This window comes from Thalassophryne amazonica, chromosome 3 (assembly GCF_902500255.1).
Source record: "Thalassophryne amazonica chromosome 3, fThaAma1.1, whole genome shotgun sequence".
Classification (NCBI taxonomy): Eukaryota; Metazoa; Chordata; class Actinopteri; order Batrachoidiformes; family Batrachoididae; genus Thalassophryne; species Thalassophryne amazonica.
The window spans coordinates 55,686,884-55,825,338 of record NC_047105.1 but is presented as its reverse complement, the minus strand read 5'-3'; the positions used below and the strand labels follow the sequence as shown (position 1 = coordinate 55,825,338).

At 40.7% G+C, this 138,455-nt stretch overlaps 4 protein-coding genes across 9 annotated transcripts; 3 read left to right on the top strand and 1 right to left on the bottom strand.

Moving 5' to 3' along the window:
- Nucleotides 1–82,959: 82,959 nt before the first annotated feature.
- Nucleotides 82,960–83,819, bottom strand: LOC117506767 (beta-2-microglobulin-like). Its single transcript, XM_034166361.1, is given in 2 exon segments — nt 82,960–83,642; nt 83,645–83,819. Coding segments are annotated over 2 exon segments (348 nt in total). The 3' UTR covers nt 82,960–83,469.
- A 4,080-nt stretch (nt 83,820–87,899) lies between these two features.
- gpx1a (glutathione peroxidase 1a) lies at nt 87,900–93,898 on the top strand. The gene is made up of 2 exons (XM_034166358.1): nt 87,900–88,179; nt 93,479–93,898. Exons 1-2 carry the CDS (start codon nt 87,946–87,948, stop codon nt 93,827–93,829), a joined length of 585 nt encoding a protein of 194 aa, XP_034022249.1. The 5' UTR covers nt 87,900–87,945; the 3' UTR covers nt 93,830–93,898.
- Nucleotides 93,899–96,020: 2,122 nt separating this feature from the next.
- Nucleotides 96,021–105,749, top strand: brk1 (BRICK1 subunit of SCAR/WAVE actin nucleating complex). The gene is made up of 3 exons (XM_034166360.1): nt 96,021–96,188; nt 100,213–100,295; nt 105,240–105,749. Exons 1-3 carry the CDS (start codon nt 96,071–96,073, stop codon nt 105,264–105,266), a joined length of 228 nt encoding a protein of 75 aa, XP_034022251.1. The 5' UTR covers nt 96,021–96,070; the 3' UTR covers nt 105,267–105,749.
- Nucleotides 105,750–109,576: 3,827 nt separating this feature from the next.
- rbm5 (RNA binding motif protein 5) lies at nt 109,577–138,242 on the top strand. Of its 6 annotated transcripts, none has more exons than XM_034166356.1 (25): nt 109,577–109,722; nt 109,949–110,001; nt 118,767–118,935; nt 119,013–119,171; nt 119,364–119,433; nt 119,843–119,916; nt 122,701–122,784; nt 123,330–123,390; nt 128,670–128,732; nt 128,817–128,977; nt 129,167–129,264; nt 130,939–131,026; nt 131,112–131,180; nt 131,621–131,687; nt 132,940–133,040; nt 133,135–133,294; nt 133,771–133,859; nt 133,969–134,160; nt 135,694–135,834; nt 135,918–135,995; nt 136,946–137,131; nt 137,243–137,317; nt 137,421–137,521; nt 137,599–137,728; nt 137,824–138,242. In XM_034166356.1, exons 2-25 carry the CDS (start codon nt 109,985–109,987, stop codon nt 137,947–137,949), a joined length of 2,559 nt encoding a protein of 852 aa, XP_034022247.1. In that variant the 5' UTR covers nt 109,577–109,722; nt 109,949–109,984; the 3' UTR covers nt 137,950–138,242. The 6 variants fall into 6 exon arrangements, with proteins under 6 accessions (XP_034022247.1, XP_034022243.1, XP_034022246.1 ...); XM_034166352.1 differs by having other exon boundaries at nt 118,761–118,935; XM_034166355.1 differs by having other exon boundaries at nt 118,761–118,935; nt 132,940–133,047; nt 133,148–133,294.
- Nucleotides 138,243–138,455: the final 213 nt, after the last annotated feature.

Here is a 138,455-nt window from a genome sequence, read left to right as displayed (position 1 = left end):
TATATTATATATATATATATATACAATATATATATATATAACATATATATATAATACAGCACATATATATATATATACAGATTTAATATATATATATACTATATATAATATATATATATATATCCACATATATATATATATATATATATATATATATTCACACATATATATATATATATATATATATATATATATATATATAAATAAAAGTCAGAGACTGAGCAGGCGATCATTAGAGCTGCAATGGAATCACCGCGAGAAACTGCACAGTTCGCATTTGTAATTAGGGAGCAGATTGTGGATAGTGTATTTATTGATTTTTGGTAGATTTCTTCCATTCTCTCTTCTCTTGCTGTATCAAAACCTCAGGGACCCAGAGATCGCTCCAGGCAGTACAGGGTAACACAGCCATAGTAAGGGCAGTTTCTTCACAGCAAAGAAATAGCAATAATTTGGAAAAATAAGATGTTATTTTTCTTTCTCTGGCACTGAAACATGAAGAGACTTGGGAAATCAACAAGGCCAACAAAATGTAACCACACCACACATTGAGCACACATTCTTTCAAATTTAGGTTAATGAAGTCAAACTATTGCTTCCTCTGGTTGCATGTCTGCTTTCAGGCTTCATGGATATTTTGTGTCACTCATGTCAAAATTCTGAATCAATCACCCACATATACTTCGACACATTTCAAAATTGTGTCCACATAAAGACTAAAGTGGCAGTAACCCATCTACTGGATTTGTTCTGTGACACAGACATCTGAAATGGGAGTAAATGCTTTCTATCTTCTAGTACACGACCCTGCAGTGGTACCACAGAAAGAGAGTTAAATGGTTATAGAAAGCTTAATTAGTGAGCTTATTCAAGCACGTCACAGTTAAACCAACTCTGCAATTACATTTCTTTATTACAGTGAAAGATTGTGAGGGAAAATCTGCAATAACAAAAAGATTAAAAATAAACTATATTAGTTTCTGTGTGCATTTGGGGGGGGGGGGGGGGGGGTTGCAAAAATGCAAACTGGCACACAACTGTGTACACATTCGACCCTTTCAATAATCTCTTGTGTACCTTTACAAACTAGTTGTGCATTTCTAGCCAGTCTGCAGAAGCCTGGAGGAAATGGTGGATAGATGGTGTACATGAAGAGACGATATGCTACTGTCCTCTCTTTTCAGGTTCCTAGCTTGGGGAACAACATCTGCACAGGAATCCTGCACAAATACATCACACATGCTGTTGGATAAATAAATCAAACTGTACACGGTATTTTTAGGAGGTATCTTCAACACACGTAGCCTACATTCTTACATGATAACTTCTCCTAGAAAGTCATTAAAACAACTATCATCACACATAAATACAGAAATCTAAGACTGCTACAGATAGACAGCTCAACTCTCCAAATCTAAGGACATCAGGGACAGAACTGGAGACCTGTACAAAGCTGGGATGGACTACAGGACAACAGGCAAGCAGCTTGGTAGAAGACAACAACTGTTACGATTATTTATTAGAAAGTGGAAGAAACACAAGATGACTGTTAATCTTCCTCGGCCTGGGGCTCCATGCAAGATCTCACTTTGTGGGGTAAGGATGATTCTGAGAAAGCTCAGAACTACACAGGAGGACCTGGTCAATGACCTGAAGAGAGCTGGGACCACAGTCACAAAGATAACATTAGTAATACACGATGCTGTCATGGTTTAAAATCCTGCAGGGCAGCAAGGTCCCCCTGCTCAAGCCAGCACATGTCCAGGCCCGTTTGAAGTTCACTAGTGACCATCTGGATGATCCAGAGGAGGCATGGGAGAAGGTCATGTGGTCAGATGAGACCAGAATAGAGCTTTTTAGAATCAACTCCACTTACCATGTTTAGAGGATGAGAACAACCCCAAGAAAACCATCCCAACCGTGAAGCATGGGGGTGGAAACATCATACTCTGGGGGTGCTCTTCTGCAAAGGGGACAGGACGACTGCACCGTATTGAAGGGAGGATGGATGGGGTCATGTATTGCGAGATTTTGGCAAACAACCTCCTTCCCTCAGTAAGAGCATTGAAGATGGGTCATGGCTAGGTCTTCCAGCATGACAGTGACCCCAAACACACAGCCAGGGCAACTAAGGAGGGGCTCCGTAAGAAGCATTTCAAGGTCCTGGAGTGGCCTGGCCAGTCTCTAGACCTGAACTCAATGGAAAATCTTTGGAGGGAGCTGATACTCAAAACATAAAAGATCTGGAGAAGATCTGTATGGAGGAGTGGACCAAAATCCTGATGCAGTGTGTGAAAACTTGGTCAAGAACTACAGGAAACACCTGACCTCTGTAATGGCAAGCAAATGTTTCTGTACCAAATGTTAAGTTCTGTTTTTCTAGGGGATCAAATACTTATTTCATGCAATAAAATGCAAATTATTTAAAAATCATCCAATGTGATTTCCTGTTTTTTTTTTTTTTTTTTAAGATTCTGTCTCTCACAGTTGAAGTGTACCTACAATTAAAAAAAAAAAAAAAAAAAAAAAAAAAAAAAAAAAAAATACAGACCTCTCCATTCTTTGTAGGTGGAAAAACCTGCAAAATTGACACTGGATCAAATACTTATAGGGCTTGACAATAAGGCAATTTATGCACTGGCCCACAGGGCCAGTAGAATTTGAAAGTTACTGGCCCGGATGAAAATATCAAAGGCCCATACTTTCACGCCCGCGCCGAACCGGGGGGTAACCGATATGAATTTTTTAAATCAACACTCAAACATTATAATTGGGTTTCCTTAATGCAAAAACACTTGAAAACAAACAATATTCTTATACTACATGATAAAAACCTTAAAGTGAGTCAACTTTGAAAAAATGTCGGTAGGTAACTGATATGAATTTTTTCAACACTCAGACACTAATACAAAAATAAATTTCTTGATTTACAAAATTAATGTTAAATTTCCTATACCAAGCTCCCTTGCTAATGTTGTTACCGTGGGGTTTCCACAAGGGCATACTGATTAGACTTTTAAACTGGCATATGAAATCATACCACATTGTCTACCAGGACTTGGTATATTTATACTTGTCAGCATATTCTGGCATGGCCCTACAAGTTCCACAGAAGACAACCTCGCTCTCCTCATCACACCGCAGCCATGGCCATCTTTTCTTCCAGGAAGCTTGCCAAGTTTTCCTCACCCTTTTCTTCTCATATTCAGCATCAGCAGCCTTCCTCTTCTGTGCTTGTTTTGAGGGTGATAGCTGTTCTTTCCTTTGCTTCGCTGGTTTCTGCCCAGGGGCAGGAAGTTTCAAGAAATTCATAATATTCACTGCGATCGATCTTGCGTAAATGAAAATGATGCGTCGATGTTGAAGCGAAATTTGCTCCACATCAGAAGATGCTCCTGCAGACGAAGTTTGTCTGCACTTCGGCAATGTTCGGAACATTGCAAAGTGGCGCAACATGTCCTGTCTCTGGGAGCAGCCTGTGAGCAGGACTTATGTCTCTTTTGTCCTTTATGTCACAATTATAACAAGAGTTTTTGGAGCAAGCAGCAGCCCCACAGCAGCGGGAGCGGAGTTTCTTTCTCTTTTTATTTACGTGCGTGCGAATCGTCTGTGTAGATTATGTTACTTATTAACTACTCAGATGTATAATAAAACAAATGGTGACTGGTTTCTAAACACAAATATGACAGATTTTTGGGAAAGAGCGAGGAGCACCGGGGCGAATTTTCGCAGCAAAAGCAGAGTGACACACCGGGCGAAGGAGGCACGTCCGTCGCCACGTGACCCCCGCGAATTTATAGCGTCTGATCGCGCCCGATGTGAATGCGGCATTAGACTAATAAATTTGGCCAAAGCGATTTTAATTCTTACTGGCCCATACGGACCAGTGAAATATGAACTTCACTGGCCCGTGGTGGCCGGGAACATGTAAAAAAGGCCGCCGGGCCATCGGACCAGTGCTATTGTCGAGCCCAGACTTATTTCCCCCACTGTGTGTGTGTGTACACACACACACACACACACACTACAATTCAAGCATGGTCACAATGTCTCAGTCATTTGTGACAATGAGGTACAAACTGACACTCTCGATGAACAGACCAAGTTTGATCTGCATCTGTTCCATATTGCAGATTTAGCGGATATTTGATTTTAGCATTGAAAAGCCCTTTTGATCTATATTTTGTATTTTTTTTTCCAAGGTAAAAACTTGTAGAATTGTAAAGTAGTGTTGGCGGAGATTTGCATTCCATAAGCGCAGTGCTCAAGTCTGTATTTTTACTGGAGGATGTGAATGTTTGACTGAATTAAAAGGAAAAATTTTACCTCAGGGTTACACTACTTTCAAAGAAAATATGGTTCCTCTTAAACAGTATATTTTTAAAGCACTTCATTATCATAAGGTTTGCAAAAACAAAAAAGCAACATACATGAACAAGACATATGTAATGCATATGTATTACAGTTATAATAAGATATAGAAGTTGAATTCTGTCTAAACAGAAGACTTCCAATGCAAAGAGAAGCAATCTCACACATACGATTATATCTGTACAGTAAAACTAAAGACCAACACATTCTAAATGACTGAAGCTTTTTAATAGAACAAAAACAAAACATAATATAGTTTTATGCAAATCTGCATGTGTATGAATAAACAATATCAAATCTTCTCTATCGGTTCCTATAGCCATAAGGCACATTTCTAACAAAAACTGTCAGAAGTACAAGAATACTGATTTTTCTCACTTATCTATGTAGTTCTCTTTTTAGGGTCACTGCGGTCATATACTCTTTTGGCGTTATTTGAGCTCAGAATGCTGTTTGCATGGATCAATGAATGCAATAACGACACATACTGCAGTCTAATATCTGCAGCAGAGGATGAAATGTACAAAACAGTACACAGACATTATAAGCATCATTTGGGATGAACAAAAGCTGTCAAAAATGTTGTTTTAGTCATAAACAATCCAAGCAGACTATTAAACCTACATGGACTGCAGCATGTTAAAATAGAGGATAGTGACAGCAAGCTTTAAGTGGCTGTAGGGCACAGAGACGCTCACAGATAGTGTGATCAGAGGACAATATGTACTTCACAGCAGAGCTGCAACAATTAATCAAATCAATTTTATATAGCGCCAAATCACAACAAACAGTTGCCCCAAGGCGCTTAATATTGTAAGGCAAAGCCATACAACAATTACGGGAAAAACCCCAACGGTCAAAACGACCCCCTGTGAGCAAGCATTTGGCGACAGTGGGAAGGAAAAACTCCCTTTTAACAGGAAGAAACCTCCAGCAGAACCAGGCTCAGGGAGGGGCAGTCTTCTGCTGGGACTGGTTGGGGCTGAGGGAGAGAACAGAGATCAATCACTAATGATTAAATGCAGAGTGGTGCATACAGAGCAAAAAGAGAAAGAAACACTCAGTGCATCATGGGAACCCCCCAGCAGTCTAAGTCTATAGCAGCATAACTAAGGGATGGTTCAGGGTCACCTGATCCAGCCCTAACTATAAGCTTTAGCAAAAAGGAAAGTTTTAAGCCTAATCTTAAAAGTAGAGAGGGTGTCTGTCTCCCTGATCCGAATTGGGAGCTGGTTCCAGAGGAGAGGAGCCTGAAAGCTGAAGGCTCTGCCTCCCATTCTACTCTTACAAACCCTAGGAACTACAAGTAAGCCTGCAGTCAGAGTGAAGCGCTCTATTGGGGTGATATGGTACTATGAGGTCCCTAAGATAAGATGGGACCTGATTATTCAAAACCTTATAAGTAAGAAGAATTTTAAATCAATTTATAATTATTTAATTAAACACCACCTATTTTTAATCATCAATTCACTGTTTAAAAACCAAATTCTCTGATTTCAGTTTCTTAAATGTAAACATTTTTTAGTTTCTTTAGTCCTTTCTGACAGTAAATTGAATATGTTCTCTGACATCTAGTACCTTCGTTTTGGGCTTTGGGAAACATGATTGACAGTTTTCTCTATTTTCTGACATTTTATGGCGCAAACAACAAATTAATTAATCAACAACAGAACTGAAAATGAAAATCATTAGCTGCAAACCTACAAAATGTCACAATTTTATTTTCTGTGTTACATATATCAGGAAGAGGCGAAGCTCTGTGCAAGATTGTCTTCCTCATGTTTTTTAATAAACACTTTCTAAGACAAATAATCCAAGGTTGAAAGTTATGGGTATAAATTATGGTTATGATTTACTGGCATGTAACTGGAAAAAAAAAATTGATGAATCAAAAAAAAAAAAAAAACAAATTAATTCCAAAAATAAGTATTTGTTGCAGCCCTAGTTTGCATGACTGGCCAATTATTTTGAGCACAGATATGTAAAGAAGGGTTTCAAGTGTCACCTCAAATTATATGAAAATGATGATTTCAATGGATTGCAGACTTAATTTTCTAAACTACTAAAATGTGAGACTTCAGGGACTGCAAAACCATTACCAGTAAATGGCAACAGAACATCTAATTCAGGGGTCGTGGCAGTTAACTCTTTCCTGTAGCCTGTGTGTTAATAACAGTAATCGACTAAGATTATGGAGGACACCACTCCAACAGCGACAAGCTGCCTGTGCCCCCTGCAGTTAAACTTCAATTCTGCTCAGATGCAGTGAACACTTCATATTAATGTAATTTTCCATCTCTTGCATTTGTTGCTCTTTAATGTCAACAGTAAAACTGGAACAGTGTTTCTTCAACAGTACAAAGTCTTTTTGGACATTTTAAGACTTACAGGTCCTTTAACACCACGGTGGGGATAATAGAACACTGTGTCTCTACAGCTCTTATAGCCTACAATTCTTTTCAGGATCCTGAAGAAAACAAAGGCCATGGAGGCTGAGGCCATAATAAGCGACAGTAGTTGCAGCCAGTATGAACAATGTGGGTGTCACTCAGTCAACAAAGCTCCTTACACAGACTTATTCAACCCTGACAAATGAACAAGGAGTGTAGAAAACCAACGAGCTGAATAAAGCACTAAAGACTTAAGCCTCTTTTCATTTTTCTTTTTTACTTTAATTTGATTGTTTGCTCCCAAACCCCAATATCTTGGTAAGGTGCCCCCCACCTTGTTACTGCACTCATACTTGAATAGTTCAAAATTGCCTCTTCAATTGCTTTTCTGAAAATCCCTCAAGATGACACTAATGCAAATTCTTAATTTGCATGTGTCTCAACTAAACTGTTGGATTTTTCTTTTCTTTTCTGAAGCAAAGCAGGGGAAGTGTCTGCATTATGAGTTAACTGAGCTACATCATTTAGAATTTGTAGAAGACCAACCAGCAACTGTTCCAAAGACAAAAATTTGGGGCATGGACTTTACAATCCCCCGCGGATCCAGAGTTTTCACAGCCCTGCTTTAAGAAAGGCAAAAAATACTTTCTAAACATAACCTTCGAGAAATTGGTCAAGACATCACTAATGGACTTGGTACAAGACAAACTCGACCCTCTACAGTTTGCCTATAGACCGGGTAGAGGTGTTTATGCCACTGGGGTACTTTTACATTTGGTTTTCAAGCACTTGGAGGGAGCAAAATCTTTGGTTCGTTTACTTTTTGTAAATTTTTCCTCTGCATTTAACTGCATTCAGCCTCATGTGTTGGCAGATAAACTAATGAACCTTTTTGACTTTCAATCAATCAATCAATTAATTTTTTTTTTATATAGCGCCAAATCACAACAAACAGTTGCCCCAAGGCGCTTTATATTGTAAGGCAAGGCCATACAATAATGATGTAAAACCCCAACAGTCAAAACGACCCCCTGTGAGCAAGCACTTGGCTACAGTGGGAAGGAAAAACTCCCTTTTAACAGGAAGAAACCTCCAGCAGAACCAGGCCCAGGGAGGGGCAGTCTTCTGCTGGGACTGGTTGGGGCTGAGGGAGAGAACCAGGAAAAAGACATGCTGTGGAGGGGAGCAGAGATCGATCACTAATGATTAAATGCAGAGTGGTGCATACAGAGCAAAAAGAGAAAGAAACAGTGCATCATGAGAACCCCCCAGCAGTCTACGTCTATAGCAGCATAACTAAGGGATGGTTCAGGGTTACCTGATCCAGCCCTAACTATAAGCTTTAGCAAAAAGGAAAGAGGTCAGGGTAATGCCATCCAGAGTAAGATCTGGTTAGACACCATGTTTCTAAGATTTGTGGGGCCAAGTACAATAACTTCAGTTTTATCTGAGTTTAAAAGCAGGAAATTAGAGGTCATCCATGTCTTTATGTCTGTAAGACAATCCTGCAGTTTAGCTAATTGGTGTGTGTCCTCTGGCTTCATGGATAGATAAAGCTGGGTATCATCTGCGTAACAATGAAAATTTAAGCAATACCATCTAATAATACTGCCTAAGGGAAGCATATATAAAGTGAATAAAATTGGTCCTAGCACAGAACCTTGTGGAACTCCATAATTAACTTTAGTCTGTGAAGAAGATTCCCCATTTACATGAACAAATTGTAATCTATTAGACAAATATGATTCAAACCACCGCAGCGCAGTGCCTTTAATACCTATGGCATGCTCTAATCTCTGTAATAAAATTTTATGGTCAACAGTATCAAAAGCAGCACTGAGGTCTAACAGAACAAGCACAGAGATGAGTCCACTGTCCGAGGCCATAAGAAGATCATTTGTAACCTTCACTAATGCTGTTTCTGTACTATGATGAATTCTAAAACCTGACTGAAACTCTTCAAATAGACCATTCCTCTGCAGATGATCAGTTAGCTGTTTTATAACTACCCTTTCAAGAATTTTTGAGAGAAAAGGAAGGTTGGAGATTGGCCTATAATTAGCTAAGATAGCTGGGTCAAGTGATGGATTTTTAAGTAATGGTTTAATTACTGCCACCTTAAAAGCCTGTGGTACATAGCCAACTAACAAAGATAGATTGATCATATTTAAGATCGAAGCATTAAATAATGGTAGGGCTTCCTTGAGCAGCCTGGTAGGAATGGGGTCTAATAAACATGTTGATGGTTTGGATGAAGTAACTAATGAAAATAACTCAGACAGAACAATCGGAGAGAAAGAGTCTAACCAAATACCGGCATCACTGAAAGCAGCCAAAGATAACGATACGTCTTTGGGATGGTTATGAGTAATTTTTTCTCTAATAGTTAAAATTTTGTTAGCAAAGAAAGTCATGAAGTCATTACTAGTTAAAGTTAATGGAATACTCAGCTCAATAGAGCTCTGACTCTGTCAGCCTGGCTACAGTGCTGAAAAGAAACCTGGGGTTGTTCTTATTTTCTTCAATTAGTGATGAGTAGAAAGATGTCCTAGCTTTACGGAGGGCTTTTTTATAGAGCAACAGACTCTTTTTCCAGGCTAAGTGAAGATCTTCTAAATTAGTGAGACGCCATTTCCTCTCCAACTTACGGGTTATCTGCTTTAAGCTACGAGTTTGAGAGTTATACCATGGAGTCAGACACTTCTGATTTAAAGCTCTCTTTTTCAGAGGAGCTACAGCATCCAAAGTTGTCTTCAATGAGGATGTAAAACTATTGACGAGATACTCTATCTCCCTTACAGAGTTTAGGTAGCTACTCTGCACTGTGTTGTTATATGGCATTAGAGAACATAAAGAAGGAATCATATCCTTAAACCTAGTTACAGCGCTTTCTGAAAGACTTCTAGTGTAATGAAACTTATTCCCTACTGCTGGGTAGTCCATCAGAGTAAATGTAAATGTTATTAAAAACTGATCAGACAGAAGGGAGTTTTCAGGGAATACTGTTAAGTCTTCTATTTCCATACCATAAGTCAGAACAAGATCTAAGATATGATTAAAGTGGTGGGTGGACTCATTTACTTTTTGAGCAAAGCCAATAGAGTCTAATAATAGATTAAATGCAGTGTTGAGGCTGTCATTCTCAGCATCTGTGTGGATGTTAAAATCGCCCACTATAATTATCTTATCTGAGCTAAGCACTAAGTCAGACAAAAGGTCTGAAAATTCACAGAGAAACTCACAGTAACGACCAGGTGGACGATAGATAATAACAAATAAAACTGGTTTTTGGGACTTCCAATTTGGATGGACAAGACTAAGAGACAAGCTTTCAAATGAATTAAAGCTCTGTCTGGGTTTTTGATTAATTAATAAGCTGGAATGGAAGATTGCTGCTAATCCACCGCCCCGGCCCGTGCTACGAGCATTCTGACAGTTAGTGTGACTCGGGGGTGTTGACTCATTTAAACTAACATATTCATCCTGCTGTAACCAGGTTTCTGTTAGGCAGAATAAATCAATATGTTGATCAATTATTATATCATTTACCAACAGGGACTTAGAAGAGAGAGACCTAATGTTTAATAGACCACATTTAACTGTTTTAGTCTGTGGTGCAGTTGAAGGTGCTATATTATTTTTTCTTTTTGAATTTTTATGCTTAAATAGATTTTTGCTGGTTATTGGTAGTCTGGGAGCAGGCACCGTCTCTACGGGGATGGGGTAATGAGGGGATGGCAGGGGGAGAGAAGCTGCAGAGAGGTGTGTAAGACTACAACTCTGCTTCCTGGTCCCAACCCTGGATAGTCACGGTTTGGAGGATTTAAGAAAATTGTCCAGATTTCTAGAAATGAGAGCTGCTCCATCCAAAGTGGGATGGATGCCGTCTCTCCTAACAAGACCAGGTTTTCCCCAGAAGCTTTGCCAATTATCTATGAAGCCCACCTCATTTTTTGGACACCACTCAGACAGCCAGCAATTCAAGGAGAACATGCGGCTAAACATGTCACTCCCGGTCCGATTGGGGAGGGGCCCAGAGAAAACTACAGAGTCCGACATTGTTTTTGTAAAGTTACACACCGATTTAATGTTAATTTTAGTGACCTCCGATTGGCGTAACCGGGTGTCATTACTGCCGACGTGAATTACAATCTTACCAAATTTACGCTTAGCCTTAGCCAGCAGTTTCAAATTTCCTTCAATGTCGCCTGCTCTGGCCCCCGGAAGACAATTGACTATGGTTGCTGGTGTCACTAACTTCACATTTCTCAAAACAGAGTCGCCAATAACCAGAGTTTGATCCTCGGCGGGTGTGTCGTCGAGTGGGGAAAAACGGTTAGAAATGTGAACGGGTTGGCGGTGTACACGGGGCTTCTGTTTAGGGCTACGCTTCCTCCTCACAGTCACCCAGTCGGCCTGCTTTCCCGGCTGCTCGGTATCTGCCAGGGGGGAACTAACGGCGGCTAAGCTACCTTGGTCCGCACCGACTACAGGGGCCTGGCTAGCTGTAGAATTTTCCACGGTGCGGAGCCGAGTCTCCAATTCGCCCAGCCTGGCCACTTTGAACCGAGCATTGTTAACTGGCTTCTGGACTTTTTAACTGGGCGGTCCCAGCGCGTTAGGGTGAATGGGCAGCTGTCAGATGTTCTTTTCTCCTACACCGGAGCACCACAGGGATGTGTTCTGTCTCTTCTTTTATTTGTTTTGTACACCAGTGACTGTCAGAGTAAATACATCAATCGTCACATTGTTAAATTTGCTGACGACTCTGTCATTGTGTCACTTTTAAATCAGGAAGACCTCGAGCATGGTCCTGTTTTATCAGATTTTATTGACTGGTGCAACACATCCTTTTTAGCTATCAATGTGACCAAAACCAAAGAAATGGTTATTAATTTTGGCAGGTCACTTTCTGTTCTCCCTCCAGCTTTCATAAATGACCAGTGTGTAGAATGGGTCCAGGAGTACAAATACTTGGGAACCATCATTGATGATAAACTGTGCTTTGAGCCCCAAGTGGATGCAGTTTGTAAAAAAGCCAACCAGCGCATGTATTTTTTTTTACGGAAGCTTCGGAACTTTCATGTGGACACGTCCATAATGAAAATATTTTATTCATGTTTTATCGAATCTATTGTTACCTTTTCTTACATTTGCTGGTTTGATTGTTTGTCCATCAAACAGCGAAATCGTCTTATGGACATTGTGAAGGTGTGCTGTAAAATCACCAGAGGCTCACTTAATGATAATGAAATTTTTAAGGTCAGATGTCTTAAAAAAGCTAAGGCTATTATAGCTGACCCTTGTCATCCTCTTTGGCATGAGTTTTCACTGCTCCCATCCGGCCGCCGTTATGTTGTCCCTCGGTGTAGAATTAACAGGTTTAAAAAGTCCCTGATTCCAAATACTATTCGCTGTCTCAATGCACATTTGTAAATGTTTTAGTTGTACTGTTGTGTTTGAGTTTGTAACTGCTGCTGCAAACAAACTGCCCCACGGGGACAATAAAGAAACCTTGAACCTTGAACTAGTTCTATTCCATGGGAATCTGGTTAATTCCATGGGATCCCTACTGTCGTCAGTAGATAACAAGCAAAATGTCATATTAGGTGCCTTCAGATAACTGAAAAACATTCAAAATTAGCATGTCTTCATCCCAAAAACCTTACTTTCAATAAACAGCCTCCAACCTTTAGGGCCCCTTCACACAGTGCCAATTTTGTCAAACTGCACATGAAGTGCACATGAAACAGCAATCGTATGCAATATGTGTAAAATCATAGCTGCCTCCAATGCCTCGTACACCTGTTGCTACAACTATTTGCACACACCAGCAGCTGAAAGAGAGTGTGCGCTGTGAGAGCCCATTGAACCCTCTCTCGGCAGGTATCGGCCAAATTCCAGCTGACACACACGAACATCTAACACCACTCGCTTGGCACTTAGAAAATGTGTGGCCATTCACGCCATTAGCATGACAACAGTCAGCAGACAATCACAACTGAGCTGGATGTGAAATTTGTCTACGTGTCCCCACAAGTGTGGCTTTGCCAACAGACACTGACACGTTGGTGTGTGCGCTGAACTGACAGCGGGTGTGTCCGCCGACAGGACCAGCTGTGGAGATCTGTGGTTCTGGACGTCCCAACTGGAGAACACATACTGTGTTTGGATGGACATGAACTAACAACTGTCCACTGTGACACGCGTGTGTCTGCTTGCTGTCCTTATGTGGACATACATAAAAACATATCGCTGTTGCAATGGACTCCAGCGAGCGTGAGCACGGTACGCACATTGACAGGCTACCCCAGGTGAAACAGACTGTCAGTTCATACGCAGCAGGCGATCTAAATATCAGAATGTCACGTCACTCATGTGAGCTCTGTTCCACATGACGTGGTGTCTGTCCTGCGGCGCGCTGTCCACAAGACACGCAGGACACGCACATGGGGCCAGCTGGACACGCCACCAGCAGATGTGGACATGATAAGAGCGCCGTGCTTCTCATTCATGTCATTTCATGACTGTATGTCTGTGACCATGGGTCATCAACAGAGGAACAGACGGAACACATTTGTATTGGCCGCTAGATAAGAGGGATTCAATAAAATGCCGTGTGGTTGTATTTTTTTTTTTTTTTTTTAAATACATCCATGTCCTTCTTGATATCAGGCCTTTTCCTGCACCTTTTACAGGACAACGATGGTAGCTCAGTGGTAATGTTTCTGGCTGGCAATCAGAGCTTTTGGAAATTGTAGGTTCAAATCCCGTGGGTGGCATGCATTATTTTATCACTGCAGCTGCACGATATGGTTACACATCGCGCAGCTACTCGCACTGTGTTCCCGCATGCACAAAACCATCGCAGCGGCATTGTTCACGCCTGCCTGTCGGCTTAAAGTTTTCATGGTTCGCTCATACGAGCTGTTCCGCCGTGATTCGCCCTGATTTATACCTGATTATTCGCACTTTCACGGTTACTGTGGGGGCACTGCTCTTGCAGCAACGCGTAGCAGGTGTCCGCGGCTGTGTGTTTGGCTGTAGTGTTGTTGTCGTCTGTCTTTTATTATTTTTTAAACTACTGAGTTTTTAGTTTTTGTTCGGGTGCTTTTCCGTGTGTATCAAGAATAACGATGGAGATATTTTCCTTCCTACTCCTGGCAATTGTGCTGAACATCGCTCAGGGTTCGTTTGTCAAGCCCGACAGGATCCAATATACGAGAGATTTTCTCCTTGGACTTAAATCAAGCAAGTATGTGGTGGACTTGGACGCAGCTCGATTCTTGAGTCGGTGGGTGTCTGACTGTTCTGATTTTTTAGTCGATGTCAATGCTTCGATACAAAGTTTTTGCTGTCTGGCTACTTCTGTAAATAAACCAGGAAGAGAGGGAAGCACGGCAGTGTGCAGCTATGACAGAAAATTGGTAAGAAAACGTCTTCCTTTACCAACGATACTGCTGGCTAATGTGCACTCCCTAAAGAATAAGATTGATGAACTGCAGATATGTGTGGCCTCAATGCACGAGTTCAGGGACCCTTGTGTGATGGCTTTCACTGAGACGTGGCTGACAAACACTGACCTGGATACTAACGTGAAAATTGATGGTTTTGGGGTTTTGATCCATTTGGATTGTGACCCAGAGGTGACGGGGAAGCATCACGTGGTGGTGTTTGCCTATACATAAATCCTAAGAGGTGTAATGGTGCCACTGTGCGAGAATGGATTTACTCACCGGACATTGAGTGCTGTGTCTGTGAGACCATTTTATCTGCCTAGGGAACTTCCAAAAATATTTTTAACAGTTGTGTACATCCATCCCAGAGCGAACATCAAAACTGCTTCTGACGTCATCTTTTCAGTAGCTCACAGACTACAGTCTATCTCTCCGGATGCCCCCTGTTTTTAATCATGTCAACTGTAAAAAGACACTGAGCAGTTTCACCCTTCCGTCTCCTGTCCCACTTGGGGCAACAGAATATTGGATCTCTGCTATGGCTCTATTAAGGAGTCTGTTGCTGGTCCCCCTATAGCAGGGGTATTCAACTCCAATCCTCGAGGGCCGGTGTCCTGCACCTTTTATATGTGTCAATGGTCCAACACACCTGAATCAAATGGCTGAACTGCCTCCTCAGTATGCAGTCAAGTTCTCCAGAGTGCTGCTAATCCTCATTAACTGACTCAGGCATTGACTCTGGATATCTAAAGAACTGAAACATCTGCTGAGGGAAAAGTGGACTATATTAATAGTGCTGATATGAAGGTATATGCTGAAAGTAGGAAGGTTGTGCAAGCTGAAATTGTTAAGGCTAAATTTCAGTACAGGAGCAGAATTGAGGCCAAATTTAGTGAATCTGATCTGAGATCTGTGTGGGATGGTATGAAACTAATGATTGGCCTGCATAAGGGCAATAATACTTTGCTTTTAAATGGTTTTAACTCTGATATGATGTTAGCTAATGAATTAAATAGTTTTTATATGAGATTTTCTAGCAATGAATTTAGTGCAGAAACCAGTCATATGAGGGAGAATTTGGTCAGTGATTCCCCGGCTTTTGATATTGATGTGTCTATGGTCAAATCATTATTTAAACAAACCATGGTTAGGAAAAACCTTGGCCCTGACAACATCAGTGGTTAAGTCCTCAAGTCCTGTGTTGGTCAGCTAAGTGAGATCTTTAAAGTGATCTTTACTCAGTCACTCCAGACGCGAACAGTGCCAAAGATTTGGAAGTACTCCACAATCATTCCTGTGGCTGTGTAAGAACCAGAAGGTCTTAAATGACTTTCAACCAGTAGCTTTGACCTCTTTGGTGCTGAAGACCTTGGAGAGGTTGGTTAAGCAGGAGTTACTGAAGCTGGTGGAGGAACAGTTTGATCAGCTCCAGTTTGCTTACAGGGCTGGCAGAGGTGTTGAGGATGCAAAACTTACATTATTAAATTTCCTTTACAAACATCTGGAAACAAAAAAAACTCATGCTAGGCTCCTTTTTATTGACTTCTCTTCAGCATTTAATACTATTCAGCTCTATCTGTTGGCTGAGAAACTTTAGGCTCTTTACATAACTTGAAGCCTAACTTAATTGGTTGGATACTGGATTTTCTGTCCAACAGGTCACAGTGTGTTAGAGTTAATGGTGTTTTATCCTCAAAAGCTTTTTCTTCCACAGGTTCTCCACAGAGCTGTGTTTTGTCACCATTGCTTTTTATCTTATAGACTAATGACTGCAGGAGAAAATATGAGAAGAGGCACTGTGTAAAATTTGCAGACAACACTGTCATAATTAGCCTTCTGAATAATGAGGAGGGGTGTGGCAGTCAATGATTTTATTGCTTGGTGTGAGAACGTATCTGTCCAAATGTTTCTAAGACAAAGGACATAATTGATTTCCATAAATCAAAGCAAAATGTCTCACAAACTCTTATTCAGAACAGTAATGTTGAGATAGTGGATGAGTACAAATATTTAGGAACCATTATCGACCACAAATAGAGCAACACAGATGCTGTCTGCAAAAAGGCCCAACAGAGACTTTTTTGGAGGAAAATAAAATCGTTCAGCGTGTGCAGGACTCTGATGACTGTTTTACCAGTGTTTTATTGAATCAGTCCTGACATTTTGTATGGTGGTGTGGTACGGTGGTCTTCAGATGATCAGCAAGCGTAAGCTAATAAAGCTGGTAAACGTGGCATCTAAAGTGGTTGGGGTACCATTACCACAACTACAACATATGATAAACGGGTCAGAGGAAAGACGAACCAAATAGTTAACTGCCCTGAGCACCCACTCTTTGGGGAGTTTCATTTGCTCCCCTCTGGCAGCCGTTTTAGGCTTTCTAAACTGAGGACTAGTCATGCCAGGGACTCTCTTATTCCTGTGGCTATTAGAAATTTGAATGCATTGAACTGACTTTTTAAATTTTTAAAGGACTTTGGTATATATTTCACGTGATTGTAATTTAGAAATTCAACAAATAAAAACTTTGGTACAATCTTAAAAGTTCATTCCTGGGCACAAATCCGGGAACTTTTTCCACAAACTGTTTAAAGCTCAGACAGTTAAATTTCATGCTCTAAAGTGCAGCTTATTATTAATAATAATAAAATAAAAAAAAAAACAGTATTGCTTAAGTCTAAATTTCACAGGAAAACTTAGAAACCCTGTCAAAAATGATAATGCAAATAAATACAGCTTTGAGCACCATATAGCCAAATGAAGAGAAGGTTTGAGAGCAATGATACGAGGTTTCAACGCCAAATTTTTTATCTTCACCATACATTCATCCTCCACATGCATATCATTTTAGAAATCTAAATCAACACAAATAGAACGCTGTCTGGATCTGCCTCAAAGTTTTCCCATTACCCCTTTAACACTTGACATTAGGCAGTTTTTAAGAGTTATAGCTCTTAATTCTTCCATTTAGTTTCAAGATTCTTGGCCATGAGAGAGGGATATTGTAGGTAGGAGGTGATTAGATCACAGAGAGTAGAAAAGAAAAAAAAAATCCTGACTGCTTTCATCTCTTCCTGACAACTGTATTGCTAGAGGTATGCTTTCATTGAGTGTCCTATCTGATTATCTTTACTAGTTCTGTGAACATTTTCAGCTACATGACAATCTGCCAACCAGAAGTTACAGTACAAAGATCAAAGTATAGAGGATTTTTATTTTTTTGTGCAGCTTTATATTCTAACAGAATGATCAGGACACTAGCATAAAATATTATGCCCTGTATCTAAAAATAATTAGCCTTTTAAAATTTCAACCAGACCCCACTGCCTGATTTACATTCAGAGTAACAAAAAATAAAGTTTAAATCAGATCAATCATATGCAGATGTGACATTTAATTTCATCCGTACATTCCCAGCAGCAGGACGATGAAATGTTTGAACATCTGACAGGCAAACTCCACATTTCCTCCTGTGGGAAAGGGTTAGCTTGCAGGAGCATGATGCAACATACTTGATGAAAGACGATCAATGATGCTGTGCATTGATGTAATTTATGAGTATTTGTCAAAATATAAAGTCTCATGAAATAGATATTGAGTTGCTTAAATTTTTCATTAACGGGGGGGCTCACTGATGGCAGCCCATGTCTCACCACTAGCAACTGTAGAAAATTTGGAGATTCACTATTTTGATTTTATTGCTGAAATTGTAAGGAATTGTGCATTTATTTGTACAACTGATTGACTGATTCAATGCTGTCTCTGAGAAAATCAGGTGGGGGGGACTCGGATTTTGATGAAATTTTCACCAATTACCCTTCAAATAGATTGATTAGGCATGGTGACGTTTGTTTTTTCATCAGACCAAATTTTACCCCATTTTTGGTCAATTCAAAATTTGATGTCAAAACACCCCGAGAATCCGTTACTTTAAAATATATAGTAAAAATGGACAACTTTGACAAAGCGATTTTCAAATCCGAGCATGTGGTTAGAAAAACTGAGCATGAGGCATCATCAGCCCTGAATCTCTGTAAACCATTGTCCATTTGGTGGATCTTTTCCTTATATTTCTTTAATCAACATTTTTTGAATTTTATAGGCGGACGCTTTTAGGGCCAAATCCTGGTGAGCGGGAAATTTGAAATTCTTCATATTTTAGTCAATATTTTGCCTATTTCAGTAAATAAGGCATCATTTCATGTGTTTTATAATATGGGGAGTTCATTTATGTCATTAGTTTAATGATCAAAGGTCAAGGTAATTGACAAAGGTCAAGATTCTGCAATTTTTTTTTTTTTTTTACCAATTTTTCATAGTCAGCAGTATGTATTACCACCACCTTTATACTGATTTGCAATATGACTGGTGTTTAACAGATTTCAGGTCTTTAAGTTCAGCAAAGTAAGGTTCTTTGAAATCCTGCTCTATGTCATCAAATTTGAATTTCCTCATTATTCCAGTCAATACTTCACCTATTTCAGCAACCAAAGTATCAATTTCTATGTTTTCAGATATAGGAAGTAGAACTATGGGGTTAGTTTTATAATCAGAGGTCAAGGTCATTGCATAATTCCAAGGTCACTCTCCAAACAGAAAGACATATTTTGCTTTTTGGAAAGAAAACAGTCAGAATACCAGTACTGTATCATAATCATATGTCTTACTTTTGTTTAGCTAAGCTAAACCCCATAATGAAAATAAACTAGACCATCTTTCTTGCCTGGCATAGGAATATCTGTTAAAAGAAGTTAGAATGCTGAATTCATCTAGTCACTGGTAAAGAAAGAGGAAAAAATATTTCTAAAATCTGGATTAGAACCACATGTGGCTAATTTTAAAAGACTTATGTACACCATCATGAAACAAGTGCACCAATGCTTTTCTTCTCCATTTTCAGCATAACACCATCTCTGTTCAGCATTTAAACTCCATGACCTTTTCTGACCTTTCTGAATGCACATTACAATTAGCTAAAACTGTGAATGTTTAACAGGCCCTGCGGACTACCATCTGTGCAGTATTTTGTTTTACTCGCATCTGTGTAGACAAGACTAATAAGCACTGCAAGAGGTGGCACTTCGTGCCTCAAAATGAAGATTGTTGAAGATTGGCTTTGTTGTCCAGCTCGCTAAGAAAGAGTTCTTGATCCTATGTGACAGTCTCTTTAAAAAAGTCATTTCTGGGGAACAAGTGGAAACTTGCTTTATATTCAGACCAGAACCTCAGTGCTGGCAAGAAACGTCAGTGCCCTCAAGCAAACAAATGTTCCATCGTCTGCCTTTCGCAAACCTTTAGATCTTTGTGAATGTCAGCAATAATATCCTCCCATCCCAGTACCCAATCATGCCTGGCCACAGTGCAAGAATAAAACCTCAAGATGCCAAGGCATCTGTGATGTAGCCCATCAATAAAGAAGCCAAAACGGCGAAGAAAACACAGGGGCTGATGGACAGTCTGACAAGGCAAATATCAGGCACAACCATGGGGCGGCAGCGCCAAGGGTATGAGACAGAAATCATTTTGCCACGAGAAGACAGGCACAGTAAATACTGATGAACTTGTTTGAAAAGGTCTCACCACTTGGGAAATTTTAAGTCTTGGCCATCAACAGCAGGCTTTATTCACAACTAAATCTCAGCTGACTCGGTGAAAGGTAGAATTATTTCTGCTTAAAGGTTCCCTTGTTGTGCAGATTTATAGAGGAAAATGAGGAAACCTGTTAAAAAAAATAATTTTAAATGCTGTAAACAGGGATCACCAACCTTACTCCTGGCGATGACCTGCCCTGCACATTTTCCAACTTTGCCTGTTCCATCCACCGCTTATTAACAAAGTCAGATGTGCTCTGCCAATCAAAGCCTAGGAAGCACCAGACAGAAAGATCTCCAGGAACAGGGTTGGTGGCCCCTGCTGTAAGAGTTTTAAAAAAGGTTAAATGTGTGAAAAACACCTTGTTAACCCCCCAAATGTGAATCAGTTGCAAATTGTGAATTATTTGCAAACCGTTAAGTACGGTAGCTCTGAAGTGCAAAACACAACAGCAAATCGCACAGCACAAAGAACAAATCGCACAACAACAGCAAAAGAGAAATGACAACAACATTAACCAAAATGGAAAAGGTAGGTACCTTTGGGCGACACGAATCGTCACTGATTGGATGGACCACCGTCCAATCAGCAACACGAATCGTTGCTGATTGGACGGTGGTCCGTCCTGTCCTGTGAACCGGAAGGTTTACATGTTTTCAAAATATGAGCGCCGCTAGTGAAAACGTACGTGCTGTTATTAAAGAATGTGAACGTGATGTAGTCATGAGGTTATTCAAACAACTGAATTTGAAATAAACTGAAACCATAAATGGTTTCAGTTTATCATACCCATCTACATGTCATATGTAGTTTGGATCCATGGAGTGATAGGTAACGTCTTGTAAACCTCCTGCGTGTTCTCAAATCTGTCCCTCGTGGATTCTGTTGTAATTTAGTCTTCTGTTCAGCCCTGCTTCGTTTAAACGTGTCATCAACGTACAAAGACTAATGTTTATGTTATGAATTGTCAGCAGCATATCCAATTATGTCATATTCATGTCCTGCATCAAAATATTCCTTAATAAGAGCACGTACATTTTCACTAGTGGCGCTCATATGTTGAAAACATGTAAACCTTCCGGTTCACAGGACAGGACGGACCACCGTCCAATCAGCAATGATTCGTGTCGCCCAAAGGTACCTACCTTTTCCGTTTTGGTTAATGTTGTTGTCGTTTCTCTTTTGCTGTTGTGCTGTGCGATTTGCTGTTGTGCTGTGCACTTCAGGGCCACCGTAGGCAATCGCAAAACGTGAACAATGAAAAAATATCTCCAAAAATGTGAACGCAGGTATCGCAAAATGTGAATATCATTCATAATATATATGGGGCTTTTTTTTTTTTTTCTTTCAGTTCAAGTATTTTATGGATTTCAGTTTTCGGACCAATTACTGCAGGAAATCTTGATCGTGAACCCTATCACCACAAAAATTATTTTGTGGCAATGGGGGGGGGGGGGGGTGTTCACTACAGCCGGTGAGGTGGGTAGGTGATCCGAGCAGCTCTTGCTTCTGGTGTCAAGCGCCCGACCCGCTGGGTGTGTCACACTCAGGGGACAGTGTCAGGGGAGGAGTTTGACTGGGACGGTCCAGCTGTCGACTGGGACGGTCCAGCTGTCGACTGGGAACAAAGGCATCAAGCTCAGAGAGGAGAGAAACCACCCCCTCTGGTAAACAGCTCAATAAATCTCAAGAAAAATGTTGCTGAAAACAAACACTATTTTTAAATAATTATTGCACACTTTCTATAAATACTAGAAACTTCATTTCACTTCTCAAATATCAGTGTGTTCATCTGCTGTATGAGATATTTAACTGAAATTTCTGATCCAGACAAGCAATGATTTATAAAGAAAAATCATGAAAATTATAAGGGGTGCCCAAACCTTTGCATACAACTATATATGTTAATAATATTCACGTGTTGTGAGACCCACTTTACCATTTTGGGAGATATTTTTTTTCAGTATTCACGTTTTGCAATTAACGGTTTGCAGATAATTCACAATTTGCAACCCCTCCTAACCCCTCCCCTAGTCCCGCCCCTGACTCCTCCCCTAGCCCCACCCCAAGCTCTTCCCCTAGCTCCTCCCCTAGCCCCACCTCCAAACTCCACCCCTTGCTCCTCCACTAACCCTACACCCAAGCTCCACCCCTAACCCCGCCCCTAGCAGCTCCCCTAACCCCGCCCCAAGCTCCGCCTCCAAGCCCTACCTCCCCTCCCACCCGGGTCTAATATTTTAATGTCATTTTATTTCATGAATTAAAGAACGATAAAAAAAAATACCTAGATCTTTAATGTATTAAAGAATTAACTAATTCTGAAATAATTAAACATAAATCAGTGTCTAATATTTAATACCCCTTTAATATTTTTTAATTCTTAAATTAAAGCGCGTCCTTATGGTTTTTAATGCCTCAATTAAAGAAGGATTAAAAAATACCCATATCTTTTGCACAATTATGGGAGGGTTTCTTCAATTTAGTGATTAAACACGAATATTTTAATACCCCTTTAATATTTTTTAATTCTTAAATTAAAGCGTCTCTTTCTGTTTTTTAATTCTTAAATTAAAGAAGGGTTAAAAATAACCGTCTCTCGGCTCTAACGGCTGTAAGTCTTTGCAGCAAGACGGTCAAATACCCACGCATAGAGCTCCTCACGGAAACATGACCCCACAGCTGTAAGACCTGTTGCAGACGCTAGCTGTGTGCATGTGTGTCTGTCTGGGGGTGTGTGTGTGTGTGTGTGTGTGTGTGTGTGTGTGTGTGTGTGTGTGTGTGTGTGTGTGTGTGTGTGAGACCTGCGCAGCGGGGGTGTCACGCCGGATGGTCTTTTATAACATAGTAGAGAAGCTTGAATCTTTGGTTGAAGCTTGAATGTTTTATTACATCCGATTTCCTGATGACGGGGTCGCTCGCTGGGCTTGTTTGAAGATGGAAAAACAAAGCTTATTCTTAGTCACGATAGATGCAGTTTCTTTTAAGATATTATCCGGTCGATCAGGGGCTGCGGGACACTCGCTGATCGGAGATGCCGCCCGAGGTGATGAAGGCGGAAAAAACAAAGTTTCTTCTCAGTCACATCCCCGTGGGAAGGAGTCACCGCTCATTTCCACTACGACCGGTGAAGAGTGAAGGTGTCTGGACCCCGCAATGGGTATAAAATAGAATTAATTTGCGGTAAAAAAAAAAAAAAAACCCTGGTCCTGAAAAACCATGTTGTTTAAGTTTTCTTCATGGCAAAGGCATGGTAAAGACATGGATGACCTCTAATTTCCTGCTTTTAAACTCAGATAAAACTGAAGTTATTGTACTTGGCCCCACAAATCTTAGAAACATGGTGTCTAACCAGATCCTTACTCTGGATGGCATTACCCTGACCTCTAGTAATACTGTGAGAAATCTTGGAGTCATTTTTGATCAGGATGTGTCATTCAAAGCGCATATTAAACAAATATGTAGGACTGTTTTTTTGCATTTACGCAATATCTCTAAAATCAGAAAGGTCTTGTCTCAGAGTGATGCTGAAAAACTAATTCATGCATTTATTTCCTCTAGGCTGGACTATTGTAATTCATTATCAGGTTGTCCTAAAAGTTCCCTAAAAAGCCTTCAGTTAATTCAAAATGCTGCAGCTAGAGTACTGACGGGGACTAGAAGGAGAGAGCATATCTCACCCATATTGGCCTCTCTTCATTGGCTTCCTGTTAATTCTAGAATAGAATTTAAAATTCTTCTTCTTACTTACAAGGTTTTGAATAATCAGGTCCCATCTTATCTTAGGGACCTCGTAGTACCATATCACCCCAATAGAGCGCTTCGCTCTCAGACTGCAGGCTTACTTGTAGTTCCTAGGGTTTGTAAGAGTAGAATGGGAGGCAGAGCCTTCAGCTTTCAGGCTCCTCTCCTGTGGAACCAGCTCCCAATTCAGATCAGGGAGACAGACACCCTCTCTACTTTTAAGATTAGGCTTAAAACTTTCCTTTTTGCTAAAGCTTATAGTTAGGGCTGGATCAGGTGACCCTGAACCATCCCTTAGTTATGCTGCTATAGACGTAGACTGCTGGGGGGTTCCCATGATGCACTGTTTCTTTCTCTTTTTGCTCTGTATGCACCACTCTGCATTTAATCATTAGTGATCGATCTCTGCTCCCCTCCACAGCATGTCTTTTTCCTGGTTCTCTCCCTCAGCCCCAACCAGTCCCAGCAGAAGACTGCCCCTCCGTGAGCCTGGTTCTGCTGGAGGTTTCTTCCTGTTAAAAGGGAGTTTTTCCTTCCCACTGTAGCCAAGTGCTTGCTCACAGGGGGTCGTTTTGACCGTTGGGGTTTTACATAATTATTGTATGGCCTTGCCTTACAATATAAAGCGCCTTGGGGCAACTGTTTGTTGTGATTTGGCGCTATATAAAAAAATTGATTGATTGATTGATTGAAATGTGCCTACAGCTTAATTGGGGTCCACAATGTGTGGACTCCAGTGGAGTGACAACGTACTGGAATTGACATAAGAACTCACGGTGGCTTTCACGCACAAGAATTTGCATCGTGTGTTAAAATGTATGGTTTGAGATTACTACTACTACTACAAAACAAAAGCAGCATGCAACACTAGCCAAGGTTTTTGTTGCATACAACCACATCGATCATAACATTTCTGAAATTGATTTCTTGGCCCTTTAAATACACCCATGGAATTTGGAATACACTGTACAGTAGTGTTCAGAGTAATAGTAGTGCTATGTGATGAAAAAGATTAATCCAGGTTTTGAGTATATTTCTTATTGTTACATGGGAAACAAGGTACCAGTAGATTCAGTAAATTCTCACAAATCCAAGAAGACCAAGCATTCATGATGTGCACACTCTTAAGGCTATGAAATTGGGCTATTAGTTTAAAAAAAAAAAAAAAAAAAAAAAAAAAAAAAAAAAAAAAGTAGAAAAGGGGGTGTTCACAATAATAGTAGCATCTGCTGTTGACGCTACAAACTCAAAACTATTATGTTCAAACTGCTTTTTTAGCAATCCTGTGAATCACTAAACTAGTATTTAGTTGTATAACCACAGTTTTTCATGATTTCTTCACATCTGTGGAGCATTAATTTTGTTGGTTTGGAACCAAGATTTTGCTCATTTACTAGTGTGTTACGATACGATACGATACACTTTATTGTCCCCTCAGGGAAATTTGTCTTGGACTCATGCTAGGTGCCTTACAAGAAAAGAGAAAACAAACAATACAGATAAAAACACAACCACATCCATAACAAATTAACATGACAGGAGTCAGGAGAAACACCATAAATATTGCATAATTCCAATTTTAAACATTATTGTTTAACAATTTAATAGACATGGGGACGAATGAATTTTTAAATCTATTCAGTCTACTCCGAGGAACTCTGTACCTTCTCCCAGAAGGAAGGAGAGTATACTCTGCGTGAAGAACATGAACTGAATCCATCAGTATCCTCTGAGCTGCTTTCAAAACAGACTCTTCATAGAGTGAACTGAGGGACTGATATTGTTTCTTTCCGATTATCTTCATTGCATCATCAATTTGTCTGTTAAGTTTCGTTTTAAATTGTACAGAAAGATTGCCGTACCAGGCAGTCATGCCATACCTAACTAGGCTCTCTAACACTGCCTGGTAAAACAACAACATAATTTTCTGATTGACTCCATACAAACGAAGTCTATGAAGGAAATAAAGTCTTTGATGGAATCGGGAGCACAAACTGTCCACATGTGCAGTCCAGCTGAAGGTATTGTCTATGTGCAGCCCCAAGTACTTGTATGAGTTGACCTGGTCAATGGGAATACCATGTATGACCACAGGAGTATGGTCCCCAACAGTCCTTGGATCCAGAATCATTTCCTTGGTTTTATTGACATTTAAAACCAAGTGGTTGTCATCACACCACTGCACAAAGTGTTTCACTTCAAGGAAGTACTTTGTTGGACTTGAATCTTTGTGCAGTAGGCTCAAAATAGCTGTATCATCAGAAAATTTAAAAACAAAGTTATTGCAGTAGTTATTTGTACAATTATTAGTATAAAGAGTGAAGAGAACAGGAGAACTGACACAGCCTTGTGGTACACCTGTATTTGATGATTTGAGTACCGAAAGAGCTTGATTAACTCTAACTTGTTGTAATCTATTAGTTAAAAAGGAATGATACCATCTGATTAAAAGTGGGTTAACATTCATTTCCTTTAACTTGGACAACAACAGGTATGGCTGTAATGTATTAAAGGCTGAGCTGAAATCAACCAATAAAATCCGTGCATAAGCAGTAGGATCTTCCAAGTGCTTAAGTGAAAAGTGGGTTAAGCTGTTAATGGCATCGTCAGTGCCTCTACTCTGCCTATAAGCAAATTGGAATGGATCAAGTACAGGGTTAACAACTGTCTTAAGGAAAAATAGCATAATCTTTTCAAAGCACTTGCTTACAACAGATGTTAAAGCTATTGGCCTATAGTCATTATTTCCAAGTGAGCACGATTTTTTGGCGATTGGAACAATAATGGATCTTTTCCAGAGGGTTGGTACAGTATGAAGGTCTACGGACTGCTGGAAGACAGGACACCAAGCAAGGGCCAGTTCTTCTGCACATGCTTTTATAAGCATTGCAGAGATGCCGTCTGGGCCGGTGGATTTTTTTGTAGACACCTTCTTAAAGATTGATTGAACTCTCCATGAGTCGATTACAATCCTAATATTTTGATCAACAGGAAGATTTTCCAGAATATTCTTACAATCATCAGAAAAATCTTGTGTTTCAAACCTCAGAAAAAAAATCATTTAACTCATTTGCTTTTCCTTGATCATCATTTGTTGCAAGTGTCTTTTTAGCTGGATTCGTGTTTGTTATTATCTTGATGTTATCCCACAGCCTTTTAATGTCTGATTCGCTAAAGTTCTTCTCAATAGTTTCCCTGTGTAATATCCTGGCCTTTTTCAGCAATGTATTAAGTTCTCTTTGTACCACTTTCACACTCATTCTATCTTTGTTCTTAAATGCTATTTTCTTCCTATTAATACACTCTTTCACCTGTTTAGTTATATACGGCTTATTATTTGGGTACACTGTAACTTCTTTCTTACTCATAACACTGTCTACACAAAATTTAATGTAATCTGTTATTGCTTCAGTGGCTTCATTTATTTCCATTTCATGAAATATTTCCCAATTAGTGCAGAGAAAGGATCCTTTAAGTTTCTCCATATTGTCTTTGTCCCATAAAATCACTGTCTTTGTTTGTGGCTTACTTCTTTTAAGAGCAGTCTTATAAAGCGGGGTCAACTGGACAATATTATGATCCGAATTTGAAAGTGGAGGCTTTGATTTGGCAGTGTAAGCATTTTTCACACTGCCATAGCATTTATCCAACACTTTGTTTCCACGCGTTTCGCATTTTACATATTGTTGAAAACCAGGAAGAGATAATTCTAATTTACAATGATTAAAATCACCCAAGACAAACACTGGGGCCGCTGGTGTACGTTGCAACTGTTTATGAATGCATTCAGCTATAAGGCTTGCTGCTCTTACTGCATTCCCACTAGGTGGAACATAAACAACACAAATGATTATATTCCCAAACTCCCTCGGGAGATAGAAAGGCCTCAGTGACAGACACAATAATTCTACATCCGATGTACACGTAGTCTCCCTCACGGTATAGTGCCTGCACCAGCTGTCATTCACAAACAGGCAAACCCCGCCCCCTCTGCTCTTTCCTGACAACTCGGATCTGTCCCCTCGGATAAGAGAGAATCCCTCAAGTTCAACAAGAGTCAGGAACATCTTGATGAAGCCAGGTCTCAGAAAAGACCAACATACCAGCTTCCCGGTATTCCCAGCAAACTTTGGCGTCTATACGGAGCTCCTCGATCTTGTTTTTTAATGATCTTACGTTGCCAAACAATATGCCAGGTAATGGAGGTCTGGTTCCTCTCCGCCGGAGACGCTGACGTATTCCCCCTCGTCTGCCTCTCTTTCGCTGTCTGCCAGTTATTGGTTGTACTTTCACAACATCAAGGAAATCCGCTGGTGCTGTTATTTCCCAGGGACGGAGGGCCAGCAATGCGTCTTTGGAATACCGCAGCGGTAACGGATCCATGACTTCGCCGTGGAGCATTGTTTGGCATACCGCCAGCCCCAGCCAAAAAACGACGGACAACAAAAGTTTGTATGCAAAATTCATGATAGTGCTTCTTCAAGCGTTCCTGACATCCCGCACACTCGCGTGCTAATAAAACAGAAACATGTTAAAAGACATAAAATAAGTTAAAAAGGCATAAAAAAAGGCATCCAAACCAGCATGAGCCCGGGTCGCCAGCCGTGCAGCGCCACCGGGGTTTGGGGTCATTGCCTTGTTGAAACACCCATTTCAAGGGCATGCCCTCTTCAGCATAAGGCAACATGACCTCTTCAAGTATTTTGACATATCCAACTCATCCATGATACCTGGTATGCGATATATAGGCCCAACACCATAGTAGGAGAAACATGCCCATATCATGATGCTTGCACCACCATGCTTCACTGTCTTCACTGTGAACTGTGGCTTGAATTCAGAGTTTGGGGGTCATCTCACAAACTGTCTGTGGCCCTTGGACCCAAAAAGAACAATTTTACTCTCATCAGTCCACAAAATATTCTTCCATTTCTCTTTAGGCCAGTTCATGTGTTCTTTGGCAAACTGTAACCTCTTCTGCACATCTTTTATTAACAGAGGGACTTTGCGGGGGAGTCTTGCAAAAAATTAGCTTCACACAGGCATCTTCTAACTGTCACAGCACTTACAGGTAACTCCAGACTGTCTTTGATCATCCTGGAGCTGATCAGTGGATGAGCCATTGCCATTCTGGTTATTCTTCTATCCATTTTGATGGTTTTCCATTTTCTTCTATGCATCTGTTTTTGTCCATTTTAAAGCACTGGAGATTGTTGTAGATGAAAAGCCTATAATTTTTTGCACCTGCGTATAAGTTTTCCCCTCTCCAATCAACTTTTTAATCAAACTATGCTGTTCTTCTGAACAATGTCTTGAACGTCCCATTTTCCTCAGGCTTTCAAAGAGAAAAGCATGTTCAACAGGTGCTGGCTTCAACCTTAAATAGGGGACACCTGATTCACACCTGTTTGTTCCACAAAACTGATGAACTCACTGACTGAATGCTACACTATTATTGCGAACACCCCCTTTTGTACATTTTTTTTTAAACTAATAACCCAATTTCATAGCCTTAAGAGTGTGCATATCATGAATGCTTGGTCTTGTTGGATTTGTGAGAATCTACTGGTACCTTGTTTCCCATGTAAGAGTAAGAAATATACTCAAATCCTGGATTAATCTTTTTAGTCACATAGCACTACTATTATTCTGAACACTACTGTATGTATCAGTGTTGGTATGGCTAAATTTTGGTGTAATGACAGAAATCCCAGATCCAGAACACCAAAATTAAGAGATATATTTTTCTTGCTCCACAGCCAACATGGATGAGCCTTTGCATCTGGATTTGCAGATTAATCAGTGTAATTTTAAAGCTGTTACCACTCATCTTAATAAAATTAATAAACAGCACAAACAAAATGCTGTGCTGAAATCAGCAAACAAAACTAAACATAATATCTTTTACAAGTACAATTCTGACGTGCAAAATACCTTCCAAAATATAGTGCCCAATGTCTCAAAAGTTATTTTAATATAATTTTATTCACAGGCCACAATGTCACAGCTGACACTGACTCACAATGCCAGTGATATTCGTCATCTTGGTCTCTCTAAGCACCTGTTCATTTGACAAAAAGTCATTCCACTGGGACTCAAGGATCCTCCCAAAAGACCTGGGAAATCAAGTCCGGGAGCATACGCAGGTGCAGCGCTTTGCCGCATCCACAACACCAGGAAGTGCCAGTCTGTCCCCACACCACTAAAATAATGATCTATTTGCTGCAGTCAGGTGAAACGTGGACATCCCCTTGGCCTTCTCCAGCTACAAGGGTCCTCAACACTCAAGGCACCTGGGTGGTTGCCATCCAGCAGTCAGGTGGTTCCGTGGTGTAATGGATGCGCTGATGCGCAACACTGGTGCATGCTCCCAGACCTTACACAATTTTATTCTTAATATTGCTGTGAAGATTTTTGAGAAGCCTCTGTTCATTTTTTTTCCCTGATTGAGTGTATGAATGTTACAAATTTGGTGAAAATCTTCACTGATCATCAGTTACTGTGCAACAGTGCAGCTCATACAAAACGTTGCTATTTTGTACACTGCAACTAATTATGGCCAATCATTTGATACATAATCATGCAAAGCAAGTAAAACAAGCAGGGATCAAAGGAAGACCTAATATTTTGAGAAAGAAAATGCTGTTTCATGACTGATGAACCCTCAGACAGCCAAGTGTCCCTGGAGACCAGCCAGACAAACAACATCGAAGCAGATGGAAGAGTCAGGCAGAAATCGCCCCACTAACACATTCCTTCAGCAGAAGCAGAGTGACTTAGACAACCTGTGGTGTTACCACCTGTTTCGGTGCAATGCATAATTAAACAATACCCAAGAAACTATCAGCTCATCACAATGACTCACTTTCCCAGCTTCCCTCAGGCCAGCGCTCAGTGACATCATTCATCATGAAGTATAAAAAGAGCTTGCATTGTTCCTTCACTTTTACCTTCAGCTCACACAGGATTCATTTTCCTTCCATAGCTCTGTTCAAATTGTACAACCTAATACACTTTCTCAACTTTCAAGAGTTCACCTACACACATACACAAAGCACTTATAATACTCATGGTGAAACACTGATAGCTACTTGATATAAGGGTGATTCTTAGACTACGGGCATTTATTATGTCCTTTGATCATATTGTATGAAAAACAGAAAAAAGGGGAAATTTCACACTTTTATAGTTATCTTTACAATGAAAGTGTGTTAAGAAATTTGTTCTAGTAGTCTATGATGACTTTTTCACCTTTTTTCAGCATCATTATATGCAAATATTGTCGTTTTGTGCTTGTCCCACACCCAGACTTTTGATCTTCAATGATAAAAATGAATGGTAAAGAAACGTTTTTTAAAATATCTCTGAATATCAGTAAAATAATCAAAACATAATTGGGGTATTCAGTGTCATACAACTGTTATGATTTTTTTTTTTTTTTAAACAAAATGTAGTTGTCCCACACTATTGCCGTAATTTCCACCACAACACTGTAATGTCCCTTTAAACAGTTTGTATGAAAGATTGTTTGGGTAGTTTCTATGGAGATAAACAGTGACATCAGAGCACATGTATATAGCGCCAAATCACAACAAACAGTTGCCCCAAGACGCTTTATATTGTAAGGCAATGGTGTGGTGGAAATTACATTTACAAGGCCAATAGTGGCCGTAGTTAAAGAATCACCCTTATCAGTTTGAACATTAAATATCTAGTCTTTGTGGTGTATTCAATTGAATATAGGTTGAAGAGGATTTGCAAATCATTGTATTCTGTTTTTATTTACATTTCACACAATGTCCCAACTTCATTGGAATTGGGGTTGTAAGACAAGATAAAAGCCGAAGATGATTAAAAACTGGATTTAACCACGCATTTATTTGCCTGTCAAGTCTAAAATCACTATCAAGTATGACGCCAAGGCTGGTGGCCGTAGGCTTGATGAACTTTTGATAAGAGTCCAAGTCAGACTTAAAAATAAAAGCAGAGTTGGGCTTAAAAACAATCATTTCTGTCTTGGTCTCATTTAGATTTAAAAAGTTATTTGCCAACCAAGCCTTTACATCACGCAAACAGTTGAAGAGGTGCCAGGGAGGTGTTTTTCTTTATAAATTTGCGAGTCATCTGCATAAAATGGTAGGACACACCATGGTTTTTAAAAATTCTTCAGAGTGACAGGAGGTACAAAGAGAACAAAATCAGCCCAAGGATAGATCCCTGGGGTACTCCACAAGACAATGGGACTTGTGAGAAGTCCCCTACTTTAACAGAATAGGACCTTTCAAACAAGTAGGACCAAAACCAGGTGAGTGCCATCCCCCTGATGCCAACACAATGTTCCAAATGAGAAAGTAAAATGTTGTGTTCCACTGTGTCAAACACAGCTGTCAAATCTAAAAGCAGCTGTCAAATCTAAAAGCAAATGAACAGCTGCATTTCCAGAGACAGTAAATAAAAGCAAATCATTAAAATCTGCTGCCTCTGTGCTATGAAAAGGCTTATAGCCAGACTGAAAAATGTCCATGACATTGTGTTGCTGTAAAAAAAAGGCTGAAATTGTAAAAACACAACTTTAAAAAAAAAAAAAAATTGATATAAAAGGAAGCTTAGATATAGGTCTGTAATTTGCAACATTTTGTGCATCCAAGCTAGGCTTTTTCAAGAGAAGTTCTATCACAGCTCTTACAAAAGACAGGCACATTGCCAGAAACAAGACTGCTATTGGCAATATCTAAAATGGCATGCCCAGTGGTATTCCATACTTCTTTAAAAAGACGAGTAGGAATACAATCTGTGGGACAAGTTGATACCTTCAGCTGTCTAACAATCTTAGTCAGAAAGTCAGACTGAAAGTAAGACCGTGTCAAACTTTCTAAAAAGAGCCACAAGGTTGAACTCTATGCTCAAGTTTGACCAAACAGAACTGACTTTGGTTTCAAAAAAGTTAGAGAAATCTTCACAGACCCAAGTCGAAGGCTGCAAAAACGTGGTCTGGATGGAGTTTAAAATCATTGAAATAGTATTAAGTGTCCAAGGTTTGTGCACATTTTGAGCAATGATTTGAGAAAAATATTTTGTCTTTTCAATTTTAGCAATTTTCTGGTAGCTCCATTTCTCTTTAACATATTCCAGGGATCCTACAAGTTTATCTTTTCACCAGTTTCTCTCTGCGCATCTGCACTCAACCCTTGCTTCCCTAGTAATATCATTAAGCCACGGTTCAACTTTACATTTAAGACGCATGACTTTCAGAGGTGCAGCAGAGTCAACAACAGTGGAACACACTGACAAAAAGGAAGAAGTCAATTTCTCCGTGTTCCTTTTGTGAGAAGGGTTTACATTGATATAAGTAAACTCACAGGAAAACAAAAGCCGGGGAGGAGGGTTTTCACACCTGACGTAAGCAAACAGAAATGCACGCCTTGTTACAAGACATCTTAAAATTAAACAGTACAGGGCAATGATCGGAAAACACTGCATCGCTGATTTCAAGGTTATCTACAACAAAACCACAGGACAAAACCAAATCCAGTATATGTCCATGCTCTTGAGTGGGCACAGTGACATGCTGCATCAAATTAAATGACTCCATGAAATCATAAAAAAATCTTTCACCATAGGCTTACATGGACAACTCGCATGCACATTAAAGTCACCTACAATGAGAAGTTTATCATACTTAAGTTTAACATTGGCTAGAAAATCCAAAAGGCCAGTGATAAAATCACAATTGTACCTTGGTGGCCGATGGACAACAGCACAGATAAAGTAACCCGGGTGTCCAAGCTCAAATGCACAAAGTTCAAAAGAAGTATAGTTCTCACTTGATACTTGTCTGTCTAAAAATTCCTTAAACCGCAGCTACGCCACTACCACTTGTTCTCGGTGCTTTGAGAAAAGAACGTTTAAAGGGAGAAGCTCGGTGAATGCTGCTGACTCACCCTCACTTGTCCAAGTCTCCATTATGAACATTATATTCAGGCCATGAGAAATCAAAGTTCCAGAGGATGAATGTTGTATTCCCAATCGAGCTTGCATTTACCAACACACATTTGGTAGATTCCTCTCTAGAATCACGAACATTCATGGTGCGCTTCAGTAACCGAAGATTCGCCAGGTGAACTCCACCTTTAGCCTGGCGTCATCAACTTAACTTCAAACTGTTTGTCAATTTCTCACATTTTTTTTAAATTTTATATTTTACTTGCACATTTCATTTGCATATTTTATTACTGTGAGTTATTCATTGTTTAGTGTATATTTATACATGCTGTACAGAGCACTTCTTAAACCATAGTCATATTCCTTGTATTCTGTGGATACTTTGTGAATTAAGACTGTTCTGATAAACTGTGGAAAAAGTGAAGTGCTGTGAATACTTTCCAGATGTGCTGTAAGTAGGTGCTAAAGTCTAGTTTCATGTATGTTGGTTATGTTTTTTGTATTTTGAATGTATTGTGATCTTATTTTTTTAATTTTATTTTTAATACATTTTCAAAAGTTCAAACTTTTTTCACATTGTCGTTATGGGGTATTGTGTGTAGAATTTTGAAGAAAAAATTAATTTCTTTAATTTTGGAAAAGGCTATAATATAAAATGTGGGAAAAGTGAAATGCTGTGAATACTTTCTGGACGTACTGTATTAAGTGCTTTAAAATAACCTGCTATAACACTATGCTGAAATCAAAACATGATTAAAGGAAGACTCAAAATATATGCAGTAGTTAACATAAAATCAACCCCAGACATGTAATTAGTCATCCACATTTAGGTACTGGACCAAACTGCCTGACATTGATATATTAGTTAATAGATCTTTAGTCATATGTTTGTGAGAACAGATGTCTTGATTTGAAAGACTCAGTAGAATCAGACTGTCTATCTCAGCTGGCAGGCATGTGTTTTTAAAAGGTGAATAATTCTGCTCATCCATAATGTTTTAGTGACAGTATCAAGTATGCGAAATGTGACTTCATGTTGGAAAGAAATGTTGAAAAAAATAAAATAAAAAAATATCACTGCCACATCTGAAGTTTATTTATGGGTGATTCTTTAACTACGGGCACTATTGGCCTTGTAAATGTAATTTCCACCACATTTCAAACAAGTTGGGACAGGGCAACAAAAGACTGGGAAAGTTTATGAATGCTCAAAGAACACCTGTTTGGAACATTCCACAGATGAACAGGTTACTTGGAAACAGGTGAGTGTCATGATTGGGTATACAAGGAGCATCCCCAAAAGGCTTAGCCGTTCACAAGCAAAGATGGGGTGAGGATCATCACTTTGTGAAAAACTGCATGAAAAAAAAATAGTCCAACAGTTTAACAATGATTCTTAACATTCAATTGCAAAGAATTTAGGGATTCTATCATCTACAGTCCATAATCTAATCAGAAGATTCAGAGAATCTGGAGAACTTTCTACAAGTAAGCGGCAAGGCCGCAAACCAACATTGAATGCCCGTGACCTTTGATCCCTCAGACGGAACCCCATTAAAAACCAACAACATTGTCTAAAGGACCTTACCGCATGGGCTCAGGAACACTTCAGAAAACCATTGTCAATTAACACAATTTGCTGCTACATCTACAAGTGCAAGTTAAAACTCGACCATGCAAAAGGAAAGCCATACATCAACAACATCCAGAAACGCTGCCGCCTTCTCCAGGCCCGAGCTCATTTGAAATGGACAGACACAAAGTGGAAAAGTGTGCTGCGGTCTGATGAGTCCATATTTAGGGCCCGAGTAGGCAACGTCCTACGAGGACCCTATTGTAATTGCGCTGTTTATTATTATTATTATTATTCTCACTCTTGAAATCGAAATTTCAGCCTCTTCCCATGCTCAAAAACTCAAACTTTCCAAAGTCGTCCGGCCAGATCCGAAATTCGATATTTTGGGGGCCTCGCACATGGTCACAGAAAAATCGCGAAATAGCGCCCCCTAGAAATTTTCAAAAACCCCTCCACATTGGGCTTTTTTCGTTGTAGCCTCACAAAATTTGGTACACATATTTGCCAGGACGCACGAAAAAGTCTCTTACTGTCATGGTGAAATATCGACAGGAAGTCGGCCATTTTGATTTTAAGTTTCGATTTTGAGCAAATTTTTGCCATTTTTGGCCATTTCCACTACTTACATTTGAACAAACTCGTCCTAGGGATTTCATCCGATCGACTTCAAATTTGGTCAAAATCATCACAACACAATGGTGATCAAAAGATTCTAATTAAGTCAAAAGGCGTGGCTGCTAGGGGTCGTCAAACTTTGGCGAGCTTTTCGGAGCACGCCATTTCACTTCGAACGGCTGTCACGCCCACATACTTCATCGTAGAGCCTTCAAACTTGCTGGACATGATGAGGGCTCCGCCCTGCACGCCTACATATCTTACGTTCCCACCTGCGCCATAGCGCCCCCCGGTGGTGGCGGGAAATGTCCTATTTTTACTTTAAGAGGTCCTGATGTCACATACTTAACCCAATCAACTTCATTACACTTTTAAAACATGCAGAACAAATTGGTGAACATAGGCGATAAACGCCGTGAAGTTACGACTAACGGCGTCCGTGTGGCAGCGTACCGAATATTGCCCATTCGCCATGAAATTACGTTCTTCCTTATGACGGATTTAATTTTGGCACATCATGAAAATTGATACACAGGTCGAGCACGACAACCTCTTACAATTCATAGGGGCGTCACCCATGGGCGGGGCAAAATGCCTCAATAGCGCCCCCTTGAAACTTTCAAAACTCCCTCCCCATAGAGGTTTTTTTGGAGTAGGGAGATGAAAATTGGTACACGTGTGACTTGCATAGATGTACAAAAAAGTCTCTTGCACCATGGGTCTACTCCAAACAGGAAGTCGGCCATTTTGAATTTTCTTCTCATTTTGGCGTGATTTCCACATGTTGTATTTGAACGAACTCCTCCTAGGGATTTTGTCCAATGCACTTCAAATTTCTTCCAGATCACCCAGAGACGATACTGACCAAAAGTTATCGAAAGCTTTTCTGTATGTCGAAGGGTGTGGCCACTATGGTGCAGCCATTTTGACCCTTCGCCATATGAACATTATACTTAAACAGGTACTGAAGTCACATATTTAACCCCATCAACTTCCTTCCGCTTCTAAAACATGCAGATCAACTTGGTGAACGTAGGCGATGATCGCCGTGAAGTTACGAGTAACGGCATCCGTGTGGCGGCGTGCCGAATATTGCCCATTCGCCATTAAATTACGTTCTTCCTTTTGACGGCTTTAATTTTGTCATATCATGAAAATTGAAACACAGGTCAAGCACGACAACCTCTTACAATTCATAGGGGCATCGCCCGTGGGCGGGGAAAAAAGCCTCAATAGCGCCCCCCCTTGAAACTTTCCAAAGCCCCTCCCCATAGGGGGTTTTTTGGAGTAGGGAGATGAAAATTGGTACACATGTGTGACTTGCATAGACGTACAAAAAACTCTTGCACCATGAGTCTACTCCAAACAGGAAGTCGGCCATTTTGCATTTTCTTCTCATTTTGAAATGATTTCCACATGTTGTATTTGAACGAACGCCTCCTAGGGATTTTGTCCAATGCACTTCAAATTTCTTTGACAGCATCCAAAGATGATAATGACCAAAAGTTATCGAAAGCTTTTCTCTATGTTGAAGGGTGTGGCCGCTATGGTGCGGCCATTTTGACCCTTTGCCATGGAATATCAAGTCATGATAACTCCTTCATGCTTTGCCTGATTGACTTGAAACTTCACATGTATGATGACGGTTGGCACCTGAACACACCCAGCCCCTCTGTTTGTACACTGAGCGCCCCCTAGTGGATGAACAATCAATATGTCATAACTCCTTGATGCATTGTGTGATTTGTTTAAAATTTTAACTGTGTGAAGAGTGGTTGCCCCTGCATGCACATGCCCACATGTGGTCACAAGGGCACCCACTGGCCTGGGTAGGTGGTTGCACGGAACGAGGGCCCGTATATGACTGCTTGCAGTCCTAGTTCAGATTGTTTTTGGAAATCATGGACGTCGCGTCCTCCGGACAAAAGAGGACATAGACCATCCAGACTGTTACCAGCACAAAGTTCAAAAGCCAGCATCTGTGATGGTATGGGGGTGTGTTAGTGCCCATGGCATGGGCAAGTTACACATCTGTGATGGCACCATCAATGCTGAAAGGTATATGGGTGATTGTTAGACTACAGGCACTTATGTCCTTGGATCATATTGTATGAAAAACAGAAAAAAGGGGAAATTTCACACTTTTATAGTTATCTTTACAATGAATGTGTTAAGAAATTTGGTCTAGTAGTCTATGATGACTTTTTCACCTTTTTTTAGCATCATTATATGCAAATATTGCCGTTTTGTGCTTGTCCCACACCCAGACTTTTGATCTTCAATGATAAAAATGAATGGTAAAGAAACATTTTTTCTAATGTTTTAAAATATCTCTGAATAAAATATCAGTAAAATAATCAAAACATAATTGGGGTATTCAATGTCATACAGCTGTTATGATTTTTTTTTTTTTTTTTTTAAACAAAATGTAGTTGTCCCACACTATTGCCATAATTTCCACCACAACACTGTAATGTCCCTTTAAACAGTTTGTATGAAAGATTGTTTGGGTAGTTTCTATGGAGATAAACAGTGACATCAGAGCACATGTATATAGCGTCAAATCACAACAAACAGTTGCCCCAAGGCGCTTTATATTGTAAGGCAATGGTGTGGTGGAAATTACATTTACAAGGCCAATAGGGCCCGTAGTTAAAGAATCATAAATAAAGGTGGATTGGATGAGATACATGAGTTTTTTTGGCAGGTTAAGTTGTTCATCAGTATGATGACCTGTGGAAAGAAACTGTTCCTGTGTCTGGTTGTTTTGACGTACAGAGTTCTGTAACTTCGACCAGAGGAGAGGAGTTTAAACCGTGTGTGCCCAGGGTATGATCCCCAGGGGGATGCTGGGTTCCTCTTGAAGTCCACTATCCTCTCCACAGCCTTGAGCTGGTTCAGGTCAAGGTTGTTCTGCTCACAACAGAAGACCAACTGTTCCACCTCCTGTCTGTATGCAGCCTCATCACCATCCTGGATGACCAAGAATGTTCACAGCCTTGTTCCAAAATGGATGAAAATCCCCCCCCCCCCCCCCAAAAAAAAAAATTGTACACATAATACCTCATAATGACAATGAATTTTTTTTTAAAGATTTTTGCAAATTTATTAAAAATAAGAAATCACATGTACATAAGTATTCACAGCCTGTACCATGAAGCTCAAAGCTGAGCTCAGGTGCATCCTGTTGCCACTGGTCATCCTTGAGATGTTTCTACAGCTTAATTGGAGTCCACCTGGGGTAAATTTAGTTGACTGGACTTGATTTGTAAAGACGCACACCTATCTACATATAAGGTCTCACAGTTGGCAGTGCATGTCAGAGCACAAACCAAGCATGAAGTCCAAGGAATTATCTGTAGACCTCCAAGACAGGATTGTCTCAAGGCACAAGTCAGGGGAAGGCTACAGAAATATTTCTGCTGTTTTGAAAGTCTCTGGAGAGATCAGAAAATGGCTCTGCACCTGATGGAGCTTGAGAGGTGCTGCACAGAGGAATGGGCAAAACTGTCCAAAGATAGGTGCTCCAAGCTTCCGGCATCATATTCAAGAAGACTTGAGATTGTGATTGCTGCCAAAGATGCATCAATAAAGTATTGAGCAAAGGGTGTGAATATTTATATATAGGTGATTTCTTAGTTTTTATTTTTAATAAGTTTGCAAAAAAAGAAGCTTTTTTCATGTTGTCATTATGGAGTGTTGTGAGTAGAACTTTGAGGGAAAAATGTATTTACTCCATTTTGGAATAAGGCTGTAACATAAAATGTGGAAAAAGTGAAGCACTGAACACTTCCCAGACGCACTGTATGTACGTTGTACACCAGAAGGTTTATTTCTTTCAGGAGGCCTCAAGCAATTTATGGAAAATGTGATTCTATTTAATCAGGATTCTGCAATAATTTTCTGACTGAGCCCATCATTTCTAACTGGGCTTTGTGCAAACATTCAGTGTTTAACTCGAGACACGTCAGACACACTGAGGTAAATAAGAATAATGTGTGATGGGCTTAATGGTAGGATGAAGTTAACGGATACAGATTTCACTGCACAATGAAAGAAAAAAAAATGTACATTAGATTATAGCTAGCAAAGAAAACATTGATAGATTCAGGGGTCACAGTAGAGTATAAAGTATGTTTACATGTGTGCTTACATTGTCTCGAAACCAATCTGCGTACATGTATAAAACCATTAAATACATGGATTATTTTTATGTTTCCCTTACTGATAACAGCAATTTCAATTTATTTTCATTTATATAGCGCCAAATCACAACAGAGTTGCCTCAAAGCACTTCACACAGGTAAGGTCTAACCTTACCAACCCCCAGAGCAACAGTGGTAAGGAATAACTCCCTCTGAGGAAGAAACCTCAAGCAGACCAGACTCAAAGGGGTGACCCTCTGCTTGGGCCATAAATTACAGAACAATTCACGGACGAATATACAAGAAATGCTATTGGCGCACAGGACAGGAGGATCGCCAACACGAATACAACTCCCATCTCTGGATGGAGCTGAACAACCAACATCTTTTGCAACATTGCGTGATGATTTACCCTCTTTTAAGAGTTTGATAATCCTCTCCTTTGTTTCAATTGACATCTCTCGTGTTGGAGCCATGATTCATGTCAGTCCACTTGGTGTAACAGCTCTCCAAGGTGTGATCACTCCTTTTTAGATGCAGACTAACGAGCAGATCTGATTTGATGCAGGTGTTAGTTTTGGGGATGAAAATTTACAGGGTGATTCCATAATTTATTCCTCAGAATTGAGTGATACCATATTTTTTTCCCCCTCTGCTTGGTCTAAAAAAGTAGCCGTTACTGACTGCCACAGTTTTTTTTTTCCTGATTTCTTATAGTGTTTCTTAAAGCCAGAAAGTTGCCATTTGAAATGACTTTAGTTTTGTGTCATGTCTGTGATCTGCTTTTTTTTTTTCTACAAAATTAAACAACTGAATGAACATCCTCCGAGGCCGGTGATTCCATAATTATTGCCAGGGGTTGTATTTCGCAGGTGGAAGAAAGCAGTCCTAGTAATATTTCTAATGTGGAGGCCAAAGGACAACGAAGGGTCAAAAATTACCCCAAGGTTCCTCACTTTGTCAGTGTGATGTATGACACACGAGCCGAGGCTGAGCGTTAACTGATCAAATTGATGCCGATGTCTCACTGGACCAAGAACCATCATTTCAGTCTTAGAGTTTAAAAGTAGGAAGTTTCTAGACATCCAACTTCTCACTGCTGCAAGGCAATCTTCTAAGGATTTTATGTGAACAAGATTACCAGCAGTTATCGGCATGTATAACTGAGTATCATCTGCATAGCAGGGAAAGGTAATCCCAAAACACCGCAATATGTGCCCAAGAGGTGCTATATAAAGGGAGAAAAGCAGAGGGCCTAAGACAGACCCCTGTGGAACCCCAAATTTCATGTAACTAAGGTTAGAGGTAGTGTTACTGTACAAAACACAGTGAGAATGACTGGTCAAGTATGACATCAGCCATGCAAGGGCACTCCCAGTAATCCCAAAATGATTTTCCAGCCTATCAAGTAGAATATGATGATCCACTGTATCAAATGCAGCACTGAGATCTAACAGCAACAGAACCGTAATGGTGTCCGAATCCATTTTAAGCAGAAGATCATTCACCACTTTAGTGAGAGCCGTCTCTGTGGAATGATATTTTCTAAAAGCAGACTGCAGTGGCTCAAAGAGATTATTCTCAGTAAAATAGTCTACGAGCTGCCGTGACACCACTTTCTTCTAATATTGAACGGCGCCATTTCCGTTCTAGACCTCTTGCTTTATGCTTGAGCTCATGCAGATAATCACTGAACCAAGGTGACTGTGATTTGGGGGAGCGCGGTTTTAACACAGATGGTGCAATCATGTCAAGTGTAGTTTTGAGCACTGAGTTTAAACTATCCACAAGTCTGTCTACTGACTGGGTATTTGTCAAATGTGAAGCTAAGACATCAGGCAGTCTAGCTTCGAGTTCAGTCTTAGTTGAGGAATTGATGCATCGCTGTAATGATATATAAGGTTGTTGTTCCACTAAACACGGCAGCGAAACTGTAAACTTAATGAGTGATCAGACACCACTGATGTAAGAGGCATGATGTCAATATTCGTGACAGCAATACCACGTGCGAGAACCAGATCCAGGGTATTTCCACTAATGTGCATCGAATCCAGAATGCATTGCCGAAATCCTAATGCATCCACAATTTCCATAAATGATTTGCAGAGGGGATCAGAAGGCTTATTTATACGAATGTTAAAGTCACCAATGATCAGAATGTTATCTACACTAGTTGACAAGTTAGAGATGAACGCACCAAATTCATCTAAGAATTCAGAATATGGGCCAGGAAGCCTATATATACAGTGACAAAGTAATACAACTGATTTTTATTCTTCTGACCTTGGCAATGTGTAATATCCTGAGCAGAGTGGAGAATCAGATGCTCAAACGAGTGACATTTGTAACCCCCAACAGCTAATAAGCTAAACCTAGATTTATAAATAAGAGCAACACCCCCGCCTTGCTTCGCATCATGAGAGAAGTGACTAAATGTATATGCTGGTGGGCAGGCCTCATTTAAGGGGAGGACAGCTGTAGGTTTAAGCCAGGTTTCACATACCCCAATCATATCTAAGTGATGATCAATAATTAGATAATTGATCAACAATGATCTTATGTTAATGAGACCCAGTCTAAGGACCTCAGTGGGGTTGACAGTTGAACTGTTTGGGTTTAGGGGTGGTTCCAGAGTAGCATATATAAGATGCCTAGAAGTAGGTTTAGGTAAGTAGGTTTAGGTTTAAGACATTCCACGTGCGTTGTAGGTAGCAGACACGAAATCTTTTATTGCTGGAACAACCACTGGGCCATCCTCAATTTCAACATCATCCAATATAGTAATGGGTATTAAGTTTGGAAAGCATATTCCTCTATGATTTTTATGGACACGACTACGGACGCAGGCCACAGTCTCAACTTGTTGAAATTCCTTCCCTGGCAAATAAACTGCACTAACACCATAGTGGATTTTCTGCACTAAATTCCCCGCTAAGCTAATGGATTCCACATCCACATTTGTCATAAGCCTTGCAGGGTCTCTAATCACCTGCTCCGTGGCCTGCTGTAGATTCCTAATGTTACCCTCCCTGTAGAGCTCTATCTATGTTACCAGACAAGATGGTGGCGCCTTCCCCAGTAGGGTGGAGGCTGTCCGGCATCAGCAAGCCATGGCGAAGATATGCTCATTAATTGGACCTCTAACAGCCTGATTATATCATTCATATATGAAACAATTCATATTGTTATCATATATCATATCACTGTTGTAAAGTGCTATAGAAATAAAACTCGATTGATAAACTTGATTGATATTCTCCGACATAGTGCATCTATATATAGCCAAGTGGTCTCTGTTTGCCTGTATGTGTATGTCTTCAATCACGGAGAAAGTGAGGAGAGCTGACATTTGCCGTTTGGTATGCTTTTGTATTTTGGGTCATGGATGAACGCTGTGAAAATAGAAAGTTGATAGGACTAATATTTTTGGAGAAATTAGGGACAGTGACATTGAAAAATGGACATTGACAATTACATTTTGGACTCACACGCACCAATCCAGCAGGTCGTGGTATATCATCTATATATTAAAAGCGAAATGGCGTCTGTGTACGTCTATGTAATTAATAACTTCAATGTAAGAACATAATAGAATTGTAAATACACTAAAACCACATGGATGACACAAGAAAGTGAAAACTCATTTCCATTGTGGTCCATTTAAAAATCAAATGACAAAATATAAATAATAATAATGATGATGATGATGATGATGATGGTGTATATATGATAACAAGAACCTAAATTTATTAATACATTTAAAAAATTATGTAATTAACAGGAAATAAATGGGTTGAGTTCTTTCTCTAAAAACTGTTGAGGTTTAAGGTTCTAAAACATTCTGGACTCACAGACCATTCCAACTCTATATACATAGCAACTATAAACACTACCCAATCTAGAGCCCATGGATCCAAACAGGCAATGCGCTAGTATATAAACTTCTTGAAAAGCCACTTACCACCATGCTTTACAAATAAATGTATTATTTTTATTCAGTAACTGAGTATTTACCATATGGATTTGCTTATTAGAAATGTGTTTCAAAAAAAAAAATAAAAATTCAGGATTATGTGTGGCAAACAGAAGTCACGTGTGCTATCAAAGTATAAGTGTGACCAGAACATATTATACCTCAACGTAGCGTTCCAGCTGCGGGTAGACTCTTCTGACCGCCAGGAGGATAGAGAAAAACGTCTTGTAGGGAAATGATGCACTCACGACATGTGTGACTGCTGGAAAGGAGAAAATTTTAAAGCCAGCGGCTTCATAGCAGTTCAGAATCTCCTCTTTGGCCCAGTTTTCTCCTTCACTCAGAATGCTGCCAACAGCGTAACGGCAGTGCTGCCCTGGCACCTATAAATAAGGATCGAGGCAACAAATTAATAAAGACAGAAGGACAGATGGAAAAGAATGATCATGTGCATGCTCATCATCTCATCAGCATTTTCCCTTTTCTCTTCTATCCTTATGACAGTAATTATAGAGAACCTCAAATATGACAGCAGCACTGACAAACAAGTGCTCACAACTAAAAATTGCATTTTGGCTTTTTCACAACAGCTCTTAATGAGTGCTAAGATTGTGAGCAGCAAATGATTGCACCGAAACACTTTGTTATACTTTATCTAATGCAACACAAACTCCCTGGGAAAAAGGGGCGAGAGAGCTTCAGTGACAGTGAAATGCCACCTACCATCACCATTTAAAATAAGGTCTCCAATCGCTGATGAACCATAAATACAGGGGTGTGAAAAGCACAATTCAATAGAAGTGCACAGCATATATTAAAAAACAAAACAGCACTTGCAAAAATGATGCCTTGTGTGATGTCCACAAGGTGCCAAACTATAGAGAAGATATGCTCATTAATTGGACCTCTAATTGGAGCTTTTGGCAGCACAGCAATTATTGCTCTTTCCTCCACTCTGGAACCCCAGTGCCCATTAAAAAGAAGAGACACACTTCACACAAATGAACACACTTGGAATATCTTGGACTTTCTCCCTGCTGTGCCAAGTGCCAAATGAAGGCTGTATCATAAATAACATGCAATGGTCCAATTTGTTAATAACACTTTTTAATGATGTTCTTCGAGCACAGCTAGTATGTCTGAGGACGCAGACTTTTTTCCACACACAAAGCCATTAATGTATAACGATGTCACTTTTCCTTGGGGTAGGGTCAAGCCTGGATAGTACCATACAGTGCTGCTTAAAGTATTCACCCGCTTGGGATTTTACCTGTCTTCACTGTTTTATGGTATCAAATGATCGCCAAAAAACATTGTACCTGCTTGATAAATTTTAGATAAATGAGTGCACTGCTCACAAAAATCCACAGGATCTAGAATTGCCCATTGACTCAAGTGCACAAATGTTGGATTTGTGGAAACCTTCCAAACTCCGTTGCATGTTGAAACAAGCTGACTGGTTGAATGTACCATGGTCAGGTGACACGTTTGAACCAAGATAAAATAGCGGAGCAGCTCGATGTTCATGTTAAACGTTGTGACAAAATGACGACTTTAGGGAGCCGGTGCAATTGTTTTATTTTATGATATCATGCATTAATTACACTGGTCAATACAATTTTTCTAGTGTGGAGTTTTTCAACAGATTTTGGGTAATCTGGGGGTGCTGAATCTGAATCTGGTGTTAGTTTTTCCCAATCACATCAGGTTTTGAGATATGAAAACATTTTTCTCGTATCAAGCACTGAAGCAAAAGCTGCAGTCTCGCACATGCCTTTGGCACCATGAACGACATTACAGCTCTTGTTCACATTTCACGAATTTGGTTTAAAAACTATGCTTTCGAAACTGCTTTTGTGCCTGACTGGTGTGTCAATGAGCAACTTTTGTATAATCCATCAATACAGAACATGCAGACTGCAAAAGAACGTGATGTGATAGAGGAAATCTGAGCTCAGATTCGGATTCAGCACCCCAAAATGACCCTAAATCAGTTCTCAAAGTCCATGCAAAAAATTTTGTTGTTGTTGACCAGTGTTATCCTCCTGGGAGCAACAACACTCCTAAGCTAACTGTTCCCACTCCAGACTTTGTCTAATGTTTTTTCTCACTGCCATGTAACACTTTCCCCAGCATGCGGTCACATGGCATTATCACAGAATTATTAAAAGAAAAGATTTGTCAGCAAGGGCTGGTTCAAGTGACTTTTCACAAATCTCATCCCTGAATCCAAGTTTATCATTGCAACAAAAATAAAAACAGTTCTCCGCAGCTTTTGTGTGATGATCTACACAGAAGGACAGAGTCTGTGGGGCACTTAATACATATGTGTATTACCAATCCTGTTTTTGATAACCAATCCTGTTATATTCATGGACAGGATATGGAGGCGTAGTCAGGGAGAGGAAGGTTTCCAGTTTGGTGGGCCCAGGGTCTCATCACTGCTTTTTGCAGATGATGTGGTCCTGTTGGCTTCATCGGCCGGTGACCTCCAACACTCACTGGATCGGTTCGCAGCCGAGTGTGAAGCGGCTGGGATGAGGATCAGCGCCTCTAAATCTGAGGCCATGGTTCACAGCAGGAAACTGATGGATTGCCTACTCCGGGTAGGAAATATGGCCTTGGCCCAAGTGAAGGAGTTCAAGTACCTCAGGGTCTTGTTCACGAGTGAGAGGACGATGGAGCGTGAGATTGGCCGGAGAATCGGCACAGCAGGGGCGGTATTGCATTTGCTCTACCGTACTGCTGTGATAAAAAGGGAGCTGACCCAAAAGGCAAAGCTCTTGATCTACTGGTCAATCTTCGTTCCTACTCTAACCTATGGTCATGAGGGTTGGGTCATGACTGAAAGAACTAGATTGCGGGTACAAGGGGCCGAAATGGGCTTCCTCAGGAGGGTGGCTGGTGTCTCCCTTAGAGATAGGGTGAGAAGTTCGGTCATCTGTGGGAAGCTCCGAGTAGAGTCACTGCTCCTTCACGTTGAAAGGAGCCAGCTGAGGTGGTTCGGCATCTGGTAAGGATGCCTCCTGGGCGCCTCCCAAGGGAGGTGTTCCAAGCACGTCCATCTGTGAGGAGACCCGGGGAAGACCCAGTACTAGGTGGAGAGATTATATCTCCACACTGGCCTGGGAACGCCTCGGGATCCCCCAGTCAGAGGTGGTCAATGTGGCACAGGAAAGGGAAGTCTGGGGTCCCCTGCTGGAGCTGTTGCCCCCATGACCCAAACCAGGAAAAACAGTTGAAGAGTGAGTGTGCATTATGTATATATACAAAATTATCCTAAACAAATTAAGTTGTAAAGCACAAAACAATAGCTTGCATATTTATTTACACCATTTCATATAACAACTATCTAAATCATTACTTTTAGAGCCAGATTGCTTTAGCAGTCACATAAGTATTAAAGATCAGCTTTGTTTCATTAAACAACAGCATGGCTTCAAAATACCAACATTTTAAAATCACATGGCTACAGTTTGAATGCAGGTCAGATTAAGTCTCCTTGGGGGCCATCTGAGCAATAAAAGTGTCCCTGAATACCAAAACTGCTCAACCCTGGGGTACACTGCCCGACATAAATGTGGAAGAAATACAGAAAAATATGATTTTGTATACTTAAGCGGTTTTACGTAATTGCAGGGTAAATACTGATATGTTTGCATTATTCTATTGGTGAGGAGTCACAAAATATTTCTTGAACAACTAGTCTTGCTCATTTGTAACTATGATACTTGTAATCACAATTTGGGATAGGCACCCGATATTAGTCACCTTTGATACAGGATAAGTAATAATCCCTATTTTAAATTATAGACTGCGGAAGCAGGGAACTCGGCGCAATTGGAGTTGGACAATCAATACGAATCAGCTCAAATACTGCAGATCCCCTCAACTTCCACTGCTCTCAGCTTCTTTTTACCGTCTCTGCAATCATACCAAATGCTGTGGTTCACAGCTGAATGGAGAATCAGGCACAAGACATATCTAACGTCTCAGAAAGATGATCAGCCTTACACAACTGCTCAAAGTAGCCCACCCATTGGGACAGTACAACAGAGGCATCTGCACATCATCCTGCCACACTGATGGCGGATGACGGCTCAGTTTCGAGGAAGAAGTGCTTTGAGTCATCCGTAAGCAGGCTGAGGGTTACTCAACCACAGATAGTGAGTCACCATTTGTGGCCAAGTTTACAGATTTCTCTAACAAATAGCAACTTGTCTCTCAGGGTCATCACAGCTCACTTTCTCAGCTCCCTATAAGTAAGTCCCTTTGGCTGCTCCCTTGTTTTCATTCAGGGTTGCCACCGCAGATCCAATAAGGATTTTAAGTCTGGGTTAAAATCTGACATGTCTAACTATAGGTCAATTTCTATTTTGCCAGTCATGTCCAAAATAGCTGAGAAATAGGTTGCCCAACTACTTATGGAGCATCTTGAGAGCGATCATTTTTTCATACATCCTATGCAATTTGGTTTTCGTACTCATCACCCCACCGAGACAGCCCTGTGTGTCCTTATGGAGAACATTAAAGGTATGTTACATAAGAATGTTTGTGTTGGGGCAGTTTTTATTGACCTAAAGAGAGCATTCGACACGGTTAACTCATTTTAACTTTTCCTCATATGCAATCTCCTGGTTTCAATCATATTTATCTTAAGCCCCAGTCACATGGCACTAACGAGGGACACTGAAGCCAAAATGAAACAAGAAATCTGGACTTACATTGACATAGTTTAACAGTTGTCCAGTTTTGTTCCTGTAGCTGGGGCTTCGTCAGAATTTTAAAACTGTTGAAAAATGTGAATGAATCCCGATGACAACCCCAATTCTTCTGTATTTCGTTTTGCTTTCTGTGTTGACGGTTACTCATTGTCTGCGTAGTTCCCATACAGTCAGCATTCCGTTTGATTGTCGTCCAACCTCCCAAGTCTAATGTCTTGCAAGAACGTTGCCGATATCTGAACGGATCAATAACTAAAGCTCAGACGAGTTGAACGTGATTCGTCCATGTGTGGGACAAAAAGCAACATTGTCATACAGAAACAATAGTGGCAAGAACATTTTATCAACTACTATAACTATTTATGCACATTCCAGCCGTTTGTGGCTGGAACGTGTGTGTGCTGCACGTCGTTGTTGTGAAGACAAACCTGTTAAGACAACCAGATCCCACACCTGCAGGTACAGCAGACAGCACAGGCTGGCGCTCGGTCTGATACCTGCTGTCAAGTCACGTCATCATGAATGTTTCATTTTGATTTTGGTTAAAGCGTCAAGGTCACAGTTTGCTTCTTTTTTCTTTTGTTAGTTTTGATTTTGTTTCGTTACTGACTCATGCTCCTGACTCGCAAGCTTTTTGGTGATGGGAAAAGCGCAGGCTCATTTGTCCACCTTTTCTCGACAATTTATGACTTTGTGACTTTTTTCCTTCATTCAGCTATCGTCCTGTGCCGTGTGACCGGGCCCTAACAGAATTTGTGACGGTTGATAGTGTAAAATCGGCCTGTTTGAAATGTCCTGTAGGTGTTCCTCAAGGGTCAGTTTTTGGCCCAATTTTATTTTCCTTATACATTAACTCCGGTCACTATGATGTTCACTAAGCGATCTCTACATTTAACACACTCAGGGATTTTCTTAAATGGCAATGAATTAGAGTTGGTATCTGAGTTTAAATATCATGGAGTCATACTTGATTCTACCGTGGCCTTTAAGAGCCAGGTCAAAAAGGTGGTGAACTCTGTCCCTTTGTCTGGCCAATCGGTACAAGTCCTTTTCTCCTTCCGTCCTTCCTTCCTGATGCAACTCCACAATACATGGAGCAATATAGCAGGGGTGGGATTTCTCAGCTCAGCCTGGAATTTCCATCAAGCCATGTACTCAGTAGCCCATGCCACATTGCATATAGCTAATGAACGTATGACATGGCAAGCAGAGTTTGCATGTGAAAAGCCATGATGGTGAATACTTCAAAAAAATGATATAATAACTGGCAAAAATGAAGATTTCTGTCTTTTTTTTATTAACGCTGAAAGCTCTTTTGTGATTTATGCTATGTCCTAGGACACTTAAATACAGACGCCACTGACTCCTCAACAACAGGAAAATAAAAATCATTCATTGTAAACATCCAGGCATATTTGGGGTAAACGGTTTAGTTCACATTTGTTTTGTTAAGTCAGTTTTGTGGTCTCCAGCGGCTTCATTGTAGCAGAAAAGAAAACAACAACAACACAGATGCATAAACATGCATAAATGTAGGGGTGTGTGTGTGTGTTTGTCTATTACGGCTGATCAGAGCCCTTCTCATATGCGATAAGTGATCTGTGAGCTTCCACTAACATTATTTATCAGTTTGCTTAAATACCATCTATTGGAACTATCAAATGTCACAGATTTATTTATTTATTTGTTAGTATATGCTGTACCACATGCTCAGTTATGTGGGTGAGTTCATGCAGTGTCTGTGTCCACAGCCCATGTGCTCCATGTCATATTCACCTGCTGTGCAGCGCATGAAACTTTGCAAATAAAATATTCTGGTTAAATCCTGAAAAATCTCAGATTTTCTTAGACTAATGAACAACAGAAGCATCACACCTATCAATAAAGTGTAGATAATGATTAGATCTAATCAGTAACCACAGCTAGGGGCGGATTAAAGCAAAGGTTTGCCTGGGCTGAAGACCAGCAGCCCAAAGTCAGAGGCCAAAAATAATGTCCACCATAATGTTTTGGAGAACACGCACCACACTCAACATACCACAAAATAATAAAATATTGTAAGCAGCAACTAGCACCTATCACAGAGCAGTGATGAGTGACATTTCAGATAGTCTGAGTGAGGCACAGAGGAGCCTACAGACAATAGAGCAGTATAGTGTGAACTAAAATGAGAATTGACACATCTAAGCTATAATGGTGCCTCTTTTTTTTGGGGGGGGGGGGGGGGGGGGTGCAGTTTATAAACTATCTTGAATGTTTTGAATTTGCACACTTTCTTTGTTGAATAAATGTGTGGCTAATCAACTTCCCATGTGGCTCTAGCCACAGTGGCTAATAGTTTCTGAACCCCCAAAGAGCATCCTGCCATCAATTTTAAGTGTCTTGCTAGAAAAGAAAAGAAAAAAAAAAAAAACTCCTGCATTCCATTCGAATTACCAATTTTGTCTGCAACTTCTCCAGGCAGATTACCACACATTCTCAGGAAGTAGTCTGACCTTGAAATCTAGCCAGATTTGTATCCACCCATTAAAATATGACCATTTTCAGGTCATTGCACCTCAAACAGCGCAGACACTGCAATGTGGATGTTTCCAAGTTCCCCTGACAGCAGTGGAAAATGGACATCCTTACTAAGAAAAAGGATGTTAGAGGTGTCCATCAGCATGAGCCACCTCACATTTGGAACTGGGCGCCACTGTGTAGTAGATGACCCTTCAGCACCACACCATTCTTCTTCTTCTTTGTCTTTTGGCTGTTCCCGTTAGGGGTCGCCACAGCAGATCAATCGTTTCCATCTCACCCTGTCCTCTGTATCTTCCTGTGTCACACCAGCCACCTGCATGTCCTCCCTCAGCACATCCATGAACCTCCTCTTTGGCCTTCCTCTTCTCCTCCTGCCTGGTGGCTCCATCCTCAGCATCCTTCTCCCTATATACCCTGGGTCCCTCCTCTGCACATGTCCAAACCATCTCAATCTCACCTCTCTGACTTTGTCTGCAAACCATCCCACCTGAGCTGTCCCTCTGATATGTTCATTCCTAATCTTGTCCATTCTTGTCACTCCCAAAGAGAATCTCAACATCTTCAGCTCTGCCACCTCCAGCTCCGCCTCCTGTCTTTTTGTTAGTGCCACAGTCTCTAAGCCGTACAACATAGCTGGTCTCACTCCTTCACTCTTGGTGATATTCTTCGGTTACAAATCACTCCTGCCACCTTTCTCCACCCACTCCACCCTGCCTGCACTCTCTTCACCTCTCTTCCACACTCTCCATTTGTTTTGAAACACAAGGTTCGGTCAGATCGGCACACAGAAATGATCACACAGACTGCATTTTGCTAGAATAAAAAGGCGTATATTTATTCCCCACAAAAGCAGTTACATCAAACACAAGTGGTTGCAGCGCATTTTTCTCTTACCGTGACGCCTTTAAGGTGGAGAGCCAACACCTTCAGCAGAGTGCGCCTGTCAACCGGCTGGGCGTTCGTACGTTAACCCGCAGCAGACTCTGTTGAAGCATGGTTCTACTCCCTCTTTTCTAGTGTGTCCGCGAAGGGAGGGTGAGTGGCCAACTCAACCTCCCTGGCGCACATAATTTCTTTAATCAACAGGCATCTGAAAGTTATTTCAAAGATATAATAAAAGCAGTTCTTCACTCCCAGTTCAGAATGATCCCAGCATGCTTCACTCCCAGTCGTTAGTGGCTACGAAAACAAAGTCGTGCTATCAGTGTAATAATAACAAGTACATCCAGCTCTTCGCTCCCAGTTCAGACTGACCCCAGAGTGCTAAAACAAAATTAAATTCTCAGGGTTACGTTAAGACAGGTGCAAAACAGCACAATAACATTTATTATACATTCCACTCTTGGTGTTTTGCACCAGTCAATTTATGTAACCAGCAACAGATTCAGGTAAGGCTGGGCTCCAGCCTATTCCAACGATTATGTCCTGCCATAGCATTTCCCACATTTCTTCTAGTGATTCACAAACAAAATTTTGAGTAATATAGTCGTGATTATACCTGTCATGAATTAACAGTGTCAATTTCATCGCATTCGTTGAAATATTACCCATTCCACCTCTCGCCTTAAACGTATAACATAGATACATGTAAAAGTGTTACAAAAAGTCATCACACATATTGCTATAATTAATAGTATCAAAGGTGGCACTAAGGTACTCCTGGCAGTGACAGACATCCCTGAAAAGATATCCCACCAATGATGTGCTGATGCTTGCTGTACTAATTTTGCCACATGTTTTACCCGGTCACTAGCTATCAATGTAGACACCATGAGACTGGAGATGTTGGACGTATGTGACTCTATTAATTGCTGAATTTCCGTAGATTGTTCCAATGCGCATTTGAAACGCTCCAGGGAAAGACTCCATGGGGAATGCAATACATCCCATTGTACCGAAGTCAGCCGACTTGATACAGAATAATTAGTCAAACGATACGTCCGGTCTCCCCAATGCCATAAGTGCACATTGTTCAGGCAGCCAGTAAACGGAACCGAAGGTACTTGTGAATTATTTTTCATTGTTGCAACACACAGAGCATGTGGGCCGATCTGCCACAACATTTCTCTTGGTGTTTCCCTAGTCCAGTCACAAAGTACAACCTCTGAGTCGGTTAGACATGGATTGGCATATCCCGTTTGCAGCACACAGGCCATACCTTTATCTGTTTTGTCACACATTTTGGTATCAAAAGTCGTATTAGTTTTTGGTTCTAACCACTCTCCATCCATATGCAAGAACCAATAGCCATTAGTCGTTATCACAGGTAACACTTGATATTTACAAACAACCTTTGGTTGTGTCACATTGTACTGGGTCCAATACCCAGTACATACTGTTTCATTACATTGTGTATATTCTGGATGTAGCTTTAACCATAAGGTGTTGCTAATGTTCCAAATCCTTCTCCAATCATGATAGTTCCCTGTAGTAACTATTCGCTGAAATCTTTCCCTTTGAGCCTCTGCATGAATGGTTTGTAATGTACATGCTGTCCAATTTCCCATATGCGAAATATTTTTAAATGCATCATAAGTTTCATTCCATAATTTCAATTGCCATTGAAAACTTTTTGCCATAAATTAGCATTTTGTAATTGCCCCACCAATGCGGTTGGTAACCACTCTCCAACCTGATGGAGCGCTTGAGACGAATATTGTCCAGTATTAGATAGCATTGTTCTAGTTACCTCATTATCAACTGTGTTTGATACTCCCAGGACAGTCCCTGTTCCTCCTAATAGAGTGTCATACCACGCCCTTCGACGTCTTCTGCAAATTGGAATTTTTGGAAAGGTAACTTGCCAATATACCTTTGTCTTCACTGTTGCTTGTGGCACAAGTAAAATTGTCCTGTTGACTTGTTTTAGTGAGATTTCTCCAGACGAGCTCCACTCGTGGTTGGACTTCTCTCACTTGATGTCCTTCCGTCATTCCCCAACAACCGGAGACCATGGCACCACCTACAAGGAGGAGTATGACCCAGCAGCCGACACCTCCAATCCCGGGGCTTCCACTGGTTGCCATAGCGACGCCCGCCTCTTGTGGTCCTCGATCGCCCGATCAGCAACTCCCAGCAGGGCATCAATCCGAGCCTAGACAACACAAGTGTAACTACGGGTAGAATGACAACGATTAGTCTTCTCTTACATAACACTTTGATACAGGCACATTTACCCATTTTTCTTCACCCTGATAGAGTATACTAACAGTTGCATCATTCCCTTGAGCTATAATTTCTGCCGCCTTAGGCGGTCCGTTAGGTTGTTTCAGGTACCAATGTGACAGTAGTCAATGTTCTTAAGTCTAGTCCTGCTGAGCCTGGAGTTGCTCTGACAGGTAGTTCCGCTTGTGGATCAATTTTCCACATTTTGATGCTTTCTGTAGTATGCTCTATCATTTCTCCTGAAATCATTCTTATCAAGGGTGTGGATCCCGACCCTAAAGGTCGATTGTTCAGCTGATCCACAGCAGTAGTCAAGTCCTGTTTCCAATGTCGCATAGTGCGATCTTTTGACAGCTTCCGTAGGGTCTCTTTAAGAAGCCCGTTCATTCGCTCTATTAACCCCGCCGCTTGCGGGTAATAGGGAATATGATAAATCCATTCAACATGATGTTCTTGGGCCCACTCTTTCACTTTATTTCCTGTAAAATGAGTACTGGCAAACCATAATACTGCTGTATTATTTTCAAACACTTAAGTGTGGCCATTTGATTTGCAAATTTACATGGATGCACTACCAAGACCCCAGAAAATGTATCTACAGCAGTGCATGCATGTCTACATCCCTTAGACATGGGGCAGTGGTCCAATAAAATCTAACTGCCAAATTTGACCAGGACTTTTTCCACGATTTAACTGCCCATGCAAATGTTGAGGAACACCCTTCCGGTGGTGTTGACATTGTTCACACTCAGTGATTGCTGTTTTCACATCATCCAATTTTAGATCAATACCTCGATCTCTGGCCCATTTTAGGGTACCTTGAACCCCCCAATGTCCTGCTTTGACATGAGCCCATCTAGCCAATCCTGGGCTGGATTGTCTTAATTCAATCATTACTTTTACTAATTGATCTGCAGCTTTATTATATAAAGCTTCTGAGTCTTGTCCATTAGTGTGTGCATCTACATGCATCACAGTAATAGGAATTGTTTTAGCCTTTTCCCAAATGTCTTCCCACAATTCTCTTCCCCAAACTTCTTTAGAATGTATTTTCCAATTAGTGGCATGCCATGTAGGCATCCAGGTAAGTAGTCCTTGGGTCACTGACCATGAGTCTGTATAAATATGGAGGCCCTGTGGTCCTCCCTGCATGACCACCATATGCACGGCCTTCAACTCCGCCCACTGACTGCTTTTTCCTTCTCCTAATTCTTCCAGAGACTGACCTAATTGTGGGTTAAAAGCTCCTGCTTTCCATCGCCTTTTTCCTGCTTGATATTGACAGGAACCATCAGTAAACCATGCTCGACTTTTCTCATCATCTGACAAATCATCCCACCTTTTTCCTGCTTTAACAGGAAATTCCTCCAATGGTTGAACTTCAAAAGGTTCCTCATCTTCCTCAGGAGCATCAGCTACTTGTTCATGCAGCAATGACACCCCTTTTTCACCTGGTTTTACACGCTCTGACACATACCATTTCCATTTTATCACACTAGCCTCCTGAGCTGTCCCTATTCGGTGAGTGGTGGGATTACTCATCACCCATGAGAGAATAGGTATCTGTGTCCTCATCATTACTTCATGTCCCACCGTTTGTGATTCAGTTTCAATCAACGCCCAATAGCATGCTAAAAGCTGTTTTTCAAAAGGTGTATAACGCATACCTGCGTCCGGGAGTTTTCTCGACCAGAATCCTAAAGGTTTTCGTATCCTGTTTTGTTTTTGCCATAAGCTCCAATTAGCATAATCATTTAGAGCAGACACTTGAAGTTCTACTGGTCCTGATTGCATTTTTCCTAAGGACACAGCTTGTTGTATGGCTTCCTTTGCCATATCAAATGAGCACTGTTGTTCCTCTCCCCATACAAACTCTTCTTTTTTTCTAGTGCATCGATATAAAGGCTGCAAAATCTGTCCTAAATGTGGAATATGATGTCTCCAAAATCCAAATAAACCAATATATCGTTGTGCATCTGTCTTACTGTGAGGTACTGGAAAGTTAGCTATTCTCTCTTTAGCTTCCTGTGTGATTTCCCTCTCTCCTTTATTCCAACCTAAGAATTTCACTGTTTGAGCTGGTCCCTGAATCTTTGCTGGATTAATTTCCCAGCCAAATGATTTCATATGAGTCACTAATTTCGGTAGATATTCCACTACTTCTGCTTCTGTATCTCCTTGAAGCATAATGTCATCAATGTAATGTGAGATCATCATTCTCATTGGAACCTGGAACTGTTCCAAATGCTCCGCCACCACTCTATGACAAATAGTGGGACTGTGTAAATATCCTTGTGGCAATCTTGTGATATTGCCGTCCTTCCCACGTAAATGCAAACTGTTCCATCCTATCCTCTGGGATTGGTATGGTAAAGAATGCATTGGCCAAATCTATAACAGCATACCACGTACCACTATGATGTTGCACTCGTTCAATTATACTCACAGCATCAGGTACAGCTGAAGTCAAAGCCGGTGTATGTTTATTTAGACCTCTAAAGTCTACAGTCATTCTCCATGTACCATCCGATTTACGGACTGGCCACAATGGATTATTCCATTTTGTTGTCACTGGTTTCAAAACTCCTGCCTCCAAGTAGTCTTTTATGGTTGCAGTAATTTCTGCTTGTCCTCCAGGAATACGATATTGTTTCTGATTAATCACACATGTAGCCTCTGGAATGGGAAAAGGTTTCATTTTTACTTTTCCCACCAGAATCATTCTTACGTTTGCTATCCCAAATTGAAATTTACCCTGTTCTAAATGCAAAGTCATTCCAGCTAAAATATCCATGCCAATTATCCATTCATTAATTGGAGTCACTATTACAGTGTACACTTTAATTGGCATATTTCCAATTTTAAGCGGTATCGATATATTTTTTCCATACACCAATTGTCCGCCTAATCCAGTTAAGGGAACTATAGGTCCCTTCATTTTCTCTGGATTTCCATGAATCAATGAGGCCTCCGCTCCTGTGTCCACTAAAGCCGAGGTGACTTTAACTGATTTTTTCCAAAATATTTCCAATCACACATGGGGTCTAATATCACTTGTGAACCATTGTTTTAATTCTCGGCGGGCCACAAGAGTTTGACCATCATCCTAATCTTCCTCGCAAGGGTCAAAGCTCCAAGAACGCCTTTCTTTATTTTTCCCCTTCTTTTTGTCTTTCTTTCCTTTCCGGACTGCAGCTATTTGCAGCTGATCATCATCAGAGTCCTCCTCCTCCTCCTCCTGTAGGGGAGGGGCACTAGGTTTCACTCCTTTTTCTCCCTGCACAATTTCTTTCAACAATGAGGCCAATTCAAACATATCAGGGTGCATCCCTGACACACAAGTCACTTTCAATCCTTTTTGTTTACATTTTTCAGCCAAGAAGGAAGTTGGTACACCGTCTATTTCTTCGGCTTGAATTTCCAATTGCTTCACTTGTTGTTCTAATCTTGTCACCTTTTGTGATTTAGCACATTCTGATGAGCGGACTGTATCTAAAGTTAAAACCCGCTCTTTCCAGGCTTCTGCACAAATCCACATCATTTCATGAATACCTCCCAACGGAGCTTTCTCTTTAACCTCCACCCGTTTTAACATTTCACATAAAACTGGCGGAGTCGCGGTGGGAATCGCTCCAGTCCACGGCCCAGGGCGTCCCCCACGTCGCCGTAGAAGCTGGCCTATTTCCTTAAAAGTGATCCCATCCCACCCCGGGACCACTTCTTCCTGCTGAGATGCCACCTCCGCATCTCTCTTTCCCAATCTAAAGCAAGACTCCTGCTGAGATGCCACCTCCGCATCTCTCTTTCCCAATCTAAAGCAAGACATTTCTGTGTGTAGTCTGAGCGTAACCGTATCCTGCCGACAACGCCAAAAATGTTTTGAAACACAAGGTTCGGTCAGATCGGCACACAGAAATGATCACACAGACTGCATTTTGCTAGAATAAAAAGGCGTATATTTATTCCCCACAAAAGCAGTTACATCAAACACAAGTGGTTGCAGCGCATTTTTCTCTTACCGTGACGCCTTTAAGGTGGAGAGCCAACACCTTCAGCAGAGTGCGCCTGTCAACCGGCTGGGCGTTCGTACGTTAACCCGCAGCAGACTCTGTTGAAGCATGGTTCTACTCCCTCTTTTCTAGTGTGTCCGCGAAGGGAGGGTGAGTGGCCAACTCAACCTCCCTGGCGCACATAATTTCTTTAATCAACAGGCATCTGAAAGTTATTTCAAAGATATAATAAAAGCAGTTCTTCACTCCCAGTTCAGAATGATCCCAGCATGCTTCACTCCCAGTCGTTAGTGGCTACGAAAACAAAGTCGTGCTATCAGTGTAATAATAACAAGTACATCCAGCTCTTCGCTCCCAGTTCAGACTGACCCCAGAGTGCTAAAACAAAATTAAATTCTCAGGGTTACGTTAAGACAGGTGCAAAACAGCACAATAACATTTATTATACACCATTACTTTGAACAGTTGACCCCAAATATTTAAACTCATCTACTTTCACCACTTCTACTCCTTGTAACTGCACTATTCTGATCTCATCCGTCAGCCTGTCCATCATCACTGCAAACAAGAAAGGACTCAGAGCTGATCCTTGGTGTAATCCCACCTCCACTCTGAATGGGTCAGTCATTCCGACAGCACATCTCACTGCTGTCACACTATTCTTGTACATGTCCTGCACTACCCTAACATACTTCTCTGCCACTCCAGACTTCCTCATACAATACCACAGCTCTTCTCTTGGCACCCTATCATAAGCTTTTTTTAAGTCCACAAACACACAATGTAACTCTTTTTGGCCTTCTCTGTACTTCAACAGTATTCTCAGAGCAAACATTGCATCCATAGTGCTCTTTCTAGGCATGAAACCATATTGCTGCTCACAGATCTTCACACTTCAGACAACTTTATTGATCCCAATAAATCTTAGATAATCTGTTTTCTAAGCCTAGCTTCTACTACTCTTTCCCATAACTTCATGCTGTGGCTGATCAGCTTTATGCCTCTGTAGTTACTGCAGCTCTGCACATCACTTGTTCTTGAAAATAGGAACCAGCACACTTCGTCTCCACTCCTCAGGTATCCTCTCACTTTCCAAGATTTTATTAAACAATCTGGTTAGAAACTCTACTGCCATCTCTCCTAGACATTTCCATGCCTCCACTGGAATGTCATCTGGACCAACTGCCTTTCCACTCTTCATCCTCTTCATAGCAGCCCTCACTTCTTCCTTACTAATCTCTTGTACTTCCTGATTTACTCTCACCACATCATCCAGCCTTTTCTCTCACTCATTTTCTTTATTCATCAGCTCTTCAAAAATCCCCTCCACCTTCTCAGCACACACTCCACACTTAGCACATTACCATGTGCATCTTTTACCACCCTAACCTGCTGCACATCCTTTCCAGCTCTGTTCCTTTGTCTGGCCAATCAGTACAAGTCCTTTTCTCCTTCTTTACTATTCAACTTCTTGTACAGCTCGCAATATGCTTTTTCCTTCGCTTTTGCCACATCTCCTTGTACTCCTGTCTACTTTCTTCATCTCTCTGACTATCCCAAAACTTTTTCGCCAACCTCTTTCTCCTTATGCTTTCCTGGACCTCTTCATTCCACCACCAAGTCTCCTTGTCTTCCTTCCACTGTCCAGATATCATACCCAGTACTGTCCTAGCTGTTTCCCTCACCACATCTGCAGTACTTTTCCAGTTGTCCAAAATTGCTTCCCCTCCAACCAGTGCTTCTCTCACCTGCTCACTAAATTTCACACAAGTCTTCCTCCTTCAGCTTCCACCATCTGATCCTTTGTTGAGCTCTCACTCTCTTCTTCTTCTTCACCCCTAAAGTCATCCTACAAACAACCATCCTATGCTGTCTAACGACACTCTCTCCTGCCACCACCTTACAGTCTCTGATTTCCTTTAGCTTGCATCTCCTATAAAGAATGTAGTCCACTTGTGTGCACCTTCCTCCACTCTTATGTTACCCCGTGCTCTCCCTTTTCTTAAAGTAGGTATTCACGACAGCCATTTCCATCCTTTTTGCAAAATCAACTACCATCTGTCCTTCCCCATTCCTATCCTTGATACCATATCTACCCATTACTTCCTCATCACCTCTGTTCCCTTCACCAACATGCCCATTGAAGTCTGCTCCTATCACCGCTCTTTCATGCTTGGGGACATTCTCCACCACCTCATCTAACAGACTCCACAAATCTTTCTCCTTCATCTCACAACCTACCTGTGGGGCATATGCACTGATGATATTCATCATCTCCCCTTCAATTTCCAACTCCACACTCATCACCCTGTCAGACACTCGCTTAACCTCCAACACACTTAACATACTCTTCCTTTAAAATGACCCCAACACCATTTCTCTTCCTGTCCTCACCATGGTACAACAACTTGTACCCACCACCGATGCTCCTGCTCTTACTTCCCTTCCACTTGGTCTCTTGCACACAATATGTCTACCTTTCTCCTCTCCATCATATCAGCCAGCTCTCTCCCTTTACCAGTCATACTACCAACATTCAACCCAGATATGACAAAAGCACAAAGAGACCTTGATAAATTAGCCAGAGATGAACTTAAACGCAGAAGGAATCAAGGCGAAACAAATTTAACCATCAGGAATTTTAAAGTGGTTGTTGACAGGAGAAACCACAGAGATGAGCAAGGCAACGCATCAACAGCTGCCCTGGGCCCTGCATAGGACCTTGGCATACATCGTGCCACACATGCTGTCCTAGAGACCCACGTGCCTCCCAGGCATCCAACTCTGGTTGACTATAACACCATTGCATCTAGTAATGTGAGGTGCATGGCAACTAATTGAGAGTATTATGAGTAAACTTGATGAATTTAAAATTTGTATTAATGAGCTGCAGCCTGACATTATTTTTGGAACTGAAACTTGGTTGAAACCTGATTTTAAATGTGCCTAGTTTTAAAATGTTACGTAAGGATACTCACGAAATCAGATGTGGTGTTTTATTAATGATGAGAGATCATGCTGATGTTAAACTTTGCAATGAACTAAATGATCTGAATGTTAAAGATACCTTATGGGTTTGGCTGAAAAACAATAATTCTAATGATGATCTGTTATGAGTTGTGTATAGAAAAGGGGATGCAAATGACGAATTCAATGCAAATTATTAGGACAGTTTGATATTGCAAGCAATATTTGTAAAGGTAAATTACTTATAAATGGTGATTAAATTTACCTAATATTGATTGGGTTAACTGTATGGTAAATGATGGTGATAATGCTTTTTCTCAGATTCTTTGACAAAATGTGTGATTTGTACCTGGTTCAACATGTCCAAGAACCCACTAGGCAGAGAGGTAATAATAATCCTAGCTGTTTGGACTTGGTTATCTCATCAAGTGAAACTAGTGTTAGTAACATTAATGTGTGTTGTCCCATTGGTAAAGCGGACCACAGTGTGATAACATGGGAATTCCATACAAGTATAAATAGATCCTGTAAGGAAGACATATACGAGGTCTGTTAGAAAAGTATCCGACCTTTTTATTTTTTTCAAAAACCATATGGATTTGAATCACGTGTGACTGCATCAGCCAAGCTTGAACCTTCGTGCGCATGCGTGAGTTTTTTCACGCCTGTCGGTTGCGTCATTCGCCTGTGAGCAGGCTTTGTGTGAGCAGTGGTCCACCCCTCTCGGCGGATTTTTATTGCGAATAAATGTCTGAACGATTTGGAGCTTTGCTGCATCAATTTTTTCCAGAAACTGTGAGAGACCTCCAGGTGGTAACCATTCGGAAAATTCAAATGGCTCTGAGGGACGATTTCATGGGGATTACACAGATTAAGGAGTGCTCCAGCCAGTTTAAAGACCGCCCACAGCGTCAGAGCGCGCCGCGCTCCGAGCGCCGATCGACAGGCTCAAACCCCACTGAAACAACCAGATCATTTCCAACGTGAAGGCTTTGTTGATCCGGGACGTCGTCTGACTTGCACAAAAATGGCAGGAGACATGGACATCAGTACTTTTTCGGCACATTCCACTGTTACAGTTTTTTTTTTCATGGAAAGAAAAGCGGACAGCTGTGCCACGGAGCTGTTCATGGCGCGGCACAAAACCACCTCCGTATTGGTCTCACAGGACGGCTTTCAGATGGCTGTCGGTGGGTTTTCAGTCGTGTGACTAACCAAGAAATTGTGGATGAGCCTGGACATGCCAGAACATGTCCTGTGAGGCTTCATCACGGTGTTGCTTTGCGCCATGCGGCACCGTCGCGATGCGCGGAATTCCTCCGCTCCTCTTTCCATGACAAAAACTCCTGTAACAGTGGAATGTGCCGTTAATTTCTAAACTGGACGCAGTGTTTTATCCGGGACATCCTCCAACTAGCACAGGAATTGCGGAAGACGTGGACATCAGCACTTTTTTGGCACATTGAGACAGACGTGCGGAGGAATTCCACGCGTCGCGGTGGAGCCGCATGGCGCAAAGCAACGCCATGATGAAGCCTCACAGGACATGTTCTGGCATGTCCAGGCTCATCCACAATTTCTCGGTTAGTCACATGACTGAAAACTCACCGACAGCCGTCTGAAAGCCATCTCAAAGCCGTCCTGTGAGACCAACACGGAGGTGGTTTTGTGCCGCGCCATGGTGGAGCATCCCTCCGCTTTTCTTTCCATGAAAACTCCTATAACAGTGGAATGTGCCAAAAAGGGTACTGATGTCCACATCTCCTGCCATTTTTGTGTAAGTCAGACGACGTCCCAGATCAACAAAGCCTTCACGTTGGAAATGATCTGGTTGTTTCAGCGGGGTTTGAGCCTGTCGATCAGCGCTCGGAGTGCGCCGCGCTCTCAGCAGCTGTGGGCGGTCTTTAAACTGGCTGGAGCACTCCTTAATCTGTGTAATCCCCATAAAATCGTCCCTCAAAGCTATTTGAATTTTCCAAATGGTGTCCACCTGGAGGTCTCTCAGTTTCTGGAAAAAATTGATGCAGCAAAGCTCCAAATCGTTCAGACATTTATCCGCAATAAAAATCTGACGAGAGAGGTGGACCACTGCTCACAGGCGAATGACGCAACCGACAGGCGTGAAAAAAAACTCACGCATGCGCACGAAGGTTCAAGCTTGGCTGATGCAATCACACGTGATTCAAATCCATGATTTTTGAAAAAAATAAAAAGGTCGGATACTTTTCTAACAGACCTCGTATAGGTATGATTACAACAAGGCAGATTTTGAGAAACTACGAAGGCTCTTGAGAGAGGCTGAGTGGTCACCATTGATAAATTCCATTGATGTTAATGTAGCCTGGGATTGTTTTCATAACCATATTGTTGAAATTGTAAATGAATGTGTACCTTTGGTTAAGATAAACAATGGTGGTAAAGTTAATCCTCCATGGTTTAATGTAGAAGAAAATATTTTGCTTGGAAGAGATATCAGAACTGTAGATCATACATTAGATACCAAGAGTTTGTAAAGGAAAGAAATTCTGTTAATAGGAAAGCAAGAAAGGCAAAGAGAGAGTATGAAAAGAATTTGTGTAAACGTGTTAACAAAAACAGTAAGGCATTCTATATGTATGTAAATAGTAAGACAAAATCTAGATCATTCATTACCAAACTGAGAAATAGAAATGGTAATGATGTTAATAACGATTGTGATATAGCAGATGAACTGAACAGTTTCTTTCAGTCTGTGTTTGTCCATGAGGACAATAAAAGCTTGATTTGGTTTAACGATTTCATGCATTATATATATGGAGATGATGTATCAGAACCTTTTGTTCATAATAGAATGAGTGATGAAACCATTCTTAAAAACATATTTTTCACACCTAATGATGTCAAGAAATTGTTACTTATAACCAATCCTAACAAAGCTATGGGTCCAGATGAGATCCACCCATGTGTCCTTCAGGAATGTGCAGATGAGTTATACTTTCCTCTGTTTTGTATTTTTAGACAGTCTTTTGACCAAAGTAAAGTACCTGATATTTGGAAGTTTGTGAATGTAATTCCCATTTTTAAGAAGGGGGATAAGTGTATAACTGGAAATTATAGACCAGTAAGTCTCACTTCTCAGATATGTAAGATTTGTGAAAAACTTGTTAGATAGCATTGTTACTCACACTATTAATAAGCTGTGTGATGAGCAGCATGGTTTTAGAAAAGGTAGATCCTGTCTCACTAATTTGCTTACCACACTAGAAGAGTGGACCACTTTTTATGATGAGGGCTTACCATTTGATGTGTTATATTTTGATTTCAAAAAAGCCTTTGATCCCGTCCCTCATGCCAGATTAATTTATAAACTTCAGACCTATGGTATTGTTGGTAAACTTTGTTATTGGGTTGAAGATTTCCTTAGAGACAGGAAACAACGGGTATGTGTTAACAATGCAAAGTCTAAATGGTTGAGTGTAACTAGTGGGGTGCCTCAGGGATTGGTCCCAGGGCCGGTCCTATTTTTACTTTTTATTAACGACTTGCCTGGTGCAATATCAACTAAATGTAAACTCTTTGCAGATGACACCAAGGTGTATCATCCAATATTGTCCCTAGTTGACTCAGAAAATTTGCAAAAAGATAGACAATTTAATGTTATGGTCAAAACAATGGTTATTAGGTTTTAATGAAGACAAATGTAAAGTATTACATGTAGGTCATCAAAATCCATGTCATGAGTACTTTATGAATGGTAGTATGTTAAATTCTGTAAGTGAGGAAAAAGATCTAGGAGTTTTAATTACCAACAAATTGTCTTTCTCAAAATACATAGCCAAAGCTGTTGCTAAGGCTAATAGTGTCCTAGGTATGCTCAAGAGAGCATTTACATTTATTGACAAAGTCATTTTTAGTTCTGTATAAAAGTTATGTACGACCACATCTTGAGTACTGTGTACAAGTATGGTCACCATATTTTGAAAAAGATAAATTGTTACTGGAAAAGGTTCAAAGAGGTGCAACCAAATTAGTACCTGGGTTGCAAAATTTGAGTTATGTGGAAAGATTAAGTGAATTAGGTTTAACAACTCTTGAGGATAGAAGAGTTCGGGGTGACCTAATTGAAATGTATAAAATTTAACATGGTTTTGAGGCAATAGACCCCAATTTTTTATTTACTAGACATAGGTATCTTGGCCTTAGAGGCCATGAACTCACTGTGGAAGTGAAAAGATCACGTCTTATTAGAAAGTTTAGTTTTAGTAATAGAGTTGTATGTTTGTGGAACAGCCTCCCTGAACACATTGTACTCTCACCTGATGTAAATTCTTTTAAAATTAATTATGACATATACCACCTCAGTTTAAGTTTATATGGTATAAAAAGAATGTATTTTAATATCAAAATTATTTGAGGCTCGATGTGTGCTTCTTTTTAACCTTATATTGATGGGATTTTAATGTTTTTATGGGTGCTTAACATTGTATTTTAATGTATTGGTGTGTGCTTTTATTATACTATGTATATACTATTTCACACAATAAAATGAATTATGAATTCAAAGTCCCCACTCTCACACCCTTCTAGTTTTCTTTTTCTCCCGCTGTTTGCGGAAATGTTCTCCTCCTCTTCTTCGTCATTTTCGCCCAGCAGTAGCCCAATTTCCACCGGCACCCTGTTGGGCAACGTCACCGGTGGCGGACGTTGTTAACCTGGGCCAAGACCGATCCGGTATGGCAATTCGATTCTTAGACTGCATAGTTGAGTTGGCTTGTTTTACGCCGGATGCCATTCCTGACGCAACCCTCATTTATCCGGGCTTGGGACCGGCACTCACAATGTACTGGCTGCACACCCCATGTAGCTGAGTTAGCACCACACCATTCTTCACCCTCCAAAAACAAGAACCTTGGTTATCTCCTGTGGTTTTGTCTTTTCCAGAGATGACGTTACAAACCCTCTCCCCCCCACTCCACCCCCACCCCATTCCCTTCATAACGCATGCAACCCTCCAATAGAAGGCAGCAGCAGATGTAATCCCAATGCAGATATTGCAGATTATTATTACAGACTTATTCTTTTTCCAGTGTCGAGCTTTGTGAAATGTTTCTTAGCATCTTAAGTGACAATCTTGCCACCAACCCCTCAAAAAAGATTTTATCTGTATGCCGGCGGACCACCTACAGCCCCCAGATGCATAATAACACCATGCTCAAGATGCGCATACATACGTGCATAATTAATTTAAAATTAAAAAATTAAAAGACACTATTTGCACATTTTTGTTTCCATCTCTGTTAAACAACAAAATTGTATGAATGTGTCATGAATAAAGCCATCTTTAAAAAAAAAAAAAAAAGAGAGAGAGAGGAAAACAGCCATTGAGCACTTTCATTTCAGCATCGCGTGGGAAGACACACTCTGATCTTAACTGTTTAAGATTTGAGCATCAGGCTTCACAAAAAGCACTTCACCCCCATTATCTTCCATGATGTTTGTCAAAGCGGGATGCAGAGTGGGAAAGAATAGCTGCTGGCCAGAGGTGAAGTGAGCACAACAGGTCAGAGAAACCCCTTTCTTTGAAAGGGCAAAGAGTCTTATGGTGAAGAAGGGCTCAGTAAATGGGTCCAACAGTTTGTTAGCCGTTTGAAGAGAAGAAACAAATAGAGCTACTTCAGCCCCGTATCCATAGCAACCATCTTAGGACCAACTCATGTACTTGCGGAGGTCTTTTGTTTCTCCAGAAAAAGTAATTAAAGGACGTAAAAGTGAGAAAATAGAGAAGAGAGAATGAAACCAACCATGCTGGCACACATTCTCTGTGAGCTGAACTCTTGAAAAACCTTTCTCACTGCAGATATCAGAGGATAGTGTCTCCTCAGAAACAACACTTCTGTCCGAGAGCACTCTCACAGGCTCCTAATGTGAGGACCGAATGGCATCCTGAGGCTTGGACACTAATGAGCTGAGAACATTGCACCAATTAAGATTGGGACTTGGCTGCAAGACCTATTGCTAGCCTAATTGCAAGCTCAGAAAGAAGATGAGCACAAACAAAGGGGTTTTGAAGCAGAGCTGGGAAGAGTCCATCACTGAACTTTGGTTACATTCCATCAGGTTGCTGTGCATCAAGGTTTCACAATCTTAAGTAGTGGCAACTAGGCCAATAATGCTGAAAATTATTTCTGAATAAAGTAGACAGCACCACACTGAGAAATACCACAAAAGTGGAGAGTCACTTCAAATTGAACAAGGTAACAATGTAAATAATAACACATTCTCTCTCAAGTCAAGTCTGGAAGATCCCATCTTCATCTTAAAACCAAGAAACCACCTTGTACTGCATGGCAACCACCCAACCAGAAAACAGGTCCAGCCCCACCTCTAAAAAGCAGCCATCTAATTGTCACAGCCAGGTGATGTGCGGGTGTCCCCTTGGTCTTCTCCAGCCCAATGGAATCCTCAACAAAGAGGGAGATAAATGCTGGATCATGCACAGAGAAATAGGCCACATGACCAGAATGTCACCACAGCAGGCTCCCTCACAATTCAAGTAATATTTGGGGGAGGTGATGGTCTAGTGGTTAAAGCGCTGGGCTTGAGCCCAGAGGATCTTCAGTTCAAATCCCAGCCTGACCAGAAAATCACTAAGGGCCCTTGGGCAAGGTCCTTAATCCCCTAGTTGCTCCCGGTGTGTAGAGAGTACCTTGTATGGCAGCACCCTCACATTGGGGTAAATATGAGGCATTATTTGTAAAGTGCTTTGAGCATCTGATGCAGATGGAAAAGCACTATATAAATGCAGTCAATTTACCATTTCAGTCCATTTACTTCTCATCTGAGTCTTGAAAAGTAACCGCTCATTTAAGTCAAAGAGCAATTCTCTCTCAATATGTAAATTGAACATAAAAAGCAGCATTCACAGGCAGTACTTGGTTGCTCATTTCACAATTAGAATTTGATGAGCATTAGTAAATGTAAAACCACAGAATGTATTGGGTAGAAAGTCTAAAAATACAGATAATTATGAGAGCGTACAATCCTGATTTAAATATATGCTCTGCAGAGCATGAGACATAAATCTTAAAAATAAAAAAAAAGGCAACATTGTAGCAATATACTCCACCAAAGCACTGCTTTCTTCTGCAACATAAAAGGGCAAATAATGAAGAAAAACAGTGCCAAAAAATAAAATAAATGTAAGAAAAGGCCAAGAGGGTGCGGCAAAGAAAACCTGCACCCTCTCTGCCCTTTCTGGAATACTTTGGACACCACTGCCATGAATAGACTACATCATACCACATGACAGCCGATATTTTAGATGTTCAAGGTTTGATGATTACCTGATAGAACATGTTAATAATGATTTATTTGTAATTTAAACATTAGCTTATCCTCATTTCCCTGATAATGTTACCTTGAGCACTGTGATTACATTAGGCTAGCTCATGGTGTCCTGTTTTCGTGATACTATCGATGCCCTTTCACAGTGTATGCACGTCCGCTTGACCACATGTTAGCGTAAGCTCGCACATGTGCAGTAATAAAGACATTCACTTCCTGTTCACAAAGACTTCAATCAGAGAGCTTATTTTTTTGTCTTTTCCTCACCCAGAAACTAATACATAGGGTAAACCACTTTACTGTTTTGAGTACAGCTGCCACTCTCTGATTTTCAAATTATTTTTCTTGTGCAGCCCATTCAGTAGAATATGAGTCATCAGCAGTAGCTGACAGAGCTGTTGGCTGCCACACAGGCTGTACTGTCTCAAAAATGTGCACATAAACTGTCTGTCTCAGTCACCCAGGTGATGGTACCCATATAAGGGCCCCTTCACACATAACACGACTGAAGCCAATTAGCAAACGAAGGAGGAATTGCTTGCCATTTCTGAAAAATCAGAGATGCCTCCAACACCTCGTACACCTGTTGTTACAATTATTCGCACTCACCAGCGGCTGAAAGACAGAGTGTGCCCTGTGAGAGCCCATTTGATCCCTCTCGCGGCAGGTGTCGGCCAATTTCCAGGTGACACACACAAACAACCAACACCACTCGCTTGAAACTTAGAAAATGTGTGGCCATTCGCACTATCACGAAAACAGTGATAAGACGATCACTTTTGATTTGGATGTGAAATTTGTCTAAGTGCCCCCACGAGTGTGACGTTTCAAAAAGCAACGCCACACTCATGGCACAATGCGTGTGTATATGTGTTTTCTCTGCCCTTGACCATGGTAGTGTCCCTACATCTGGAGTTGGTCTCTGGGTGCCGGAATGTGGCAATTCACTGCTCCCGATGACTGAATTGTGTCTAACTGTACTTAGGATGGGTTAAATACAAAACACAAATTGCGATGTATGTACAACTCCAATTCCAATGAAGTTGGGATGTTGTGTAAAATGAAAAAAACAGAATACAATGATTTGCAAATCCTCTTCAACCTATATTCAACTGAATACACCACAAAGACAAGATATTTTATGTTCAAACTGATAAACTTTATTGTTTTTGTGCAAATACTTGCTCATTTTGAAATGGATGCCTGCAACACGTTTCAAAAAAGCTGGAACAGTGGTATGTTTACCACTGTGATACACCACCTTTCATTCCAACAACACTCAATAAGCGTTTAGGAACTGAGGACACTAATTGTTGAAGCTTTGTAGGTGGAATTCATTCCCATTCTTGCTTGATGTATGACTTCAGTTGTTCAACAGTCCAGGGTCTTCATTGTCGTATTTTGCTCTTCATAAGCCAGTCTAGTACCCGCACTCTTACTACGAAGCCACGCTGTTGTAGCACGTGCAGAATGTGGCTTGGCATTGTCTTGCTGAAATAAGCAGGGACATCCCTGAAAAAGACGTTGCTTGGATGGCAGCATGTGTTGCTCCAAAATCTGGATGTACCTTTCAGCATTGATGTGCCATCACAGATGTGTAAGCTGCCCGTGCCATGGGCACTAACACACCCCCCATACCATCACAGATGCTGGTTTTTGAACTTTGCGCTGGTAACAATCTGGATGGTTTTGTTCTTCTTTTGTCCGGAGAACACGAGGTCCATGATTTCCAAAAACAATTTGAAATGTGTACTCAGACCACAGCACACTTTTCCACTTTGCGTCTGTCCATTTCAAATGAGCTCCGGCCAAGAGAAGGTGGCAGCGTTTCTGGATGTTGATGTATGGCTTTCGTTTTGCATGTTAGAGTTTTAACTTCACTTGTATTTGTAGATTTAGCGATGAAATGTGTTAACTGACAATGGTTTTCTGAAGTGTTCCTTAGCCCACGCGGTAAGATCCTTTACACAATGATGTCAGTTTTTAATGCAGTGCCGCCTGAGGGATCGAAGGTCACAGGCATTCAATGTTGGTGTTCGGCCTTGCCGCTTAAGTGTAGAAAGTTCTCCAGATTCTCTGAATCTTCTGATTATATTATGGACTGTAGATGATGGAATCCCTAAATTCCATACAATTGATTCTGTGTAGGCTCTCACCACAAGCAACCCAGTCCAGTCGAAGATTCAAGCTTCTCTACTTACAATTGAATGTTGAGAAACATTGTTCTTAAACTGTTGGACTATTTTTTCACGCAGTTGTTCACAAAGTGATGATTCTCACCCCATCTTTGCTTGTGAACGGCTGAGCCTTTTGGGGATGCTCCTTTTATGCCCAATCATGACACTCACCTCTTTCCAATTAACCTGTTCACCTGTGGAATGTACTAAACAGGTGTTCTTTGAGCATTCATCAACTTTCCCAGTCTTTTGCTTCCAGTATCCCAGCTTTTTTGAAACATGTTGCAGGCATCCTTTTCAAAATGAGCAAATACTTGCACAAAAACAAAAAAGTCTCAGTTTGAACATTAAATATCTTGTCTTTGTGGTGTATTCAACTGAATATAGATTGAAGAGGATTTGTAAATCATTGTATTCTGTTTTTATTTACATTTCACACATTGTCCCATCTTCACTGGAATTGGGATTGTATCATGCACAATGACAATAAAGGTCCTTCTTCTAGTAAGTATTAACTAACAACTAACTAAATAACCGTGTTTAGGAATCATTTATTAATCTTTTACACATCTTCATAAATTAATATATTAAACAACATGAACACCCTTAATAAAGACAGTTATGTCTTAAATCACTGTTAGTTAATGCTATTACTGCACAAATTGATGTAGACTTATTAAAAAGTGTGACTTATTTTTAAAATGGTAAACTTGTGAGGCTGTTACTTCAAAGGACTTAAACAACAAAAATAATAAGTTTGTTTGAAAACCTGTCTAGTTGCGAGGACTTCAGTGCCATTTTAAAAAGTGACAATAGTAGAACACTGTAAGTCTGGTGTTTCCCTAATTTGAACATTTGTGTATGTCTGTAATAGAAGCTGGATGTTTTTAAAGATCAAACATTTCCCACCAACGTTTCCCCTGTCATGTTACCTGAACCACAAGACCCCAACAGTGCAACAGCTGTCCTGTGTAACCATTTCAAGGCATCACCACCCACTCCTTTGATTCTTTCAAGTTCTGTTTGGGTACAGCCCATTTAAAAACAACCCAATGTTGGGCTGGCTTTAAAAATGTGGGAACTACTGCCAGATGATTTTAGATACCACAGAGTGCACAGCATTAGGTATCAGATAAACAAATCCCTCATATCTAGAGAGAGAGAGTAGCTGAGTGGATAAGGCCTCTACTGGTGGTTGGCTCTCACTGCGGTATTGTATTACTTCCTGTTCCAGAGCACAGTGGTGTTTGCTGTATCTGTTAGCTGTTTAATCTGCGCAGTTAGATTGATCTAGTTAACTAGATAACGATTTGTTTCACAATGTAATCTTCACGTGCCTTAACTAAAGCACTCCCTCTGTTGAATCACCTCTAAATTATTTACACATTATTCACTTTGCGTGTTTTTAGGAATTCGCTAGCTTAGCGCAGCTACTAGCTCTTAGCCGGTTTAGCATGGCGGCTTCTCCTGTCTCTCCCGCACTTCTCTGCTCTGGGTGTGAAATGTTTAGTTATTCCTCGGCCTCCTTTAGCAGTAATGGTACTTGTAATAAGTGTAGCTTATTCGTAGCTTTGGAGGCCAGGCTGGGCGAATTGGAGACTCTGCTCCGCACCTTGGAAAATCCTACAGCTAGCCAGGCCCCTGTAGTCGGTGTGGACCAAGGTAGCTTAGGCGCCGTTAGTTCCCCTCCGGCAGATCCCGAGCAGTCGGGAAAGCAGGCTGACTGTGAGGAGGAAGCGTAGATCTAAACAGAAGCCCCGTGTACACCAACAACCCGTTCACATTTCTAACCGTTTTTCTCCACTCGGCGACACACCCGCCGAGGAACAAACTCTGGTTACTGGCGACTCTGTTTTGAGAAATGTGAAGTTAGCGACACCAGCAACCATAGTCAATTGTCTTCCGGGGGCCAGAGCATGCGACACTGAAGGAAATTTGAAACTGCTGGCTAAGGCTAAGCGTAAATTTGGTAAGATTGTAATTCACGTCGGCAGTAATGACACCCGGTTACGCCAATTGGAGGTCACTAAAATTAACATTGAATCGGTGTGTAACTTTGCAAAAACAATGTCGGACTCTGTAGTTTTCTCTGGGCCCCTCCCCAATCGGACCGGGAGTGACATGTTTAGCCGCATGTTCTCCTTGAATTGCTGGCTGTCTGAGTGGTGTCCAAAAAATGAGGTGGGCTTCATAGATAATTGGCAAAGCTTCTGGGGAAAACCTGGTCTTGTTAGGAGAGACGGCATCCATCCCACTTTGGATGGAGCAGCTCTCATTTCTAGAAATCTGGACAATTTTCTTAAATCCTCCAAACTGTGACTATCCAGGGTTGAGACCAGGAAGCAGAGTTGTAGTCTTACACACCTCTCTGCAGCTTCTCTCCCCCTGCCATCCCCTCATTACCCCATCCCCGTAGAGATGGTGCCTGCTCCCAGACCACCAATAACCAGCAAAAATCTATTTAAGCATAAAAATTCAAAAAGAAAAAAATATAGCACCTTCAACTCCACCACAGACTAAAACAGTTAAATGTGGTCTATTAAACATTAGATCTCTCTTCTAAGTCCCTGTTAGTAAATGATATAATAATTGATCAACATATTGATTTATTCTGCCTTACAGAAACCTGGTTACAGCAGGATGAATATGTTAGTTTAAATGAGTGAACACCCCTGAGTCACACTAACTGTCAGAATGCTCGTAGCACGGGTCGAGGCGGAGGATTAGCAGCAATCTTCCACTCCAGCTTATTAATCAAAAACCCAGACAGAGCTTTAATTCATTTGAAAGCTTGACTCTTAGTCTTGTCCATCCAAATTGGAAGTCCCAAAAACCAGTTTTATTTGTTGTTATCTATCATCCACCTGGTCGTTACTGTGAGTTTCTCTGTGTATTTTCGGACCTTCTGTCTGACTTAGTACTTAGCTCAGATAAGATAATTATAGTGGGCGATTTTAACATCCACACAGATGCTGAGAATGACAGCCTCAACACTGCATTTAATCTATTGTTAGACTCGATTGGCTTTGCTCAAAATGTAAATGAGTCCACCCACCACTTTAATCATACCTTAGATCTTGTTCTGACTTATGGTATGGAAATTGAAGACTTAACAGTATTCCCTGAAAACTCCCTTCTGTCTGATCATTTCTTAATAACATTTACATTTACTCTGATGGACTACCCAGCAGTGGGGAATAAGTTTCATTACAGTAGAAGTCTTTCAGAAAGCGCTGTAACTAGGTTTAAGGATATGATTCCTTCTTTATGTTCTCCAATGCCATATACCAACACAGGGCAGAGTAGCTACCTAAACTCTGAATGAGATAGATTATCTCGTCAATAGTTTTATATCCTCTTTGAGGACAACTTTGGATGCTGTAGCTCCTCTGAAAAAGAGAACCTTAAATCAGAAGTGCCTGACTCTGTGGTATAACTCAAACTCGCAGCTTAAAGCAGATAATCCGTTAAGTTGGAGAGGAAATGGCGTCTCACTAATTTAGAAGATCTTCACTTAGCCTGGAAAAAGAGTCTGTTGCTCTATAAAAAAGCCCTCCGTAAAGCTAGGACATCTTACTACTCATCACTAATTGAAGAAAATAAAAACCCCAGGTTTCTTTTCAGCACTGTAGCCAGGCTGACAAAGAGTCAGAGCTCTATTGAGCCGAGTATTCCTTTAACTTTAACTAGTAATGACTTCATGACTTTCTTTGCTAATAAAATTTTAACTATTAGAGAAAAAATTACTCATAACCATCCCAAAGACATATCGTTCTCTTTGGCTGCTTTCAGTGATGCCGGTATTTGGTTAGACTCTTTCTCTCCGATTGTTCTGTCTGAGCTGTTTTCATTAGTTATTTCCTCCAAACCATCAACATGTCTATTAGACCCCATTCCTACCAGGCTGCTCAAGGAAGCCCTACCATTAATTAATGCTTCGGTCTTAAATATGATCAATCTGTCTATTAGTTGGCTATGTACCACAGGCTTTTAAGGTGGCAGTAATTAAACCATTACTTAAAAAGCCATCACTTGACCCAGCTATCTTAGCTAATTATAGGCCAATCTCCAACCTTCCTTTTCTCTCAAAAATTCTTGAAAGGGTAGTTGTAAAACAGCTAACTGATCATCTGCAGAGGAATGGTCTATTTGAAGAGTTTCAGTCAGAATTTAGAATTCATCATAGTACAGAAACAGCATTAGTGAAGGTTACAAATGATCTTCTTATGGCCTCAGACAGTAGACTCATCTCTGTACTTGTTCTGTTAGACCTTAGTGCTGCTTTTGATACTGTTGACCATAAAATTTTATTATAGAGATTAGAGCATGCTATAGGTATTAAAGGCACTGCGCTGCAGTGGTTTGAATCATATTTATCTAATAGATTACAATTTGTTCATGTAAATGGGGAATCTCTTCACAGACTAAGGTTAATTATGGAGTTCCACAAGGTTCTGTGCTAGGACCAATTTTATTCACTTTATACATGCTTCCCTTATGCAGTATTATTAGACAGCATTGCTTAAATTTTCACTGTTACGCAGATGACACCCAGCTTTATCTATCCATGAAGCCAGAGGACACACACCAATTATCTAAACTGCAGGATTGTCTTACAGACATAAAGACATGGATGACCTCTAATTTCCTGCTTTTAAACTCAGATAAAACTGAAGTTATTGTACTTGGCCCCACAAATCTTAGAAACAGTGTCTAACCAGATCCCTACTCTGGATGGCATTACCCTGACCTCTAATAATACTGTGAGAAATCTTGGAGTCATTTTTGATCAGCATATGTCATTCAATGCGCATATTAAACAAATATGTAGGACTGCTTTTTTGCATTTGCGCAATATCTCTAAAATTAGAAAGGTCTTGTCTCAGAGTGATGCTGAAAAACTAATTCATGCATTTATTTCCTCTAGGCTGGACTACTGTAATTCATTATTATCAGGTTGTCCTAAAAGTTCCCTGAAAAGCCTTCAGTTAATTCAAAATGCTGCAGCTAGAGTACTGACGGGGACTAGAAGGAGAGAGCATATCTCACCCATATTGGCCTCTCTTCATTGGCTTCCTGTTAATTCTAGAATAGAATTTAAAATTCTTCTTCTTACTTATAAGGTTTTGAATAATCAGGTCCCATCTTATCTTAGGGACCTCTTAGTACTGTATCACCCCAATAGAGCGCTTCGCTCTCAGACTGCAGGCTTACTTGTAGTTCCTAGGGTTTTTAAGAGTAGAATGGGAGGCAGAGCCTTCAGCTTTCAGGCTCCTCTCCTGTGGAACCAGCTCCCAATTCGGATCAGGGAGACAGACACCCTCTCTTAAGATTAGGCTTAAAACTTTCCTTTTTGCTAAAGCTTATAGTTAGGGCTGGATCAGGTGACCCTGAACCATCCCTTAGTTATGCTGCTATAGACTTAGACTGCTGGGGGGTTCCCATGATGCACTGTGTGTTTCTTTCTCTTTTTGCTCTGTATGCACGACTCTGCATTTAATCATTAGTGACTGATCTCTGCTCCCCTCCACAGCATGCCTTTTTCCTGATTCTCTCCCTCAGCCCCAACCAGTCCCAGCAGAAGACTGCCCCTCCCTGAGCCTGGTTCTGCTGGAGGTTTCTTCCTGTTAAAAGGGAGTTTTTCCTTCCCACTGTCACCAAGTGCTTGCTCACAGGGGGTCGTTTTGACCGTTGGGGTTTTTCCGTAATTATTGTATGGCTTTGCCTTGCAATATAAAGCACCTTGGGGCAACTGTTTGTTGTGATTTGGCGCTATATAAATAAAATCGATTTGTTTAGATATATATTTTCCCTGCTGAAATTTTAGAGCAGATGAGTTCACACAGAAAACAGTTGGGAATTTAGAAAAAACAAAAAACATCTTACAGATATATCTAACTGAAAAACTGTGCTCTTAATAGCTCTGATGTGGAAATTTGGAGAAAAAAGCCCTAGTTTCAAACAACTTTTTTGAACTTTATATTTATAGAATTCCAAACTAAATCATGAAAGAAACAAGATGCTGAAACAACTCAATCTATATACAAGATTGAGTTGCACACACACATACTCCTGTATTAATACAGGAGTATGTGTGTGTGCATGCATGCTTTGTAATGCTGAAGTTTGTGACGTTTCACTCGGCTCATGGATAAAATATATTCGACTGACACAGCTTTACCTCTCTATGTTGGTCAATATCATTAAATTTCACTGTTATCTTACCAGGGTCTGAAAGGTCATAATGGTTCAAATAAATCCACTCTTTTCCTCTACAGACCTTCTCCAGATTTGTCACCCAGCTTCACCTTGGCATGAGGCAACAACAGTTATGTTTCTCCTCGTACATTATAAAATCACAACTCCCACATTCTGTCGGGCACTTAGCAGACACAGCCATTTCTGAAGTAGACACTGAAGTCCTCTTATCTGGCACAGCAAATGCCAAGATAATTCTGGCTTATCCCACAATACTGAAAATGCTAGCTCAACTATGATGTCAAGGGAGAAATTCAAGTGATTCAGACATACCATGATACGACTTACCTGCCTCAGAGACTGAATCAAACCGACAAGCTGGAAAGTTCACAACATTTAATTTCAATTCAATTTATTTTCATTTATATAGCGCCAAATCACAACAAAGTTGCCTCAAGGTGCTTCACATGAGTAAGGTCTAACCTTACCAGCCCCCAGTGCAAGCACACAGGTGACAGTGGTTAAGAAAAAACTCCATCTGATGATTTGAGGAAGAAATCTCAAGCAGACCAGACTCAAAGGAGTCACAATGAGTTTTTCTGAGAGATCCACTGAGATTCTGAGACCCTCTGAGATTTAAATAATCTCACATGAATTTACAAGATGAGGCTTTCAAAATTATGTAAACTATGGAATTGTGAGGCTGTCCAACAGCTTCATGATTCCATAAGCCCTTCTCAGACATCCTTATTCCAAAATCAGAGGATACAGAAACAAACATTACTGCCCAGACAAAATCTCTCAACAACCTTGTTCAGATTAGCAAGTGCTGTAATGAGAGCATCCATTCTGCAAAGATCTGCAAATATTGCAGCATCATCCACAAAATCAGTCAGTAAGCATTTCAAACATGTAGTCCTTAGAAACATTTAGTCTAATGGAGAAAGACTGATTTCTAGCAAAAGGCTTACTTTAAATGGAGTAAAAATCTGTTTTGATAAAACAGTGAAAAAAAATGTGTTTATGAAAGCAACAAGAAAAACAGAAGAAATACTAAGGTGACTGCTGGCCACTAGCCCTAAGCTTCAGTAAAAGAGCCAGACTTTAGATAAAGTTGAGTCCGCGGCCCACTGTTTACTAATAAAATGTATTTAAAAGAGTAGAAAGCCTACTAACATACTATACCAGTATGCTAGCCATACGAAAGGGAAAATAAGTGCGTCTTAAGTGTAGACTTGAACACAGAATATGACTGTTTTATTGACACAGGGAGATCATTCCACAGAACAGGGCACGATAAGAGAAAGCTCTGTGACCCACACACTTTTTATTCACCCTAGGGACACAAAGTGGCCCTGCACCCTGAGCACGCAGAGCCCATCTGGTACGCAAGGTTAAATTATGTCAGATATGTAGGGAGGTGCCAGTCTGTGAACAATTTTATAGGTTAGTAGCAGAACCTTAAAATCTGATCTCACAAGGACAGGAAGCCAGTGAAGAGATTCCAAAATGGGTGTAATGTGGTAAAACTTTCTGCTTCCTGTCAAATATCTGGCAGCAGCATTTTGAACCAATTGGAGACCCCTAATGCTGGACTTTGATAAACAAGAAAATAGAACATTGCAGTAGTCTAATCTAGAAGAAACAAATGCATGAATCAGAGTCTCAGCATCAGCCATAGACAGGACGGGACAAATTTTTGTCATGATTCATAGGTCGAAGGAAGCAGTCCTGGTAATATCTCTAATGTGGAGGTCAAAGGACAAACCAAGATCAAAAATTACCCCAAGGTTCCTCACTTTGTCAGTGTCAGAGATGCAGACACACACTGCCCCAGCATTGGCTCCAGATGCATTTCGTTTGGAGTGTTGAGATCAACGTTACCTTCGGTTTTGTTTTGTTCCTCTTCTGTCCTTTTTGCACTCTTGATTCACAAGCTATTCGGTGATAAAGCTCATTCGTCCACCTTTTCTCAAGGAATTGTGATTTTTTTTTTACTTTTTCCCTTCGTTCAGGAATTGTCGTATGCTGTGTGACTGGGCCACAAATAAACAATAAACAAAAGTGAGTCCCTTCGGCAGTTCCCTTGTTCTCACTCGGGGTTACCACAGCAGATCCAAGGTGGATCTGCATGTAAATAAATCAAATACACTTATCTATGGCATTGCAGTTGTAAGGTTATAAGGTACCAGCAAACAAATTAAATATAATCTTGAGATTACAACCCCAGACTTTAAATGAGCAGCAAGAACATTTCATATCTGTATCCACAAAGCCCTCCACAGCCCATCCAGATATCAAATGACTCAAGGGAAACCAGAAACATATGCTAAAAAGCTCCCCAGGCTGCTGGACAGAAAGGACAGCGCGTAGAATCAATATGAAATAAAGTTTAAATTGAAATTCATTGTGAAAAGAACTATTTTTGACAAGTTAATAAAAAGGATAAAACATCTGAGAGCTCAAGTACTTACAGCCATCTAGCGGTCAGGTTTGTGAATTACAATAACGTTTAAAAACTTTCTATTTTAAACTGGGAACGAACGTGATGCAAAATATGAGCCAAACAAACTACACTATCGTTGATATTTACCTTTTTAGGGTCATCATAAAACACCCCGATGCATGAAAGCTTGAGTCCAAGAGTTTGCGCCTCCTTAAAAAGTTGTCCGCACTTTTTGTACGGGCCTTCTTTAAATTTATAAGCAAAAGTAACTTTCTCAATGGGAGGAGAGCCTGTTAGCACTCTAATATCTGACAGAAGGCCAGAATATATCAAAACAGCCAGTGCTAAAAAACACACCAGCACAATGACGACACACAGACATAGTAAGTCTGACATGGTAACTTACTGACAGGCGAACAGAGCACCGCTCTGATAACAACTTGCTGTTTCTGAACATTAAAAACTTCGTCCCTTTGGCGTTTGTTTTTATTGAATCAAAGACATAAGCAACACCGTGCACGTGCGGCACTTCCTGGACCAAACCATTTCTTCCCGCTCATAGGGGTGTTTTGTTCCAAATTAGCACATAAAATGTTATGTGTCAAACACCTTTTCAGTTATATCACAATTATGTTGGTTATGTTACTGTTCCTGTATGTTCTAAAAATGAATCTATGTTAATGTAACAGTTTTAAGTGTCACTAAGGAGGTCACCTTTACAGACCAAGTGGGAGGTCGAAATCATCCCAGTTTGCTCACTTTGCTGAAGTCATCGGTTTCTCCCTCTGCACTAGAGGTGGGCAATACTGGCAATTTTGGTATTGATCCGATACCAAGTAAATACAGGCCCAGTATCGCTGATACCGATACTTTTTCATATTTAAGCTTCATAGATCCAAAGGAGGGCAGCACGGTGGCTTAGTGGTTAGCACTGTTGCCTCACAGCGAGATGGTCACAGGTTCAACTCCCGCCTGTGGCCTTTCTGTGTGGAGTTTGCATGTTCTCCCCGGGTGCCCCCAGGTTTCCTCCAGGTGCTCCGGTTTCCTCCCACATCCAAAAACATGCGGGTTAGGTGGATTGGAATCTTTAAATTGTCCGTAGGTGTGCGTGTGGGTGTGTCTGTTTGTTTGTCTGTTTGTGGCCCTGCAACAGACTGGCATCCTGTCCTGGGTGTACCCTGCCTCATGCTCTATGACTGCTGGGATTGGCTCCAGCCCCCCGCGACCCTTAATTGGACTAAGCGGTTGAAGATGAGAGAGAGAGAGAGAGATCCAAAGGATCCAAAAGACCTAGGATAGAATTTTGCCAAACATTGTATGTGACAACAAAATACTTTATTATCACAATCAACATTTTTGTTTAAAACACTATAACTCAACACAACTTAAAACAAAATCTCCTGAGATAGAGGGCTGACTCGAGGAGAGCGCTGAGTGGGTGTGCCAGGCTGAGCCTACCTGCATGGCTGTTGGCTGGCGCCGCTGAGCCACGTGACGGTGCAACAACAAAAGACCGGAGTGGAGAGGGTGCGCTGATCCTTGTTGTGTGACACAGCGCAGCACTGCTTTTACAGACGGAGAGTAGACTTTGATGAATCTGCGTGCGCAGCAGTCAGCAAGTGCGGGAGAGAAAAAAAGCTTGAGTATCGATCTTTTTACACGAGGCTCATTCAATATCAATACCAGCGTTGGTATCAATATTATCGATATTAGGATCGATCCGCCCACCTCTACTCTGCACCGGCCGTACATTGATTTTAAAACTATATTCCTGAAATTATTACAATTATTTTACAGAAGGATGTCTGTCCTACTCATTATTTATGGTGTCAGATCAGCTTAACCAGAAGTCCAAAAAGTGAAAAGTTATTTTTCGAAGGTTTCCATTTTCAAAAATCCAAGGTGGCAATCATAAATCTTTAAACCTTATTTGATATATACATTTGTAATATAATATCAGAAAATAATGATAATTGTAGACTTTTAAGTGAGCCCTTGAGAGGAGAAGATGACGGAATTATTTTAATTTATAAGGGGATTTGGCGTTTTAAGACTTTAGTACAGCTCTGTGAAGCTGACCACCCCCATCCATGTAAAAAAAAATCCAAGCAAACACACTAAAACAGCACAAACAATAATTTTAACAGCACAAATCTGCACAAACGAAGCACTAAAAAAATAGACCAGTCTGGTTCACTTTGGAGCAAGATGGGGGATGGTGACCTCTGAATGACCTTAAAAATTATCTTTAATATCTCAGAAACTAAATAAATGGACTGCATATTATTAACACTCAAAGCGCTTTACAAATAATGCCTCACATTCACCCTGATGTGAGGGTGCTGCCATATACACACAGAGAAACTAGGGGATTAAGGACCTTGCCCAAGGGCTCTTAGTGATTTTCCAGTCAGGCTGGGATTTGAACCAAGGATCTTCTGGTCTCAAGCCCAATGCCTTAACCACTAGACCATCATTTCCCCCAAACTAATGACGTCATCACTCAAAAATAAAACTGCTAATATGTCAGAAACTAAAGCATCACAAACGAAAAGTTTAACGGCACAAATCAGCACAAACGGAGCACTAAAAATATAGACCAGTTTGGTTCATTTTGGAGCAAGCTGGGGGGATGGTGACCTTTGAATGACCTAAAAAATAATTTTTAATATCTCAAAAACCATAGGAGCACAAATGAAAATTTTAACGGCACAAATCTGCACAAACGAAGCACGTGGATGGAGGTCAGCTTCACAGAGCTCTTTTTTTAACAGAAATTTATTTAACTGAATAAATCCACAATTTCACATTTAAAAGAACAACCACTTGGTTCAGCAATTGCAATCATATTAGACAAAAGCTGTTTTATCTTTTTTGTTAAACACGTTTAGTGTTTGATTTCAAACTTTCTCAAGGTAGCCGTAGAAAACAGAAAAATAAAAGTACACTACAAACAGCTCGTTTTAGACGTCTGTGACAAATGCATGTCAATCTGCCTACTGGGACACACCCATAGAAGGCCATCTATTTTGAGGAGACGCCCACAAACCCCTGCCTGCTCTCTGACAGACACTCCCACAGACACCTGTCTCCTCTCTGACAGACACGCCCACAGACACCTGCCTGCTCTCTGACAGACACGCCCACAGACACCTGCCTGCTCTCTGACAGACACGCCCACAGACACCTGTCTCCTCTCTGACAGACACTCCCACAGACACCTGTCTCCTCTCTGACAGACACGCCCACAGACACCTGCCTGCTCTCTGACAGACACGCCCACAGACACCTGTCTCCTCTCTGACAGACACTCCCACAGACACCTGTCTCCTCTCTGACAGACACGCCCACAGACACCTGCCTGCTCTCTGACAGACACGCCCACAGACACCTGCCTGCTCTCTGACAGACACGCCCACAGACACCTGTCTCCTCTCTGACAGACACGCCCATAGAAGGTCGTGCCTTTGAGACACACCCACAGTACTCTTGCCCCAAAGATCTTATGCAGTTCTTATTTTGCTGTCAATCAGGATATCACTGCTTTAAGTTAATAGGAAAAAATGTTTAGAAAAAATATAAACAATTTCCTATTTAAATCACTCAAAAAAATATCATGTAATATTTAAGCTGTATGCATTTTGATTACATTTAAGTTTTCTATCCATTTGGATTCAAGTTTTAAGAAAAGCAAACTAATACACTTAATATGATGCATAATTTAACAAACCGTTTCTCATCCATTTGAATTTATTGACGATTAATGTGTAAAACAGACACCTTGAGTTTAATTGTACTTTTCCATAACTGTCATTCATTTTTCACACATGTACCTCACATTAAGTTAATCTATTTATGTTAAAATCTTGTAACCCAAAAGGAGGAAAATTTTCATATGCAATTAAAATACACATAGAGCTTAAAAAAACAGACCTATAGTAAAGAATAATTCGGAGAAAAACTGAGATGTTCAATAAACGCATCCACACACTGCTAACCCCAGAAGGTGTGATAAAAACTGATTGTTATGGTCAATGTGGGAAAAAATAAACCAAAAGAATTCCCAAATCATCAGATGGCTGTGATCAAAGAGGTCAACAGATGTGATATCATCAAAACCGAGTCCATACTGAGTTACATGTTTATTTGCCAGGCATAGTCTTTGGGCAGGCCGTGATGAGTGGCCCGGCATAGATACACCTCGTCCTTCATGGGCCTGAAGGCCACATTCTTCATCAGATGAAAGTACCAGCCCTCCCTGAAGGACAGGTCGGTCTGCACGGCGTTGGGGATTTCCTCGCCGTCCTCAGCAGCTGGATCTGGATGTTCGGTGGGTGGAACCCGGACACATAACACATCAGGATGTTGGCCTGCCCAAACTTTCCGGGGTAACGGCTGTACACCTGAACCTTAGCTGGGGCTATTTTGGACTCTGTTGAGCACCAAAGTGCGACGACCACAGCTGTTACAACAATAAACTTCATGATTTTATTTTTTTTACAATGTAATGTACAAAACTTTCGTTGGGAGATAAGCACATTTGAACATTTCACAACAGTGTCCAGTAACATACATATAAAAGGTAGAAAACAAAAGGTAAAAATACATAGGAAAGTATTTACAAGGTATTTCTTTCGCATAAGCCATTTACATTCATTGCAAGTTCATAATAATTAACTTCTTCTTCTTCTTTGTCTTTCGGCTGTTCCCGTTAGGGGTCGCCACAGCAGATCAATCGTTTCCATCTCACCCTGTCCTCTGTATCTTCCTCTGTCACACCAACCACCTGCATGTCCTCTCTCAGCACATCCATGAACCTCCTCTTTGGTCTCCCTCTTCTCCTCCTGCCTGGTGGCTCCATCCTCAGCATCCTTTTCCCTATATACCCTGGGTCCCTCCTCTGCACATGTCCAAACCATCTCAATCTCGCCTCTCTGACTTTGTCTCCAAACCATCGCACCTGAGCTGTCCCTCTGATATGTTCATTCCTAATCTTGTCCATTCTTGTCACTCCCAAAGAGAATCTCAACATCTTCAGCTCTGCCACCTCCAGCTCTACCTCCTGTCTTTTTGTTAGTGCCACTGTCTCTAAACCATACAACATAGCTGGTCTCACTACTGTTTTGTAAACTTTCCCCTTCACCCTTGCTGATATTCTTCGGTCACAAATCACTCCTGCCACCTTTCTCCACCCACTGCACCCTGCCTGCACTCTCTTCTTCACCTCTCTACCACACTCTCCATTACTTTGAACAGTTGACCCCAAATATTTAAACTCATCTACTTTCACCACTTCTACTCCTTGTAACTGCACTATTCCACTGTGCTCCCTCTCATTCACACACATGTACTCAGTCTTGCTTCTACTGACTTTCATTCCCCTTCTCTCCAAAGCATATCTCCACCTCTCCAGACTAGACTCAACTTGCTCTCTACTCTCACTACAGATCACAATGTCATCTGCAAACATCATAGTCCATGGGGACTCCTGTCTGATCTCATCCGTCAACCTGTCCATCACCACTGCAAACAAGAAAGGACTCAGAGCTGATCCTTGGTGTAATCCCACTTCCACCTTGAATGAGTCTGTCATTCCGACTGCGTATCTCACCGCTGTCACACTATTCTTGTACATGTCCTGCACTACCCTAACATACTTCTCTGCCACTCCAGACTTCCTCATACAATACCACAACTCTTCTCTTGGCACCCTATCATAAGCTTTTTCTAAGTCCACAAACACACAATGTAACTCTTTCTGTCCTTCTCTGTACTTTTCCAACAGTATTCTCAGAGCAAACATTGCATCTGTAGTGCTCACAGATCTTCACCTGTTTTCTAAGCCTAGCTTCTACTACTCTTTCCCATAACTTCATGCTGTGGCTGATCAGCTTTATGCCTCTGTAGTTACTGCAGCTCTGCACATCACCCTTGTTCTTGAAAACAGGAACCAGCACACTTCGTCTCCACTCCTCAGGCATGCTCTCACTTTCCAAGATTTTATTAAACAATCTGGTTAGAAACTCTACTGCCATCTCTCCTAGACATTTCCATGCCTCCACTGGAATGTCATCTGGACCGACTGCCTTTCCACTCTTCATCCTCTTCATAGCAGCCCTCACTTCTTCCTCGTTAATCTCTTGTACTTCCTGATTTACTCTCACCACATCATCCAGCCTTTTCTCTTGCTCATTTTCTTTATTCATCAACTCCTCAAAATATTCCCTCCACCTTCTCAGCACATACTCCTCACTTGTCAGCACATTACCATGTGCATCTTTTACCACCCTAACCTGCTGCACATCCTTTCCAGCTCTGTCCCTTTGTCTGGCCAATCGGTACAAGTCCTTTTCTCCTTCCTTACTATTCAACTTCTTGTACAGCTCGCAATATGCCTTTTCCTTTGCTTTTGCCACTTCTCTTTTCACCTTACGCCGCATCTCCTTGTACTCCTGTCTACTTTGTTCATCTCTCCGACTATCCCAAAACTTTTTCGCCAACCTTTTTCTCCTTAAGCTTTCCTGGAACTCTTCATTCCACCACCAAGTCTCCTTGTCTTCCTTCCACTGTCCAGATGTCATACCCAGTACTGTCCTAGCTGTCTCCCTCACCACATCTGCAGTACTTTTCCAGTTGTCCAAAATTGCTTCCCCTCCAACCAGTGCTTCTCTCACCTGCTCGCTAAATTTCACACAACAGTCTTCCTCCTTCAGCTTCCACCATCTGATCCTTTGTTGAGCTCTCACTCTCTTCTTCTTCTTTACCTCTAAAGTCATCCTACAAACAACCATCCTGTGCTGTCTAGTGACACTCTCTCCTGCTACTATCTTACAGTCTGTGATTTCTTTTAGCTTGCATCTCCTATAAAGAATGTAGTCCACCTGTGTGCACCTTCCTCCACTCTTATATGTTACCCTGTGCTCCTCCCTTTTCTTAAAGTAGGTATTCACCACAGCCATTTCCATCCTTTTCGCAAAATCAACTACCATCTGTCCTTCCCCATTCCTATCCTTGATACCATATCTACCCATTACTTCCTCATCACCTCTGTTCCCTTCACCAACATGCCTATTGAAGTCTGCTCCTATCACCACTCTTTCATGCTTGGGCACACTCTCCACCACCTCATCTAACACACTCCAGAACTCTTCTTTCTCCTTCATCTCACAACCTACCTGTGGGGCATATGCACTGATGATATTCATCATCACCCCTTCAATTTCCAACTTCACACTCATCACCCTGTCAGACACTCGCTTAACCTCCAACACACTTTTAACATACTCTTCCTTTAAAATGACCCCAACACCATTTCTCTTCCTGTCCTCACCATGGTACAACAACTTGTACCCACCGCCGATGATCCTGCTCTTACTTCCCTTCCACTTGGTCTCTTGCACACACAATATGTCTACCTTTCTCCTCTCCATCATATCAGCCAGCTCTCTCCCTTTACCAGTCATACTACCAACATTCAAAGTCCCTACTCTCATTTCCACCCTTCTAGTTTTCTTCTTCTCCCGCTGTTCGTGGCAACGTTTTCCTCCTCTTCTTCGTCAAAGCATATAGGTGGAGACATTTTTCACAAAGCATTTGTGTCTTTACTTGAGTCTTTTAAAAGTGACAAGGAAGCAAAATATGACTGTATTTCAATTTAAACAGCAGAAGGGATGGTTTTCTACTTTGCCATTTACTTTTATGTATGTGGTATTTACCCATAATTATAACAATATTACAGAATCTCGTTATCTAATTTGGCATTTTGTCTATACCATAAAGAATTTGTTCCAAATTTAGTTGCGGTATTTTGTCTATTTTGATTTCCATCCACCTCTTAACGTCATTCCAAAAAGATTTTGTTTCAGAACAGGAGAAAAACAGATGTTCAGTTGTTTCCTCCTCCTGAGAGCAAAAGCCACACGGCTCCACCTTGAAATAAACTTCATGATGACGACAGTAACGCGCAGAAACGAAACAGAGCTCTTTAATAAAAATAAATAAATAAATAAATAAAAATCCACAGAGCTCTTTAATAAAAATCAATCAATAAATAAATAAAAATCCGCAGAGCTCTTTAATAAAAAAAAATAATAATTTTTAATAAAAAATCCACAGAGCTCTTTAAGCACAGTGGTATATTTCCTAATGTACTCAGATGTGCTCTTTGGTTTCTATAATGTATGTAATTCTAATAAGAAAGAATTTTATCTCATAAATTTCTTAATTATATTTGCTAAATTTCATATTCATAAATGTAAATTTTCAGGGGAAAAAAGCCCCTGTTCAAACTCTACTTGCTTGAATTACAACATTACAAAGTCTAATTCAATCATCAAACCCTAAAGCTGTGAAGACTTGATATTCTAAATTATTTTAAGTGCTGATAGGTTATCTGTTTTATATTTATTTATTTTATGTTTTTCTTTATTCGGTGACCCCTGGCATACCTTTGTACTTTGTGTAATTGTTAAACTTAAAACAAACAACAACAAAAAAAAAACAGCGGTATATTTCCTGAGTGGGCGTTGCCTCAGTGTGACCCGCCCTCTGGGGGGTTGGACCTTGAACCTTAACCTTGACCGTCAAGTACTTCCAGAATTCTCTTTCACGATGGCTGCTGCTGCTGGAAAAGTGAAACGGTTTTATGACCTGACAGCGAAGCTGCTGTCCGGAGAAACGTTGAATTTCTCAGCTCTGAAGGGGAAAGTTGTTCTCATCGAAAATGTGGCGTCACTCTGAGGAACAACCACCAGGGACTACACTCAGATGAACGAGCTCCACTCGCGCTACTCCGCTCAGGGACTCGTTATTCTGGGTGTGCCCTGCAACCAGTTCGGATATCAGGTATAGTACTGCTGCCAGGGGCAGAATATTTGATTTGATTGGTGGATGAGTATAAACTATTTCTGTCATGCTTGGTCACTTAGTGTTTACTGTAACATGGAGTCAAGTCGACCTTGGGGAGCTAGTTGTCTTGACAACAGGTCTGTCTTCACTACAATGACTGATAAAACATTCTTGCCACTTTTTGTCCCACACATGGACGAGTCACGTTCAGCTCGTCGGATCCATTCAGATATCGTCAGTGTTCGTGCAAGACGTCAGACTTGGGAAGTTGGACGACAATCAAACAGAACACTGACAGTACGGGAACTAGGCAAACGATGAGGAACCGTGAAGACAGAAAGAAAAATGGAATACGGACGAATTGAGGTTGCCCTCAGGATTCATTCACGTTTTTCAGTAGTTTGAAAATTCTGACGAAGCGTCAGCTACAGGAACGAAGCTGGACGAAGATTAAACAGTGTCTCTGAAAGTCAACAAAAGTCCAGATTTCTTGTTTCATTATGCCTTCGGTGTCCTTCATTAGTGCCGTGTGACCAGGGCTTTAGTCATTTAAAAAATATTATCATTCTATCCACTTCTTGATCTACTCACCTTTGACAATGAGAAATCATTTTGTCCACAAATTGCTAAAAAAGGAAATACCAATACAGTCCCTGTGGAACACCAAATGAATTCAAACCATGTTTTTCAAAACCTTGACATTGCATAGTGTAGTTACAAATGCGTTATTGCATTTGGTGATTTCTTAACAACATACGAGGGCTGTCAATAAAGTTATGGTCCTTTTTATTTTTTTCAAAAACTATATGGATTTCATTCATATGTTTTTACGTCAGACATGCTTGAACCCTCGTGCGCATGCGTGAGTTTTTCCACGCCTGTCGGTGACGTCATTCGCCTGTGAGCACTCCTTGTGGGAGGAGTCGTCCAGCCCCTCGTCGGAATTCCTTTGTCTGAGAAGTTGCTGAGAGACTGGCGCGTTGTTTGATCAAAGTTTTTTCTAAACCTGTGAGACACATCGAAGTGGACACGGTTCGAAAAATTAAGCTGGTTTTCAGTGAAAATTTTAACGGCTGATGAGAGATTTTGAGGTGATTCTGTCGCTTTAAGGACTTTTCACGGTGCGAGACGTCGCGCTGCGCTCTCAGGCGGCGTCGTCAGCCTGTTCAAGCTGAAAACCTCCACATTTCAGGCTCTATTGATCCAGGACGTCGTGAGAGAACAGAGAAGTTTCAGAAGAAGTCGGTTTCAGCATTTTATCCGGATATTCCACTGTTAAAGGAGATTTTTTTAATGAAAGACGTGCGGACGGGTCCGCGCGTCGGGACGCAGCCGCCGCGACGCTCCGCCACAGGAAAAACACCTCTGTTGAAAGCCTTAAGGACAAGTTGGAACATGTCCTGCCTGTTAAACAATTTCTCATATACTCACTCCACTGAAAGCCATCAAAAGCCGCCTGGATTTTACAAATGGTTATCAACACGGAGGTGTTTTTCCTGTGCCGCCGCACCGCGTCGGCTGCGTCCCGACGCGCGGACCCGTCCGCACGTCTTTCATTAAAAAAATCTCCTTTAACAGTGGAATATCCGGATAAAATGCTGAAACCGACTTCTTCTGAAACTTCTCTGTTCTCTCACGACGTCCTGGATCAATAGAGCCTGAAATGTGGAGGTTTTCAGCTTGAACAGGCTGATGACGCCACCTGAGAGCGCTGCGCGACGTCTCACACCGTGAAAAGTCCTTAAAGCGACAGAATCACCTCAAAATCTCTCATCAGCTGTTAAAATTTTCACTGAAAACCAGCTTAATTTTTCGAACCGTGTCCACTTCGATGTGTCTCACAGGTTTAGAAAAAATTCTGATCAAACAACGCGCCAGTCTCTCAGCAACTTCTCAGACAAAGGAATTCCGACGAGGGGCTGGACGACTCCTCCCACAAGGAGTGCTCACAGGCGAATGACGTCACCGACAGGCGTGGAAAAACTCACGCATGCGCACGAGGGTTCAAGCATGTCTGACGTAAAAACATATGAATGAAATCCATATAGTTTTTGAAAAAAATAAAAAGGACCGTAACTTTATTGACAGCCCTCGTATATGATAATATTACATTTCTAAGGGTACTATTTTCCCACTAGTGCGGTACTGTAAATGTCAACTGTGGCTTTGTGCAATTCTGGGAGTCACTTCCGAGACGGTCCAGGTCCCATTCAGGAATAGGTTCACAAAACATGGGGAACAGATATATATTTGTCTTTTGGATGACCTGGTTGCCCATAACAAATCTGGTACAGATCTGGGTTAGGATTTGGACTGGATACCTTTCCTAATGCAGCTCCAGTTCTACATGGAGAAACCTGCTCACAGCTCCTGATGTTCCCAGTTTAGTACTAATCTGTACCTATACTCTGCTTCTCTTCTGAGATCTGATGGAATCAGGTGTGCTCAGACCCGTATAGCTGTGGTCAGTATAGGGTCTGTGTTTTTGGAGTACACCAAGTTATTTCTTCAGATGTTGGCATATCACTAAGGTGTCAACCAGTGCAAAGTAGGTTCCTAGCACTGTTTCTTATCTACTTTGAACATGTGTTTTTTTTTCTAACTCCCATAATGTAGGTACATGACAAAAAAAAAAAAATTAAAGCTAAAGGAATTGTAACATAAATGGTGGTTGCAAAAGAGCTTGTAGAGACCTTCAAATGGTGTTTAAATATTTATTCTTTGTCAGATATGAAGAAAGTTATGAGCATTTGAAGGTGGGAAGATCTTGGTAATTTACGTCTGTGTGCTTTAAGGGACAAACACCAGAAAGCCGTGACCGGTGTCTCATTGTTTACGTTTCAAAATGATGGTACTCTGTCAAACCTAATTATTATCTCATCATAGTTTCCAAGCTAAAAAAAAAAAAGCGTCAGTTTTGCCATGTCCGCCATCTTGCCGACTCAACATCGTTTTTGCGGATCATAAAAATATGCATGTGAATGCTTCGATCACCGCCAAACTTCGCAGAAAGGTATGTAGTTACATGAATGAAATGTTCTATATGATTTGAAAACAGATCTTACTCGCCTTCAAGGTGAATTTCTTCAACTTTTTCGATGCAATTTTTCAATCACGGAATTTCCTAACTTCTACTCGTCAGGAATGCCGTTCGAAAATAAGGTTGCAGGGGGATTTCAACTACATTATCAAATAGGGGGATTCCCAATTGTCAAAAAATAAACACATTCCACGAAATGCAAACTCAGCACTACTACCTCGAAAGTCTCTCAGACCATGTACAGCTGATACATCCACAGCAGTGGATGCCATATTTAGGTCATACGCGCGTACCTACATAATGGCTGCCCTGTGTACTCATTCATTCCTTCCTAAACAAATTTTTCTAAACAAGGTTTCTCACAAACCAAGCAATCATAAAATGTGAGTCCGGCATTCAGACCCATGTTTTAATATGACGGGGGTGTTTATGCGTGTGGGAGCATCTTTCTCCCAACAACTGTGCGTATGTTTCGCAAAAGGGCACCAAGAGGCTGATATGGCATCTGTGACACATATAACAGTACTCTAAAACGAAGTGTAGCAGGCTTAAATTATACGTGAGCATGGTATACAATCTACATGCATAGACATGGACTCATGGGACTGAGAGTGTGAAATGCCAAACATACGAGGGCTGTCAATAAAGTAACAGTCCTTTTTATTTTTTTCAAAAACTATATGGATTTCATTCATATGTTTTTACGTCAGACATGCTTGAACCCTCGTGCGCATGCGTGAGTTTTTCCACGCCTGTCGGTGACGTCATTCGCCTGTGAGCACTCCTTGTGGGAGGAGTCGTCCAGCCCCTCGTCGGAATTCCTTTGTCTGAGAAGTTGCTGAGAGACTGGCGCGTTGTTTGATCAAAATTTTTTCTAAACCTGTGAGACACATCGAAGTGGACACGGTTCGAAAAATTAAGCTGGTTTTCAGTGAAAATTTTAACGGCTGATGAGAGATTTTGAGGTGATTCTGTCGCTTTAAGGACTTTGCACGGTGCGAGACGTCGCTCAGCGCTCTCAGCCGCCGTCGTCAGCCTGTTCAAGCTGAAAACCTCCACATTTCAGGCTCTATTGATCCAGGACGTCGTGAGAGAACAGAGAAGTTTCAGAAGAAGTCGGTTTCAGCATTTTATCCGGATATTCCACTGTTAAAGGAGATTTTTTTAATGAAAGACGTGCGGGCGGGTCCGTGCGGGCGGGTCCGTGCGTCGGGACGCAGCCGACGCGGTGCGGCGGCACAGGAAAAACACCTCCGTGTTGATAACCATTTGTAAAATCCAGGCGGCTTTTGATGGCTTTCAGTGGAGTGAGTATATGAGAAATTGTTTAACAGGCAGGACATGTTCCAACTTGTCCTTAAGGCTTTCAACAGAAGTGTTTTTCCTGTGGCGGAGCGTCGCGGCGGCTGTGTCCCGACGCGCGGACCCGTCCGCACGTCTTTCATTAAAAAAATCTCCTTTAACAGTGGAATATCCGGATAAAATGCTGAAACCGACTTCTTCTGAAACTTCTCTGTTCTCTCACGACGTCCTGGATCAATAGAACCTGAAATGTGGAGGTTTTCAGCTTGAACAGGCTGACGACGGCGGCTGAGAGCGCTGAGCGACGTCTCGCACCGTGGGAAGTCCTTAAAGCGACAGAATCACCTCAAAATCTTTCATCAGCCGTTAAAATTTTCACTGAAAACCAGCTTAATTTTTTCGAACCGTGTCCACTTCGATGTGTCTCACAGGTTTAGAAAAAATTTTGATCAAACAAAGCGCCAGTCTCTCAGCAACTTCTCAGACAGGAATTCCGACGAGGGGCTGGACGACTCCTCCCACAAGGAGTGCTCACAGGCGAATGACGTCACCGACAGGCGTGGAAAAACTCACGCATGCGCACGAGGGTTCAAGCATGTCTGATGTAAAAACATATGAATGAAATCCATATAGTTCTTGAAAAAAATAAAAAGGACCGTTACTTTATTGACTGCCCTCGTATTATCTCTAAAAGGTAGAATAAAACACATTTGGTAAAAACATGACCTCTTTAATGGTGCCATGCTGTGTGGAATCACACACATTCTGGTTTGTCATTTGTCATCCTGCTGTAATAGTACAATCATTGGCATCTAAATCTCAGATATATCTAGGTGTTACCTTGAATCAGCTTCATGTGATGCTGTTATGACCTATAATATAGTTAATAGTTTATCGTGTGTTTGCGTTTTTTTTTTTATTATTATTATTATTATTCATTTATTTTTACAACAGGAGAACTGCAAGAACGAAGAAATCCTAAATTCCCTCAAGTATGTCCGTCCAGGAGGTGGCTTTGAACCAAAGTTCCAGCTTTTTGAAAAGGTGAACGTGAATGGAAATAATGTCCATCCCTTATTTGAGTATTTGAAGGAAAAGCTCCCATTCCCCAGTGATGATTCCATGGCTCTTATGAATGATCCAAAGTACATCATTTGGAATCCTGTCAGGAGGAATGACATCTCATGGAATTTTGAGAAGTTCCTTGTCAGTCATGATGGCGAACCCTACAAGCGCTACAGCAGAAACTTCCCCACCATTGATATTGAGCCAGATATAAAAGAGATGCTCAAGAAGATCAAGTAAAGCTTTCTCCATTAAAATAAATCAGTAGTCACACATTTATCTTTGGTATTTGATTCTGTTTTTCCACCCTTTGTGGCATTTTCTGTGCGGTACATTATGGTTTCTCAGCCTATTTACTTCATGAAGACATTCCTTGAAACCATTTTTTGTGTGGGAGTGACTGATATTATTGTAAAAGCCTGATTCCACCACAGTGTATAGCATATCTCAAAAATGCTTTAGAGGCTTTATATATATATATATATATATATATATATATATATATATATATATATATATATATATATATATATAAACACTCTTTTATGTATAATTGATACATATGGCAAAACTAATTAAATAAACTCAGTTGATTGAAGCTGCATACAAAGATGGTTTCTGGAGTCATTCTTTAATGTAATATTTTGCATTATGTGTGGCCAGTGGTTTCTGAACATGTTTTCAGTTGCATCTATTTTTAGTTTAGTGCTAGTTATAATGATGTAAAAAAGGTGCTGATTTAAAAACCAAAGGTCAGTTTAAACTGTTGATTAGACCTCAAATAAAACATTTAATCCCACAACTTACTCATAGGTTCAGCCAGCCAATGTAGCATAAATAAATTGTAGTTATTTAACGATGCTTTACATTATTTTGAGAATGCTTTCATGTTGGTCATCTTGATTATGGATGTAAGATTCTAATATTATATATAATTGCATATTAAAACCGTGAACCTCCAAATGTTGGTAAGATTGCAATGGCCTTGACACACTGGAGGGCAGGGAAGACTCCAGGGATCTGCACATTGGAGCCACGTTCTGTCCGATAGGATGGGCCCCTCGTCGACAATCTGCTCATAATGCCTCAGTGGACAGCAGTGCCGCCAAATGGACTGGAGGCTAAGGTTAGTGGTTAACTGTAAAACTGGTTGTCTTCAAACTTTGGGTTACATTGAGTGAGGTAGACACTCACCTTTTCAACAATGACACTGTGTGGTTTTGTGTTTTTAGTTTGCCCACACAGTAACAGGATGCAGTTGGTGAGTCTGTGACAGTGTTTGTGTTCAGTCACACGGCACTAAACAAAGTGCCAATTAAATTTCTTCTGAATGACAAGATCTACCCCAAAATATTTAAAAATACAGTACAGTCTGAATTTACAAACTGGTATGAGTTAATCATCTTTTCTTTTAACAATAAATCAACTGGATATTTCCAAGCACTTGTTTTGAATCAATGACTTGCTGATTTGCCATTACTTAGCACAGCTTGTAATGTTTTGACACAGACTCTGGAACAATGAAACAGATCAAGCAGTGTTTTGAGTTCGTGTCAACTAATTTGTAGACCTCACAAAAAGTTTTGGCACTATCCCCAGCCACACGTTCTATCTAGTGCTTCACCCTGTTGTATATTTTGTATAGAATTTACCCTACAGTGGGCATATTTTACGCTGCAGTTGTTGGTGGAACATTCAACATGAGCACACAGTGTGTCCAATGATCAGTATTCAGACAAACTGCATGAGTTGTATCCACACCTGTTTGTATTTTAAACAATGCATCCACTAACTGCAAGTTGATAATTCACTAGCGAAGGCAGGCACTTCTACAAATATACAGCAGGTGGCAGTACATCTAGGGGATATTACATAGACAAAACAAAGTTACTCTTTCCAACAATCTGATGCATCAAAGTTACTAGATGCAATAGGTTTGTTCTTTCATTTAATGACATGAGATGTAAGATGTTTGCTTTTTATTATTATGGCTGTTTCCTCAAGTTGGTCTCACTCACTCATTTATGTATTTGCTGCCCATTTCCTACACTCTTTCCAATGCAGGAAACTGAATATATATATATATATATATATAGGTCAACAGCAGCTGCTAGTAAATTAACTATACTGTCAGTAACTGTGTGTGACAGGTGGAAGGGTGCGTTAGTCATGGATAAAGTGGTTCCATTTCGTACAGAATTGATCAAATATGAAGGCCACACGGAGTCATATATTTAAATTTCGCTTAATCACAAATAATATGGGTGTTGCACTATTATATTAAAAGTACGTATACAATTCCAATGGTGAGAGTGTAATGCCAATGTTGGCTATCAATTCCTATAATGCGTGAGCTTTACAATAAATGTATATTGTATGTATTTCCCCAAACTATGACTTTATGTGCGGAGCACGTTTCCTTCCTGGTTGAAGACAAAGCTAGTTAGCCTGGACGCTAGCAGCTGTAGTCACTCCATCATCATGGCTGGTCAGGAAGATCCAGTGCAGCGAGAAATTCATCAAGACTGGGCCAACCGAGAGTATATAGAAGTGATAACGAGCAGCATAAAAAAAATCGCAGATTTTTTGAACTCATTTGGTAAGAACTGACTTTGAACGGTCCACATAGAACAGTAGTCGTTAACTAGGTTAGCTAGTTGGCTACTGACTGATGCTGCTATAGCTAGCGTTAGCATACATTTCCGACGGCCACTCCCAGTTAGCGAGCTTTAATTTAATTCTTTTGTATTGTATTGCCGTGTTATTGACTACGATAAACAGCATATCTTACATGGAGTTATATGTTATGAGAATAAGTCTCGACATTCAATAATGGACATTTGATTTGCTAAATGCTTCGTTCTTTGATTTGTCAAAATACACGATATAACAGTATTATACGAGGATGGCACGAAAAAGCACAGACCTATTTTCATCGTGGTCCCCAACCTTTGTCATGTAAAAAAAAAAAACACCTTTTTCTATTTGGTGACAGTATTTTTGTCAGACACGTGAATAAGGACGAAGTGATGACAGCTTGGATGGAGAGGAGAAAAAGGTGGTTTGTCCACTTGATGTATCAAGAAGGCAAATTTTTAGGAGAGATGACAGTGGACTTTTTAACCAGGTTGGTCAGTAAAACTTTGGAAAGTGAGTAGAAGTGTGCTGGCACCACAGAGCTGTACTTATATACCGCTCTATGGCTGACACCTACTTTTAAGCATAAGGGTGATGTGCAGAACTGTGACAACTATGGAGGCGTAAAGTTGATCAGTCAGCATGAAGTTATGGGAAAGAAGTGGAAGCTAGGATGACGAGAGAGGTCAAGATCTGCGATCAGCAATATGGTTTCATGCCAGTAAAGCGCACTATGAATGCCATGTTTGCTCTGAGTGCTGATGAAGTCTTAAATGTTGTATTATGTTGTCAGTTGTAGATGTATTGTAGATGTCATGACAGAGATGTATGTGAGGGTGGTGCAAGATATTTATAAGGACAGTGACAGCAGTGAGATCTGCAGTATTAATGAGTGGTTTAAGGTGGAGGTGGGATTCCACCAAGCATCAGTTCTGAGCCCTTTTTTGATTGCAGTGGTGATGGACAGGTTGAGGGATGAGATCAAGCAAAAGTCTCCATAGAAATGTTTGCAGATAAAGTTGTGACCTGCAATGAATAGGGAGCAGGTTCAGATGAGCTTGGAGAGGTGGAGAAGTGTCTGGTCAACCCGCTCCACTGCCGACCCGCGCTGGCCAACGCTCCGGTTTTCTGGACGACCGGAGCGAGTCATCCTAGATATTGGAGCAAGTCGTCCTGGGAAGGGGAGCGAGTTTCCTCTGAAGCCGCTGCTAGTTACCTGGAAAGGTTGAAAACGACTAGAAATAAGTTAAAATTCACTCTGTAATCATCTGAAATGTTTCTTAAATGGTGTCGAGCGACAAAAACGATAGCAAACGGGAGAAAGGACAAAGTTATCGCAAAATGTACAACAGCTGAGAAGGTTTTTGAAACAGCTGCTAACGAAAAATAATCTGAGCACCAAGAAGAAATTAGTGCATTAGCAAAATTTGCCGTTTTCTTATATATACACAAACGTTAACGAATTATATAAAAACGTCATCTGCAGCACGCAATGCCATGTTCACTCAATCATGTCGGTTAGTAAGTGTCATTCCTGCTACATTTATATCATTAAATAAGTGATTTTTTTCAACTGAGAAGGAGAGCGGGTCGTCTTGAGACAGTGGAGCGGGTCGTCCTAGAAAGTGGAGCGGGTCGGTCAGCGCGGGTCGGCAGTGGAGCAGGCCGTCTAGAAATCGGTGGAGATGCACTCTGGAGAGAAGGGGAATGAAAGTCAGTACATTTGTGAAGGAGGAGGAGGACAGTGGAATGTTGCGTTTGCAAGGAATGGAGGTGGCTAAAGTAGATGATTTTAAACACTTGGGGCCTATTAAAAGTAATGCAGCATGTGGTAGAGAGGTGAAGAAGAAAGTGCAGGCAGGGTGGAGTGGATGGAAAGAGTGCAAGGAATGATTTTTGAAAGAAAGGTATTTGCAATGAAAGGGTAAATTTTGGAGACCAGCTGTGTTTATATGAATTGGACACTGTGGTGCAAACAAAGGGAGGCAGGGCTGGAGCTGGTGAATGCCACTTCCAGATATAATATGCAAATAATTAATGAAACATGATCAACACAATGTTACTTTTAAGCCATAGGATAGTTCATCCACAAGAAATCAATTTTAAAGCTAAAGAGTTGTAACCCAAGACTTTTTTGTAGCCATTAATGTCCTGTCCTTGATAATAAATTCTGGGAGTTATTCATTATTTTGCAGCATCTTTGATTTCTTTTTATCATTGTTAAAAGTATGTCCAGTACATATTCATACAAACATGGATTCATTTTATGAAAAATTTAGCAATAATGAATTATTGTTCTCACTAGTAGGTGTGTATTTACAGACTTAACATTATAACTTGTCATAGAATTATGACCAGTGAAATTAATTTGTAGATACGTAATTATGAATAGTAAGTCCCTTTGGCTGCTCCCTTGTTTTCACTCGGGGTCGCCACAGCAGATCCACGTTGGATCTGCTCGTTGATTTGGCTCACGTTTTGCACCAGATGCACTTCCTGATGCAACTCCACATTACATGGAGAAATGGGCAGCGGTGGGATTTGAACCGTCAATCTTCCCCACTGAAAACAAGCACACTAACTGCTTGGCCACCACCCCTAGATCTGCAGTTATGTTTAATCAAACAAAAAAAATGTAAGTGTTAAAATAATTTGCAGTTTATGAGGAGGATTTACAGTTAATACTACATGCAGAATGTTAAATTTAGGCTCAGTGTTATTATCGCTGAACAAGAACTCATACAGTAAAGTGCAATTAGCATCTGATCTGAAAGCATAAGTGGACAAAACAGTGCATAAGGTAAACGTGATTGAATTCAAAAACATACACTCAACAAAAATATAAATGCAACACTTTTGGTTTTGCTCCCATTTTGTATGAGATGAACTCAAAGATCTAAAACTTTTTCCACATACACAATATCACCATTTCCCTCAAATATTGTCCACAAACCAGTCTAAATCTGTGATAGTGAGCACTTCTCCTTTGCTGAGATAATCCATCCCACCTCACAGGTGTGCCATATCAAGATGCTGATTAGATACCATGATTAGTGCACAGGTGTGCCTTAGACTGCCCACAATAAAAGGCCACTCTGAAAGGTGCAGTTTTATCACACAGCACAATGCCACAGATGTCGCAAGATTTGAGGGAGCGTGCAATTGGCATGCTGACAGCAGGAATGTCAACCAGAGCTGTTGCTCGTGTATTGAATGTTCATTTCTCTACCATAAGCCGTCTCCAAAGGCGTTTCAGAGAATTTGGCAGTACATCCAACCAGCCTCACAACCGCAGACCATGTGTAACCACACCAGCCCAGGACCTCCACATCCAGCATGTTCACCTCCAAGATCGTCTGAGACCAGCCACTCGGACAGCTGCTGAAACAATCGGTTTGCATGACCAAAGAATTTCTGCACAAACTGTCAGAAACCGTCTCAGGGAAGCTCATCTGCATGCTCATCGGGGTCTCGACCTGACTCCAGTTCATCGTCGTAACCGACTTGAGTGGGCAAATGCTCACATTCGCTGGCGTTTGGCACGTTGGAGAGGTGTTCTCTTCACGGATGATGCGAAGGAGATGTGTTGCACTGCATGAGGCAAATGGTGGTCACACCAGATACTGACTGGTATCCCCCCCCCAATAAAACAAAACTGCACCTTTCAGAGTGGCCTTTTATTGTGGGCAGTCTAAGGCACACCTGTGCACTAATCATGGTGTCTAATCAGCATCTTGATATGGCACACCTGTGAGGTGGGATGGGTTATCTCAGCAAAGGAGAAGTGCTCACTATCACAGATTTAGACTGGTTTGTGAACAATATTTGAGGGAAATGGTGATATTGTGTATGTGGAAAAAGTTTTAGATCTTTGAGTTCATCTCATACAAAATGGGAGCAAAACCAAAAGTATTGCGTTTATATTTTTGTTGAGTGTATTTAAATTGTAAAGATATATTAAATATTTATTTATGTGTTACTCTCAGATATGTCCTGTCGGTCCCGTTTGGCCACCCTCAATGAGAAGCTCACAGCGCTGGAGAGGAGGATTGAATACATTGAGGCAAGAGTAAGTATGCTGCCAACTAGTAATTGAAGTCTTTGGCTGTGTTTGAATTATAAGCAAAATGGTGACGCTTTCACAGATCTGATCTTTTTGTGAGATGTCTGTTTATATACCACATAATATATATATTTTTTTTTTAACATTATATTTTGATCTCAAACTCCTAGGTCCACCCACCTAACTCAACAGGGTATTGCATCTTGTAAGTTCTTCTCCTCTAGGAGCTGTAGGGGTCCAACCCCCCCCCCCCCCCCCCCCCGTCAGTAACAACCAAGTAGTAAACTTTGGTGGTTGAAAATGAGGCATATCTGAAATAAGAAAAGGTTCTAATTCCTTGACTGGCCGCTTGCGGCTCTAGAAAAGAGCACGTTCCCTTTGAATCAAATGTTAAAATGTCCAACTTTAGAGCAGACAGAAACATGTTTACAGCCTGGTACAAAAAGCTGTGTCGGTCTCTATACCTAGTTTCCCCCTTCATGAGAACTGTATGGGGTGCAGATTTATATAACTGTTTAGTTTAAGGGATTTTAAGCCATAAAGTTATGCATAATTAGGGGTGTGGCCACTTTAAGTGACAGCTTGTGTGTTGTCACTGAGGCAAAAGCTCAGACTCAAGAGCTCCGGTTGCTAGGCCGCTAGCTGTCGCTGCTAGCTGTTTGGAAGACTTTGTCTTGTCTTTTTTCACAATTTGCATATCCACAGTGTAGATTATGTCCATGTTTTTTTGTTTTGTTTGTTTTATGTTAGCAATGTAAATGTAGAAGAGCAACGTGGCTAATATGCGGTAAGTTTTCAGAGCAGAAGGTTCTCAATCCAAGACCACACCTGCCCATTCTCCATGTAATGTGGAATTGCATCCAGAAGAGCGTCCGGTGTAAAACTTGTGCCAAATCAACATGCAGATCCACCTCTCTGTGCTGAGAAAGGGACAAACTGAAGGAGCTTACTTTAACGATGTAAATGGAGTCTTAATTATATTGTACATGTCACTGTTTTAAGCAGTTGAGGTTATTATAGATGTAGTCCAGTCAAAATGGGCATAAAGTTCTGGGAAAAATAGTAAAAAGCTGAAAATTGGTGTCCGCTCTCCCCTCAGTAGCCTTGATGACATACAGAAAGTCCCCGTGTGTCCTCATTGAGCTTTCACCGTTGTGACGTCATGAAGTCATAGCTTATACTTACGTGAAAAATAGTGTCATCCTGATAAATAGGTTTTTGTTTTTTTTCCTTCCCCCTGTCTGCATATATAGTAATGGTAAATGCCACACTGGCAGAACTATTTATGTACATTAATACACATATATGCAATTTATTCTTGCAAGACAGAAGGTATGTAGTGCGTGAGTAAACGTGGTGTGTGTGTGTGTGTGTGTGTGTGTGTGTGTGTGTGTGTGTGTGTGTGTGTGTGTGTGTGTGTGTGTGTGTGTGTGTGTGTGTGTGTGTGTGTGTGTGTGTGTGTGTGTGTGTGTGTGTGTGTGTGTGTGTGTGTGAGAGACCCCCATCTGCCCTTCCCAATCAGTCTACACCATCTTACTCAAAGCCAACCGACAACTTCTATCAGGAAGGGCCGACCACCAAAACAACACAAAGACAGAGAAGAACGAAAGACAAGTGGTGAAGACAATGACTGTGCAGTGAGACACTGAGGAGACGGGGCCCCAAGCATAACGGCATACCAGGACAAACAATCACACATGAACAAGTAGTGACAGCAACAGTCTGTTGTCTAATTAGTGAGCATCCATACCCTAATCTACAACCCCTGGCAAAAATTATGGAATCACCGGCCTCGGAGGATGTTCAGGAAAAAAAAATTGTGGCAGTCAGTAACGGTTACTTTTTTAGACCAAGCAGAGGGAAAAAAATATGGAATCACTCAATTCTGAGGAAAAAATTATGGACTCATGAAAAACAAAAGAACGCTCCAACACATCACTAGTATTTTGTTGCACCACCTCTGGCTTTTATAACAGCTTGCAGTCTCTGAGGCATGGACTTAATGAGTGACAAACAGTACTCTTCATCAATCTGGCTCCAACTTTCTCTGATTGCTGTTGCCAGATCAGCTTTGCAGGTTGGAGCCTTGTCATGGACCATTTTCTTCCCCAAACATCCTTTAGGCAGTCATCTTTATAAATCTCATTGGAACGGCACCAAACAAAAGTTCCAGCATCATCACCTTGCCCAATGCAGATTCAAGATTCATCACTGAATATGACTTTCATCCAGTCATCCACAGTCCACGATTGCTTTTCCTTAGCCCATTGTAACCTTGTTTTTTTCTGTTTAGGTGTTAATGATGGCTTTTGTTTAGCTTTTCTCTATGTAAATCCCATTTCCTTTAGGTGGTTTCTTACAGTTTGGTCACAGACATTGACTCCAGTTTCCTCCCATTCGTTCCTCATTTGTTTTGTTGTGCATTTTCGATTTTTGAGACATATTGCTTTAAGTTTTCTGTCTTTACACTTTGATGTCTTCCTGGGTCTACCAGTATGTTTGCCTTTAACAATCTTCCCATGTTGTTTGTATTTGGTCCAGAGTTTAGACACAGCTGACTGTGAACAACCAACATATCTTGCAACATTGCGTGATGGTTTACCCTCTTTTAAGAGTTTGATAATCCTCTCCTTTGTTTCTGTTGACATCTCTCGTGTTGGAGCCATGATTCATGTCAGTCCACTTGGTGCAACAGCTCTCCAAGGTGTGATCACTCCTTTTTAGATGCAGACTAACGAGCAGATCTGATTTGATACAGGTGTTAGTTTTGGGGATGAAAATTTACAGGGTGATTCCATAATTTATTCCTCAGAATTGAGTGAGTCCATATTTTCTTCCCTCTGCTTGGTCTAAAAAAGTAACCGTTACTGACTGCCACAATTTTTTTTCCTGATTTCTTATAGTGTTTCTTAAAGCCAGAAAGTTGCCATTTGAAATGACTTTAGTTTTGTGTCATGTCTGTGATCTGCTTTTTTTCTACAAAATTAAACAACTGAATGAACATCCTCCGAGGCCGGTGATTCCATAATTTTTGCCAGGGCTTGTAGGACACCAGATTCTTGATCCCCTTGAGAGCACCCAAAACTGAATTGTGGTGATGGCCACAAACACACAACCATCCACACGCAGAGACACAGATCACAGCTAAATATCCGATCACTACTGTGGCTGGTGTGTTGGGCCAAGACAAAAGTACAGAACTTTACCATATGACATGGACCACTCCAGCACGTCAGAAGCCATATGGCCGACCACAAGTAATGACGGAAATGGGTCCAGGATGCAGGACCCTAGGAGAAACCAATAGAAGAAGGGCGCAGGGGCCAGGAAGGGCAGCCCCAGTGCCACCAGGGCAGCCTGAAAAACCACCTGGGGAACAGCGCGGCTGCACAGGAACACCCCCCCACCCCACCCTCCCCGGCATTGGCCCACAAAAGGGGGGGCCCCAGAACCATACCACCCGGACCACGGCCCCCAACAGGAGGAACAAGCGGTGACCAGGGGAGGGGGTGGCAAAGGAGCCATTGCAATCGAACACAAAGCACAGGCAGGGGCCACCGAGCCAAATGAGGGTGTGGTCCAGCCCCCAGACAAGAGGTGAGACCCAATCCCCTGGGCCAGGAAGCACATGAGGCTCCCCCAACACCCAAGACTTCCCCAGCACAGCCAGCAGGACACCCCCCCCTTCCAGGCTCCAAACATCCCCAGCCACCCGGGGCCAACCCCACATGCCACACTCACCCTACCTACCAACCCCACCATAGTTGTTATAATTAATCTCCCCTGCTGTGTGTGACTCCCTAGAGAAAGTGTTGCATTAAAAGAAGGCAGGTGGCAGACTGCCGTGGGAGGCCATGGCACATCGCTGCACCACAGTCTGCCCTGCAAACCCACCATCGCCTAGTGACCCTGACTCTAAATTAGTGAATGTGTTGACTAAATGTGTAGAAATGAAGTGTGTGCATTAAAATGGTAGTGCAGGAGTGGCAGATGGAGATCGCTGTGGGAGGCTGCAGTGCACAGCTGCACCACAGACTGCCCTGCAAACCCATCCCCAACACCCGACCGCAAATCTATATGAACCCTATAATGTGCTGCTTAAAACCCGATATGATGTGTGTGTATGTACTGAGCTGGTGAAGTGCATTAAAAGGGTGTGACATGTGAGGCCTGATAAATAATTTAGTATACAAAGGTATATGTTTGATTACTTTTTTATTAAACAGCCATACAGTACTCTGGAACATTGACGTAAATGTAAATAAACAGAAGAGCATGAGATCATAATGTCATGGCCTCATTTATGACAGCATGATATGATGTCATCATGTTGAATTACATCATAGTCAGTAATTACAGGGATTTTCAGTATGTTGATTAGGATGGTTAAAGGGTTGCATCCAGCCATTTTCAGCTTTCTACTCATTTTTTCCAACCTTGGCCAACAGTGACCTAATATTACTGGACTAATGAGCTCGTCCTCTGTAGATACGGTTAGCATTGATCAGTACACAGTGCGTGCTGATTTAAATTTCTTAAACCTGACTGGTTCAGGTGTCAGGATGACATGAGCAGCAGTAACCTGAGATCAAAACAGATGTTAATTTCAACCGACTGGACACCATCACTGTGTAATGGCAAAAAAAAAAAGTGGATTTTTGTTACTTTTCAGATCTAATTATTTCAAGGGTTTGACATTTGACACTGCATTTAACAGAAAATGGAAATTTGAAATGTATTTCGTATCGTGAAGGTTTATAATGGCACAAAAATGAAGCATTTTTCATTTTACAAATGTCTGATAAGCACATTCTAATTTCATCATGAGTCACAGCAAAAAGATTGCAACCAAAACAATCTATAAATTGTGTACACAGCAGTAATCTGAATGTTGCCTTTTCTTTGTGAGTATTGTAAATTTAAGTAATGTTTGTTTGTGTGTCATTACAGGTGACAAAAGGAGAGACTTTGACCTAGAGGCCTTCAACGGAAATGTGTAGCATGACGAATCCACCTATCTGTCCTCCATCTGAAAGGAATGAAAGAAGAGTGATGGAATACACCTCATTTTGGGGCACCGTGTCGCTTATTCTTGTGTTATATGGCTGAGATTTGTGTTATTTTATCTTGTGTATATATCTTAAAAATAGCAAAACATGAAGGTATTATTCGTCTGTCTTGGGTATCACTGATTCAAAGGTAATAAATGATAAATCAGAATAACTTCCATATGTTTTAAAACAATATATATATGTCAACTTAAATTATGGATCTGATTCCAGCTCAATTTGTTGATCTTCCGTGTTGTCATTAATGGAATGGGATATGAAAGAAAGGGGAACATTCCTGTGTGCCATACTGAAAAAGTAAGTAATTGTATGCTCTTTAAGGAGTTGCTGTACAGTGAACTGTTTAGTGATGTTTTGGGATATAAATATTGTAATAAACCATAAACAAGGACTTTTTGTGTCTAACAGTATCTCATTTAAAAAAAAATGGTTTTAAAAAAGGTTTATTTAAAAACATTTTCCTTTTAAGTGGTGTTTTGGTTTGCTTTTTATGTGGTGGAGGTGGTTTCCACCTATATACCTTCCTGCCATCAGGCTTTATAATGTAGCCACATCAGCCAGGGGCAGCAGACGAGGGGCTATAAATGCGTAAACATAATCTCAGGTGCCTTGACTCCTGTAACTTGTTACACTTCTTTATATACTGTTTTTGTACTACTTATTTATTAACTTGTCTCAGTGCTGTTTTTATTCATTAACTTATTTTTTAACTTGTGTAACTTATATGTATGAATGAGAGCGACGGATGCCACGCAATTTCCCTCGGGATGAATTAAGTATTTCCGCTATCTTTTCCCATGAAGGTTTGTTGTTCTCTGGATGTGCCTTTTTTAAATCCAACTGTCAAGAGAGAGTTGTTGCCCCATGTGGAGGAGTTTAAATATTTCAGGGTCTTGTTCATGAGTTGGGGTAAGTAGGAGAGTGAGATCAATAAATGGATTGGGGTGATGTCTGATGTTTTACGGACACCCTACCAGACCATTGTGGTGAAGCAGAAGCTGAGCCAGAAGGCGAGATTCGGTCAGGACAATAGGTCAGGACATGAACGCAGATCGTTCATGTCCTGACCTGTTGTCATGAGCTTTGGGTAATGTCTGAAGAATAAGGCCTTGAATACAAGCAGCAGAAACTAGATTCATCTGTCGAGTATGGGGGTATTACACTCATGGACAGGGTGAGAAGCTCAACTATCCGAGGGACTCGGAATAGAGTCGCTCCCTCCATATTGAAAGGAGCTAGTTGAGGTGGTTCGGGCATCTCGTGAGGATCAACCCCGGTTGACTCCCTAGAGGTCTACCAGGCACGGCCAACTGGTGGCCCTGGGAAAGACCCAAGATGCTGGAGGGATTATATTTCCCAGATGTCTTGGGATCCCCTGGGAGGAGATACAGGATAGGGAACTGTGGGAAGAGTTGCTGTCTGCTGCAATCAGGACCGGGATAAGTGTCAGAAAATGAAATAATGTAAACAAACATGTTACTGGTTTAATTCTTAATGAGGTTGTCAAACATTAAACCTCTAAATTTGACATAGAATTTGCTACTTTTAAATAAAACAATATAGTTAATAAAGATATAAAACCTTTGGGTTTTGAAATATTGGACTATATGTAAATCATATGTACGTAAATATGAATTCAAAGAACATGGTGCACAGTGAATTATAATAAGTATAAAAGAGAAGAGGGGGGATGAACATAAAGAGGATGTTAAGGCTTTGGAAATATTTACAGTCCAAACAGCTTTTATTGGTGCTTTAGTTCATTAAGTGTTTCAAAGTAACGTTTGACTTTATACATCCCATAAGTAACCAGCTGTGTGACACAAGATGGCGGAAGCAAAGGGTGAGAAAGGGTGTCTTTTGCCCTCAATTCGGACCTGCAGGTAATCAACGCGCGACGACAGCCGTTTGAACTGTGGGTGTGTTACATGCAGTTACATTTAACAACCAAAACAGTTTTTGGTTTGTTATTAGGGCGACTTTGGATAATTCCTGCTCAGTTTGATATTTGGTTTGCACAGGTTTTCTTCCTCAAAGAAACACGAGGTGGCCTAGTTCCTGGCTTCTAAACCATATATGTGTTTAGGGTTTAGGGTGTTAGGGAATGCCAAAATATGAAGGGACACATAAAATTAGCCTCTTTTTTCTTTTTTCAAAATTACCCATAACAAAAGCAAAGTTATGATAATATGACCAGCATTTACAAATGTATTTTATTTGCCCCCTTTCACTTATTTATTGTCAGACATAGCATAGGGCACCGGTCTGTCGCAGGGCCCCATACAGTCAAACAGACCCATTCACACTCACATTTAACCTCTGTGTTGCTCCATTCAGGGCACGAACTCACAGTCGCCCGGACAGGAGGCAGGCACTCTAACCACAAGGCTGACCCCATATAGGCCCTATAGCGTCTGTCGCTGGAGCATCTTTTGGCAGTGAGGAGTGAGGTTTTTTCCTGACTACATATGCACAGCACTCTGACTTGCCTCCATCACACATCTACTGTCAGTTTTAAAGAACATGCAAACTTCACACAGAAAAGCCTGGATAGTAAGCAATCCCACAACCTTCTTGATCCCACAACCTTCTTGCTGTGAGGCAGTAGTGCTAACCACTAATCCACTGTGCCACCCTCTTGTTTCATTTTTGGATAATTCCTGCTCAGTTTTGATGTTTGGTTTGCACAGGTTTTCTTCCTCAAAGAAACACGAGGTGGCCTAGTTCCTGGCTTCTAAACCATTTCAGTTAGTACAGTGAAAATTGAACGTGGGTTCATGTGAAAACAAATCTATTGCTTTTGATGATACATCTTCTGAAGATGAGTCTGCTCTCTGGTACAGATCCTCTGATTTCATCAGTGTCCGCATAGAATCTGCTGGACATCCTAAGCTGTAAAGTTAAAGTATACATAATATGATTGAGCCCTGATTTACACTTGATTGCAACTATACTATACACAATACAATGATGCTACAAATCCATGGACGGAGCCATGCAACATTCAATTACTTGAGCTCTTAGAGGAATGTGCATTAATGGTAAATGTCCACCAGATGGAAGTATGGCTCTATTTCAAGAACCTTGAGTATAGGCTACTGTGGGGCACCTCCAATGATGACCAAACAACACCAAAACTACTGCTTATAAGAATAAGATCAACTTTATTTATCCTAAAGGACATTATTTTGGCAGAGTACTAAAACAGTAACAGTAAGCAGGGAACAAATTTTTAAAGACATTTGTACAAGCTATTCAACAATATTGCACATAATTCTGAGTAATTGAAAACTGTGAATAACTGTTCATTATGTATTCATCCTGCAGAGGAGGGAGGAATTATACAGTCTGATTGCCACAAGTAGGAAACACCTCCTGTGGCGTTCTGTGGTGCACCTTGGTGATCGTCAATGTGGCATAGGGTAGGAGATGCTGTCCCGGATGCTGAGCAGTTTTCTCAACATCCTCCTCTCTGATACCTACACCAGACTCCAGCTCAACCCCCAGGACAGAGCCAGCTCTCCTGATGAACTTGTTGAGTCTGTTTATGTCAGCTGCCTTCAGCCTACTGCTCCAGCACACTACAGCGAAGTAGGGAAGCTTGAATCTTCGACTGGACTGGGTTGCTTGACGCGAGGACGTTTCGCTTCAAATCGCAGAAGCTTCTTCAGCTAAAATTCTTGCTCTGGTCAAGACAGAAGTCAGATTACCAGAGCAAGAATTTTAGCTGATTTGAAGCGAAACGTCCTTGCGTCAAGCAACCCAGTCCAGTCGAAGATTCAAGCTTCTCTACTATGGAAACCACCTGGACAACTGAGAGCCTTCACAGAAATACAGCATAGAAGATAATGCTGGAGACCACCGAGTGGTAAAACATCTGCAACATAATTCTGCAGACATTGAAAGATCTGAGCCTAATGAGGAGGTACAGTCGGCTCTGACCTTTCTTATGCACAGAAATAATAATAATACTAATACTAATAATAGTAATACTACTACTACTAATAATAATAATACTAATACTACTGCTACTACTAATAATAATAATAATTATACCAAATCAAATATAATGTCAAATTGTCTTAAACGAAAACAAATTTTAAAATTAATTTTGTACTGAAAGATGTTCAATTATATTTTGTTATGTACTGCTTTTTGACATTTGCGTGTTTGTATCGGGGATATTATTGTTTCCTAGTGTGCCTGAGAAGAAAAATCCTGGGCAACAAATTCCCACACACCGGGATGTGCCCAGTGCATTCTGGGATAAAGAAGGTTTTTTGACGAGAGGTTTGACATGAAATGAGTGTTTTTGATCATAAGCAACTGTATAGTGTTTTGAGGAGATCTTTATCTTAGCACCGGTGAGTTTTTAATAATATAAGGTAAAGTTTAAGAAGAATCATTTTAATTTAACCGTAGTTAACGCCTGTTTTGTTCGTCGGTGTCCATTTTGTCACCGGCTCTCTGCCGTCATCATGTCGTTTTATTGCGGTCGTCTTTGTGTTGGGAGGTTTTAGTTGGTCCCTCACCACGCCACTTTTATTAAGTCACATTTCTCATTGCTGTAATTCTTCTTTTGGTTTCTAGAACTTGTGTGTGTGTGTGCTGAAGCTGTTGAAAGAAATGGGAGCTGATAAACGGTGAGTATTGTTAGCATCGAGTGCTAATGCTGCAGCTAACTAACATAATAGTGCGTCAGTCCAAATCTTGAAGGGCGGAAATGTTACGATTACGCTGGTTGTTGGTTGTTTTGTTATTTCTATTTTTGAATACATGCCACATAAATTATACACCTCAATCGGTGATTAACACAAATACCAAAGCCCCTGTTTTGGATGCAAATCTGTTCGGCAGTGACCTGATTAAAGATGGACATCATACCAATGGCTTAAACAACAACAAAACTGATATAAAGATGGTATCAGCACACATCATCATGGGTAATACGACCATAATAGGCAGATCATGTATCAGCTTTATTGAGAAAAACAGGAGGAATGAGGAAACTATTTTAACAGATATTACCATTTATCAAGTTGTTCACCAATGAATATGGCTTTATACACCAAAACCATACACCCTGAGGCCTAATATGGTTTTCTGAAGGGTGTAAAAAGCCATATTCATTGGTAAAACAACTTAATGATTTTATCATATACCTATAAATGATAAATGTTGTATGGTTTTCTGAGGGGTGTAAAAAGCTATATTTATTGGTAAAACAACTTCATAATGATTTTATCATATACAGTGGTACCTCGTTTATCGCAGGAGTTACGTTCTAAAAATAACCGCGATGCCGCAGCACAGGAAAAACACCTCCGTGTTGATAACCATTTGTAAAATCCAGGCGGCTTTTGATGGCTTTCAGTGGAGTGAGTATATGAGAAATTGTTTAACAGCAGGACATGTTCCAACTTGTCCTTAAGGCTTCCAACAGAAGTGTTTTTCCTGTGGCGGAGCATCGCAGCGGCTGCGAGCCGACGCTGCAATCTGTCCGCACGTCTTTCATTAAAAAAATCTCCTTTAACAGTGGAATATCCGGATAAAATGCTGAAACCGACTTCTTCTGAAACTTCTCTGTTCTCTCACGATGTCCTGGATCAATAGAGCCTGAAATGTGGAGGTTTTCAGCTTGAAACAGGCTGACGACGGCGCCTGGGAGCGCTGCGCGACGTCTCGCACCATGGGAAGTCCTTAAAGCGACAGTATCACCTCAAAATCTCTCATCAGCCGTTAAAATTTTCACCGAAAACCAGCTTAATTTTTCAAACCGTGTCCACTTCGATGTGTCTCACAGGTTTAGAAAAAATTTTGATCAAACAAAGCGCCAGTCTCTCAGCAACTTCTCAGACAAAGGAATTCCGACAAGGGGCTGGACGACTCCTCCCACAAGGAGTGCTCACAGACGAATGACGTCACCGACAGGCGTGGAAAAACACGCATGCGCACAAGGGTTCAAGCATGTCTGACGTAAAAACATATGAATGAAATCCATATAGTTTTTGAAAAAAATAAAAAGGACCTATACTTTGACAGACCTCGTATTCTTTAGTGTTTTATCCAATCATATTGGCGTATCATTTATAGGTATATGATAATACAGTATGCACTCCATGCATCTAGAGGTTCATATTGAAGTCTATATCAGGTCAGAACGTCCACATGCAAAAAAAAAAAAAAGTCCACACCCAAAATGTCCACAAACTAAAACGTCCACAAGCAAAAAAAAAAAGTCCTCACCCAAAACTTCCACAAACTAAAAAGTCCACAAGCCCAAAACGTCCACACTCAACTGTATAATTGTATTATATAAAATATGTTTGCTAAGCATTTTCTCACATAAAAAAATACACAAAATAAAATAACTCCTACTTGTACTTGGCCTCACACATTGGGGAAAAAATGGCTAATTTCATCTTTCAGTAAATACATTGTGACTGATTGGTGGTGTCACCTAGTGAAAATTCTCTGAGAAAATTATTCAAATATTGACCTTTAGGATATAGAGATAAAACACACAAACTTAATATTCAGCCAAAATCCTTTATTTGGGGATTCTATCACAATACAATGGCTCACTGCTATTTCCGGTGTCTAACAGGAAGTTGCGCCATAATTGCTTCTACAGCAGTGCCCTCAGGAATTAGGTGGATAGAGCTAGCTCATATTTAAGATAGGCATGTTATTCTACAAATTCAAACTATGTGGACGTTTTGGTGTGTACTGTAGACTTTTTGGTTTGTGGACGTTGTGACCAGAAAGCTTGAAGTCACCCGCTGTAAACTTGCTGCAGGTGAAGTCACCCCACTCTAGTAACACGATATTCCAATTCTGATATGGTCGTGTAATAAATTATTTATACACGCCAGTGGCAAAATACGCTGTTCTTAAGTTTTGTTAGTGAGATGATGTTTTAAGGTCGGGAATGTAATTGTCAGGTAAAAAGTTGCTTTTTGACTCTGCTTCCATCCATGATTGTTGTACAAAAACATCTTGGTAGCAGTACCAGAAACTGTCAAATTGTTCACAGTGTATCTTATAACCATTGTGTTGAGTAATAATTAACCATTGTGACAAATACACCAGTAATTTACATAATTTGTTGTGTAGGTGTTCAGCACAATACCACACATACCCAATTGAGAAAACACTTGGTACTTTTACATGTGTCATAGCTAACTATAATGGCTCCTGTAATCAGGGAAATAATTCCAGTCCCATGACAGAAATATAAGAAACACATACTTAGGTGACTTCAGGTGACCTCGCCTAAATGAAGTGGGGTATTCAGTGGGGTGACTTCACCTGGGGCAAATTCAGTCTGGTAATGCCACTCACTCCCGCATCTAGGGCAGGTAGTTCTCTGACAGTTAACAGCCAGTGCATGTGACAAATGTGTATCTCCCAGAAATGCATTGCATACATACGAGGGCTGTCAATAAAGTAACGGTCCTTTTTATTTTTTTCAAAAACTATATGGATTTCATTCATATGTTTTTACGTCAGACATGCTTGAACCCTCGTGCACATGCGTGAGTTTTTCCACGCCTGTCGGTGACGTCGTCTGCCTGTGAGCACTCCTTGTGGGAGGAGTCGTCCAGCCCCTCGTCGGAATTCCTTTGTCTGAGAAGTTGCTGAGAGACTGGCGCTTTGTTTGATCAAAATTTTTTCTAAACCTGTGAAGAACATCGAAGTGGACACGGTTCGAAAAAATAAGCTGGTTTACGGTGAAAATTTTAACGGCTGATGAGAGATTTTGAGGTGATACTGTCGCTTTAAGGACTTCCCACGCAGTGGGACGTCACGCAGCACTCTCAGGCGCTGTCGTCAGCCTGTTTCAAGCTGAAAACCTCCACATTTCAGGCTGTATTGATCCAGGACGTCGTGAGAGAACAGAGAAGTTTCAGAAGAAGTCGGTTTCAGCATTTTATCCGGATATTCCACTGTTAAAGGAGATTTTTTTTAATGAAAGACGTGCGGACGGGTCCGCGCGTCGGGACGCAGCCGGCGCGGTGCGGTGGCACAGGAAAAACACCTCCGTGTTGATAACCATTTGTAAAATCCAGGCGGCTTTTGATGGCTTTCAGTGGAGTGAGTATCTGAGAAATTGTTTAACAGTTGGGCATGTTCCAACTTGTCCTTAAGGCTTCAAACAGAGGTGTTTTTCCTGTGGCGGAGCGTCATGGCAGCTGCGAGCCAACGCTGCAATCTGTCCACACGTCTTTCATTAAAAAAAATCTCCTTTAACAGTGGAATATCCGGATACAATGCTGAAACCGACTTCTTCTGAAACTTCTCTGTTCTCTCACGACGTCCTGGATCAATAGAGCCTGAAATGTGGGGGTTTTCAGCTTGAAACAGGCTGACGACGGCGCCTGGAAGTGCTGCGCGACGTCCCACTGTGTGGGACGTCCTTGAAGCGATAGTATCACCTCAAAATCTCTCATCAGCCGTTAAAATTTTCACCGAAAACCAGCTTAATTTTTCGAACCGTGTCCACTTCGATGTGCCTCACAGGTTTAGAAAAAATTTTGATCAAACAAAGCGCCAGTCTCTCAGCAACTTCTCAGACAAAGGAATTCCGACAAGGGGCTGGAAGACTCCTCCCACAAGGAGTGCTCACAGGCGGATGACGTCACCGACAGGCGTGGAAAAACTCACGCATGCGCACGAGGGTTCAAGCATGTCTGACGTAAAAACATATGAATGAAATCCATATAGTTTTTGAAAAAAATTAAAAGGACCTATACTTTATTGACAGACCTCGTACATGCCAGATGGACTGCATTTATACCAGTATTTGTATCAGATAAAAGTGCCTTCGGTGATGTCTCACTTTGACACACTATTGTCTGGTGCGGCCATGAAAAAGAACCAAATGCATACTGGGAGTGATTTAACTTGCTCAGGGTTCCTAGTGATTTTCTTGTCTGGGGAATAGACCTTATCCATATCTTGAGTGCGCATGCTCACACTGGCCACTCACAGCTGGGGGGGGGTAGTTGCTCCTGCAATAGAAAAGTCTTGATTTCAGATCATTTTTATTGAATGTTTTTAAATTGTTGTTTATCAGTTAACATTTGTATATGTTATGGCAATACAGGCAGAGTTTGGATAGAATTTTGGTTATATTGTAGTTTTGTGTGTGTGTTAAGTAAGGATTAAACAACTCGAAGCTGTGCATTATACGGTTTGAATGCACTTCACGGAGTAACAACACTCCACTTCGTGTCGTGGTGTTTTAGACTCCACGTTGTGCATTCAAACCGTATAATGCACGGCTTTGAGTTGTTTAATCCACTTATACCATGGTCCCACACAGTGAGCTAACACACAAATATTTATTTAAATTAACTTTTTTCATGTTCTCTTCTTCTTTCCCGTCTTCAGTTTTGTCCAGTTTGTCCGAAGTTAAATCTTTATGCCGTTGCTTTTGCTGTTCTTCTCGTTTGCTCTCCTCCTCTTCCCATTCCTCAAACGTTTTATTTTCTCCAAAAATATTAAAATTCACTTGGAAATCCATGTTTTATCACGTTTCTGTCATTCGCCTGTCAAAACACAGCTGATCTGCCCAACTGATTTGCGCGTTGCTATGGTGACGACCAGAGCGGAGTGATATTACAGTGACTTAACGCGCCGAACTATGTGTGCGTATACACGAAAATAATGCACGCCAGTTAGACATGGAATTCTCACTGACTGTGGTATAAATAAGTTATATTCCATTTCCAAAAAAGATTAATATGAATTGATAACGTTTGTACTTATTAACCAGAAAATTCTTAACTAAATCATACAGTCATGTTATATCATTAGTTTCTTATTTCTTTGTGGTGGGGTTCTCATCATCCATAGAGATTAGTTCAAAATATACAGTGTTGCAGATGTTTTTGTCGTTTTTTGTTTTTTTTTTTCTTTCCAGTTTTTCCTCGCTGTTGGTAACTGTGAGTCAATCATCTATAGAAATATACTGTGGTGGTACGGTGGCTTGTCTTTGTTTTTCCTCTTGTAGCAGGTTTACTCCCGAGATATGGATATGGTCTGTTGAACCTGTGACCTTCTAGTTACAAGTCTGCTCCCCTTACCTTTATGCAACCGCTTTCCTATTATGTTATCAGTTTTGAGTCAAGTTAGGTGTAAGTGCTTTGTGTTGCCACATCCACAGGTTTATGGAATTTCTTTGGGTCTTGACTGGAGAACACTCAGGCAGACCATTGATCCAGTCTTTGCTTCCAACAGTCTAGTCACTGGATCCTTGGCAGTCAGGCACATGTGGTTGTTCAAGCTCAGAAAAATGCACCAACTGCTGTATTGTCACACCTAATGCTTCCTTGTGGTGGATGTAATGGTGTTCCAATGTAAATGCTCATTTGAAGCAATGTCATTACAGCTTTATCCAAAGACAGTTTTTGTTTTTACATCACTGTGTTAGAGTCCAAGCTCATGGCCATGTTGTAATACCCAATTTTGTTAGTACAACTGTGAAATTGTGTGTATCTGTCTGAAAATTTTTAGACATTTAATTATTAATTATGTCTCTTCTGGAGTGTAAGTTGCAGATTTTTAGATTTATCCTCCAGTGTGACTTCCATACTGAAAAGTCATACATTCGTTATTAATAAGAATTATAGTGGCTATTTATGTAGGATTTTTCCAGGAATCTGAGCACTAAACAAAATAAGAATACATGTCAATAATAAAAAGTACTCTACAACAATGCACAAAATCTCCAGTTAAAGCACTAATAATTAGGGCTGCCACGACTAGTTGACTAGTCACGACTACCTCGACTATTGAAACTGTTGACAACTAATTTAGTAGTCGACGAGTCATTTTCTTTGAACCTTGAACCAATGAAGGTGTGCTTCAATCCACTGCTTCGTTGGATCTTTGCTTCGCTCCTCTTCAGAAGCTGCAACTCCGCTTCTTATCCCCTCTCAAAGCCAATAAAATGTCAATTGTGAGTCACTTTTGTGCAGATTAAAATGACTAACTGGAATTCCTGTCTTGCTGTGAGAAAGAAACGAGAATCATCCTCCGTTCTGTTGCTCCAAACACTGCGCCACTGAGTAAAGTTAGAAAGATAGAGTCCGCTCAGAATGAATAACTTCAAAGCGAATCGCCGTTTAAATCAAACCTAAATTACACCTCTTTTCAAACGGTGTAATACAAACAATAAACTGCAATTTATCAAAAAAAAAATTTTTCCTCCCAAAATGAGACATCCTGACTGATGTGCAGCAGCCCAAAACTGTATGACTGCAGACCTGCAGACTCCAGCAGCCAGCTGAGCTCAGCTCAGATGTATGGAGTGACATCCATGCCATTAATGGTTGAAAGAAATGCTTTTGACAAAAACTACTACAGATTTTTTTTTTTTTTCTATAAATATGTCCAGAGATCAAGGATCCAGTGACCAATTTCATATTTATTTATTTTAAGACCCAATAAAATGTTGACATAGAAAACCTGTAAAGTCTACTTGTAGCACACAGAAAATTCACAGGAGGTATCAATAAAGGAATCGATTGATAAGCGGAATCGATATTGATAAAATGCGATAAGCTGCAATTTACGTATGATTCGACTATTGCAAAAATAATCCTTGATTAGTCAACTATCAAAATAGTCATTTGTGGCAGCTCTACTGATAATACAGAAAAATTGCAGCTTACACTCCAGTGCGACTTATACTCTGGAATATACGGTACTAACAAAACACATTATGGAGCACCTGCAGAGTTGTTTGGTAATTAACTAAAATTATTAAACTTCTCATGAAATCACTGATTTTGCAGTAACAGTCAGAAAAAAATAATGACTACAGACCAAGCGCCATTTTATTCTGTGCCTCTTAAGACAAATCAGAAAATCAATCTCTTGGGTTGTTGGTGTTACTGGCATATTTAACATTGTGAAGTTATTATTATTCATTCATTCATTCATTCACTCACTCACTTTCTATACCTGTTTACTCCAGTTCAGGCTCACAGGGTAGTTGGAGCCTGGCCCAGCAATAATAAGGCAAGAGGCTTTCAGTTTCAGTTTATTTTCACAAATTACAGAACAATTCACAAAGCGAAATACAAGAAATGCTGTTGGTGCACAGGACAGGAGGGTTTTCAGCACAAATACCACACCCATCTCTGGATGGAGCTGCACCTTAAACGGAGAGAAAAAAAACTGTCTCAGGCATCAGAAAGACAAGAAATACAGTATAATTTGCCAGAATGAAACTAGAAAAACAGGATACTAAGGTGATAGCCGGCCACTAGCCCAAAGCTTCACTACACTAAACGACCCAGAATTTAGGTAAAGTTGAGGCAGCGGCACGCTCCATTTCCTGATAAAATGAATTAAGAGTAAAAAAGCGCAGAACTATACTATGCCAGTATGCTAGCCATATAAAAGGGAAAATAAGTGCGTCTTAAATCTGAACTTGAAAGTCTCCACAGAAGGTTTAATTAGGTCAGCTAGATAGGGAGGTGCTAGTCCATGAACAGTTTTGTAGACTAGAAGCAGAACCTTAAAATCTGATTTCACTGGGACAGGAAGCCAGTGAAGGGATGCCAAAATGGGTGTAATGTGGTCAAACGTTCTGCTTCGTGTCAAAAATCTGGCTGCAGCATTTTGAACCAATTGGAGAGCCCTAATGCTGGACTGCGGTAAACCAGAAAATAGAACATTTCAGTAGTCCAATCTAGAAGAGATACATGCATGGATCAGGGTCTCAGCATCAGCCATAGACAGGAAGGGACGAATCTTCACTATATTTTGCAGGTGGTAGAAAGCAGTCCTCATAATATTTCTAATGTGGAGGTCAAAGGACAATGTAGGATCAAAAATTACCACAAGGTTCCTCACTTTGTCAGTGCGATGTATGACACACAAGCCTAGGCTAAGTGTTAACTGGTCAGATTGATGCCAATGTCTCACTGGACCAAGAACCATCATTTCAGTCTTATCAAAGTTTAAAAGTAGGAAGTTTCTAGACATCCAGTTTCTCACTGATGTAAGGCAACCTTCTAAGAATTTTATGTGAATGAGATTACCAGCAGTTATCGGCATGTATAACTGAGTATCATGTGCATAGCAGTGAAAGGTAATCCCAAAACGCCGCAATATGTGACCAAGGGGTGCTATATAAAGGAAGAAAAGCAGGGGGCCTAAGATGGACCCCCTGTGGAATCCCAGATTTCATGTCACTAAGGTTAGAGGTAGTGTTAATGTACAGAACACAGTGAACAGTACACAGGCTTGACCTCTGTAATGTTTGGATCCTTTAATTATTTTTATTTGGCATAAGATGATATACTTTTGTGTGACACCTAGCACTGTGAGACCTTGTAACAGATGTTGCAGTGCTTTATGCTGCCTTTTCACCGTTTCTGTATAGGATTAGTCGCACTGAACGTAGTGGCAGGTATGGCTCGGACCAGCCCCGTGATGAATCAGAGTGGCGAGAGCGACGAGAGAGGAACCAAGAGCGTGATCAGAATCGGCGCTGGAGTGACGAGAGACGCTCTGACCGTCATGAAGGAGATCGCAGAGGATCTCGAGACAGTCCAGAGGTACTTATATCAGTCTTTAGTGACTTAGAACTCTGTTTTCATTAGTGTTCATGTTTAACTGATGAATTATCTTAAAGCAAAGGTCACGGAAACGACGTAACAGTGACAGATCTGAAGATGGTTATCACTCAGATGGCGATTGCCCAGAGCAGGATTATAGAAGGGAGTCTGGGGAGGAGAAAAAGAGCAAGACCATAATGCTCTGGGGTCTGTCTCCTCATGTCACTGAGGATGATGTAAGTAATAAGATGACTTGTCGCCCTTTTGCGTCTGGTGTGCTTTTATCTGTGCATACCACTCACTCTTTGATAAAATGTGCACAAAACTTGGTGTTTGTGTAACTGGGCCTTCTTTTAAAAAGGGACAGCTTTTTAAGAAATGTTTAAAAGGCTTTTGAGAATGCAACATACACTCATCTTGCTTTTCAGGTCCGTGCTGCCATTGACCAACTAGAGGGTCCACAGCCAGTGGATGTGAGGCTGATGAAAAAGAAAACAGGTGAGAACTGACTGTATGCTGGATCACTTCCTTCTCCCAGTCTTTTACTCTAGGACCAGTCTGCTTCTGTTTAGACCCATTTTCTTATAGCAGCAGGTGACACGTAAATACTTAATTAGATTTTTATTTTTTTAAGACCTCAACGTTCAGTTTAGTGTAGATCTTTTAAGGTAAGTAAGAGCAGCAATACCAGTATTGAGAAAATCATTTGGCAGATATGCTGTGTTGTTGTGTGCTTTCAAAAATGTAATTCAGCAGGATTTCTTGGTATGGTAAATCCCCTAAGGAATGACCGGTTGTTTACCAAACAAGGCCTGGGTCGTGAAGCAGTTTGTGGAACAGTTTGAATCATATGCCCATGGACTCTTCACTAACACGCCTCCCGTCTATATTTGAATGCTGTCTCTAGGTATAAGCCGTGGTTTCGCCTTCGTGGACTTTTATCACTTGCAAGATGCTACCCGATGGATGGAGACCAATCAGGTTGCTTCACAATCGCCAAGTCTAGTTTTAATCTTGGGGATATTTTTCAAAAATAACCAAAACGGCAACCAAGTAGTTTGAATAACAATAAGCAGTGTGCAAATCTAAATATTTATCTGAATCTTAATTTTGTAATCTTTTGACCAAAATTGAAAAAAATTTGTATGTTAAGAGAAAATTGCTGATATAATTTGAACATTTGCTTTGTGTTTAGTTCTGTAACTAACGTAGTACAGGACTCGGCATTAACACTTGTCTGACTGTCCAACACTTGTCAGATTGTGATTGGACAATTAAATATCTTAGTGCAGTTGTCTAAAGGAACCAGTTACGTCTGCTTGTGTATTGCACTCATTTCCCTCTGGAGTTTGAAGAGACTAGTAAGTTACTAGGATTTGATTAATACTCCTAATGATTCAGCAATTCCATGCCTACATCATCCAGCTAGCAGACATGCTAGTGCTGCACCAGAGTTTGATGGACTGCATTAAATAGAAGTGTGGCTTTGCTTTAGAACTGAGAATATCAAGGTGTAGTCCAATAGGCACCCAGTTGTCATTCATGCTAAAATGGAAACTGCCATATTTGGTGTGAACTGAGCCTCAGTTATAATGTTGTATGGGCCAAAGTCTTTTTGCTCAGCCAGTTGTTTCACTAAAAGTTTCATAACCAGAAGGCAGCTTTAACAGCTCATTTGCATCTACTGGTCAAATATTATGTAGCACCCTGTGTTGTTACAAGCTTGAGGCCACAGCACAGCTTCTGTCAACATGTAAGAACAACCAATGTTATAGTCATTATTAAAGTAGACCTGCATTGAAATGAATGTGGTCAGATTTCAGAAAGAAATAGCTGATATGTATTTATAAGACCCTTGTGAATGCAGTAAAGTAAATCTGTAAGCCCAAATTTGTAATTCAGCGGAGAAATCTTCTTTTAAAAATGACAAATTTCCAGCTAAAATTTAGCCCTCTGTGAAAACAGTTTGTACAGCCGTATCATTTCCCATGACGTCAGGGACAAGACGACACGCTCCCGCCTTCAGTCCAATCCCGCATTGAAATTGATTTTATTTGTTAGTAATGTTACTTATACACGTCCTGGTTTCAACATCCAAAAGTAAGCTGCAATGAATGTGAGATACAGATCTGTGTGCTCAGATCAGCAACGACATCGACAGCGGGCGCCGTTCTTCCTCTCCCGCTCTCTGCCTCCGCTACGCTCGCTGTTTTAATGCGAAGCGGCCGGTACACCTGTTGCTGCAAGGACAGACTTCTTGCGGCAAAATCCACAGCACCGCACGTCTTGGCAATCGGAGCTCCATGGACGCTGAGAGAGGTTTATATCTTTTTAATGACTGGGATTCTTTGCTGGTCTCGCCTCCATATCCTGCGATGGTACCGGAGGCGAAAGACAGTAGATTTTCATTGCGACACCACTCAATCAAACGGGCGTATGAAAAAGTCCCCCAAAATAATTTTCAAGCACAAATAAAAGAAATGTGTACTTACCAAACGTGCCGTAAGACAATATGAAGTTTTTAAAAAAGTAGATCCTTCCGTATAAGACAAGAAAAAGGTACAGATGCAAACTGACGTAAATCCACAAATTACAATTGGCGCAATGCATGCTGGGAGAGGGTCTTGTCCGTGACGTCTCGGCAGCGTCCATGATGAGAGGGACAATTTGCGGAGGGCTAAATGTTAGCTGTAAATTTGTCATTTTCAAATGAAGATTTCTCTGTTGAATGACAGATCTGGGCTTGCAGATTTACTTTACTACATTCAGAAGGATCTCGTGTAAATGTAAGTCATTTTTTGTAAAAAAAAAAAAAAAGAAATCTGACTGCATTTTTTTCAGTGCAGGTCTCCTTTAACAAAGTGGATGGAACAATGCAACCAACTAGCAGTTAGGTTAATTAAAGGTTTTAGGTTGATCTCCTTGATGGGGAGAAATCCAGATTGTCCGTTTTGGGAAATATGAAAGACCGTAGAGCAGGGGGTCAACAACTCCAGTCCTTGAGGGTCGGTGTCCTGCACACTTTAGATGTGTCCCTGGTCCAACACACCTGAATCAAATGGCTGAATGACCTCCTCAGTGTGCAGTCACGTTCTCCAGAGTGCCGCTAATGACCTCATTAATTGACTCAGGTGTGTTGAAGCAGAGATGCATCTAATAGTTACAGGACACCGGCTCTCAAGGACTGGAGTTGAAGACCCCTGCCGTAGAGCTTTAATCAGACCTCTTGATGCCATTTTAAGCAGTGGACAAGTTTTCCTTAAAGTTCTCCAGTGTGCAAGTGATGTACAGGTTTTAATGCCGAGCCTTGTAGTATGAAGCAGGTAGGACTCATCTGCCTGGGACAGACATTTTGACATGTTTCATAGAGGTATTGTTAATGACAATGCAGAGGCAAATGTAAGCACAGCAGCTTTATTTAAAAACTTCTTTCTGTAGAAAGTCACTTTTCTGTAACTTTTTTTTTTTTTTTTTTTTTTTTTTATAAACTGGGAAGCTCTCCCCAGGTCTTACAGAAAGCAGTCAAATTTGTCTGCTAAGGTCACATTATACACTTTGCTCCAGCTCAGCCTGGGCACTCGGGTCCCAAACACCTTAAGAACACTCAGTACATCATGGTCACATAATCATCATGTCCCTGTGTATAACATAAAGGCTGTCTGTTGGGGATCCCTCTCCCCCTCTCTCCCTTCCAACACTGCTTGCTGTATTTTTGAGCTCAGTGTTTTCCATGAATACTTGATTTATTTTGCCCTCCTCTTTCAGAAATGTTTGACCATCCAAGGGAGAAGTGTGGATATGCAATACAGTCACCCCAGAAACAAGTATGAGGACTGGCTCTGCAACACTGTAAGTTAATGAACAGCCTTAAATTCATGTTCACAACATTCACAGACTGAAACTACAGAACCCCTAGTGCACATGTACACATGCATGCAAAGATTATGCCTCTAAATTGGATAGTTCTAATACACTGGCATGTTTATTTTTAGTACACCTACATTTCAATGAATGTTAATGGTTGTAAAGAATGGGCATCATGGTACTGTGAAAGACATGTTTTCTTTCCAGCCAGTCATTTAAGCAGTTGATTTACAGTCTTAGCCATATGAAAATGTTCATTAAGCCTCTAACTGTTGTACTCACCTTTTGCAAATGCATTTTATTTTACAAAAAAGGCTGAAAAAAAATGTCAAGTTAATTGATTTTGAATGAAAACCTGCACACTGTGGGTGTGGATCCTTTGTGGTACATGGTTTGCTTGTCCCTGTGTTTGGTTGTGTCTCAGGTAAGTGTGGTAAGCTGCACCAGTACACAATACGTGTTTTCTGAGGCAGCACTGTTCAGGGCTTCACTAGGTGTGTAATAAAAATGATGTGAACGGTTACTTGCAGTGTGGCCTGTACAATTTCCGGAGGAGGCTGAAGTGCTTCAGGTGTGGAGCAGCCAAATCTGGTAAGTAGTTAAATCATCAAGAGGCCACTGACTGCAAACAGGTGGAGGCAAAGTGCTGGGATGCAAAACAAAAGTTTTTGCTTTGAGTTGTGAAGACAAAGTCATCCAAATTATTTAGCAGTTTAAAGGACATGTCACACCAAAATCAGAATTTAGATTTAGGCTGAAGCATTTGCAACAAACAGCTCTAGAGACTGACGAAAACAAAGCATTCGTTTTTCCGAGGATTTCTGACAGTGGTGATGTGATTTTCAACTCAATTTGATTAGCTTATAATGCGCCAAATCATAACAAAAGCTGTGTCAAGATGCCTCACACGGAACAATTCAACATAAAATTTAAATAAATAATTAAAAATGAATAAAAAATTTCAAATACATAATTAAAAACAGAAGTAAAATAATAAAACATATAAAAAATATATACATAAGAAAGAGGGAAAAAAAAGTAGGTTTTTAGTCTTGACTTAAAAATGTCCACGAACTCCGATTGCTTCACGGTCGCAGGAAGACTGTTCCACAGGGTGCATGCACAATGAGAAAAGGCTCTTTGACCTGCTGACGTAGCTTTAATGCAGCGTTCACACCGGGCGCGATCAGACGCTACAAATTCGCGGGGGTCGCGTGGCAACGGACGCGCTTCCTTTGCCCGGTGTGTCGGTCTGCTTGGGTGGACTTTCGCTGCGAAAATTCGCCCCCGTGCGTCATCAAATAGGAGGAGCTTCCATTCCGCTCAGCGTCAAGTCATCATGACGGACCTTTCACACGGAGCAAGTTGTTGTGAAAAGCTCCCAATACAGAGTGTATCATTATTTGCTGCAGGAGCTGCGTCTGGATGACGGCTGCTTTCAGCTGTCCTTCCGCCTCTGCGGGACCCAGTTTGAGGACCAGCTGTCCCGTTGACGCGCACGCACATGTAAACAATAAAAAAAAAAAAAAAAGAAACTCCGCTGCTTGCTGCAGCTTGCTCCTCCCCCAAAAAACTCTGTCATAATTGTGTTTAGAAACCAGTCACCATTTGTTTTATTATACATCTGTGTAGTTAATTAATAAAATATTCTCCACACAGACGATTCGCTCGCTCGCGCGCGCACATAAAAAAAAAAAAGAACGAAACTCCGCGGCTTGCTGTGAGGCTGCTCCTCGCTCTTTCCCAAAAAAGAGACAAAAGAGACATAAGTCCTGCTCACAGGCTGCTACCAGAGACAGGACATGTTCACATCTTCAGTCAAACTCCAGACATCTCCACGTCACTACATATTCAGTCCCTGATTGGTCATCGCGACGAGATGAAAAAGTTCAGATTTTTCAACTTGGGCAGGAGGGTGACGCGACGCAATATCGCGCCACAAACGCGCAAAACGCTCAAAATCGCGTCCATCGCGTCGCGCTGTGCGGTTTGGCGCCAAAACGCGTCCTTACATAGGGATTACATGGCAACCTGTGGCTGCAGTCGCGCCCGGTGTGAACGCGGCATTAGAGACGCCCCAGCGCACGCTTGAAAGGAATTTAACTTTTAGCGTTAAGAATGGAGCCACAGGTAAATTCCAAAGATTACATAAGTGTGATGTCATGTTATGACTCGTTTTAAAGTGCTAACTGTTAATTTTGATGCAGTCACAGTAAAAGCAGAAACTGAGGGTATTTAATACGCCTGCGTGATCATTAGTCATATATGCAGCCTGTTAAAAACTCTGCTCGAGGCTTAGTTTAGTGCACACTTATCAGTTTTGTTATCAATATAACTGAAAAATCTAAAAAATACATCTGTGTGATCAGGTTGCCTATGAACTCAACTCTCAACCTTTATTTCTAAAGCACATTTAAAACGACAGCAGTTGACCAAACTGATGTACATAATTAAAAAATGGGCACCAAGTTACCCCAATCGTAAATAAATGAATTAAAAATAACAATAAAATTACAACAGGCAATAAAACATAAGACAAAGTACAACCCCAATTCCAATGAAGTTGGGATGTTGTGTAAAAAGTAAATAAAAACAATACAATGATTTGCAAATCCTCTTCAACCTGTATTCAATTGAATACACCACAAAGACAACATATTTAATGTTCAAACTGATAAACTTTGTTTTTGTGCAAATATTTACTCATTTTAAAATGGATGCCTGCAACACGTTTCAAAAAAGCTGGGACAGTGGTATGTTTACCACTGTGTTATATCACCATTCCTTCTAACAACACTCAATAAGCGTTTGGGAACTGAGGACACTAATTGTTGAAGCTTTGTAGGTGGAATTCTTTCCCATTCTTGCTTGATGTACGACTTCAGTTGTTCAACAGTCCGGGGTCTCCGTTGTCGTATTTTGCACTTCATAATGAGCCACACATTTTCAGTGGGCGACAGGTCTGGACTGCAGGCAGGCCAGTCTAGTACCCACACTCTTACTATGAAGCCACGCTGTTGTAACGTGCAGAATGTGGCCTGGCATTGTCGTGCTGAAATAAGCAGTGCTGTCCCTGAAAAATAGACGTTGCTTGGATTGCAGCATATGTTGCTCCAAAACCTGGGTGTACCTTTCAACATTGATGGTGCCATCAAAGATGTGTAAGTTCCCCATGCCATCACAGATGCTGGCTTTTGAACTTTGCGCTGGTAACAATCTGGATGGTCTTTTTCCTCTTTTGTCTGGAGGACACGACATGTGGACTCATCAGACCACAGCACACTTTTCCACTTTGCGTCTGTCTAGTTCAAATGAGCTTGGCACAGAGAAGGCGGCGGCGTTTCTCAATGTTGTTGATGTATGCCTTTCGCTTTGCATGGTAGAGTTTTAACTTGGATTTGTAGCTGTAGCAACAAACTGTGTTAACTAACAGTGGTTTTCTGAAGTGTTCCTGAGCTCACGTGGTAAGATCCTTTACACAATGATGTCGGTTTTTAATGCAGTGTTGCCTGAGGGATCGAAGGTCACGGGCATTCAGTGTTGGTTTTTGGCCTTGCCGCTTACGTGTAGAAAGTTCTCCAGATTCTCTGAATCTTCTGATTATATTATGGACTGTAGATGATAGAATCCCTAAATTCCTTGCAGTTGAACATTGAGAAACATTCTTAAACTGACTGTTTTTTCCACACAGTTGTGCACAATGTGGTGATCCTCCCCCCATCTTTGCTTGTGAATGGCTGAGCCTTTTGGGGATGCTCCTTTTATACCCAGTCATGACACTCACCTGTTTCCAATTAGGTGTTCTTTGAGAATTCATCAATTTTCCCTGTCTTTTGTTGCCCCGTCCCAACTTTTTTGAAATGTGTTACAGGCATCCATTTCAAAATGAGCAAATATTTGCACAATAACAAAGTTTATCAGTTTGAACATTAAATATCTTGTCTTTGTGGTGTATTCAGTTGAATATAAGTTGAAGAGGATTTGCAATTCATTGTATTCTGTTTTTATTTACATTTTACACAACGTCCCAACTTCATTGGAATTGGGTTTGTAAAATAAAGAGTAAAAAAGTAGTAGGAAATCATTTTATTTTAGTTACATAGTGCCAAATCACAACAAAGCTGCCTCAGGTGCAACGCATAAGTAAAGTCTTATCCTTACCAACCCCTAGAGCAAGCACACCACTGTTGCCTGTGTTTTTACTTACAAGTAAAAACTCCCTCTGATATTGAGGAAGAAACCTCAAGCTAAAAACAACATTGTGGAGACATTCCATGTTCATGTTCACAGCAGCAATAAAACAGCTAAGAGTTGACATCCGCACGCATCAAGATCCAAAATCTGACAGGCTTTCTCCAAGTAAAATAAAAATAAAGCCTACCAGCTGCACCTAGAACAAAATACAAAAGCGGAAAACAATTGAACAGGGCACTTACCCACTCTGATGGAATGAGTGATTTCCAAGATTAAATATGTAAAGTCAACTTCACCAAAGAGTCCCCATGGACGGATCGCCAGCCGGAGAACAATGCCCAGGTCCACTATAAGCCCTCGTGCACAGATGGTGCTTGTTTGCTGGCCAGAGAACAATGTTCAACTGCATTGCTGCCATCAGCTCCCCAAGTCCTTTCACAATTCTGGCATGTTAGGCAGTCTGTAAAAACAGTGTTGTGGAGACATCCATGATCACAGTGGCAGTAAAATGGCATCCTGCAACACAGACAAGAGTCACCACACGTTAGGTTCTAAAATCCAACAGACTCTGAAAAAGGTAAGAGTTTCGGGGTGAAGTGTGTCATCTCATGTCTGAATATCCTCTGTAAAGCCGAGCCATCACTTTTGAATGAAAGCTCAGACGTTTCGTTATTGGATGTAGCACACACTGTCAGCCATCGGGATGTTTCTGCTTTTTCTAAAATGTACGTCACACGCCAAGAAATGCAGAGGAATATATTTTCTGGAAATTCACCTGCTAACGCTCAAAGCAAGAGGAATAATTAGCAATAAAATATATCAGCAACCACTGATTATTATCACGTGCGCGGTAAACTTACTTAGATGTTGTGTTGCTAACTGGGACGTTAAATAACGTGCAGCATGTCCTTTAAGTGTTGTCACTCTTGGTGTCTGAGCAAAGTGTACAGATGAGGAAACCATGTTTGTTTTCTTAGTTAATCAGCCAGTCATGTATAATGTGGATAAAATACTCCCAGGTTCACTATGTTGCCCTCCACAGAGGGCCAAACCTGCCATTATCGAAAATAAATACATTAATTTATGCAATAACAAATCTGACAAATTTGGACTTAAAGCCTCAATTTTTATTTTTTGAACATTAATATCTACAGAAATGTGAAATAGGTGGACAAAATTTATTTGTATTATTTTTCTGAAGTGATTCTTTTGTGGGACTAATTAAGGAATATCTTATTAGCAATCATATCCACACTATTCCATCCTTCTACAGAAGATGGTAGTTTTGCAGGTGACCTGTGAAGATATAAGTTGAAGTCTTGAGAATTGTAGCAACTACAGTTGAGCAACTTGCAAATAAATACAAAGTAGGCTGGCTCAGTGCCCCTGAAGTTGCAAGGTTTTCTGATACGAGACACTAGGGGGAAGGGAGAGAGCCTCCATTTTCATAGGAACAAGTCATTTAGCAAATATAATTACTCCAAAACTATAAAATGTCATATAGCTCCCCTTTAATTCCTACATGTGTTTATTATTGCATTTATTTATTAATCATTTCTAATAATGGCAGGTTTGGACCTGCATAGTTCACTAAGCACAGCCACTGTTTTAGCATACAAATACACAGGTCAAAGTATTATATTAATGCAACTCTTGCTTTGTTATTCTCTCAACAGAAAGTGAGATCAACAATAGTGGAGCTACAGAAGCCCATCCCAATAACGATTTCTATGGAGACAGTAAGATCCTCCCCAGTGCGCTATTTGAAAAGAAACTTGACTAGCCACGAAAATTTATTATTGAGGAAAATGTGTTTCTTACAGCAATTATCCTGCGGAATATTGCTCCCCTGACAACCATTGATGCCATTATGGTAGCCCTTGCACCATATGCTAATCTTTCATCCAACAACATTCGCCTTATCAAGGACAAGCAGACGGGCCAGAACAGAGGCTTTGCCTTTGTCCAGTTGTCCTCTCCTCTGGTAAATGATTCTTAAACATGTTTAATTGAACACTTGTATGTATTAGTAATCAATGATGGGTACCCTCCAACTGAAGTTGATACTGATAATAATCTTTAGCCATAATCAGTTATCCTGGAAATTATCTGAACATCGTTAATATTTGCTTGTATCCTAATAGATTCTTAATATTTTTTTTTTTTTTCACAGGAGGCCTCTCAGCTGCTAACAATCTTACAGGGGCTCCAGCCTCCTCTAAAGCTTGATGGCAAAACAATTGGGGTGGATTACGCAAAGAGTGCTAGAAAGTGAGTGTTTACACAAGGATTGAGCGTAGATGCTGGTGTCATTATGCTTTGATGTTGTTTTATTTTAGTTGTTGTGGGTTTGGGGGGGTATAGAAAATATTTACCACCACTTAAGCCGGGGACACACGAAACAACTTTCACAGTCATTACCGATTTTGAAGACTTTGAGTAGATACTACGACTGAAACATTGGTGATCCCATATTTAAGAGCCGAAATCTGTAACTTTCATATGGGTGGTGATATGTTTCAGTAGGCCACTGAAGTTTTTTTTAGGGGATGATGTATTGCCCAAATGGACAAAAATTACATTTGTTATCCAAAAATCCCTTCAGGAGGAAAATTACGGCCCTTTTTGGGGTAGGGGTTAAAGGGGGCAAAACAGTGACACAGTCAAAATGTGGATTGTGGAAATGTGGAAAATGAGGCTTTTTGCCTCATTAACCCACAAGGAGGGTTAATGAGGCAAAACGCCTTCTTGATATCTTTATCATGAATAGCAGAGATACAGAGGAACACAATAAAACAAGTTTCACTGAAATTCATAGGGGGTGCACCGAGATATCGCCAAATATCACGTTCTTAATGAAAAGAGTGCCACCAATGCAAAAGCGCCCTAACTAAGCCACTGCCATTTATGCAAATTTGGAAAGAACTTGTCCCAGTGTATCCAAATATGCATAAATGAGCAAAGCTTATTCAGGGCGCAGGCCCTGGGAGGGTCCCAAATGCAGCCCAAAATGCCAAAACGTTGTGACTGGAAGCGCCACCTATAGGCGATGCCCTCAGTTAGCCTTGAAAAATATAACGCTAAATGGGAGAACTCATTCATACATTCATATACCATAAGATCAATGAGGCTTATGGAAGGCGCACAAAGATATTCAAAGGTCAAAATCCACATTTTGACTATGTCACTGTTTTGGACCCTTTAACCACTACCTTAAAAAGGGCTGTAATTTTCCACCCGAAGGGATCTTTGGATAAAATAAAATGTAATTTTTGTCTGTTTGGACAATATATCTTCCCCTTCAACTTCAGTGGCCTACTGAAACATGATATATCAACCCTTCTATAAACCATTCCACAGTTACAGACTGTGGCTCTTAATGGCTACGCCTGATGAGGGATCACAGACTACATGATTTGTCAAACCAACTGAAACCAGCTGAATCCATCAAACTCTGATGAGAGCGACAGTCTAGATTTTTCTAGTCTAGTTTTTTATGTTCCTGCTGGCCATCTTCATCTTCTGGTGCTACTTCCTGTGTCCCACCTACTCTTTCATTGGCTGTTGGCAACGTGTTTGGTGCTGAATCAGTATTTGGCACACACTAAATGATTGCGTCCAGAGTTGGCTCAAAAGTTCGAGTTTGACTTCGAGGTTGAAAGGTTTGATCGACTGAGGTCAGGTTGAGTCTGTTCCTCTCCCACACTTGATAATTCTGGTCGTTACCCCTAACACACTAACAGATTTCTGTGCCAACTAGACTTGCTGACTGATGCAGAAAATTGGGCAAAAAGTCTTGTCGTGTGTCCTCAGCTTTATATTGTAACCGTGCAACTGTGAAGTCTTGTTTTTCTTCCATTTGCATTAGTCTGTTCACAGTGCAAAAAAATATCCATCCATCGTGAATCAAATGAAATATAAAAAGCTTGGATTTAATGTTTTTAGGGACCTTTTGCTACCAGATGGGAATCGTGTCAGTGCCTTTTCTGTAGCCAGCACGGCTATTGCTGCAGCACAGTGGTCCTCCAGTCAGGTGGGTCTGCTATCTCTCAATACCTTATTGCACTTGAGCTCCCAGTTTCCTTGAAGCAAGCTAATAATCCAGGTCCTCTCTTCAGGCGCAGCATAATTCTGATGGCATATCAGAGTACAGCTACCTGCAAGAAGGCTATGTTCCATTGTCACAGGTTAGCAACACAAAACAACATGACACTTAAAAACCTTCTTAAGAAATTTTCATTAATTTGTTTTGAAGGTGCAGTGAGTGAAATTTAATCATTTTCTATCATCTTGTGGTGGTGATTAGAGACTGCACCAAAAAGATGTACTACAAGAAATAATTTCTTTTTTTTTATGCTGGTAAATACTGACAAAAGGGATATGTAGCTATGTATTATTAAAAGCCAACTATACATGTTCCTTACAATCATGTCAACAGGTGATATTAGTTGCAGTGAAAATGCATTGATCTGTATTTGTCATTAAGCAAGTTTCTAGCCTGTTCTCTTCTGTAAGGAATGTCATATATACATAGATAGATGTATAGGTTTTTCTGCCCCCCCCCCCCCCCCCCCCCCCCCCCCCCCACACAAAAATAAATAAATAAATAAAAAACTCTCCCCATTAGGAATACCAGACACAGTATCAGCATGGAGTAGGACCCAGCACCTCTCAGGGCAATGGGCTACTAGGAGGTAAGTGTTTGATTTTTATCTCGTAGTTTGGTTTTTTAGATCAACTTCTTTCTGTTGACCTGGTTTAACGCTGTAGAAGCTTTAGCATTAATTAAACTACATCTTCAGTGCCTTTAATTTATAGACAACTGGCTATAACATAAAACCCAACACAAAGACTTGTTCATTTCTGAATGAGGCGTTAATTTCTGAATGAGGAGTTAATCTGACTTTGAACATTGGACAAATACATTGTCACACTGTTTTAGAGGTGCATGATATAATCGTTTCACGGTATAAATTTGGCCGACGGTAGAGATTTAGACTCCACCGCCCAATCGCGGTAATGGTTGTTGACGATGTCGTCATATCTTCCTCAGTGAGTCTGAACGGCTGAAAAAAGCTGCAGTCAGTGCTTTGGTCACAGGTTCCATCTCCACCTTGGTAGATTAAAACTTCTTGTAAGAGTGTAAAATTATAAGTTATTTTAAACTTCTGGAATCACCTGACTGAATTCAGTCATGTAAAAGTCACATGACCAAATAAAGCAATTGTCCATTAAATTCACCAGACCCGGTCTCTGTTTCAGTGCATTGTAAAAGTGCACGCTTCAAGCTGTTTGAGTTTTTAAATTATGTTAATGGTCCTACTATAAACTGAATTATGAATAATAATTCCTGCAAATTTTTTTGTGAGTTTTATGGTCCTATTTGGTGCGCATATTTGCAGAAAACCACAGTAAACAGTCTCACATTTCCTCATTCAACTGCGCTGACAGCTCCGCCCAGGAGAGCAGAGGAGAAAAAAAAAACACACCTTCCACTCTATCATTGGTGGAACCACACAACATAAGCCAATCGGGATAATCAACCCACATGGTGGCGTCTCTGAGGTCTTTCTGGACAAAACGCCATCAAAAGCAGACAAACTAACACTGCCTCCTGTTGAACAGAAGCATGAATAGCAAATTAAGATTATTCCTGTGCATAAAAATACATGTCTAACAAGTCAGGGAATCAGGTGCTCAAAGTTAATTATATCTGTTTTGTTATTTTTATTCATTTATTTGTTGGTTTATTTTAATCAATTTAGCTTTGCAATGGGACTCTATGACCCATTCAGAAACACTTCCATTATAACTTTGACACTTAAGTTTATATCGTGATATATACCGTTATCATGAAGGGACTCAATTTATATCGTGATATGAATTTTAAGTCATATTGCCCAGCCCTACACTGTTTTGCTTTTCTGTTTTTTTTTTTTTTTTTAGCTGCCCCTGGTGTAAAGATTATTCCCACTGCAGCTGGAGTAGTAATTTCACAGGGTCCACAAGTTTACCAACCCCATGTAATTGCTCAGCCTGCTGTCCAGGTAATGCACACATTTTGTGAATTCTGTGGTTACATAAATTAGTACCATGAGTAAATAATTGCAGAATGTTTCCTAAATATTTATTCCGTTGCAGCTATTGCCACTATCCCAGCAATTGGAGACAAAGGCCCAAACAGGATTTCTTCCATGTGCTGAGACTGTGTCTGTTTCAGTACCTGTGGTCCCCGTTCCCATTGCTGCTCCCACCGCCAGCATGGCGACAGCAACTGGCCAGGCGGCAAACACCAGCACTGGTACCTTCACAAGACTTCCTTAAGCTTCCTCTTGAATTTGTCATGTATTTAATAGTTTGCTGTGGGTTACTTTAACCAGCAGAGCTTTGAATTAGGTGGAGTGAGGATTGAGAGCCTAGTCAACTGACTAGAAACCATTTCTGTTTAAATAAGCTGCACAAATTTGGTTGTGTATTGATTCATTGGTCTGTTGTGTTGTAAAGATACTAGTGGTATAATAGATCATAGTAACAAGTTATTTTTAAAAACAAAGTAAAGCGGGTGTTTTTTTTGGGGGGGGGGGGGCTATCCGAAAAATGAAAATTACAAACCGTATCAGATCCAAACTGTGGCTTTTGTGATTCATAACACCCTTAAAACATGCACAGCAGATTAGGTATAAGCCACATGCTTTTAGGAATAAGATATAAACTCGTGCATTGCACCTTAATGTTCAGAGTCTGATTTCTAAAGCTTTGGTATTTTGTTCTTAACAGCTCCTGATGTATCCACCTATCAGTATGATGAGTCTTCTGGCTACTATTATGACCCTCAAACTGGCCTCTACTACGATCCAAACACACATGTAAGTAGTGCATGTCAGTGCTTGATCCTTTTTCCCCACACTTGGTGGTGAAAGCTACAGAAGACCATATTTTGATTGCATATATTGGTGTTTTATGTTTTTTTTTCAGTATTACTTCAACTCTCAGACTCAGCAGTATCTGTACTGGGACAGTGAGAAACAGACATATGTGCCTGCCCCTACTGACAAAAACGCTGGACAGAATGCTAACCCAACAGGTGGCTCTGCAGCTGCAGGCAACAAGGAACCCAAAGAAGGCAAAGAGAAAAAGGAGAAGCCCAAGAGCAAGACGGCTCAGCAGGTATTCTAGATGCGACACGAGCATGTGGACATATTAATTTAATTTTTGTATGAAGTTGTACAGTATGAACAACTGCTGCTTTTTAGAAGTTTTGTTTTGTTTTACAGATCTTAATTTCCTTTTTATAGATTTCAATTTTATTTGTACTTCTACCATGGAAAAACCAAACATTAAAATGGATTATGTGCATTTTTTTCCCCCTGTATTAACAATATTGTATAATTGAAAGTGGTGCACATCAGGGAGAAATTTTGCACTTGTGTTTTATACAAGCCTAGGCTGGACAGCACTTCTTAAAACTGCTATGGTAACTACTGTGGCTGTTACCTTTAACTGCATCAAAACAACATATTTCACAAGAAGACAAGAACACTTATTCTGGAATAATGTAATAAGTAAAAAAAAAAAAAAAAAATACAAAACATGTCCTCAAGTAACTTCAGTTAAAAACACACAAATATAATTAAAAAAGATGAACGCAAAGTCCTCATTTGTTTTGTTTTCTTTTTTGTTGTTTTTTTTTTTTGAGGTGGTGGAAATTCTTGCCACCACTGTTAACCTAATTAACAAAATCCGTACCTTAGGGCAAAGTTATTAGTCTAGGACCTAGCTTAGACATGTATGCACATCATTTAGAAGGGGATAGCTCAACTGTTCTACACTTATGACCCCAATGAACAATTTGGGATATGTGCCAAAATAATCTGGGATGAACGGCCCAAAAATGACCCCTTTTTTTTTTTTTTTTTTTTGGTTTCCTGAGTGTTACTTCAAATATTGTATTTTCTAAACTGCAGCAGCTACTGATTTTTCAAGGTACTCAATATGTTCAGAATAACCAGTACATGTTTAGTAAGCCATAGAAGAATGTAAAATTTCTAATTTTGATGTTTTAAGAGAAAATTGCTAGAAGACATTACATCAGATGACCTACAAACAGTCCATAATCACCACATTTCGTAACTTAAACCTTCTGGGCTATTGGCTGTTGGGAAATTTTCCTAATAATCTTTTAAACACTTAAGATTTCTAGAGACTGCTGTCTGCTAAAGAAACAAGTTTTTTGTTTTGTATTTTTCACTTTAAATCAATATTCCATTGATAACAGTATGACCAAAAACAAAATGTCATATTTGGCAAATGTTCACCATTTTCTCTTAAAAATATCAAAATAGAAATTTAGCACTTTCCTATGACCCTCCCAAACATGTATTGGTCATTCTGAACATTGTGAATACTTTGGAAAACCTGTGGCTGTTGCAGTTTATAAAATACAGGACAAAAAGGGTGTGGTCGTTTTTAGGCTGTTCGACCCGGATAGAGATTTTGACACACATCCCAAGTTGTTCATGAGGGTCATATTAGTCAAGTTGTCCTCTCCTAAATGCTGTGCATACATGTCTCAGCTAGGTCCTATATGTCCTCAACTATATACCAAATATGACTGTATACTCTTTATAGACTCTACCCCTTCTATAAACTTTTAATGCACATACATGTGTTGTAAAGGCTTTTGTGTTTTGAACCTTTCAGATAGCTAAAGATATGGAACGATGGGCTAAAAGTCTCAATAAGCAAAAGGAGAACTTTAAGAGTAGCTTTCAGCCTATTAGCCAAGAGGAGAGGAAGGAGGCAGCAGCGGCCGATGCGGGCTACACTCTCTTTGAGAAGAAGGTACACCAGCGAGCATTACTCTTACCCGACAGTGCAGACTCCATGTAAGCTTTGATGACTTCAGTGGGTTTTCTTCATGTCAGCAGATAGCAGGTCTCGAGAGACTCATTCCAGAGGCCCCAGAAGAGGAAGTACCCACCAGCTCATTAACCACTGCTAAGGTTGGCTATAGTTGATTTTATAGTAACCGTTATTGGCAAAGCCCGTTTTAAACACATTTTGGGAGGTGGTCTAGTGGTTAAGTGTTGGGCTTGAGACCAGAGGATCCTCAGTTCAAATCCCAGCTTGACCGGAAAATCACTAAGGGCCCTTGTGCAAGGTCCTTAATCCCCAAGTCTGGGTGTGTCATGAGTGCCTTGCATGGCAGCACCCTCACATCGGTGTGTGTGTGTGTGTATGGGTGAATGTGAGGCATAATTGTAAAGCGCGTTGAGCAAGCGCCATATAAATGCAGTCCATTTACAGTTTATTTTACAGCTGATGTATGTACTCATCTTGATTAGGGCTGCAACTGATGATTATTTTTGTAAATGATCAATCTGGGTTTTTTTTTAACCTATTGATTTTATTAGTTGATTCAGCCTGTGGTTAACTTACTGAATCGCCAATACAAATTCTACCTAAACTTTCTATCTTGTATTATTTTGTCATGAAAGTAATGTATTCAAACAAAAGAATAAATGATTCAAAGAAATTTAGAAAGGTGCCTATGGGTGTTTTAAGGAAGAAAATCTTCCTGAGATTACAAAAAAAAATTACACAGAAATCAAAATAATCTTTTTTTATGAGGCAGCATCTTATAGTTGATGTAATGATTAATTAATCTGATTATTTTTCTGAATTAGCCAATTAGCTGTGTGGTCCAAAAAATGTTGACGTGTTTTTCAAAGCCCTTGACGACCTCCTCAGATGCTTTGAGCACAACCTAAATATAGCAAAGAAACTAGAATATATTCACATTTAAGAAACTGAAATCTCACAGTCTGGGCTCAAAGCAGTTCATTTCGCTGGTGATTATTTTAATAATTGATTAATTGTTGGAGCATTGACTTACTTTTTTGTTCTCCATGCCAACTTTTTTTTTTTACCTGCCCTGACTGTGTGTGGACAGTGTGGCCTTGTGGCGGCCTACAGCGGAGACAGTGACCCTGAAGAAGGGGGAGTAGAGTCTGAGAGCAGTGAGGGAGGTGCGGACAAGCTGACAGACTGGAAGATGTTGGCTTGCTTGCTGTGTAGGAGACAGTTCCCCAACAAGGAGACGCTAATAAGACACCAGCAACTCTCTGACCTCCACAAGGTAACATCACACCTCTGTGGAAACTTAACATGCTGCCTTAAAATCTAAACGGGTGCAGTTCACACCGGCTCTTCATGAAGTGCTCATTTACGTGTCTCTGCTTGGTCCCAGAAAAACCTGGAGGTTCTTCGCAGATCCAGATTAACTGAAGCTGAGCTGGAAGAGTTGGAGAGAAAAGAATCTGAGGTTCAACCCAACAAATTTAAAAACTAATCATGCTTTTCATCGGTTACTCTTACAGTATTATAAAGGGTTTATTTTCCCCTCTCTCCCTGCTTCTGGTGAATAGATGAAGTATAGAGACAGAGCAGCAGAGAGGAGAGAAAAATACGGCATCCCTGAACCACCAGCACCAAAGAAGAAGAAATTTAACAAACCAACGCCTGTTGTGTGAGTATTTATTTTTAACTAGTGTAAAGCATTTTCATGGTTTGTTTTATAGTAAATGACATTTATCTCCTGTGCAGGAACTATGAGCAGCCCACTAAAGACGGCCTCACCAGTGACAATATTGGGAACAAAATGATGCAGGCCATGGGCTGGAAGGAGGGTAAAGGTCTTGGTCGTAACCAGCAGGGCATCACAACACCAATTGAGGCATGAAGAAACTTCTCAGTAGTCCACATTCTTCAAATGAAGATTTGAGAGTAACTGTTAAACACAATGCTTATGTTTTTCCTTCTCCTCTTCAGGCACAGTTGAGAACAAAGGGAGCTGGTCTTGGCACCAAAGGCACCAATTATACACTTTCTGCATCAGATACATATAAAGACGCAGTCCGGAAAGCGATGTTCGCTCGCTTCACTGAACTGGAGTGAGCGACGAGCTGATGGGCTGCAGGTGAAAACATCTGCACCAGGAGTGAAATAATCATCTCACTCCATTTAGGATCTGTGAAGATTGTTTTTGCCGTAATGGCTGAAACATTAAAGATGGTGAATAATATAATTTATGAAGTAAGAGAGTGTGTGTATGTATATAATAGATATATATACACATTTGAAAAATTACATTGTTTATGTATTTCTGTGGTTATATTTTGGACTTTTTCCTTATGTTTGTACAGTTTATACAAAATTCTTGTATGTAAAATAAATGATGCAATTCATGATAGTTTTGTGTGTGTGTGTGTAAGTTAGAAAGCTATTAGGATTTAATTTCATTTGGACCAGCAATTACAAGGCATGTGTACTGGGAAAAAGAGCATCTAGTAATGTTCATGTTGCTCAAATCTGGCCCTGATATCAACCAAATACAGTGCATCTGGAAAGTATTCAGTGCTTCACTTTTTCCACATTTTATCTTTCGGCCTTATTCCAAAATG

Coding starts and splice junctions, on each gene's coding strand:
- brk1 (XM_034166360.1), top strand. CDS start 96,071: ATGGCTGGTCAGGAAGATCCAGTGCAGCGAGAAATTCATCAAGACTGG. Junction 96,189..100,212: donor AGATTTTTTGAACTCATTTG/GTAAGAACTGAC, acceptor TGTTACTCTCAG/ATATGTCCTGTCGGTCCCGT. Junction 100,296..105,239: donor TTGAATACATTGAGGCAAGA/GTAAGTATGCTG, acceptor GTGTCATTACAG/GTGACAAAAGGAGAGACTTT.
- rbm5 (XM_034166352.1), top strand. Junction 133,295..133,770: donor GGCGGCAAACACCAGCACTG/GTACCTTCACAA, acceptor TGTTCTTAACAG/CTCCTGATGTATCCACCTAT. Junction 137,132..137,242: donor AACTCTCTGACCTCCACAAG/GTAACATCACAC, acceptor GCTTGGTCCCAG/AAAAACCTGGAGGTTCTTCG.